At 43.8% G+C, this 144,179-nt stretch overlaps 1 protein-coding gene across 1 annotated transcript; it reads right to left on the bottom strand.

Annotated features, from left to right (window-relative positions):
• Nucleotides 1–4,182: 4,182 nt before the first annotated feature.
• LOC124730327 (probetacellulin-like) lies at nucleotides 4,183–105,935 on the bottom strand. Its single transcript, XM_047248501.1, has 7 exons — nucleotides 105,458–105,935; nucleotides 81,388–81,504; nucleotides 16,584–16,755; nucleotides 10,817–10,878; nucleotides 10,595–10,727; nucleotides 8,103–8,202; nucleotides 4,183–8,000 (listed from the first exon to the last, which is right to left on the bottom strand). The coding sequence occupies exons 1-7, from the start codon at nucleotides 105,654–105,656 to the stop codon at nucleotides 7,893–7,895; spliced, it is 891 nt and encodes a 296-aa protein (XP_047104457.1). The 5' UTR covers nucleotides 105,657–105,935; the 3' UTR covers nucleotides 4,183–7,892.
• Between the last annotated feature and the right edge of the window lie 38,244 nt (nucleotides 105,936–144,179).

The following is a 144,179-nucleotide window of genomic DNA, read 5'->3' on the forward strand; positions in this document are numbered from 1 at the left end:
TTCCATAGTAGAGCTTCTTTCTGTAGCCTTTCAGTTTTCCTCCAACTCTTCCTGCTTTGTAATTTGCATTTTCTGTCAGTCTCACTTTTTAGATATCGGTATTCTCTTTAGCTGACTTCATTTTTATACTTCCTCCTTTCATCAGTTAAATTCAATCTCTACTGTGTCATCCAGCTGTTGCCTAATGTTTCATTTGAAACTTTCAGCAACTTTTTACAATTTACGCTGGCCCCATTTCTTTGATTTCTTACCTTTCTGTAGTTTCTTGAGGTTTAATCTCTAGCTTATATTCAATAAACTATGGTCCAAGTCCACTTCTGTCCCCGGAAACATTACACAATTTAAAACCTTGTTTACAAATATATCTATCTCAAGTTTCTGATAACTTTCCAGTATTCAACTTTCTTTCTTGATTCTTAAACCATAATAACAATTAGATTGTTTTCTGTGCATAATTCTACAAGAGAGCTTCCTTCCATTCCTTCCTCCCCAGTCCATATTCTCCTCTTCCTTACCATATCACCAATTTCTAACCCTTCACCACAATTAAATGTTTGTCTAACTTGATTTTATTAATTTCCTTTATAATACATTCTTTCACACTCTTCATCATTTGCAGAGCTAGACGGCATTTAAGATTGCACCACTGTGGTATAGCTTGGTTTTGTGGATTATTGGATTTTTATCAGTACAATAATGCTCCTACAGACACGCAAGAACAATTGCACCACAATTGGCATAACTCGGGTGTTTTGCAGGACTGGGTAATCGAAGGTCAACCCTGAATCAGATTCAAACATCTTTCGGATGAGTTGTGTTTGTAGTGTAGTAGGTCTATTTGCTCTAAAATCAGCAAGAACCATTTACCACACTAAGAAAGAATTGAAACAAATTCCACCATCACAGCAACAGAACCCAGTGGAATGTCCTCCCAGTTCATTAACCATTGGACAGTGAGGAACAACTGTATGAAGAGTTCAGTTGATAAGCTATATCTAAGCAAGGGAAGGGAAGCTGAAGGTTGGAAGGAATTTACAGAGCTACATTAGAGAAACAAATTAGATGGCGACATTATAAACAGAGAAGAGAAAGTACGTGAAGGTGAGATGGGAGGTATAGTATTGCAAGAAGAATTTGACAGAGCCATGTGGAAACAAGGCCACTGAGTAATGACTCTCACCCAGAGTAACCAAGATCCTTGGGAGAGCCAGTCATGATAAAATTATTCCAGCTGGTGTGCAAGATATATGAGACACGTGAAACATCCTCAGACCTCAAGAAGAATGTAAAAATTTTGATTCGAAGGAAGCAGGTGCTGACAGATGTGAATATCATCGAAGCATCAGTTTATTAAGTCCCAACTGCACAACACTGACATGAATTACTTACAGAAGAATGGAAAACTGATAGAAGCCAACCCCAGGGACATAAGTTTGGACTATAGGGAAATGTAGAAACATGCAAAGCGATACTGATCTTATAAATTATTCTAGAAGATAAGCTTAAGAAACACAGAGTTACAGAAAGACTTAGACAACTTTGGCTGGATTTCAGTTTTTGAAATTTTGAAAGTAGCAGAGATAAAATACAGACAGCAAAAGGTTATTTACAACTTGTTCAAAAACCAGACTGCAATTACAACAGTTGGGGGACATAAAAGGGAAGCAGTAGCTATGAGGGAAGTGAGACAGGGATGTAGCCTGTCCCCAATGTTATTCAATCTGCACACTGGGCATGCTGCAAAGGAAACCAAAGAGAAATTCAGGGAAGGAATCAAAGTTGAGGGAGATGGGGGGGGGGGGGTGAAGGCTTTTGAGGTTTGTCGAGGACACTGTTGAAGCCAGCAAAGGACTTAAGAGCAGTTTTACAGAATGGATAGTGTCTTGAAAAGAAGTCATAAAATTAATGTAAACGAAAGTAAAACAAAGGTAATGGACTGTTGTCAAATCAGACAATGCTGAGGACTGAAGCACTATTGGCAGCAAAAGAATATGATGAGCAAAATAAGAGAGCATATTAACTGAATATTGGCAACAGCAGGAAAAGCATTTTTATAAAGAGGAGTCCGTTAATACCTAATACACATGCAAGTGTTAAGAAGTCTTTTAGGAAGGTATTTGTCTGGAATGTAGCCTTCTATGGAAGTGAATCATAGGCAATAAGCAGTTCAGACACGAAGAAAATAGAAGACTCTCAAATGAGGTGCTACAGAAGAATGACGAAACACAGCCAGACAGACAAGATAGGCAGGCGGCGGGAGAGATAGATAGATAGATAGATAGATAGAATGAAAAATGAGGTGGTACTGAATTGAAAGAGGGGAAAAAAGTCATTTATGGCACAACCTGAGTAAAAGAAGGGATCAATTGATATGGCACACCCTGAGACATGAATTGTCAATTCAGCAATGGAAAGAAGTGTGCGGGATAAAAATTGTAGATAGAAACAAAGGGATGAGCACAGTAAGCACATTCAAATGGGTGTAGGTTGCGCTTCAGCAGTTCAATATTAGAGGATGCCAGCATCTTTTTCCCATTTATCTACACTTTTTTTCATTTCAAATGATGTTTTATGTTTGTGATTCTGTAACTTGTCTCAACATAATTCATGATGACATAGGTCACAGGTGAACAGCCAGACATCCGTGTCCCATCGGGTACAATATTTCGGCAAGTGACCACATTGTGATCATCAGATGTGCAGACAAGTTAATGCCTGAGAGTTGTGCAGGGCATATCTCCCACCGCCCCACCCCTCTCGATTTGAACTTATTTCTGAAAGTGGTCCACAACAAGGTATGGGTTTGCGTGCAGCATCTCCGCCTCTCCTCCCACTGCCAAGTCACTCCAGTCAAGATTGGGTGCAAGGGTACATGCTGACACCATCTGTGCTCTTGCAACAGCTCTCAGGTTATTAGTTCATCAGCGTACCTGATGATGGCAACATGGTCACTTGCCGAAATGCTGTGCCCGTCGGACATTGACATCCGGCTTTCACCTCAGACTATTTCAATTTATGTTTGGCTGAACATTTAATAATAAATAAACAACACACATTCATTCAGAAGAATGTAAAAAGTGTAAAAATTATGGGCTAAATACTCTCCTACCATCCTTTCTAAAGCCCAGCAGATAAGGATTGGGAAAGGAGGGAGAGGAAGCAGACGACTGGGGGGGCGAGAGAGAGAGGAGGGAGGAAGAGGAGGGAAGGGAGGGGGAGAGGAGGGGGAGGGAGGGGGGAGAGGAGGGGGAAGGGAGGGGGGAGAGGAGGGGGAGAGGAGGGGGAAGAGAGGGGGGAGAGGAGGGGGAGAGGAGGGGGGAGGGAGGGGGAAGGGAGGGGGAGAGGAGGGGGGAAGGGAGGGGGAGAGGAGGGGGGAAGGGAGGGGGAGAGGAGGGGGGAAGGGAGGGGGAGAGGAGGGGGGAAGGGAGGGGAAGAGGAGGGGGGAAGGGAGGGGGATAGGAGGGGGGAAGGGAGGGGGATAGGAGGGGGGAAGGGAGGGGGATAGGAGGGGGGAAGGGAGGGGGATAGGAGGGGGGAAGGGAGGGGGATAGGAGGGGGAAGGGTGGGGGAGAGGGGGGAAGGGTGGGGGAGAGGGGGGAAGGGTGGGGGAGAGGGGGGAAGGGTGGGGGAGAGGGGGGGAAGGGTGGGGGAGAGGGGGGGAAGGGTGGGGGAGAGGGGGGAAGGGTGGTGGAGAGGGGGGAAGGGTGGTGGAGAGGGGGGAAGGGTGGTGGAGAGGGAGAGTGTGTATGTTTTGAGTTGCACCAGCAAAGAGGGATACTGCAGATTTTTCTGTGGCTAGGTTTGTACATTTGAAATGAAATGTAAGAGAGAGGCCATAGACTGCCACTGCCAATTGCTGTTCATCAAACTAAAATTTCATGCCAACATTTTGTGGAAAAAAATTACTTTGAATGAGGAGCCTCTTCAAAACAATGCAAAAGAGAAACATAGAAGTCTTAATCTAGAACAAAAGAAACTCTGTATATATTACTTTTTCCACTACTACTTCCCCCATTCCAGTTATTCAGGTTCTTAAATAGTATTTTCATTTTCATGAATACACACTATTTGTAACAGCATACTCAGCTCTCTACTGCTAACAGTAATTGTGGTATTATTCATTCGTTAACAAAATTCACAATTAAATAAAAGGAGGAAAGGAAGAGTAAAAACAACTTTTTTTATATTTTGATCATGTTTTATTACTGAAGGCTACCGCAGTTTTACTTCAGATTCAGTACAACAACTATTGCCTAAATTGTGCTGGTGAGCTTATATAAAATAATAATACAGCGAGTGCTCTGTGGCTATGCCATAATATTCCTTTGCAGTATTAGTCTGGCAATTTCAGAATAAAATGGCTGTGTGGAAACATTTTTGTATCACAAACATCTTAGTTTCAATTTCTTGAGATTCTGTTACATTTCATAAAGCTCCACATAACTGAGTACTTTATTTCCAAAATTAAACTGCACCTGATACACAATGTGTCGTTAAGATGTGAAGACACTTAATACTTTTCTTACACTGCCAACTAGATGCTTCAATTAAATAAGCATCTGGCAGTGAGAGAGCTGTATTAGAAGACTGTTATTTATATCTGATTTGTTTCAAAATAAATTAAAAAATTTGTCACTGGCAAATACCATGGCTGCAGGTATTCCAAATCCTTTAACTGCTTTCTAGTCTGTAACAGCCGCCATTTCCAAAAAATCACACTTCTGGTACAGAAAACACTACTTTTGATGTTTTTTTTACTTTTATATCTGCCACATAAAATACTACACATTAAATTCAGTTTATGCCAATATTTAAATTTAAGCGCATCCTACAATAAGAGATCCAAAATCAAGATCCGTGATACGTATAAATTATTGTTTATGTTAATGCACACATTAGAATGAAATTTAACAGTAATACAACAAATTATACTGGATGTAACTAAAACAAATGGCAGGACCGAAAGATTTACAACACAGAAGTGTGATTCTGGAAGTGGAGGACAGTATCCATAAAGAAACTGTGTGTTACACATATTTTTGCTTTTTAAAAAATTTACTTGCAAATTCATGACAATACACCAACCATAACAACAATTATTACAATTTTAACAACATGAAATACATTTTAGAAAATTATTTTCTGAGCATAAGGAACACAACAAATTATTAAAAATAAGAGTTTATAAAAAGGAAGCATAATACTATGTACAACATTTGCAATGTCTTCATACACAGATATTACCAACTATAACTCATAAATTAAACATTAAAGCATGTAGATGTTTTAAGTATGGAATACATTACCATGATAATTAAAGACAATTGAAACACTGAATCTTTGGACATAGAAAAACACTGAAGTATAATGCACTGTAAAAGTTAAATCAAAAAATCTACATTCATGCAAATGCTCTCACTCTTGCTCACACCAGTGACTAGTTTTGAAGGACATTTACGCATATTTGGTGGCAAGAATACATTACGAGGAATTCGTGTTTCCACTGTTTTGTTGAATACCTGAGAATCTGTGAAATATTGTGTGAATTCTAAATGCTATTGAATGCAAATACATCACAATCTGTCTCATATACTGTGTACTAGTATGAAATAGCTGTTGACTTGCTGAGTTATTCTGATGAAGATAACTCTGCACGTAAATAAAGATAAACAAAGTGCAACATTATTTAGACAATACCAGAACAACATGCAGCCATGGTACAACTGTCTAAAATAAGTCTGTTTAGTTGAAATTTTTGTGAGGATAATTACTCTAGGAACATTAATAATTAACATAACTATGGAATATGTTCAGTGCATAACTGCTTTTTGGAATACTTATCATTGTGTATATACATACACATACACATTTAAAAGCTGACATATCACATTGAAGCTAAACTCAGCATGTGAGTAATAAATATGGGCAAAATTTAGAATATATCATTGCTACTCTTCTAATTAACAATTTAGTTTTAACTGCTGCAATTAATTATTAAGAATGGTTAGTCTCTTCCACCATCACATATGCTGACACTTTCCTTTTGAAACATCTGTAACTGAGGCTAGGTGCTCATTTCTACAGAATTCTTCACACTGCAGAAGTCATATATTTGCATATACAGTTATTATGACTGAAACTTTGGTATGGATTATTGAGGGAGAAAGTTGGCCTCATATTAAATATTAACTTTATATCTTTGGTATTCATGTGTGAGAGAAACAAGAAATTTTTAATATAAAAATAAAACTTGCAGCCAAGGTATAGTGTTATCAGTAACAACAATGTTCCTTCCAAGTTAGCAAGAGGAAGCTGGAATGAAACGCAGCAAATTACCAGACAGGACAACAGCTGCCAAGAAGGCTAATTACACACACATTCATCTCCATACATTCTATTTTTCAGGCACACATATATGTACACCATATGCAAACTTATACCTGGATTAGAATACAAGTGCTAACTTCTAAAAATAATAATAGCAATAATAATAAATTAGGAACCAAGTAATTATAAATGAAGAATGGAAATAAGTAGTATGTTCTGTAAGATTATGAAAAATTTGTACAGAGATGAAAACAGAGGCTCTTCTCAATATCTACAAAATATACATGTTAGTACGGAAATAGTCCGGTATCAAATGCATGAACATATACATAAATATATGCATACTTTCAGATTTTCAAAAATTATGAAAAGACTTTTAATCTTTCTTACCTTGGAATACTTCCACTTTTATACTTTTGTTACTATTTACATATATTACAAAAACAACATTAATATTACAGCTGCCAGAGTTTAATTAATGAATATGTTAACTCATCTTCCAGCGCAATAAACAAATTTTATTTCAGTACCTTCCAATGGACTACTCTGCATACAAAATATTCAACTTTTGATACAGAATGAAACTAAACTGTTTCCTGGCATTACAGAGAATTATCGTGCTTCCAACAGTTACAGGGAAATATTGTTTGTGAAAATAAACACAAATTCTGTATTTAGAACCAAAAATAAAATAAATAACAAATGAATGAGAACTGGAAAATTTCTGTTAGGTCTATGATGTAATGATTAACTTAGCAATCGCGATTTGACAATAATAAATAAATACAAATTAAAGAAAGTCACTGAACGGAATGTGTTGTGATTACTAGATAATTTGCTTTACAGTAATTACATAGGATAATAATTATCCTGACGCTGTCATACATAACTAGGTTAGTGTCCCACATATCATGTAATAAGTGGAATCACTTGTGCCAGAACACAATATGTAATGACTTAGTACATATTGATATCAACTGTCAGCTCACTAATGAAATGCCATTACATCTGTTTCTATTGCAGGTGTAATACTATAATAACAAGGTTTTCCTCCTATGTATCAGTCAGTACAAGAGGTTGAACATGAATATTTGTGAATAAGCGTTTTTATCAAAGCACAGCTACTCGCCTGCCAGCAAGAAACAGATATATAAGCCTACTCTAACATCAGACAGACTATATTCCTCTGCGAGGCATAAAAAAGGCAATACTTTTGTCATTAAACTGATACAGTTGCTGCCACTGTAAAAATATTCATCCATACCAAACAGTCAGTTACCATGCTAATGTATCAGGGAAATAAGGCAGTCTTATTTAGTAAAAAGAAAAAAAAAGAAGAAAAGAAATGAAAGAAATTAACAACACAAGAAGCAACAGAATGTTACTTCACAAACTGAACACATGTCTAAACCACTGTGGATCTATCTCAATATTCACATGCTGAGTGATTAACACATCCATTTTCTGGCTGCCAAACTGTATGTGTCTTATACAATACAATAAATATATTTTCATCAAGCAAAATACTTATACGAAATAATAACAGACGGAACTATTCACATTCTTCACGCTCTCGACACAGGTTGGTGCCACTGACTGCTAGGCAACTGTTCTGTGCCGGCATGAGTAACAAGCGTAGTGAAGCCTGCTGTTTCCACTGGCATATGAGATTCCTGAAACCAGACAACAGACAGATTAGCAATACTTCAAACAGTGGTATTCAGCAATAAAATTTCAAATTCACACAAGAGTATACAAACAGAAAATGCACTTACAGATGAGTTCTGAGTCTGATTCGATCTACCAATGGAGATGGCCAGTACATCTCTACTGAAAGGTCGTTGTTCGAGGTCTCGACTGCTACCGTCTGTACAACTGCAACATAAGAATAGATTATTTATAAAAACAACAGCAACTACTACTACTACTACTACTACTACTACTACTACTACAATTTAAATATATGATGTTGTCAATGTCACTGTTAGGATGTCTGTAAAACCAAAGCGAAGTTCAGAAGATGTAAGTGTGATTTGCAGGTCTGCCTTGATACAACTAGTTTGGTTATTATAGCCAATTGCCAGTGAAATGGTGTTTATTAGTAAAAATCATAGGAACAAAGTCAGCCAACAGACAGCACTGAATAGATAAACTTTTAAGCATAAGAATGTAGTTTTCAAAGTAGACACCAAGTGAATCAAGGCTAACACAACATGCATTATGAGGAAATCTCAACAGATTATTCAAGTACCGTCATCGAAGTATATCAACAACACCAGTCAGCAACTGAGGGTTTCAATTAATTATCATTTGTCATGTAAGAAACAAAAAAAGTACAGTTATAAAAACTTAACAGATGATGACCTGATAGCAAATGATCACTAAAACTAGGTTCAGAATATAAAGGGTTTGCATCATGACAGCCTACAAATCCCACATTGTACTCTGTGTACATGTATCAACAAGATTATCATACAAGTACTGGAACTGTAATGGTACGAACTTTACAAGGGAGTTCCTGGCTCCAAAAGCAGAAACACAGTCAGAAACTCCAGTACAGCAATCGTGAAGATCACTCTCTTCACTCGTGTACAACAGAGACTTGCTGCTCTTCCTTCAAGAGAAAATCCAGGGGACTGAGACCAATAGAGTGACTTGGCATGTCGCAATCCCAATATAACCTTTATCACTTATGAAACACATTGTACTGTGTATCTACTACACAGGCCATCTGTCAACCACACTAAGTTTTCTTACCACTAGCCAAAAGTCTTGAAATAACGCTATTATCTCAATATAGGATGATTATGGGCAATATAACTGTAAATAATTATCTTTTCTTTTTGGTCCAGGAATACCCTCCTGAAATTTGTACCATTACTTATCAGACACATTGTACATTTATAAAACAAAGGGGTTATAATGACAATTTATTAAAACAGACTCCAGTGCTGTGCTGCACAGTAGAAAGCTTTTACATTTCAAATGACCATGTGAGTAGTTACTAGATGAGTGAGAAACACATCTATGGTTAGCATACAGACTGTGAATAATGGCCAAATGAAGGCAGCAAGGCCGCTAGATTTAGTAAGGGCACTACTGCAATGACCTTATTTGCATGATAACAGGAAATGAAGGAAAGTTGTGGAATTTGCTGTTGTATTATCATTTGCATCTCTAACACGGCAATTTAATATTCTTCAGTGCCAAACCAACCAATATTATTCTTGATCTGTCAAAGAATTGTAACTACAAAAGGCCACAAATTTCCTGTGTCTAAGTGACAGTCAAATTTACACGAGACAGGTGGAAAAGTAAGTAAACTGCTAGTTATTATAAAAGTAATTGACATAACTGTTAATACATTTATCCCACTGTGAGACAAGACTGGCTATGTTTTCATGGAGCAATGTTTGCAGTTGCCTATGCAATGATTTTACCCTGACGTCACCTCTTCATCTGAAGCAAATCAAGGGCCACAAATGTCTTTCTTCAGGACTCCAAAAATTTGGAAATTGCAAGGGAAGAGAACAAGGCTGTTTGGAGGATGTGGAAGGGCTTCCCAGTGAAACTTCTACAGCATAATCTAAACAACCTTGGGAACGAGTGGGCCCACTCGCATGTTTCTAGTACACAGCAGCAAAGTTCCACTAGCAGCCCCTTAGACGTTCTCCATACAGTGCCAATCTCTCCCGTGTGATTTCCATATTTTTGGAGCCCTGAAGAAACACATTCACAGCCAATGATTTCCTCCGGTTGAAGAGTACACCCATGAGTAATATCATTGTTCTGTAGGCAAGCATAAACTTTTTTTACATGGAAGCATTGACTCCTGTCTTACAGTGGGATAAATGAATTAACAGTAATGGTGATTACTTTTGAAATAAAAGTAATTTACTTATTTCCCCCCCCCCCCCCCAATCTGTCTTGTTTTCATTTGACTAACCCCATACATAGTGCACACACAAATTAGCGAAAAACAATGCACAAAATGACACGACAAATAACTCTAGTCAAACATGTGTAGACATGGGAAAAGAATATGGTGATAAGAGAAATACAAGGGATAAGCTGAGGGAGGTAGCACATGTGAGGAGCAAGAGCGGGGGGGGAGGGGGGGGGGGGAGTTGTGAATCTAAGGTGTAAGATGAGAGCATGGGGTAAATGAGGATGAGCATTGACTCTGAGTTGGGGAGGAATTCCCTGGAGAGAGAGAGAGAGAGAGAGAGAGAGAGAGAGAGAATAATTTTTACAAACAAGGGCTCACCTGGCTCGTAGTTCTTTTTGTTTTCGCTGTAGGTGAATGTAAACAGCTATACAAACAAAAACAACAAGGAACACAGCAATTGTGGCACCACCTGCAATGCTGGCCGTCTCTAGCATAACACGCTGCCGGGATGCTGCACAAAATACAAAAATCAAACTTAAGTTATTGGTCACTTCAGGAATGAGAGATAATTTTCATCAATTCAAGCCTTATATTACTTACGTAAGTAAGTTCCATCCAAGTCTTTGTATTCGCACCTTTGTCCCATGTACCCATCTGCACACCTGCAAACAAACAGAGTTGCTTAATATTTACCTCTAATTAAATTTCCAATGTGGTGCCCATGCACACATCTTTCACAAACAGAAACTGTTTGCTCTTTCTACTCTATGACACTATGTTCACAAGTAATTCCAATATTAATGTTGTTTTTCATTGTGTGTTCCATAAAGAACCAAACCGCAAATAATTATTTTACTTTCTAAGAGAATCTCTTCTTACAACAATAATCTCGATTTCTTTTCTTGTTGACTGTCACTAATTCTTAGTTCAAAAATTATCTTTTAAAATGGAGCAATAAGGATGAAATAAGGGATCGTCAAACCCATTTTGCATATCATGGAGCTCCTGAAATAGGTATGCAACACCACATGAACAATATTTTACACTTTCATGAACATCTGACACATCACTAGTTTGAAATGACCACAGGCTAAGAGATATCTACAAAAATACCTTCATATTTGCCACAGATAATAAGCAAAATTTTACATAGCCCAGATGATTAAGGCTTTATCACATTTTAAGGAACACTTGTTAAAACACCAAGATATTCACCAGAGCACCATGTTGCCCAATATGCTACAATTAACTGTCCCACGTCAAAAAGAGCACCACTGTCTATTTAAGTAAATGATACATGGGATACACATCAGAAACTGCAGTATGCAACTAGCAACGACAGGGATATCAGTTTCTTAGTTTCAAAAAATCTGTAACAGGCAGGAGCAGACAGAGTATCACATGCCATGAACTTGCAGCCCTACCTACTAGAACAACACTCTCAACTTATTGTAGAGAAAATTATTTCTCCAAAGGAGATTACATTTTTTTGACACAGAGATAAATTCTTAGTCTCATCCTGGCTTGCAATGGACAACAAGTCTGTTACCAGACTAAGCGACACAATTATTTCCTACACTGTCAGTTCATAACATGGACTACTGTGTGCAAACTGTCAACCACATATCGTTAGTCACTATATTTCAGGAGCCCCAGTCATGTTTTATATGGCAGTTTTTTGGTTCCGCTGATTAACGATCATTCCTATGCAAGTAACTGGTCCAGAAACTGCTACATCTGCATTCCATAGTACAGATGTCACAGGATAGTAAAATAGTGCCACATGTACATATTGTTAGAGGCTTATAAAATCACACTCATTTAAATCTACAGAGGACAGTACTTGTGGCAGGCTACACACATTTATAGAATTTGCTTAGTGCATCAGACAAACAAGATGTTTTATCTCCAAAAATGAGATACCATAATTGTGAGTAACTTAACACATACAGCTTCCGTGGGGGAAGTACGCCGAGTGTTAGTTCTTTGTACCAAGGGTCCTGGGTACAAACCCCAATCATGACAATTTGTTTTTATGTATTATGGGTGAAAGTGTTATATGGTACTACATGTTTATGATATGTAAAAGGGCTGTTTGGAGTTTACAGCAATGTTCTCTTGGCAGTCTGCTTTCACTTCATTTCTTTGAAAGTAGTAAACCTATAGAGTACCTTAGTAGTTTCAGAAAAATTAACAAACGATTGCATCACACATGTGGAAGTAATAATAATAATAATAATAATAATAAGTTATATAGAGTAATTTATAATTATTTTTGAATATATCATCATCGAAGTAGTAGCAGTGGTGGTAGTAGTAGTAATAAGATCAATAATAAGCACTGAACGTCCAAATTACTTTCGTACACCAAGCACATTTGATGAATCACACATTTGCGCATCTACCCTATAGATTGCAGAACGAAAGCTTGTGTATGAAACGAAACTTTGTCAAAATTTCAAAGGATCAGGGTTCATCAACGAGCTTAGCCATTATCCACTTGTGGCAGTGAGAAATTTAGAAAAGTGGAGAATTGTATGTGAAGGACTGCAGCATAAGGCAATTATTCCATTTTTGCAAACTAATCTCTTCCGAAGAATCTCGAGCAGCATCGAACATTTTATGCATCATATGCTCGTATATAGTGCAAGATCAAGTGGTTGACAAATGGAGGTTATGTTTGCTGGAATTATGTGAACTGTGATTTTGTCTTCTGGTAGGTTATTTTGTAAGCCCATGTCACAAAGAACACTAGTGTCTTTGTGGGGCCCGTAAGAATCCATTATCAGCAGAAGTTTCTCTCCACTGATTTATTCCACTACCACTTCTTGTATAAAAGTCCTGAACAGTTCTCTGGTCATTTTGCCGGAGGAGTGAGAGTGGACGATTAAATTTGGTTCTGAGAACATGGACTGGTGTGTATGAGAACTCAAAGAACGATGTTCTTTAAGGAAAAATGGTTCAAATGGCTCTGAGCACTATGGGACTTCACATCTGAGGTCATCAGTCCCCCAGAACTTAGAAATACTTAAACCTAACTAATCTAAGGACATCACACACATCCATGCCCGTGGCAGGATTCAAACCTGCGACCGTAGCAGTCGCGCGTTCTGGACTGAAGCGCCTATAACCGCTCGGCCACAGCGGCCGGCCTTTAAGGACAACAAACAGTTTTGGAGCAAGTTTACTCGTCTATGAAAGCAAAGGAATAATTGTGTATGAATGGGTTGTCGCGAGAATTGGCTGTACAACCTCTACAATATTCTTAGAATTGCCAAAAAACATTGCTACCAACTCCGAAAAGTCATTCTATATGTCAGGAAAATGTTTTCCCATCTAACAGTTTCAAGCGTAAATAATTTAAAGAAATGTCATACTTGGGGTTTGCACGTGTGAATGTGGTAAGACGATCTCTCGCTGTATCAACTCACTCACGCGTTATCTGAAAAAACAGTCAGTCACCGATGTACTTTTCCTGTGCTTTGTAGCTCTGGTGTTACTTTTAATTATCGTTAGCCGATTACGCATGCTCTACTGGAAGAGAGTACATAGCACGAACTAAACCGGTGTTTTAGGTGATACTCTATCGACGTACACTGTTAGGTACTGATATGAGTGCCTGACATCTGGAGGTTTGGATGTAAATGCTACAACCTCCACACTGTTTAATGTACTGAGAGTAGGTTACTGAATGGACGCTTAGTTCTGCTCAGCTTTAGTCAGTAGCCCTCAGTGCGTACTGACGTTAGGCTGACGAAAGCGTTCGCTGTATAAGTGGGGTGTCCTGGGAGGGCTTGCTGTGCGAGGTGGAAGCGGCATTCCAGGCCAGGACGACAAACGCCGCGGTTGTTTCCCATTCCCAGCGCTGGGGCGCCGCTAATCCGCGCCGCAGCTGCCCGCGCATGCGTCTCGCGCACCTGCCTTTCACGAACACGCTGGCCGCGCCGAAATTCCTTGACTCCATAATGTGGTCCGAATACTTTTCCGACAAAAGGTGAAAAAGAGCAGGCGCGAGGTTTGGAGGCGGCCCGAGGATGGTTCGAGGCAGGGAGCAGTCCGCACACAAAGCCAGACTCTCTTCTCACGGACAGCCGTGTACAGTTAACCGATCTTCAACTACCTGAGAGCGGCCCGGCTTAAGAGCCGCGAACGTGCTCGTCCATGCCGCGACACTGTTTAGGCGCCTCCTCGGGCACAGGTCATCATTCACACCAATTGACCACGTCCGCCGAGCCGCCCGACGACCTTCCCAGAACAGAACATCTCTTCCCACGCCGCACTATTATATGACCGAGTGGAACGACTGCTCTCGTTTGATAATGATCGATAAAAAACGTAAATCACAAGAATATCTAGTCTTCAAAACCACTAGAGAAATGTCTTTGGAGTGTGCGCGTGTTTTACGATCTAATAACAATTCGCAGTTCATGGCGCCTCGTCCTGCAGAGCGCATCCTCGACACTAACTCTATAAACACAATCGCACGTACACTAGCTACGTTTAACGTGAAGTCTCCAGCAATAGCAGTATTTTCCTATATACACAAGTTGCTGGGAGTGCAAAAAACAAAAGCTGCGAAAAGCTGTGCAATGGAGAAATTTAAAGTATTCTCCATTTTACCCTTGTTCGGCTGAGACGTGTACCAGCGCTTTCAGGCCGAAAACCAGCCACGCTGAATGACATTAGTTCCGTGGCTCCCAGAATAATATACTGAAAGGGGGAAAAAAGCACTACAATCTCCTCTATTAAAAGCTACGGGGAATTGCATAGCTTGCAGAGAAGACTTAGTAAGCCATTGAGTCGTTTATCAAGTAAAGGGCATAGAAGCTAATGATCTCTAGTTGGCAAAAATTTCCTCCAGCTTGCCCGATATCTTTCGATACGCCCCGTGTGTCACAAAAGCGCGAACGGTTAATTAACAGTTTTGAAATAATTCATATATTTTAATTTTTATAAAAATTGTTTCGAATTATGAGAACCTCTAGTGTATGAAATTATAGTTTTCTCTCCAAACAGTTTTTCCAGTGTTTGTTGGCAGAGGAATGCATTCTGCTGTTCCTCACCTAAAGCACGTGTTCGTCTTAAGACTTTTCACTTCTTGACGTATCGAAGCAAATCCTTAGAAAGGGCCAGTTTCAGATTTCACTATGTTACGACACCACTGAGCTTAAGTGCAAAAACCTGGAGTGTTCAATGATGACAAAGAAAGAACTAAGCAGTTACAAACATACACTTTCCCCACTCTCATTTGAAGGGGTAACTGCAGAACATGGGTTCACAAAAAAAGTTGACACCCACTTCTTGTTTTGAGCTTCGTTGGAACACTGTAGTAATTAAAGTAATTTACAACAATGATAATGACATTACAGGACGTCCTACTTTCGACATTTTTTCCCAAACACTCCTTCGCACTAGGTGCACAGGTCATCAGCACTCCAAGTAATATGATATGCACAAAGAATGAAACTTTTTCACTTTTGTGTGTCTTGCAAAATTATGTGAAGTCCCAGTGTAGTATGGTCGAAGGAGTCCATGTTTAATGACATGGCATACTGCAAACTCACTAAACTTGTTTCACTTGTTTACATACTACACTACAATATTATTCTCTTCGGTAATACTTGAACAAAGTTGAGGCGGAAGCATCGTAAAGCCTGTGTGGAGTGTCCAAAAATGAAACAGTGGTGAGAATAATGTTAATCAACGAAATCTCTCAAGAAGAACTGCTCGCCACTCTCTTCTGGTTCTAACCTCACTTGGAGTTAACTGGTCAAGAGCTACTGTCAAACGTATCAGCAGCTGGAACTCTTTGCCTATTGCAACTGTATTAACAAATGTTAATGTACAGAAGGAGCAAATTGCGAATCTTCCACCTAAAGCATCATACTCCAACACTTCCTAGTACCAAGTGTATATCTCGTTTATGGAGCAATCGTACATAAATGTCTTGAGATATTTATGCACAGACTGTTTAGTAATCGTTTAATGAAATGTGGGATTTTGCTACTTTGCTTAGTTACAGAAACCACCGTAATATTACAGAAAATCATGAAACTTCTTAGATCGTGGCAAAGTATTTATTAATTTATGTCCACTTTTTTTGTAACACCAGTTGACCGTTGCCTATCACACTTTATTGTGAATTATTACAATAATATATATTTTTCCCCTACGTCCTGAATCGAATTAAGTTTACAATATCTCTCACATTGTTTTACCTTATTTCTTTTTCTTCCTGCTACCATAGCACTTAACACTCAGATCGCTACCACCACCACCACCACCACCACCACCACCACCACTACTACTACTACTACTACTACTACTACTACGTGGACGTTGGTGGGGACCACATCGGAATACTCACTCGCAATTGTAGAGGAGGGAATCGCCGATCTTGACGACGAAGCAGGTGGCGTGGTTGAGGCAGTACCACTTGGCGTAGGTCGGCGGGCAATCGTACGTGTGGAATGTGACGTTGGGCCGCGCCGTGGGGGCTGCGGACCGCGGCTTGGGCGTCGACCTGCTCGAGCATGCCTCTGTAACACACCAACACGAGCGCCTGCCGTCACTCCACAGCCAAATCACACGTTCCATATATGAAAAGGGCGAAAACTCCTTCACCGGTGCGCTTTCACAACATTTAATATTCGGTGTATTTGTTCATTAAGAATCAGCATACCTTACGTCACGCAGGACGTGCACAGTTGTCTCTAACCGGAAATAAGCTGGATGTTTGCTTCACTTTCGTTGTGTATGCTACGAGTTACCGACAGCGACCTCAATCCATACGCTTCCCCACGATAATAAATATGAATTTGAGCTTTTTCCAGAACACAAAATTTAAAATCATTTATCTATAGCTTTTACTTCTTTATACTAGGGATAACCACCAGAACCCATTTTTCATTCACAGTGGATAAGGAAGCAGCTTTTTCATTCATACTGGCTGCAGTACATTTTCTTAAGGAGAACACTAAGTTACTTCCCTTAGATTCCGCAGCAGCACGAACAGGTCCTTCCGTTGAAGTAGAACTGCAGATTTTCTAGTTTGTGACTAGCTTTGATGATAGTCAAGTCAACTCAGCATTAACTGTAGCGTCTGAAAGACGCGAAAGTTTACCCGCTGCATGCAGAGATTTTACCGCTCTTTAATAATTAATGGAATTAATAAAATTATGTGGTTAATGCCTCGAGCGTGGAATATGCGCTCCAACAAATTTCACTGGTTGCTGTTGTCCAGTCAGGGCCAGCCTAGAGCGCGATCAACAGGAGCGTCTGACAACCAAGAACGGATTTCTTGTTATCTTACTGTTATATCTTCCGACAGATACACAACACAAACACTGGCTCAACCGACTCCCGCCAATTCAAGCAAATGTACGGTACAGAAAGGTGTGAAGCCACCGGTGACACGTTCAGTGTACGAAAGTGAAGCTGATATCGACGCTGTGGTCGTTTGAATGCCAGAGTGCTTTCGATTAGCAACTGATCAAGTCATTTAGAGTGTGCCTGGAGGAATGATGAGTACTCGGGGATACGAAGGAAAAAAAAGTCTAGAAAACATGGGCTCTAAAACATACTTTAAAGCTGAGAAGACTTCATTATCTTTGATACTGTGAAACAAATTTCTTGTAGTGGAAGGTCTTTACTTTCGATACTTTTGGAGGAGGTAGTATGGATCAAAACAAGAAAAAATGGTGTAAACATGGAAACTAATGTATACTTCAAAGAGTTATTGTATGAGCACATGTTTAATACAAGAGGTGTGTTTCCCAGTAGTAAAGATGAAGTAGCGGTCGTAACTCGTAAAGTATACACTTCATAGCTCATACTACGGATAACCACCAGAAATAGCTAACATATGTACATATTCCAGGCCACTGATGATGCCTTGCAGAAAATAAAGGCAAAACGCGTATGGCACTAAAATTGTGTTTTATTCAGTTGCTGTCAGTCGGTCCATAAGTGAAAATTATCTATATACCGTAGTATTACGCGCAACTGAGGAGGACAGGACCACAAAAGTTGAAGACTTCACAGCTCATGTTTACTGGACATTTTTTCTTGTTTTGGTTCGTACTCCCACCTCTCAAAATCTAGAAAGCAAAGATCTTACAGTAGAAGAGATTTGCTTCACAATATCGAAGATTAAGTGGTTATAGCTCTTAAGGTAGGCATTTTAGGGTCCATGTTTACTAGACTTTTTTTGCTCCGAATGATAGTTTCATCATATCCCTGAATATTGTCCTTTGGGACATCCTGTATGTGTTCTAAAGAATAATGCAAAAAAAAACTTTAGGTCAATCGGACATTTAACCTCGAATCATCCTTGCATGGAGAAACGGATTCGAATCCTTTGAAAGCACGTAAATATCTGCAATACATGTCCAGTAGTGAACTAGATTTTTTTACGATATTTAGAGACAAATTACGTAAACATAAAAAAGACGTTACATACATGCTGAGGTACGATGTTGCACCAAAACGACAGAAAATTAGATAAAAGTTGCTGAAAGCAAGATTCTTGGCTTCCGCATATCGATTAGTGATGCGGTTCAGAGAAATGAGTAAGAGAGATAGTTAATATTGTGATTATCACCTAAAAAATAAGGATACAAAATCAATATTTTGTTTGCTTGCTGGTCCATGTCTGTAGTCCTGGTGCACACTGAAATCCCCGTGCTACAGATCTGTATTAATCCACTGGAGGAGCCAAAACAAAACTGTACATCACTGTGGTCAGTGAAGTAATTGTGCAGTATTTCGTTTTCATTATTTGAAGCGGAACAACGCTGCAACGATCATCGCAGAGTTGGTGCAACTACACAACAAAAATACAAGGGTGGTATGATTTAGTCTGGTAAATTTCCCTTAAGGAATGGGAATTTTTGATGTGCATTCACGGTCGGTAAGCTCGATTATTCCAGTTCACACTGTAGGTTCATCAATGTACTGTTGACAGCCGCCTGAATTGATCGGTTTGTCAACTGCGATTTTACGATTTTTAAAAAATGGAGAAAACCGAGTTTCGTGCAGTTGTTAAACATTTTCATTTGAAGGGGCTGACTGACGCACTAATCAGAACAATAGATAAAGTTCACGCGGACTTTGCATCATCACTGATTACCATTTATTTTTTGGATTAATGAATGAACGTGAACGACAGGCACCTAAGACGAAGCGCGCCCCGGCCGTCACACTGAGATCATCACAAAGGAAACCATTGACAAAATCCGGTTATCAAGAAGCTGTGCGCGAGGTGGGTGACGCGATTACTCGCAGTCGATCAAAATTGCATGCGGCACAACATTTGAATACAACGGCTGGCGATGTTCAATCGCAATCCGCAAGACTTTTTGCGCCCCAAGAAATAATCATCATAGATTACTCGTAAGAAGGCAGAACCATAAGTGGACCTGATTATGGTTCATTATTGGGTTGTTTGAAACTTGCGTTGGCTGGAAAAAAAAAGCAAGGCCGTCATGTAAAAAATGTTTTTTCATCACATAACGCACCATCCCACGCATCAGCGATCACAATGGCGAAAAGTGCATGAATTGGGCTTTAAATTTGTTCCTCATCCACGTTATTGACCATACTTAGCCCCAAGCAACTTCTTCCTGTTCCCTAACTTGAACTTTTAGATTGCTGGGAAGAAATTTTCATCAGATGAATAAGTGATAGTTGCAATCAACGAGTGTTTTGCAGAGTTCGATAGAACCAATTCTTTCGTTGCGATGGAAAAGCTGATCGCTGAGCAATGTTTATATGCAGTAAAGGAGTCTATGTCCCGAAGAAAGGCGTGTTGTTTAAGAAAAAAATTTTCCTTTTTTAACCAGACTTATCAAGTAATCCTCGAACACTTTCTTTTGACACAGTTTTCAATCGGCGCAGACGCTTTCAGTACAGTCAAAAAAAAAAACATTTGATGAACGAAGCGGCAGACCATCTCTCTGTGAAGAACCAGAGAATCACAGGAGTGGAGTCCCTGGTTCTCAAAGACCGAGTCATAAAATCGAGAGCCGGCCGAAGTGGCCGTGCGGTTCTAGGCGCTACAGTCTGGAGCCGGGCGACCGCTACGGTCGCAGGTTCGAATGTGTGTAATGTCCTTACGTTAGTTAGGTTTAATTAGTTATAAGTTCTAGGCGACTGATGACCTCAGAAGTTAAGTCGCATAGTGCTCAGAGCCATTTGAACCATAAAATCGAGGCGATAGTGAAAAGGCCGATAAATCAGTTGGGTGAGTTTCAAAACATTGCATGACCTATTGAACACGACAAAGCTCCTCACGACTGCTCACACCCCTTGAAAAAACATTGCCGAACAGAGGCAGCGACGGAAAATGTTTCAGCTGTCAGGCGACTCCAAATAAGTGACGTATTTAATCGCCTAATCTCTGGCGTCAAGCGCTAGATTTGTGCAGTTACTCCGATACGAAGGAGCAAAACAAGCAATGGATACGTGGATTCTACGCCGCTGAAAAAGGCAACGAGCCAACCATCATCGCAAAAGGTGATGCCGAGTGCCTTTTAGGACTGCCATGGTGTGGTTCTAACTCATTATGCCCGTAAGGTGGCAAACTGTCACACGAGCATGCCACTAAAATCTCCTGGCAGGAAGCGGTCAAGAAGTTGCGTGTCGCGGGGATGCTTCATACGGTTATACAATTTTGCCTCACTTCCCAGTGACCGCTGCTGCTTTCCTCGGAGAAGGTACGGATTTTCACGATAATGACGATGTGATTGTTGAGGACGATTGTTTCCCGAACAGCCAAAATGCTTATGTCTGTAAGTGATGTTATTTATTGTTGGGAAAAATGTATAGCATTGAAGCTTAAAATACAGGAGGACGTTAAAAATCATCACTATGGTCGCACTATCCCCCCCCCCCTCTCTCTCTCTCTCTCTCTCTCTCTCTCTCTCTCTCTCTCTCTCTCTCTCTCTCTCTCTCTGAGGTAATAATGAAAACTTTGCCACTACCTCCCGTATGTGGTTTTTATGATGAATGCAACTGCACGCTCTGAGGCAGCAGTGCGCTCTGGAGTTATCAAAACGCTGGGTGCGAAAGTCCGTTCTGCAGGAGGAGCAGGCGGGTATGCAGCGATTTAGTGCCACTTTTGGTTCAAAGACGACGAAGCGCAGCTGGGAGAACCAACTGTGGATAGGCCGTGGGGTGGCGCGTGCCCGGAGGTAGGCAGAGTACCTTGTCTCGGGTGTCGCGCTCTCCGCGGCTCGGCCACCCACCGGAAGGAAGTCGGCCCGCACACCGGCGCCATTGTGCGCGCAGAGGACCTACGCGCAGCAGCCGAGCGGCCGGCTCCCGTTTCGGGACCTCTACGCGCTAATTGCTGAACACGTGGCCGCCCGCCGTGGCGCGTGCGCCGGCCGTCTGTCCGGTACAGCGCTCTCCTCCGCTCACACCACCTTTAACTAAAGTCTTCTTCGCACGGGCCGTCAACCCGTAAGTCAACCGGGTACGTAACGAGTTTAAGACGTCGGAGTCGTGTAAAACGCTTCCGAACGTGTCTAGCAATACGGAACGTTTAAGGTGTTACCATAAAAAACATTTTCGCGCGGAGGGTGTACCTAGAGTCTCTGACAAAATCAAAAGCTTTTTCACGCTCGTTTGCCTGAAATACTCGCGTGTCATATGTAACCACCAAATGCCGCTGGACCGTGCTGCGATCGCATATGATCACGTCGCTGTACACGTACAGTATGAACAGCACCATGACGGAGATCTGGAGACTTCTAACAGCATTTTCGATTTACCGTTCTACCTTTTCTGACAATCTGCATTTTCGCGCACATTTGCCAACTCGTGTAATCCACGACGAATAGTAACTCCTATTTCAAGACATCGCAGACGTTCCGTCGGTCGGTGTACCCGGAACATCACACTATACCCATAGGTTGAAGTCTGTGCGGTTGTATTACTTTGCGGATACCTGCGAGTGTGTCTTCGTACATTCGCAATAACAATTAAACTGACATTAAAAATTTAATGTTTCAACATTACGATCTTCATTTGTGTGCATTACATGCACGTAAATAATAACTCGTAAGAAATCAGAGAGGTCAGTCTGTGCACAAAATCCTGCACCGGCAACACTTCGCAATTGTTGACCGCTATAGAGGCAGCATGGCTCAATATTTCTGCAGCCGAGTTCTCACGACTTGTTGAGCCCATGGCACGTGAAGTAGCTGAATCGCTGGGCACAAGGAGGCTCGTACAATGTTAGGAGGTATACCACTAATTTTGTCCCTCAGTGCACGTAACTAACATTTAGCAGTATGCAAGATACGACATCGTGTAACACGACTTCATCTAACTTACCCATGTTTCGCAGAAAATTTTGAAAATTTCGCTCCAGTAATTATGACAGGAAGTTGTAATTCACGAAACTTACAAATATACCAGGCTATGTTAAATTAAAATGTGGCCGTGATTGGACCTCCTTTCTTAATCTACGGAATTTAAATTACGAGGTCAGACTTCAGCAGATGCAAATTTGGGCGCAGCTTAATCTACTGCAGGAGGTCAGACGAAGCGATCAGATTAAAACGATTTATAAAATTTTAATACCCGCAGATGCGGATACGGGACTTGGGGGTGCGGTCCGGACAGCACACACTTGTCCACCGACAGAACCCTCGTCGCTGGGTGGGAGGCACGTGCGACAGGGGCGGCAGCCTCTATGGTGTGACGGCAGATGGCATTCCGGTCGTAGGAGGCGCGGTGCACAGCACATCGCGGGCGGGCGGACGGCGCCATACGGCATGCGGCAGCCCAACACCTGCCACTGCCAGCGCCACCGGCCCATATCCCCAGGCAGCAGCGGCGGCGGCCGCGCCTGCTGGCTGGTTGGCAGGCAGGCATCGCGCGTGCCGCTCACGTCTAGTGCCGGCTTCCGTCGCAGGCAGCCGCCGGACCGCCAAGATCGCCCAGATTGGACACACGGCCTGGCCTGACTCACAGCCCTACGAGCATCCCGTTCCCTGCCACGCCAGATCTGATCACGCCGTACGACAACGCGGCTCACCTCTCGTTTACCGTAACACTCGCGTGTTGGTACGTCTTGCTTATATATCCATTAAACTGTTCAGTCTACTCTCATCCGTGCATGTACGGATTTTCCCTTAGTTCGACACAAACTCATCAGCTACAGCATTAAGTACCGACACAGAACATCTGACATTTGTTCCTCGTAGCTCGCCAAACTTCCTAGAAAGGTAAATTTTACTGACAACAAGACAACTTGAAGCTGCCTCCTCCAACGCCAGGCTGGCGGACTTGTCATGAGATTAAGACAAGTGTGAAAATCGGAAGTAGTTTATGTGCAGAAACATTAGAGGCCGGCAGGGAGGTATTAATCTTTTCAGAACATTGTAACATTTTTAATATATTTGAAGTCTTGTATTTCTCAAAGATTACAAATACAATGCCATTTAATAAACAAAGCACAAACAATTATGCACTACAATTCAGGAGCGAAAATTGACATCATCCAGGTGACGGCCGCTTTTGTCCTGTATTGTTGCATATGAGTGAAAAAATTGTACACACACCTTTCAAGCAAATGAAGGGGAATTTCTCGAGTAATGACTTCTGAAAGAGCTTCAAGAATCTGTGGTTCTTTCATGTAAACCCGACATATCAGGTAGCCCCAAACAAAATAACAGCATCGAGAAAGATCGGGAGATCGAGGAGGCTACTCCACATCACCAGGCAAAGAAATGAGGCGACCTGGAAAATGTTCCTTTACAAAAGCCATGAGTGATTTTGAGGGTTGGGAAGTAGCCCCATCCTGTTGAAACCAAATATTATCGATGACAGTCTGATATCTTCTTAATTCTGGTATAAAAATTTCTCGCAATATCGCGAGAGTTGACAGGTCACTGTGTGTACATTTTCTCGGAAAAAGTAGGGTCCAATGCTGTCACATCGAGCTAAGGCCGATCACACTGCCAAATTTATTGGACTAGATTGATTCGTCCAATATACTGGACGTAGTGTAATAAGGAACTTTTAATCAAATGTCATCTTTTGTCCAATTTATTAGATCAAATCTTGAGTCTTGCCTCTGATTTGATGAAAAATCGTTCGTCTTCTGTTTACTACAATAAGAAATGTAGCCTTCGAAATTTACTTGGTGCGTCGCATTCACAAAGAAATTGCTAGAAATGTACGACTTACGACTTCCCGAATACAAAAACAGAATGAGAAGAACTGAGGAGCTATAAAAAAAGCTGCGGATTTGTTAATGGCTATAGTATATACTAAATTATTCCTCCTCCAGTGCTTTATAAATAGCTTCACAAATTTCTCGTATTATTTTTGTTAACGTGCACTGCGGTAGTGAGTGCTATATCGTGAACTAGAATACTTTTCTCCTGTTGCATGAAATCGCTGTGTTACGGTCGGTCTGTCTTTTGCGGATATAACATTTCTGAGGCAAGTGTTCTGCTTCGTAATACGAGCATCCACTTTCCTGAGCACATACTGAAATGTACTCTCGTCCATTCACCAGTAGTTTTCATATGACTTTACGTCCTCGACTTGCAGCTCCCGTTAACAATTTATGTTGTATGCTGCTCTCTCGCTGTGATACCCACGGATTCATCCAAGTACGTTTCCTTTTTTCCCCGCTTCTCTTCCGAGGTCTGGCCTCCACAGCTAGTCGAACTTTTTCGATGTTTTCTCCTGTTCAAACTTCCTGAACATCTCCCTGAGCTGTATCAGGCCTCACCGTTCTTCTCGTTATTAAATTGTCGAAGCACTATATTACTGTTGGGCGAGAGGGAGCACCGTGTCCACCAACATTGAACTGAACTGCGAAATCTTTGCTAAGTCTCCAGTACCGAATGAGACTTTGCAACAAAGGTGTAGTAAACAAAGATGCGTTGTTCAGTTGACCAAAGCTCCATGGTTACCGAAATGGGAACTTACAACGAACGTTTGAGCTGGCTCAAGTTTGGCGAACTCTACAAAGTATTCCCTGCCGGTCCCGGCACATTTTTCCGCGTAACCATCGTGACATTAGTCGCAAATGTGTACTAACTTTCCCATCCTCCCTTTAGAAACGTTGAAGAAAATTAGTTTAAAGGATCTTGTGATGAGGAATAGGTGAGCACCATGGCATCATGTACAGGGTGCACATGAAGTTCGGGAACACTTTCAATTATTTATTGCACAAGAACTAAACATTGTACAGATGGCATACATATTGCATTTTGAAGAGAAACTCTTAGAGTTTTTTTTTTACGAACATTCGATATGCGAACCATGAGTGACCCGGCAGACGTCAATACGGTAATCGAAGTCTTGCCATACCCCTCCCAACGTGGTATCGTCGACTGCGGCAGTCGTTTCCCGTATTCTCTCCCGGAGCTCTGCTACATGACGCGGTAGAGGCGATACATACACCGGATCTTTAATGTGTCCTCACAGAAATAGTCACACCGTGTGACACCTGGTGATCGGGGGAGGTCATTTCGAGCTCCGAACACACACAAAGCTCGCTTCGCATCTGAACTCGCCATGTTTGCGACTAGCGCTATCGGCAAATTACCAAACTACGATGTGACGATATACACGAAAAACCTTCAGGGTCTCTCTTCAAAATGACATATGTATCATATCTACACAATGCCTGGTTCTTGTGCAATAAATAATTTGAAGTGTTCCCGGACTTTATGTACAGTCTATCTCCAGTTTGTGTAGCCTTCGCAATACCTCATAGCGTGCAGCAGTATTGATGGTTATCGCCGGCAGCATTAAGTATTATTACCTGTTCACTTTATGAAGAGCTACACCGCAACAAATCTAATCCAATTGGAATTTAACTATATATAAGGTTTCTGTGGTCTCTAATTCCGTGATACGTCAGCTTTTGTTTACGAGTATGTTGACGCCCTAAACACACTGCGGTCTGAATTACGGTTGTGTAGGTTGGCTGCGCTGAAAAAGCTGGTAACACCGTCGAAGACCGCTGAAAAACATCTAACCCCCAACTGTCCAAGCGACGGAACTTTTCATAAAGTGAACAAGTACTACTGTAGATTCCTACATACGCTCCACTGAACATCCGAATAATGTATGTACGAAGACAGGTGAGGGTAACTACATTTCTGTCTCCAAGGATAGTTCCTCGGACAAAGACGAATACACTGAACACGTATGTTAGTTTGAAGTAAGTAGTTCGCTTAGTTTCAGGACGCAGCAACCCGACAGTATCCAAAATTATGTTTTCGTGCGTGACAATTCTTGTGTTGAAATTTAAAAATACTTTTGCGAATTTAATACGTTAGAAAACTTTTGTTAAAATCTGTTTGATATGTGTCTTAGTGAGCAAGAATACGCTCCCGAGCGACGCGCAAAAACCTCGTGATGGGGATGAAATCTTCAATAAACGAAGAGCGAAAATAGCACTACAGATAAATCTCATTGTAGGCGGCTTGATAAAAAATGAATGAGCCAGTCACTCTATTACACGTTAAAATATCCCCATAACGGATTAATAGAGTGATCAGAACTACAAAATTTGAGCATTTTCAAAATACTCCTGCTACTGATTTGGCAACAGTGACTTGGAGGGCGTACACCATGGTCGCACTGTTTTCTTTAGTGGTCCAGCTTCTTTCTTTACACAGATCACCATTTTTCTTCTCACCAACGGGGTGCCAACGTCCGACAATGCGGTCTCCATATAGCCGTTTGTGGTTGCTGTATCGACTGGTATCACTGCCCCTAATTCGCAAGTACGCTGGAGTCCTAATGAAAGACCACCTTTCGTTGGGTTCTGAACAGCCACGAAGGTGTCTAAATAATTCTATCTAGCCGCCAGTTAAGTGGTTAAGTAACGCCGGCCTAAGATGCCCTAGCGGTCCGGTATTTTCTGGGTTGGTCGGAAGTGCAACGAAGGGGGCTGGATAGTGGCAGGTGGAAGCGGCAGCTGGTCCTACCATTGCAGCGGTCTCTTTCGCGGTGCCGAGGGGGCTCTGCGCAGCCACTGACCTACGAACGCCAAATGGCCGGCTCCCGACAAAAGGAGCGCCCTTGTAAAAGGTGGTGGTAACTCTAGCTGAAACACCGCAAATACTGGAAACGGGGGCGCGGGCGGTGTGAACAATGGTGACAGATGGAGCGTGTGCCGGTATCAAGCGCTCAACTGACCAGCCGGCCCTGTTTATAGATACGGCCGCCAGCTACCTTTTACTTTTGGCTTGTCCGTCAGGCTTACGCGCGCCCCGTCGAGCAGCTTAGGCGGGGACTCAGCGTGAACACAGTACGTCACAAATTACCTGCCCCTGTCTAATTCCGATAACCACATTAGACAATCGGCGCTGAAGGCGAACGGAGGGCCACGCGGGCTAGCTAGCTTATAGTGTCACCCGCAAAACTCGCCTAACACGCTTCGCTCGAACATCAATCACAGCGCGGCGGGAAACCGTTACATAGACGAACAGTGAAAGCGATACACTTTCCGCCAATCACACTGTCTGAGCTCGAGTTTATTTCACACTCTCTTGAAAGCCGCACAACAGCGTCAGCTGCAACTTTGGTAATTTCGTAAGAGTTTATAAAGAAAAGAGACACCGTCACGTGTACTTTGAGTGTTTAGTTGGATTATTGGTTTCAACCTTTGTCACAGGCCATCCTAAGATCTAATACCTGATTACGCCGAACCACAAGTCATCAACAGAAGGAGTATTGAGGTAAAACTACTGAAGTTGTGCATAACATTCAAGTTTATTATACTAAATGTGGTTATTGTGCTCTCAGACGTCATTTCTTCAATTACGTTATGAGTTTACCAGTGAAAGGTTTCAACCTCTGACCGCCTTTACGAATCTCAACCACGACACCATTAACGCAAGCTTTGATTGTACACACACACACACACACACACACACACACACACACACACACACACACACACACTGTTGTTGCAAAATTAAGTTATTACAGCCGCTGAACTGACATATCAACTTAAGAGCAAAAGTGCAATAGACATCGAATGTGGTTTTAACTATGATAAAATGCCTGCATTGTGTGTGTGTGTGTGTGTGTGTGTGTGTGTGTGTGTGTGAGATTATTTGTAGCGTGTCCATTTACTGTAATACAGTACACTTAGGAAAGCTGTTTACGCGCGCTTGCACAAGAGTACATACTTACAGATAGCTTAATTCCCGGTCTTACAATATGCTACCCATAAGAAAAATGGAAATCGATATGGGAACTTCGTTGTTATTCCATTAAATCTTTTAGTTGCAGTTGAGTTTTAGGCTGAAGAATGCCCTTATCTCGTCGATCTGTTAAGGCTGATATATTCTCACGGAACGATCTAGAGACGGTAGCAGTCTTGTGCATTATAGTTTTTACGCAAGCAGGTGTTGAAAAAAAGCAGCAAAGCCGGTCCGTTGCCGTTGAATGCCCTTTGAGCAGACCGATGGCGGTGTTTATTTCATCACTACCAATTGCATAGTAAGCGGCTCCGGGAAAAGAACCCACGTCCAAGCGTCGCCCAAGTGATAAACTAAGAATCTGATTTACTCTAATGAAATTTAATTACATACGTTTTCTACGGTTACACCAGCGATGAGTTTTTAAAGCCTTAAACTATCGTCCAATCTCGACATGTCCTCGGCGGAAAGTGAACACGGGCACATGCCTCTTTTAGTGCGTTGCTTTCCATGTTATGCCCAGCGAGCCACTGTTAAAATTACATGAACATATGTGATTTGTTGTTCAGTTAATTTAACCTTTACAAGGTGTAGCCTCTTCAATCTTCAGGTAACATATGCAATTTCCATACCCCTGTCTCCTGCTGTTCTTTGCCAATTTAAGACTGCGACTTTCTTCAGTTCTTTACCGCAACAGTCGGGTGGTCCAATCTAGTACTGCCTCTGTCCATCTATCACTCTTTCTCCCTGCAATATTGTCCTGACCATTTGAATTTTAGAGACTTTAGCCTTTCCACAACACCTAAACTTCAGTTATTGCTCGTATGTCTTCACTTGTTCACCGATCTTTCTTTATGAGGCCTAGGAGTGGCCTTTCTGTAGCTCTCAAGAGTTGTTCGTAGTTTTCTTTTGAAAGATTCGTCACAAGTGTCTCAGCTATACTATACAACCGGAAAGGCGCTGCCGAGTGTTTGGTGGCACGTAGGACGAGCGATTGCTATTTCGGGCCGTGGCCTCCGCGGAAATGCAGGCGCTGAACCGCCGCCGTGCGACGCCCGGCATTTCGTTCCCACAGGCCTGCCTGCGTACCTACCTACCAGCAATGCGCCGACGGGTTAACGCTCTCTCCAGTTGCCTCTCCACATTTGTCTGCATTGTTGTACTGAATGCTTCGAAAAAGACGAGCCTTTAATGACACGGCAAAGCATACGCTGGTTATGACTAATGTGCACGTGGTACGATGAAGCAACCGGTAATAAATAACACAGTGTACGAGGTCTGTTCAAAAAAATTCTGAATCATTCGTAATTTCGCACCATTGGTGCGTTGGAGCGAAATACGGTTGGCATCCCTGCACAAGTCTGTGTTTAATGTGTAACTGTCGGAAGTTTCACTGTTGTACGTCTGTTAGTTATTGTTCTGTGATGTATTGAGCAGAACGTTATGTCGCACAGTTTGCGAATTTCGAGATGGCAGACTTACAGGAGAAACGCGTTTGCATTAAATTCTGAGTGAAACTCAAGAAAACCTTTACACTCACACACCAAATGATGTGAGAAGCCTATGGTGATGACTGCTCAAGCCGTACTCAGTGTTACGAATGATCCACACTGTTTAAAAATGGCCGGATGGAAATTAAAGATGACCCGCGTTCAGGGCGCTCTTCAACGTCTACCGACGACGCTCATGTCAGGATACCGGAATTGTGCGCGCCAATCGAAGACACTGTCCGAGAGATTGCAGAAGAACTTAACATTTCAGCTGGGTCATGTCATGAAATCCTGACACAGCACCTTGGAATTCATCGTGTTGCCGCCAAGATCGTCCCAAGGCTCATCAGTCACGACCAGAAGGACCTTCGCCTCGCAATTTGTGAAGAGTTTTTGCATCACGCAAATGAGAACGAGATATTCCTTAAGAGAATCATAACTGGTGATGAGACATGGGTCTACGGTTGTGGTGATGAGAAAAAGTTCAATCTTCACAATGGGTTCTCAGAGGCCAAAAAAAGTTCGTCGGGTGAAGTCAAATGTCAAAGCCATGCCGTTAGTTTTGTTTGACTTCGAAGGATTAGTTCATCATGAATTCGTGCCACAGGAACGAACTGTTAATCGATGGTACTATGGGAACATGCGAAGCCTGAGAGAAAACTTGAGAAGGAAACAGCCTAAAATGTGGCGAGACAATTCATGGCTGCTACATCACGATAACGCACCCGCACATTCATCCCTGTTGGTACGTGTCTACTACACAAAAAACGAACTCACTGAGCTGCTTCGTCTTCCGTACTCTCCAGATCTGGGACCCGTAGACTTTTTTTTCCAAAGGTGAAAACCCTGTTGAAAGGGAGATTTGCAACGATAGACGAATAACAAAAAATTCGCAGACGGCGCTTCACGCGATCCACTAAGAGGCGTACCACGACTGCTTCCAGAAGTGGAAACTCCGCTGGAAGCGGTGCATTAATTGTGGAGGGAGTACTTCGATAGAGACCACGTACAATAACTAAAAGAAACGCGCAGAAATGTTGTATGGACCCAAGATCCGGAATTTTTTGATCATTCCTAGTATGATACATAATTTTAACTTTCTATTGCCTTTATCCTCAAACATAGCCTTCAATGCCGATATGTTCGAGTTGCCAGTTGTGTGGTTCCTACAGGTCAGCCCAACTGGTGCTGAAGTGGCTAGCGTCGCAGCCTCTCACTTTTGCCTCCCGTGTTCGAAACCCGATTATTGTTTTCATTTACTTTAATTTTTAATTTAACTAGTCATGTACGTAGAAGATTACTACGCGAATGTTTCTTATCAAGTTAGAAGACACAATGGCGTTGTATGAATTGTAAAAATTACAACTGGGTTACACAATAAGCGTCGTGCATTTATTATATAATACACGTGTGTATGGTATTTTCAGGGTTTACTATGTTTTTAAATTCGCATATTCTTGTGTTTCATCCTTATATCATTTCTTATATTCTAATTTATTTTTCAGGAATATTTGGTACATTCCCTTGGATTATACCGATCGCAGAAACATTGGACGCACAGAAATTCGGAACACCGCGAGCTTCGGGCGAAGGCGTGTTTGCCACAGCGATTTTTTTTTTGTATAAATCTCATTCGGGAAACAAACGTCGTTAACATTGCAGACGATTTCACGTGTTGGCAATAACTTTGCGGCAACCACGCATAACGGATCGTTTTTCCGAAAACTGGCGCTTGCTACTGATTATAAATCAATATATACTACAGGAATTTCACCGAAAACAATTTGAAAGAATTTTTCATTCATTTATTATTTAATTAATTCATCAGATACACTATTAGTAGATGAGTAAGTTATTTCCATATATACTGGAAAACGTTCGTGTAGTGATTTCCTACGGAGAAGGGCTGACAAACGAAAATAAAAATTACAATCGGGCTTCGAACATGGGGTGGGGTGGGGGGTGGGGTGGGAGCGAAAGTGTGAAGCCATGGCGCTAGCCACTGTGCCACCGCTTGGGCTGAACTATTTCCTCACTCAAAGCCACGTGAAGTAACTCGAAAGCTTTTAACGTCGTTTTCTCAGAAACGGTCTAGTGTCTACGGATAAGCCGAGAAATTTGTTCGCTTATTTCGACCCCTCTTCCACTGAGCAAAGTTTCTAGGCAATCGCGCTATGGCACCTGCCGTGTCCTCGTTGGCCAGCTGTAGGAGGACCGGCTGTTTAAAACGGACTCCGAATAAAGGTCCAACTCAGCATTCTTCACATTAACAAATACCACTAAGTGTGAATGAAGTGGTAAGTGACTCATAAATATCCTACAACTGGCCGGGAATGGAACCTGATACCTTTGAATAAGTAGTCTGCTAGTTTACCACTGATTGTGGGCCACAGAGTGCAGTTATAATACTGTTATCGCTTACGACGTACGGTGCATATTTACTTATTAGTCAACCCAGTCATGTTTGGTGAATTAAAGTAGTTTTTCATCTTGTTCTCCATGACCAAGAAAAAAAGGGGGAGAGGTAGACTGTAAAGGACTGTGTTACTAACGTAAATGTGAATTTTTTTCTTTCCTGAACATGTAGCTAAGCCTGGTAGTCACTAGTGTAAAATTCTGCAGGAATGAAGGCTTAATGTACAGCGACAGTCGCACGTTAGAGAGTAACTTCCTGAGGGCGGGGGGGATGTAAGTGGGCAAAAGTGCGGAGAACGGCCACACAAGGATTATCTGGCTGCCGTGCCACGCCAGTCGCGTGCGGTGCGGCCGCCGCCGTAGTGGCGGACCGTTATGAGTTGCGCGTGCCACATCCGAGCCGTGGCGCATCTAATGACGACTAGCTTGCGAGAGAGCCGGCCTGCCCTCACAATGCCGACGTCTCGCAAGCAAACCGCGGCCCTCCGCTCTCGCTTATAATATGCGGTCCTCTGCCGGCCTCTCTCCAGTTATCAAGAAATGCTAGTCGTCACGAAATTTTGTCAACCTGCGAAACCGCGTAAAAAGGATGCCGATCTTAGGCTAGGCGGTGGATATAGCCTGCATACAACATGCATACAACATGCTTAAGGACAGAAGCTACGGTACATGAACTAGCGAATTATTTTGGTGTCTTACTCAATTTACACCCAATTGGCTTAAATGTTATGTATACAAACACTAGTAAGATTTTGCAGGCACAACATTTATTTTCGTTTCCAGGAGTGACTCAATGGAGCCTACATTTTTGAGATTGTGCCCATGAAGTGCTTACGGGAAATTTAAAACGAGTGGGCAAAAATTTGGTACAGACTTTTCCGAATTACGTGTTCCGCATTCCGACGTAGCAATACCTCGCTGGCTTCCCAGCTCTCGTATGGCAAGTAGGTTGACGTTCTTCACATGATGTAAGAAAGCGGTCGACAAACTACCTAGGGAAGTACAATTCTAGGCATCATCATGAAGCGCTGACTTAAAGTCAGTAAATCAATACCTAAAAATGACTCACGAAATTTTAACATTTCCCGTCAGAAACAACTACCTCTTAGTGACTCACAAATTTTAATTATTTTTTAGGTGCAGACGGCATCTTTTTATTCAAAACTCGAGTCGGAATAATAATGACAAGCAATTTACCACTTATATAAAGAGCGGGTATGCTGTTATTTATCAAGCAACAGGTTCTGATTAAGCAGTTGCCCATTCCTGGCCGATATAGTCGCCTCGGTAACTTGTTGGAAAGTAAGATTTAACGGCAACTTCTAAGTGCCGAAAGTTATCCAATGCTAGGCTAATATTTAACTACCAAAATGAAAAATGCTCCTATAATAGCACAAAAAAAGCGACCAAATCCTGGGTGGATTTAAGGATGTAAAAGAAGGGAACTAGCTTTTCAACTTGTCTCTGAAGCTGCAACGAAAGTCGATAGTTAGTTTCCTTCTTTTTACATCCCTGACTCTGCCCTGAGATAGTCACTTTGATAGACATTTTTTACTCCGGTTCCCCACTTTTACTCCAACATAACTCTGGCAATAGACCGCCATGGTTTCGCAACCGATGTAGATTTTTGTTCGGTCGGGCGATGACTGATCCGGTATAGGATTTTTTTTATTGTTTTCTCAACCATACTGCTTATATCGTGGCAACGGACAACGCTTTCACATAATAGGGCGACGTTGATGAACGTGTTTTTTGCACGTAAAATTCAAATTAACCTAGATTGTTGATAACCATTTTCCAATCTGTTTCACTTTAAACCGTCTCCTCGCATTCAATTCACGTAACAAAGAATTTTACGTACTACATTTAGCTCGACATTAAGCCATCGTATCTCCACAGAGGACAAAGATTACTGGATAGAAAAAGTTCATTCTGACTTTATCCATCTGACTACCTTCGCACAAAGTTTGAATCGCTTCGTACAAATTTAAAGTGCAACACTTAAACTGTTTCTTGCTTGTTTTGCACGTAAAATCTGAAAGGTGTGCATACAAACGGTACCATTAGCTGAGCGTTAACTGCAAAAGAAATGAATCTATCTGCAAAATTTGCCTGAGCCCTATTTCCAGTTGTCTCTCAAACCTTGCTTAATGTACTGTAATGGGAGCCGAACACCACGACCCCCCACTCCCTCCCGAACCGTGGTTCTGCGCGTGGCCTCTAGACGTATTTGTTACAGCGCTGTAGCGATAAATTGTGAAAGGAGTGTTACTGGAATTCTCGTAGTCACATGACATGAAGTACACCACCCACACAGCTTTTAAGTCGGTCATTCTCACAGTCACATATAAATTCTACAGTGAAGCGTCTTTCCCCGCGGTTAAGTATGCAGATAACGTAAGACTAGTAGCTCAAGGCAGAGCGAGAATGCAGGGATCACTGCATTTCATGAATCCGTCGCATTCAGAGGTAAATGCACTCCACCGCATTGAAGTGGTGGCTGTCGTCTCTCAGGCGCCCAAGTTCATTATATCGTTCTACGAGCAATCCTGATGCAGTCCCGTTACGTCCATTACAACGATAGCATCGCCCGCATACTGCTGTTGATATGGTAATACGCGCAGCCACAGTTGCAGCCTCTGAATGCGGTACTCTTTATGCGCGCTTCTGGAGTGGCACTAACAGCCCACAGCCAAATCCGCGAAGCGTGCGTAATCAGTACACAGACGCTCAGAATTATGTATACGGGAGGAATGGCTGGCTGCATAGTTGTCTTTTAGTGTTCTACATGCTGAATCTGCGACACTCGTGGGAAAAAGAATCAACACTATAAGTAGTGTCATGTCGGATGGAAAAACCCTAATAACGAAAAGATAGTGAAGCACGCCAACTGGAGTGGCACCAATTTCACACAGACTTTGCAAAATGTAGATGCAGGTAGATTCTCTTTTTCCTACATTTGAGAAAGGCAATCGACACTGTACCACACCGTCGGTTGCTAACCAAGATAAGATCGTATGAATATCTTCAGAAATAAGTGACTGGCTCGATGACGACTTGACTGATAGAGTGGACAACGAATTTTCGACAGAAATGTAAATAACATCGAATGTGATTCATGAAAGCCTCTAGTATTCCAATATACATAAATTATTTATCAGGTAGGATCAAGCAGCACTGTACGATGTTTGCTAACAATGCTGTTGTCTACAGGGAAGTATTGTTCGTTAGACGATCGTTAAGGAAATGCACCAAGATTTGGTCAATATTTTCACTTGGTTTAATGAGTGAAAACTCACCTTAGTTGTGAATAAATGTAGGATAATGTCTGTAATAGACAGAAAGAACGGTATAGTATCTGATAGTAAGATTAGTGGTGAGCGTAAGAATTTACGGGCAATGCTAAGAATGGATAACAAATGGGACAATCGCATAAAACCGGTGTTTGGTAAGACGAAAAGAAGACTTAAGATTCGTTAGAAGGATACTGGGAAAGTATCTGCAAATCAAATCGCAAACCAGACGCTTGTGCGACCAGTTCCACAATATTGTTGCAGTGTTTTGAGCCCGTATCGAATAGAGACAACAGACGCCGAACGAATTCAAGGACGCGCGTTAGTATCCCATGCGAATGTAAACAAATCCTAGTGGAACTTTGGGTAAATTTATACAAACTATATTCGACGAAGACTGTCCCATCGAGCGTCTCGCGTACGAATGCTGAGTTCCATACGGAGACATGTAGACTTTTTCCCCTCCCTCAATGCGCTAATGGAATAGGACATAAAACCTGCAATATTAGTACAACGTACCCTCCGCCAAGTCGCTTGTGGGGTAGACACTGTCAACAAGAAATCCACGGACGAACTTTCAAAGATTCATTAGAGATACCTTCCGAGGATTTTCGTATATGGGAACCCACGATCGCCAGTGGCTTCAAACAGCGTAATAATATGATTTATTTAGTTTGTTAGTCATTACTCTGCTGATTTTCTGAAACTACCTTCAGAACACTGAAGAATCCTGTAATATTCAATAGACGAGAAGTAGAGCACACAACAGAAAGAAATGCAACTCAGAGGAAACACTACTGCGATGAGGTTGCCGTCGCAGAGGGAACAACTGAACACAGCGTCGTGACGCTCTTCCATCGCATTCAGTGATGCCATACACGAGGTGTGCATCGACCAACGCTTCATCAGTAAACCTTTTCATACAGCTGTTTATTACTGCCGGAAGAACAAACAAGACAGAAACGAACACTACTGAATGCAAGCTTGAACGTGAAAAGTAAAATGAGTACTACTGTTGTCAACGACGGGTCCTAAGACAACGGAAACAAGAGGCAGCGGATACCGTCGACATTTGCACTGCTGTGCACTGTTTTCGTTGCAATACAGAGACACAGCTAGCAACAAACGAAATGAAATGCAATAACTGTAACGAGCCGCAGGAGACCGTGGATCCCTTACACAGAAATACAGAGTGTTCTTCGGCAGAGTTCTGGTTTACCCTACATACAGAATGATACCGTGATGATACACACTTTGGGAGATGACGGGCAAGGATAAACTGAATGTATCAATTTGAGGTAAGTATGGTCCTGAAACGACCCAGTCGAAAGTTATAAGCGAAAATCGTTCTTATATCTCTGACAGTGGAACACATGCACCGGTACTGTTGCTAAGGCTGTAGGGAAGAGAACTTTCAGAGATGGTAGTATCGTCCAAAACAAGGAAAAATGTTCAGTAAAGACGACCTCTAAAGAGCTATGGGCACTTGTTCATTGTATCGAAGATTAACAAGTACTCGTAGCTCTTAAGATATGTTTTAAAGAGCATGTTTACTAGACACTCCGTGTTTCGATTCGCACTAGCACCTCTGAAGTTGCCTACCCTACAATATTAACGGTACATCTATTACACTTTCAGTGGTATCAAGATTGATTTTCGGTCGTAACTTTCGACTCGGTCGTTTCCGGACTAGCTTCCCCTAAGTCAAATTGATACATTCACACTAGGCCATCATCCGGGAAGTTTGTATCATCATTACGGAGTTATCCTGTATGTACATGTATGATTACTGTGGCTGGACTACTGCAGCAGCCTGTGTGTTGTGAGGCTCCAAAGGATACGCGGAATACATGCTGAGACGCCAGAGAAGGTGGGCGGCTGCAAATAGCGGCATTGGTAGGCGTACTGCTGGCTGGACACACACACGGCTCCAAGGCGCCCCTTAAGGTTCTCCGAAAGCGACAGCGCTTTGTCAGTCTGATGACGGGTTTCCTTGGAGCGAAAGAATCCCTTAATCCGCGGAAATAGCTTACGAGTAGAGGCGGCTATTGTTCGGCCGTCTGAAAAGCCGCCCAATGGCAAGAGGGCGGGAACACAGAAGTGCGGCCGGCGACAGGCAACGCTATATGGCCGACATCTGCTGCGGCTGACTGTCTAAAATGCGTAAAATTTAGGAGTTTGAGAGGGGCGTGAGGGGGGGGGGGAGGGGGGAGGGGAATGGAAGAGGGGAGGGGGCAGGTGTTTTTCAAATTACAGACGCTGGATCTCTTGGGCGTTCCAAGGAAAACCAACAGAGGTGTGGGTGCAAGGGAGGGGGAGAAGGAGAGAGCGAGAGCTGAGAGATGCCGTCGCGGCCACCCAGTAGGGAAGCCAGCCAGGTGGGAGGTGAGGTATGTCGGCGGTTCTAACGAGGCGACGATCGCAGGGCATTTGCTGAAGGGCAGGCTCAAGAAGACCGCTGCTCAATACCGACCTGATTACCTTCGATGGACGTGTAGAAAGAGACAGAGGGGGGGGGGGGATTTAAAACAGCTTATCTTGCTGTCTGCCAACAACTTCCACACGCTTTGCGATAATCAGGAAGAAGAGAATATTGAGGTTTAATGCTCTTTAACGTTGCGCCGCCGATGAGGTGATGACAGATTAAGCACAAAGTCGAAATGGGGTGTGAAGGGGGGAGGAGGGGGAATCGGTTGCGTCTTTTTCTGAGGAGCCGCCCAGGCATTTAGGGAAGCAGCGATAACCTAGATCTTGATGGTCGGGCTGGGATTTGAACCGCTGTTCTCCCGAGTGCCAGTCCACAGTCTCAGTCAGCACTGTACCACCTCGCTCATCCTCCCGACAATAATCGTAAACAAGAATACATGTGCCGGCAATCTCAACTCGGCCGCTGTTCGATCTCTTCACTACGCGCGACATTCAATCGAAGTATCGAATGTACCGCTAATAAGGAGAGTAAATGTCTAACGTCATCAATCTCTTATTCACCTCTCCCCCCTCCTGTTTTGTCTGCATTTACAATTAAGTGTGAGGACATTATCTAAATGTTTGCGTAGCGTAACTGAGGCGGAGCGTGGGTACCACTCCGATGTTCACCTAGTAGTTTCACCTCTTAGTATGAGGGAAATCACATAAAAACCACATTCAGGCTGGCCTAGTCGTTAATCCGCGTGTCGTATTCGAACCGGTCCCCCAGTTTGTGGTGGGGGATACATTACTTCAGAAGCAACGCGTGAATGTGGTGACCTTCAAGAAGCCCACTCCTCTTCGTGTCCGAAGCTGATCAGCAACATGCAGCACAATCGTTGACAATTTTAGCCAGTTTAAGTGTTCTGACCTGTACATATCTTAGTGTATATGAACAAGTTTTTTCTTTAATTTAGTGTCATGGCAATAGATAAATCATGTGTTACAAATATGCCAAAAATATTCACAGTAATCGCTGCGAGAGAGAGAGAGAGAGAGAGAGAGAGAGAGAGAAGCAGGGTCCTGGAGGTGAGGTGGTTGGCAAGGCGGGCGTACCCATGTGGGCGGAGCTTGTGCGTGGCTCGGTGGACAGGTAACGTCATTAGGCTGCCGCCGAGTGACAGAACTATTGGCGCGGCGTGCGGCCGGCGGCAAAGGTGCCCCCAGGTGTTCGACAATGGGCCGGCCGCTGCCCTGTCGTTATCCACCGGCCGGCAATCTCTTCTGACAATATTGCACCCGCGTGGGGCCGGGCCGGCCTAACGAGCCGGCAGCGGTGGGTCGCCGTGGGTGGTGAGAGCCGGCCAGCGCAGGCAAAGGCATTTATTATTAGAAGAAACGCGGCCGGCCGTGGCCAGTCAGCGCCTCCCCAGCGAGCTTTTTGTCGCAGTAAGGTGGCGGCTCCTTTGGAAGGCCTCTGTCGCCTCTTTGCTTTAGTGGCATCTTTTCTCCTCCATCTCGATGTCGGTAGCGAAAGGAGCCGAGATGAGGCAATCAGGTGACTACTGAAATGGTTCAGTGAAAAAGTTAATACGACTCTGCGACGTCCCTCCACCTATTTTCTCAAACGTCATTAAGATGACTGTCATTCATTACATGACAGAATGGTGACAAACAGATCTTAATATTCGTACTCTGGTTCTTAGTTATTTTCAGAAAGTCAACTTTGAAATTGACAAATTTTTTAAATTCATGCTTTAGTCGTGCTTGATGGTATCCGATGAAATGTCCAAATTGGTAAAAACTTGAAATGAAAACCTTTCTCCGTTTCTGAATGTGACTTCCCTTAAACCTGGCTTTATGTAGTTTTATGTCCCCTTTTATAGTGTGGCACGCAATGGGTAGACACAAATATGTAAATACATACAAAAAAGTTTACCATCACTGATTAGGTTTAGGAAACCTGTTGGCATTCGAAACATTTTCCAGCCGTCTCGGAATGGATAAATCAGGTCCTGTATGGTTTTCAAGGAAATCTTATACCGTTCTTCCTGCAAAATAGTGAGGGATCAAGCACCCTACTCTCCAGAGTAACCACAAAGGCTCAATAATATTAAAATACGCTGAGACGCGACACTTCGAGCACAGAATCGTCTTGGAGCACAGCATCATCATTGGGGAACAATGGGATGGGCTTGATCACCAAGAAGGTCACATGATCCTTGTCTTGTGGGCTTGGAATACCAGTAAGTATATGGCTGCCGGAATTATCACCGGATCTCCACGATGTTTCACCCTTGGGACGTAAACTCGACAAGAAGTTGAAGACAGTGAGAAAGAAGACTCATTGAAACCAATGACTTTCTTTCATTGCACCAAAGCCCAGACATTATGGCTTCGGCACCAGGTTTTCCTGTTATTTGCAGTTCCAACACAGATGGATGTGTGTGAAATTCCTGCTCGCCCTCCAATTCCCTAGTTATGGAGCTCCCTTCGTGTTGTTTTGGTACTGACAGGGTACTGCAGTGACTTTTCAGCTGCTGCCCTCTTTATTTTTCGTCACCATCACCCCAAACGCACTTTCGCCAGCGTTGTGGCTTGGCAGATGAGGTTTTTCCGCTTTACGCGTGTGCGGTGTAACTCTTCGGTGTGGTGTCTAGCAACAACAATCCCTTTGTCTACCTTGGTTACAGAAGCAACCATCTTAAGAACATCGACAATTCGCAAACGTTTGATTTCTGCAACAACTTCATATTTCTGACTTGCCTTGCAAGCTGCATACAGAAAACAACCATGAACTAAAACTATATATAAAGGGAGATGATACTGTGCCATGCAGACCATCGACGTAAGACTGATGCGCGTAACTCATATCCAAAGCTCCGCCCACTCCAGATTCCCTACAGTTTGCACACTAACGGTAAACCATGTTTTCATTACACACTGCTATGGTACAGCATCTTCGGGGCAAACAATAACCTTCTGAAGGTACTGTAATTTCACGCGAAAAACTTAACAGGAAAATGAGGGGTACTAATTAAATTTCGGTATTTATTTTCATAATTACTGTGCTGGCTCTAAAGGCAATGTAACATAGGTACTCAAGCAGAATGAAGGAAGAGCAAATTCTGGCGTGCCTTTTGGAAGGGACTTCTTTTGTTGCCGGCTCAGACTGAGGACTGGCTGTTGTTCCTTTAAAAACATACAATACAAGCAATGCATCTACCAATACATGGCATCTGAAGGTGCCATGTACACTGTAACACAAAGAAGGGATAACTCAGAAGCAGATGGAAGTGTACTCTCTGTGATGTAGAAAGGAACTGGATTTTTCCTTGCCGCCAAAACTAACGACAATTCATTCACAGAGACTCCATTTGAAAGCACCCCATGTGTGTTCAATTAACGTACGCAACACGTGTTTTAACATTGTTCTCTTTCTATGTAGTGCAATAATCTAAAAAATAGAAATTTTTTTTTATATTCCGAGTCTGAAAGGGTTCAAGGATTTGGAAGTGCAAGACGCTCGTGGGGACTCGTGTGTGTGTGTGTGTGTGTGTGTGTGTGTGTGTGTGTGTGTGTGTCGGCAAAAGAGGCCGTGTCGTTTCCTGTCGCCTTGTAGGGCGACAACGGGGGCGCAGAAGGCCAGCCTGCGGCCGCTGTCCTCCTGTGACAGGCTTCTCATCCTGCCTTTGTGCCCACAGGCCCATCTGGATGCAAAAGCATCGCTAATTTCACGAGGCGTGTTGGCCGAAGGTCGAATGCGCATGCGCGCACGGCCCGCGTGTTACGAACAACGGATGTTCCGCCGTTGGACGCGCGTCCCCGCATTTCAATCAGGGTGTCCGTCTGCAGCCCGCGGCGTACGTATTTTTAGCGGTAGTGCGGTTGGTGCCTTCTTCCGCTCACCGGCAGCACCTGCAGAATCGAACTTCGGACATTTAGATCACCGAATTAACTACTTTCTTTCTTGACTGTCCCAAGTATATGTTAATTATTAGTTGTGCTCCTAAGCAGTTACTTAAGCTAAAACGAACGGTACCTCAAGACAGGCTGCAGTACGTCACCGGTCTGCAACCACTTATCGTCGATGAAGAAACAATGACGCGTAACTGACTGCATCGATTCGCCATGTAAATGAAAAAGAGCAGGCAGGCACAGCACACTGAGATTGCTTGTTACACGAATCTCTCCGTATCGGAATGCAGTTCCTGATCGAGGTTTCAATTGGTGAGAACGGAGTATATTTCCCTAGACAATCTTTTTACTGAGAAACTTACCACTGAAGTCTGATGACCTTTTAAGCCGAAAACCGGTCAACGCAATAAATTAATCCTGTACAAAAGAAGCAAAACAGTGCTTTTGATTTGTTATAATGTTCTACCAAGAACCGATTAAAGAATCAGTTAACATTGTATCATTTCTTACCTGAAAGTAGGGATGAAAGCAGAGATTTTCTTTTGAGAGTGACTGACAGCTGCCTAACCATTGAACCAACCGTCGATCCTCTGCAGGCCTTGCGGTATTTGGATCTTCCGAAGCTCCAGTTACGCTTAAAAAAAAAAAAAAAAAAAAAAAAAAAAAAAAAAATAAAATCTGTGCCTGCGGTAAATTATCACAGGATTTGTTGATTATTTCTCTGTGTTCGGGCTTTTAATCTTCAGTTGCTTCTGAGGAGTGACTTTTTTTCCTCCTCCTCCGGTGTTGGAATGACTGGCCATTCCTTTTATTGCAACTTTTCCAGTGTACGCTTGAATTATCTCATAGATGTTTGCTGGTCTCATGTACTGCACGCGTAGAGGCTCTTTCCTTAAAAGTATTTCTCTCACAGTATGAAAAGTTTGCATTTTGAAACTTAATGGCAGATTAAAACTGTGTGCCGGACCGAGACTCGAACTGGGGACCTTTGCCTTTCGTGGGCAAGTGCTCTACCACCTGAGTTGTCCAAGCACGACTCGCGACTCGTACTCACAGCTTCCATTCTGCCAGTACCTCGTCTCTTATGTTTCAAACGTCACTGACGCTCTTCTGCGAACCTTGCAGAACTAGCACTCCTGGAAGATAGGATATTGCGGAGACATATCTTAGCCACAGCCTGGAGGATGTTTCCAGAATGAGATTTTCACACTGCAGCGGAGTGTGCCCTGATATGATACTTCCAGGCGGATTAAAACTGCCATTTTCCACCCCCCCCCCCCGGCCCCCTTGTTTGACTTCTTTGGGCTTGATCTTCATTGTTAAGAATTAAATGAAGATTCATCATTCCCGCGGTAACAGTGTGTGCGCTGTGTCAAGTGTGCCGCCTGATAGAAATCAGTAAAATCGATTAAGTCAGTGAGGCAGTAAAGCCTTTTTGATGGCGTTATCCAAACAGAAACAGATGCTGGCTCGAAAAGACAAATATTTCCCAGTTTCCCACTTAGCATCGTAAATGGTACTTGTTGGTGGTGTAGAGAGAGAGAGAGAGAGAGAGAGAGAGAGAGAGAGAGAGAGAGAGAGAGAGAGAGAAAGAGAGGGGGGGGGGGGGCGAATAACTAGCAGAAACAGCAGAAAAAGCTCTCATAGGACCCCGTTACAGCGACACTGTTAATTATCTTCGTAATTCCATTACGTAAACAGCTACGTCTGAAGCTGCGAGGCAGCATGATTATAGATATGAACAAGTAAAATTATTTGCAATGAGGACGAATGAAACTTCAGCTCGCTGGCAGAGATTGGGGGGTGGGGTGGGGGTGGAATGTAGCGCACATATGTACTATAAGTCGCAAGGCATGTGCTATTAGGGTTGTAGTAAGACTTCAGTCAATACAAAAATTTTTGTGAAATAATCAGATAAATTAAATGGGCATCTGACGCGTTGCAACTAGCTCAATTGTGAAAAATGTTTAAAGGCAGTGACAAGACTTCGTTGCACTCGCCGTCTGTACTCATTGTAGATCTTAAAGTGACAGTTTAGTGCGCACAGGGTTCCCTACAGATAGTTTTTCCGTTCCTGTCAAGTCGAAGAGAGAATTGGCAGCTTAAGTGCCCTCAGCGTGAAGGAGTCGGGCGACAGAAGGCGACCTCCGCCGACCCAAGGTCCAGATTTACCAACCGTGACACGGGGGCCCCTTTGTTGGACAGCCCTGGCGGTGCGCGGCACACGGACTTCCCTGTTTGTACAGATCTCGCCGCGTCGCACCGCCCCAATAAACGTGCGGAGGGAGGTGGAAAATACCTGGACCTGGGCCCGGCCCGCCCCTAACGAATCGCAAGTTGTTAATTAAAGGGCGCCGGGCAAACAACAGTGACAGCCATGCTGCAGACGCCGATAAATAAAGGCCTCTCTTTCCGCCCGTCTGGCACTAAAGTACAAATGAGGTTTTTAGAGCCAACAAATAGCGTGAGAACAAATATGCTAGAGTCCATTAAGGCCAGTGGTTTGGAAAAGGCATAGGAGGGCATGCTGTAGCAAAACGTGTGTTTTCACAACCCAGCGCCTCAAAACTCTTTTACGACTTCACCGACAAGTATACTAACGACAGAAAACCACCTCCATTCCTAAAGACTTTTAACAGATGTAAAGCGATATTGTAGAATGTTCCGTGTATTCCCACGGATACAGTTTCAAATTTTCCGCGAGGAAAAAACGGACGGTATTTTCTTTACCCTACCGGTCAGGTGCTTAAAGACCTTACTCGAAGAAACTACGACGGTGTGAAGCAGCGGAAAATTTTAATGCGTACTACAGTAGTTACATAATCTACAGCAACTGTATTGTGGAGTGCAGCTCACCTTAAATACAAAAGAATGCTTTTAAGCAGTCGCAAGATCAGGGTAGTGCAGCATTAACAACAAGCGTTTGCATGCGGTATCCCGAGGTAACGAATGAGGGGGGTTGACATGTAAAGAACAGTAAGAAAAGCAAGTTAAGGGTATCGCTCTATGGAAAGAATCCTGTTAAGCTGTAGTCATGCGACCACTTTATGAAGACTTTTCGTGGCTCTTGGGGCTTCCGAACGGATTCAATGCTAAGCTATTGATTAGTGGCGTATCGGCTTTGCCAGTGCCACAAATTTTCAAGTTTTCCTTGATTTTCAGGCGAAAATATTGTGAGATGCCTTTTTATTGCCTGGAAGAATTGTTGCCAAATTCAATAAGATTGTCTACTACTCTATCGCACTCACATCAATTTCTGCACAGAAAGACCATGTCCACGAATGGATTGAAGAAAGTAATTTGAGTAACATCTGTTTAAGAACCCTCCACCAAGTTCTTACAAGGGAACCTCCCCATCGCACCCCCCTCAGATTTACTTATAAGTTGCACAGTGGATAGGCCTTGAAAAACTGAACACAGATCAATAGAGAAAACAGGAAGAAGTTGTGTGGAACTATGAAAAAATAAGCAAAATATAAAAACTGAGTAGTCCATGAGCAAGATAAGCAATATCAAGGATAGTGTATCTATAGGAACGCCGTGGTCCCGTGGTTAGCGTGAGCAGCTGCGGAATGAGAGAACCTTGGTTCAAATCTTCCCTGGAGTGAAAAATTTACTCTCTTTATTTTCGCAAAGTTATGATCTGTCCGTTCGTTCATTGACGTCTCTGTTCACTGTAATACGTTTAGTGTCTGTGTTTTGCGGCCAAACAGCAAAACCGTGCGATTAGTAACGAAAGGACGTGCCTCTCCAATGGGAACCGAAAACATTTGATCGCAAGGTCATAGGTCAACCGATTCCTCCACAGGAAAACACATCTGATATATTCTATACCACACTGATGACATCATGTGCGTCACATGACACATGACAGGAATATGTTGTCGACCCACCTATCTTTTACACTTGGCGAATGGGTAAAAAGATTCTTCTACCTTGCCGATTTAGGTTTTCTTGTGGATGTGATAATCACTCCCAAAAAAGTGATGAAAACATAAGAGTTTGTCACATAAACTGAAAATAAAAAATTAAAATGTTCACTGGAGGAAAAACTTGAACCAAGGACCTCTCCTTCCGCAGCTGCTCACGCTAACCACAGGACCACGGCGCTCCCGTGCGCATTGCCCTTGATGTTGCATATCCTGCGCATGGACTACTCAGTTTGTATATTTTGCTTATTTTTTCATAGTTCCACACAACTTCTTCCTGTTGTCTCGATTGATCTGTGTTCAGTTTTTCAAGGCCTATCGACTGTGCCAACTTATAACTAAATCCGAGGGGGGGTGCGATAGGGAGGTTCCCTTGTTAGTTATGTCCTGCTGACTGTATGGTTATAAAATAATGTTCGAATCCTTTACAATACAGAACTCGCAGTAGTCGGATATTCGTTGTTTCTTCTACTTACACCTGCTTTAAGCCACTTCCGCTGAAATATAAGGCACTTCATATTCCCAATATGGGTGACTACGACATAAATGCGCCATTTCTCATACTTAACAACCAAGTTCAAGGCCTTTAGATGACCGCATGTGTTTTTGTCATGTCCTTCCCGAAAATTCTTGATGTCTTACATCGTTACAAATTACTATATATACTGCTGTATACTTCTGAACGTGTAATGTTGTGTCGGCAGAGTCGTGGCTCATTGAGTAAGAACTATTTTTGGTATCGTTGGCAGTAAACCCTGTCAAGCGATCAGGTTCGATTACACGTAAAACTGGTGTGCCCAGTGACAGTGTTTATTAAAATTGAGAAATGTAAAGCAATCAGACGCTAATAATCCGTTAATTGTAAATTCATATAAACGTCTACTGCAGTGTGGCTACCATCTCTGCAGTAAGACTCAAGTCAAATCTTTATCGCTTCCCTATACAAACAGCCGCAACTAGGCTATCGTATCTTTAATTCAGTTCGCACAGAGTGGTTGAAATCTAGCTAGATCTACAATAAACAGATTATTAGCGACTAAATTTCTCAAATCCTTTCCCTACTAGCCCAGTCAGGAGTATCACAATCTCGTTTGTCTAAGAACAGCCAAGGTGTCAATAAGAATACAGCACTTGAAACCGTACGGCACAGTTATTACTATTACTGATGTATCAGCTTTTTTATACTTATTTATGTCATGCGAGCTACTGATTAGAATACCGTTACTGACAAAGCTCCAGCGCAATGTCAGAGATTTCTGAGTTTTCGGTAATTTCATACACAGACGCTTACGCAAATCAGAGATCATTAACGGTACCCAAGTGTTGCAATCCGTTCTGTTTTCAATCATCGCTTCATGCGCTGAGTCAGCAAAGCAACGAAGGAAAAAATATCTTGTTCTGTGACAGTTTCTCTCTTTACAGCTGAACTGATTTGTAGCAGTTTTCACACTCAACAAGCTTTACAACACTGCAGTGTTGTTTTCACAGTCTTCGAATGTCATTAGTGCGGTGCCTCATTTCTGCTTTAAAATTCGTACTATTATATATTCCCGAAGCAAAATTTCAATTCAAGTAGTCTTCACATAACTACAATATCATTTCGAAATCACCTCAGTTTTAACTGCTGAACGAGTTTTTGTGCGTTTAATAATTTACATACTGCCGATCTAAGAACCGTAGTTTTTTTACGACTGCCGTTTTCAAATGAATTCCGAAGGGAAAAAGAAATACAACCATGACAACGGGAGTCCACAACTTCCGCGAGGTCAGCCACGCAAAATTCTCAGCAACCGGAGGCTCTGGTAACTCTCCCGAGTCTGCCGGCATAGCGCTGCTGCAGCTGCTGCCGCTACGGGCGTCCGATTCTCATCCATTGTTTCATTTAGACCGCTCTCGCATTGTTCTCTACCGAGTTTTATGGTTATTTCGTCATGCGGAGTTTACGTGTAAAACAGCTTTATTTTTATTGGCCGCGTGAGAATAGCTATTTCCATCCTGTAGCGTCTTCTGACCTTTAGGCACAGTCCTTTACTTAGTACCTTCACTCTCTGAATCTTTTTACAAACAGTCTTATAATTCAGCAGCTTCTAAGAAATCCCAAATCAGTATTACCGCTGCAAACTCTACTTAGAAGGTAATATGATTAATATTTGATAACGGTATCGGCGATTTACAAAAACTCCTTTCACTGTCACGCTTCTTAGTGGAAGGGCCCAATAAGTATTCTCAATTGGGTTGCCCAGACAACGTGAAGCACACTTGGAGGGAACAAAAGTTAAGAACAGGAAACCAATTTCAAATCCTTGACTTACCACTCTGTGTCCGGGCGCAGTAAGTATAACAAGCAAAACACTGGACAATTATTTTAGCGACACTTATTTCAGGACTATACTCCACATGAATAAAAGACCGTCACTCGCTACTGTGTGCACATTGGAGAAATAGTTCTTGGTCACCAGCTATACTCTTACCGAGTCAAATTTGATGATTTAGGTCTTTGACTTATCCGTCGCTCCTTGGTGAAATAATTTCGCAAAAAAAAACATTAACAGCTTATTATATTTTTCATAGATATCAACAATATTCACGGCTTATATTTTTCTTCTTAGAAAGGAAATAAGTATTCCCGGTATACGATGGTAGTGCGCATATCACTATCCTACTCAAGTCTGTCGAATAAAAATGAGAATCGCACACGACTTTAGTTTGACGTATGGATAAAAATGTAACAGGAAAAACAAAATACAGACTAGGTGAAACCTCATACGCAGCTTACGCATTCCTTTCTCCAAAATTATAGTGCACCCCTCTATTATAACAATGATAAAAAAATGCCAGGTGCAAGTAGGACACGCGCTCTGAGAGTTCCGTACCAGCTTAATTATGTATACAGACAGCTCATCCTCCCTGGGAATCGTGAATCTCGACCATTTTTCACCGTTGTCGACACTGATACTGCAAGACATCGGTCTTGGGAATTCCAAGATTTTCGAGAATATTTTAAAGTTTGAAACCAGATAAAAAACGACAAAAATATTTTTTCGTGTGACATAATTAGAAATTATACTTTTCGGATTTTTTCCTCTACTTTCGCTGTTGAACCTTACTTCTCGTTGAAGTAGAATCACGAAAGTTGGCGAGAAGTACCCCATACTTTTTAACGAGTGGGTTTGCGAATATCAAAAGTGTGACATAAACGGCCGTATCTTTTGACTGCACTTAGAATCTTCAATTGTTTACACCGCCCATGGACCACAGACCTTATTATGTGGCATGAATTTCAATTTGATACGTCTACCCGTTCCTCAGAAAAACTGTTTTTAACAGACAGGCACACAACAAAATGATCCTGTGTTTCGTTTTTACCGACTGAGGTACGGAGCCCTAACGCGGGATGTACGTTGAAAGTTTAACATCTGCCACCATAGAATCACTGGACGGCGTGCTACTTCGATTATGCGGTCTGGGCAAAAAAAAATCTACCTTGGACTCCATAAAAAACCCATACTTGGACTGCAAGACCAAAGGAAATTTAGTTTGAATGACCACACGAAGTTTTGTAGTTTGTGCAAAGCAACAATGTTTAGTACTTTTCCGTGTTCGCTCGCGTTATTTCATTTTCAGTAGTGGTTTCTAGCCTATAACACTATTTTGTGATTATCAATCTGCAATACACTGAGCTTTATCCAATAATTGGAAAAATAGCTGTATACGGAATCACTACTTCCAAGTTGTACGTTCAACAGAATCATGTATAACCGTGTAGAACGATTGCTAATAACCAGAACTTTGATTTTGGGTAAAAACCTATTTTGTTACTCATTAAATAAAGGCAATAAAAGCTATACATACAAGAACTAAGCCAATTTATGATGTAAAACGCTAATTTTATAGCACCTACCAATACCTATTTTTCAGGTTAGTACCTAAATTTTAAAAATCCAATTAAATAAAAGTTTTATGACTAATATTCTCCCCTGGTCTTCCAAGCTAAGAATCACGCAAATATTTTTTATCGAAAACTGTGATTTTATAGTAAAATACCTAATTTCATGTTAGAAACTGACTAATTTTTTAAAATCCAGTGAAACAATTTGTATGACTAAAACTACTCTTCTGGTCGTCCTGACTACTTAGAAAGCAGTATCTTGGACGCCAATCGTGAGTCAGACGGCGACAGCACACGCCAGGCTGTTCCAACCAGCCCTGCTCCGCGAACACTGTGAATCGTCAAATGGGCCGGCAGGGCACGGAGGGGCGTTGTGATCTGCCTCAGGCGCCTTCCTGCCCTGTCGGTACAGCCTGTTGGATTTGCAAAGCGACAGTGTATTTGGGAAAGTCAAGAACGCCGCATGTAGCCGGCTCCAAATCATGTCTGATGAGACAGTGGTTACAAGAATTTCCTTATTTCTCTATAGACGGAAGAGTTATTAACTGCAATGTGTGCAACAAAAGGCGTAGTAAAATGTTAACCTTTATCTGCTGCGCCCACTCAGGAAACAGTTATGCCACTGTTTTTCCAGAGTTAACTTGGACCAGACACATGCGAATGCAAAAATATTGTTTCTAAACCCTTTATGTAGGTTAGTAGATCTCGTACGTAAATTCTTCCACGAAGTATTTCTCGTTTCTTTTTGTTTTTAGGTACGTTCTGAACAGAGGTCGCATGTTGCAGAGATTAAACACCAGACAAATTTAAAAAATAAACTTGAAACAAAAACGAATTTCATCTTGACCTGTGTGGAGCAATTGTTGCAGCAAACATACCATTCAATGCAGTTGAAAATAGCCAGCTCAAAAGTTTTCTAGAGAAATACTGCCACCGCAGCATTCCATCAGAATCCACACTACTAAAGAACTATTGAGATACTTTATATGAAAATACATTGAGCAGGATAAGGAAAGATATAGTCGAGCTTTCGAGAGGAACTTCCCAACGTATCACTTCCGCCAGAACCCACACTTACTCGCTGGGGAACGTGGCTAGAGGCCATGGAATATTACAGCGAGCATTTCGAAGACATTAAGAACATTGTCCTCAAATTACGGGAGGAGGCAGTCAGCGTTACTTCAGCTAAAAATCTTCTAAAGGACTCAGCAATTTCGAACGACATAAAGCTCTAGAGTGTTCAGGGAAACCACTCTACACGAAACTGCGATTGATAGAGGAGGTGACTGAAAAAAAAAACAAAAAAAAAACAAAAAAATCAACTTGGTCCCAGGTTCTATAGGTATGAAAGTTAGTGAGGAACTAAAGGCAGTGCTACAAAAAACCCAGGACTGACAATTCTCTGCACAGTGGTTGACATCTTATCAGGTAAATCAACATAGTATGAGTGTGCGGTCTCATTACGCCTAATACCGTCATTAAAATATGCTCCGATGACATCTGTTGACGTGGAAGGCTCATTCTCGGGGTGTAAGATGCTATTAACAGACAAGAGGTGCAGTAGACAAGAGATACTGTAGATTTTTGTTAATCTATTTATCTTTATATGAAATAAAAAGGCACATTTTGGTCACCTATTTTCTGATTTTTATAATCTATTTTTGTAAGCGATACAACTTATTTTAGGTACCTAATTTAAGATTTTTAGAACCTAAAATTCCGAGGTCTACTAACAACGTTTCCCTCTCATAGAGAACAGGAACCGACTTATGTGAATGGAACCGCTGCGATATTATTGTTCAAAGTTAATATTACAGAGCCAGATCTTACACACACGTAAATTTCTATCAAGATTATTTATTTCTCCTACAGTCCCCGTGTGCTAGTTGGGAAAGTGTGCTTTGCGAACGTAAATGCGTTCAGATGCCGGAGAGGATGAAACGTTTGGCAGAGCGACAACCGGGCGGCTGCGCGTCGGGCAGCGGCCCGGGGCCGACGAGTGTGACGAGACGAGAAGAAAGTGAATCCGGCGGACCACTTTCGCCTCATATGGCGGCCGGCGGCATCTACATACGCGAGGCCTGCATCCGGCTCGCGCCCGGCAGCTGCCCGACGCAACATCGCGGCCACGTGAAATCAGCGATATTTAAAATGTCCAGTAACGGTGTCTGCTAATTTTCAGCATAATGACATGGTAATAATATTTGACGACGGCGCGAGCCAGAACTAACAGCATTATCCGCGAACAGCAAGGGTATTTCAACGCGGCGCAAAGTCCACGGCGACAGGAGGTATTTCGCAGCTCCCGGAACTTAGTGGCCAGAGAAGAATGTGTAAATCGTTTTCTGAAAGACTATAAACTAGATTACTTTCGCACCTCTGCTCCGACGAACTGAGTTTGACTGAAATATCCAGAAATGAATATTTCACTCTGCAGCAGGTAGTGCGCTGGTTTTGAAACACTGAAAGGCGGGTGGGGGTGGGATGGAATGTTACATTGTTACTAAACCATCGAAAATTCTACTACTACAAATTTAGTCAAAGGAAGTCATAATCACGTTACGCGGAAGTTAATTACATATTTGCTCTCCAATGGTATGTTACATAGCAAATTAAAATGTCTTGTTTTATGCAATACTAAAATCTCAAATTTTAGTAGAGTTTAGTAATCTAGGCTTAATGTTGACTGGATGTAATACAATTATTATCACAGAATTTTACTACAGAACGCTGAATCTGAAATGTATCTACGTCTAAACGTTGACAGGTTGTGGCTGTGTTCGTATCTAGAATATAGATCAGATGATTTGCAAACAATTTGTAGGAAAGCTAGACTTTTCTTGTAAGCACAAGAACAGAGGGCCGAGAATGTCTCACAAAACAGTATCTCTGATATTTTAGAAAATAGATTCGTAAGAACATAACACGGTTGACAAACTTCGTTCTGCTAATAAAATTCGTTGTATTGTTTATTTCACAGTAGATATCTAGGTAGGTCACACGGAATCCAAGATGCCTTACTCGTACCACAGTTTTAATCATCAAAGATGATGACCATTTCTGTAGTGTCAAAGAGTCGCTGGCTCGTAATGCGTTGATCTTGAATTCGAGTTCGGTCCCGGCCATATATATAGTATTATATGAGCCGTTGCAATATACATCATCTGCATGCACTGGAATGAAGTTCAGAGTCCAATACCAATATTAAAATTAGCTGTATGGCTAATCCGTCAAATAATACTTCAAATTTTAAAAATACAAGTAAAGCTTGTTCTGATTAGTGCCACACCACGAAAGCAGTATATAAAATCTACTTCTCTTGCAAGGAGTCGTTACCAATTACAACCAAATATGCGAGCATGAAGTGAGTTTCCTTCAAAGCGATGACGAATCACGCCAACTTCGATAAATCGGATTTCTCGATAACATAACTACTTCGAAAAAACCTCGATAAACCTAAGCGATTGTCGTGACAGACTGCCCCACAAACAATGTAATTTGAATTTATCCGATATCGAATCCTCAGTTATTCCAATTGTTTCACCGCGTGTAGAAGTTTACTCGCTACCAACTTTCTGGATGGCAATAGGCAGCAACTTTACAATGTTTCAATGAAATTATGAAACCATCGAAGCTGCACAAAAGGCTGTTTTTATTTAAATGGCGATCAGTTTCGGACTTTAGTCCATTCACATAACGCCCACATGGAGTTATGGTAGGACTCATGTGGATGGCTTGATACTGGACCAAGGTCATGAAGTGGTTGACATTTAAATAATAACGAACTTCAGCGCAACTTTGACGATTGTGTGATTTCACTGGATGTGTACAAGTATTCGAATTTCGCAGAATACAAGCAAAGTATTGCCGTGGAACGACGAAAGAAGTAGAGTGGTTTCGCGACTATCACTGACGCTGTCGACAAACCTGAAGGAGGAAGGTAAACTGCTGAAAAAATATAATGAGGGAGGACGCGAATCAGCGTTGTGAGACGTCGGGTCCTGAACAATAGTTATTAAAATAGCTTAACGTGGGGGACGAAACATACTTTTCGGACGTTATAGACTCCAAAGATTACTTGTTATTCCTCTTTCGTCTGGCACTGATGGTTTCAACGCAAGTGATGAGTGGATGAATGAAACTGTGGTTTTCTTCGGTATTCTCGAAAATTTGTTTTGTAATTTTTGTCTGAAATGTTAAAAAACGAACTTCATTTTACTTTCTGCTTTTCTTTGTGAAGATTCCATCTTGCTCTGTCAAAATCGAGCTCTAAATTACTGGAAAGTTTTGTTGACCTTCGAACTATCGAGAGTGGACTGTGTTTCGCTGCGTTAACCAAATCGCAGTCTCAACCGTGGGCAGGCGATTGGCGGCCACAAACTACGCGCTACGCAGCGACGCAGGAGGATTACGTGGGACCGTGTCAATGGAGTGCGGTGCAGCGGCCGGTGAATGGGAGCGCGGCACTGTGCAGCCTGTTGAATGCTATCTGTCCTTGCGGACGGCGCTCATTCATTTGAGAGCGGGACGAGCGGCGCCGAGCCTGCCGCAAGGTTGCTCGCTTGCACAATGCACGGCCGTGCACTCTTCCCATACGCCATTTCCGCACTGCCTGTTGCAATATCGGCTGCCCGCGACGCTCCATTACTCCGCTGCCGACATCCCGTGAATTGGCGGGCGGAATCCACCTACAACGCCGACAGCTTTACGGGACGCTTACTGCACATATTAGGAAGTCTACGGGGAAACTGTAACCCCGTAAAACCGTGATTCACAACGCAACTCAAAGCACCAAAACTGTTACCTGTTTTAGTTATTCCGCTTGATTTTCAACAACAAAATAGCTCAAGCTCTTCGACGAAGCATTGGATCTAAGGCAAGGGAAGTTATGAATCCACAGACCCGTCATGATGGCGCCAACTTCACCAGATTCTTTTCTTTTCTTGCAACCACGCTTGCTGACGGAAATATCTGTGTTATGGCGGACAGTATGAACATGTTTTTTCTTATTTTGTTGCTGCCCCCACTGCAAATGAATACCAAGAAACAGTAGTTACCATCTTCCTTTAAAATTGGATCAAATTCTTCACCTCATCTTTGACTTAAAACTTGTCTTTTTGTCCCTTTTCAGCGTGAGGTGGTGACTGTCGGGACCAATGTGGAGTGTGTCACTTAGGAGTGGGACTTTCATCCGTAAATGTGGGAAATGGACATCTCGTCGGGCCAGAATTACGGTGCGAAAGGAGAACGGACAGCACACCCAGTAACACCGCGTCCCTTCGACATCAAATATTTGATTTCGATTCTTTGTGAACACTGCGTCTCTAGTGCACGATGTCTTTTCCTTTAATACTGCTTGGAACTGAAATAACTTTTCTACTTATCAGTTTTAGATTGTTAATAGTGTCTGCAGTTTACGTTATTTTTTTTCTCTACCTTTTCACGTAGCATTAGAAGCTACAGTTACAGTACCAGGCAAATGAGAGATTTGGGGTATTATATGCGAACAGCACTCATTGTTAATATAGGCGAAACTCTACAACCTTTGATATATTGACGTATAATTAATACCTAGCTCATTATTCTGATGCTACGTCACGTGACTACTCTTTGACAACGTTGCCTTTGGCGCCAGAGGAAAGTCATAACCTGAAGCAGAAGTATCTTGAACGGTATGACTAATTAGAGTTACGCTTATAAACTGTTTCCGAAATCTTAGACACGAGAACTATGTAACTAAGAAATGAAACACTAAGAAGTATTTTCGTCTTTGTTTGCCTAAGTTCTTGATTCGCAGCACAAGTATTGGGGGCCTCAAGCGCGAGCGTCGAGCGCAGTGGCTTAGTGGGAAAGACACTGGACTAGAATTCGGAATTAGTGACGTTAGAAACCACGTCTGACCACAAAATTGTGTGTTTTTCGTGATCTAGCTAATCAACTTTGGGCGGATATCGAGATGGTTCCTTTGAGAAGTGTGTCGTCGATTTCCTTTCCCTGTATTGTCCACCCCCGAAAAATGACGCCGACGTGACGTTAAACCGCATCTTCTTTCCTCTTTTAAAGGGCTAAAGATGTTTAATTTCTAGTAGTTTACATAGAAAATTATTTTACAGTACTACTTTTTCGAGACAGATTTCGTTATCAGTTCACAGCCATGAATCAAAAAAAGCCATGTCATCTTGAGTCACAAGACACTGTTTACGCGGAGTTGATAAATCATGAGCACTTGTACGTGTACTTAGGGAACAGCTGTCACTTCACCGACACCAGCAGCCGACGTAACAACCGTGATCTACCATTGCTTCCGTTAACGTGCCGTCGCAAAGCGCAAGAAGCTAACAGGTAGTAGTAACATATTACCTGAGGTTATTCACAGTGAACGCTTTTTACGTAAGCTACTGCAGCTACCTAACGAAGCGCTCTTCCTGTTAACGACTACTTTGTCACTTTGTATTATTTGGTAAAAAATTCCAGTACTTAAATTATTCTTAAACCCTGTTTCTATACTATGCCCTCACTTGTCACAGAAACAGATGAACTTGTCCTGCAACTTCTTTAATTTATCGTTTGTGTTTTCATGTTCTAACATCACATCAATTGTCATGGAACTTTTACCTTTAATCACAAGGATTCTCACATTACTGTGTATTGTTCTTCACTAAATACAAACTTCGTTTACAAAACGTAATACTGAAATATCTGTCATTGTTTAACCATTTTAATGTTCTGCATTTTACGTCATCTTGATGGTCCATCACGCAGCTAACTAAATGGCCCTTTTTTCCATGATATTTTCAAACAAGTTGTATATTTTATTTGTTATCCGACTTCAAAGTTAAAATTAAAATATTTTCGGAAGTCTTCGAATTCCCGTGACCGATATGTTGCCAGTATTAATGTCGGAAATCGTCGGGATTCTGTATTCCAAGATGGGTTAACTGTCTACATCCGTCTTTAAATTTGTACGGAACCCTCAGAGCCTACTCGCACCTGGTCAATTTTTATCATTATTTCCTAAGCAATTCACTAATTACCTGTGACCTAATCATCTGCCGGTGCACAAACGTTCCGGTACTGTATGTTCCTCTGCACTTGTTTCGTCCATTGAAGACTTATATGCTCACTAATGCTGGTTTATCCATTGTTACTACCAGTTGGAATTATCCTCCATTGCCAGCCGATACACTTGACTACGCTTCCGACGAGCGCGGTAGGTGATTTACTTTTCCCTCTACGTTCATATTCCTTGCTTCCACTGCCTCCTCCACATTATTTCGCCAGTTGCGTCGCGGGCGGCCGCTTTCCTTCCGCTGGGATAGTATTCATCGTAGTATCCAATTTGGTCTCTTATCTTCATTCATCCTATTCACATGGCCAAACCACATCTGCTGTTTTTGTTGAACGTCGTCACAGACATTCCTATCCATTTTCATCCTTTGTGGGATTTAGTCATTTGTTATCCTATGCATCCCAGTACAGCCTCAGCTTCATCTTACGTAATCCACCTCAACATTGTTTTTGTTTCCGATAAGAGGCACGCGTCTTGTGCTACCATGAGGTATAAAATAATTGACCAATGTAACAGTTACCGGAAAAAATTCAGATACCTAAATCTACATAGATACTCCACAAGCCGCCATAGAGCACGTGGCGGAGAGTACTATGTACCACTACTAGTAATTTGCCTTCTTGTTCAACCCGCAAATAGAGCGAGGGAAAAACGATTATCTTTATGACTCCAAATGAGCCACGATTTCTCGTATCTTATCTTCGTGGTTCTTACGCGCAATGTATGTTGCCGACTGTAGAATCGTTGGGCAATCGGCTTCAAATGCCTGCTCTCGAAATTTTCTGAACAGCGTTTCTCATAAAGAATGTCGCCTTTCCTCCAGGAATTCTCATTTGAGTTCCCAAAGCCTCTCCGTAACACTAACGTCTTCTTCGGACCTACCGATAGCAAATCTAGCAACCGCCTCTGAACTGCTTCGATGTCTTCCTTTTGTCCGACCTGGTATGGAACCCAGACACTCGATCAGTACTCAAGAACAGGTCGCAACAGCATCCTACATGCAGTCTTCTTTACAAATGAACCACATTTTCCTGCAATTCCGCCAATACTCCTAAGTAGACTATTCACCTTTCCTACCACAATTCTCACATGCTCGTTCCATTTCATACCGCTGTGTAACGTTACGCCCAGGTATTTAAACTATGTGACTGTCAAGCAGGACACTACTAATGCTGTACCTGAACATTACGAGTTTCTTTTTCCTACTCATCCGCGTTAATTTACATTGTTCTGCATATAGAGCTAGCTGCCATTCATCACACCAACTAGAAATTTTGTCAAAGTCATCTTGTATCCTCCTACAGTCACTCAACTTCGACGCCTTATCGTCCCGAAGAAAATTTATTATATTCGAACTGAGAAAGTGTTCAAGGATTCTGCAGCAAATCGAAGTTAGAGATATTGGTCTGTAATTTTGCAGGTCCGTTCTTTTACCCTTCTCATATTTTGGAGTCACTTACTCCTTTTTCCAGTAGCTTGGGACTTTGCGCTAGGCGACAGCTTCATGATAAATGCAAATTAAGTAAGGGGGGTGAATGCTGTAGAGTAGCGCAATTTTTACGCTACTGTTCGCCTCGCATATTTTCAAAACCATTTAAAGACCGTCGGAGGGGGGGGGGGGGGGGATGACTGAAGGTTTTTTTAGTGCTCGGCAAGTCACTGAAACGCCATAAGACAGCACATGCGAGGCAGTTCCAATTCTGAAGGTGTCAGAGCCACGCCGAAATCGAGCAAACCCAATCGTCGGCTGACGAGTAAGCGGCGGCGGCGGCACAAAGCACTTTGTCCGGCACCGGATAATGCGTATCCGCCAGCCGCGTCGGCAGCGCCAACGCCGGCCGTGGAAGGCGACGAGACGGCGGATGCGCGGCGCGCGCACGCACGTACTGCCGCACCGCGCCGGCTACAGGCGGGCAGCCAGCGCTCACAGGTGGCTGGCTAGCTAGCTGTCTGTCTGCTGCCTCGCCGGCTCCTCCCTCCCTCCCTCCTCTCTGTCTGTCTCACTCACTCACACAGCAACCGACCGGAAGAAGACGAGCGATGCAGGCGAATCGGGGAAATTGTTTCCTCCGATGCGTCACGCTGTGCCTCACACATACGTCACTTCCCTTTCCGGTCCATCCTCCCATCCAATGCCCAGTCCATCTCCCTCCCACCCCCGCCCTCCCAACCACGACTCCATGGAGATGTCCCGGGAGAGGGGAGGGGAGCGGCGGCGGCAACAGCAGCAGCAGATACGAGGAGCAAGCATCCTACAGGTGTGTCATGCGGCGTAGCTGACTGTCAAGAATGGCTGGACCGGCATGGTGGTAGCGCGATACGTGCAGCCTGAAGTAAACCAGTAAACAGATCAATTTTCTTTCGACACATACTCAACCCTCCAGAACCGCTATTGGTTTGTAATGGGGTGTTTAACAGGTTTGAAAATGTGCGAGACGAACAGTAAACACATTTTATTCATTTGGGTGGAGAACACCGCAGCTGTTTTCGTAAATTACACTGAAGGAAGCACTGCCACCAGCACCAAGCATCTTTTAAAATGATTTCATTACTAGTTTCGGGCATGGGCCCATCGTCAGGTATCAGTGTTGACTTCTTTGCAAGTTTTACATTTGTGTCTTCCTGAAAAGCGCTCCTTTACATATTGTAAGACAGAGGTTTGATTTTCTTTTACAATCCATACTGATCAATGAACTGAACCATCTGACGACGGGCTCGGGCGCGAAATTAGTAATGGTAGAATAAAATCATTTCAAAAATCCTTGTGGTTGGTTGCAATATTTCCTACAGTGTAATTAATAAACAGTTAATAGAATATGACCGTCTTCAGCCACCTGTACAATGATGGTAGGCGGTGACACTGCATAAAGCAGGGGTTCTGGCTCCACGAACATCAACTGCTGAAGATGGAATGTTCTCAAAAATTAAAGAACGAAGATGTTGTGAAATTTCTTCCAGTAATGGTTCCATTCGTCAGTTACTATGTATAGTCATGGTTGTACAAGAATCATGCTTTCATTGCAATCAAATCAGTATTGCGCCTGATTTGTTACACTCTGTTAATGACTGCCGACGACTATTTTGTACTTGGAACTCATTTTTGTGGAAACTGCAATAAGAAGAACGTACAGAGCCAGTCAAAAGCATAGTCTAGTAGATCAGTTCACCAATTTGGTAATGGAGGGGAATGACTGTGTGTGTGTGTGTGTGTGTGTGTGTGTGAGAGAGAGAGAGAGAGAGAGAGAGAGAGAGAGAGATGGGGGGGGGGGGTAAAAATTGTAGAAGGAGAACAAGGCCGACAGTAAATAAGTTCAAATGTATGTGCATTGCTGTAGTTATGCGGGTTCTAAGAGGCTTACACGAGATAGACTAAGTGAACCGCAACAGTATCAGATGTAATGGTTACGTGCTTTCGTAAAGAAACCGCTCGGCCGAATCCAATGGGTGACCCTACAGACCAAACTGAATCAAGGCCTTTGCATGTGCCAGCAGTCTCGTGAGGCCCGCGGCAGGGGCCCGAGATGAAGCATAGCTTTCTAACAATGTGGTTCAATTCAATACGTGACCACCGAAATTAACTATTCAAATTTTGTATGCGATTATTGACTTTCGGGGTACAAACACTATCATGACTTTCGAAAAAATTCTTTACTTTTAGGAGCTTACATGTTACATATAGTACTCATTTACCGCACGAATATCGCAAGGTTTCGGCTAAGACTTTTTGTTTGACACAGAGAAGCGAAAAACAAAATGCACCACACGTAACTGTTTAACTCGTTTCACCAACATTGTGCTTAACACTGTACTTCTCGTTCTTCCGGCGGTTCACCCTAATCACCTTACGCTAGCATTCTTCCAGCGTCAATTCTAACCAGTACTCTTAAGGAAGGGATGCAGCAAATCCAGACATCTAGCAGACATACGCCAACATTGCGACCGTTATCTACAATCCTAACTCTATGCCACTTGCAGCCGAAGAAGCGACCAGCAGATGCATCAGAGGAGCGAAATATCTGGCGAAAGTTTGCAGAGATCGGATCTACAAACGTGTCAGTAACAATCCGTGGATAGTCACTTTGAGAAAATGAACACACCAGTCTCGACTGGATTATGATAACTGTGTGTGTGTGTGTGTGTGTGTGTGTGTGTGTGTGTGTGTGTGTCTCGGAGTTGCTATTGTCCCCGTGCTCCCAGTGACTGACTCATCGCACAGCACAAAAAGCGAGGCCTTACAAGGCTCTCCCCCGCCCTTCCCCGGCGCCGCGGCTGGCCCGCCTACCTTACCTGCTTGTCTTCGCAGCTGCCGCCCTTATCGCGCCGAACCACACGGACAACTCTGCATATCGCGCACAGAACAACTGTTAACTGTACAAATGTTTCTCCACTTTAGCTGTCGCATGCGCTTGTTCGCGCCAAGTAGCGGTTTACGTTTTCGACGAACAACGATGGGGAATAACGGTCTCAAATTCGTGCCGCTGCAATATGATCAATGACATAATTCGAAGCATTACGGATTCTGAATGCGAATTATGTATGACAAACTGCGTTCCCAGATCGAACCATAACGGACGTTATATAATAATAATAATAATAATAATAATGAAAACCTGATTTTACGGGGAATTCTGTATACATTGATAAATTCTATGTCCACATCAGATTGCAGAATGTTTACACAAAGTACCTCCCCGGTTCGATTCGGTTACCTAATAACCTCGTAACGTTAGTCAAGCACATTTTGTTGGGTACAGAAGTTGATTTGTAATTCAGATGCGCAGTATTTTACTATGCATTTTCCTTTCTTCTTAAATGGATCACCTGATGGTAACTTGGTAACAAGTCGAATGCGGTAATTATGTTAAATGAGGCATCTAAGGCTGAAATGTGTAATAAAAAACCGTACCACCGACAGAGTTCGCTGTCTCTTGCGAAAACGTTTTCGTAGTGAATGATAATAGGTGAGGCAAAATTCCGAGTGTGCAACTAACTGCAAGACTTGCAGGTACGAGGCCGTCACAGCAATAAAACGGTCACGAGGCGGTTATCAAACGAGGAAGGGAATGTCAGGCGAAACGAAGTGAGGACGGTTACATCACCGCACTGCACAAAGGCAGACAGCCGCTTCCCGTGCAGCAGCTTCCGCGCAAAGCGCTGATGTCAGCGCAGTGATGACTTGCTAATTATATGATTTCAATGATGTACAGGGACATCTAACATTCCGCGGAAGAGAAGTTTACGCGCCCCACAGAGAACGCTGAAACACAAACGCACACTGCGGACAGGATTCTGAATGAATACAGAGTGCTTTTTCAAAATACACAGATTTGAATTGAAACGCACCTTTCTACTATTACTAAAATGAATAAATCATTACGGAGCTCTGCAAGACTACGTTATTTGACGTATTGGAAGATACAACCGTATTATTGTTATTATTAAGAAAGGAGTTACATCACTTGTTCAAAATAAGTAACGATGGACGAAGTACAGAGGATATGAGAGGCAGAGTGGCAATCGCAAGGGAAGCACATAACTGCAAAACAGATATTTCTTAACATCTAGTATCAATGTTTTAGGATGTCTTTTCTGCAGGTATCTGTCTCGGGTTTTGGATTGCACGGAAGTGAAACTTGGAAGATGGGCCGGTTAGATAAGGAGAGAGTAGAGGCTTTCAAAATGTGATTATGTAGGAGAATGCTGAAAATTAGACGGGTAGATCGAATTCGAAATGTGATGATGTACGAGAATGCTTAAGATTAGATGTGTAGATCGAATAACTAATGAGGAGTTACTAAATAGAACTGGCAATTCTGGCGTAATTTCACTAAAAGAAGATATGGGCTGAATAGTTATATGCTGGAGACCAAGGTACTATCAATATGGCAATGGCTGGATCTGGGCGAGGTGGAGATTGGGGGGAGTTTAAGTTCCGGACGAAAGAGCGAGGCCTGCCTACAGTATGTACGTTCATAGTGTATACGTTGGAGTAGTTAAACACAAAGGTTTGCCTTATCGCGTAGCGTAGTGAGCTGCATCAAACCAATCTTCAGACTGAAAACAATATTCTGTTCTTGAAGCAAAATGAAAATACGAAATTGATAGCAATGTTGTATATCACATCCGCAATTTTTAATTAGAAGACAACAAATGAAATGTTACTGACAAATGCAGAGTTTTATCACCTATTTTTCTACTGGGCAAGATAGGGCAAGTTACGTACATGAAACTTTGCAGCAGATTAAAACCGAGTGCCGGATCGAGACTGAGCTACCCAAACACTACTCACGGCCCGTCCTCACGGCTTTACTTCCCCTAGTATGTTTCCTACCTACCGAACATCATCACAGAAGTTCTCCTGCGTTAACTTGCAAGACTAGCACCCCTGCAAGAGAGTATACTGTGGAGACATGACTTATCCACAGCCTAGGGAATGTTTCCAGAATGGAATCTTCACTCTGTAGCGGAGTGCTAGTGTTCTAAGTTTCGCATGGGAACTTCTGTGAAGTTTGGAGAGTAGGAGACTAGGTACTGACGAAAGTAACGCTGTGAGGACAGGTCGTGAGCAGTGCTTGGGTAGCTCAGTCGGTAGATCACTTGCCCCCGAAAGGCAGAAATCCCGAGCTCGAATCTCGGTCCGACACACAATTTTAACCCGACAGGAAGTTCGTATCAAAGCACGTTCCAATGCACTGTGACAATTTCATTCAGGATGTATACAACAACATCATCGCTTACGGTAACCAATTTCTTCAAGGTCTTTCATTGACTGAAATACGAGAAGTCGCCATGCGTCGAACTTTATGTGGTGCACGATACACATTCTATACCGTAGCCAGCAACTCCTGGTGTTCCGGATCATCGCGAAGAAGACAGAGTCCATCATTCAGCGCCTCGCACGGCCTTCCGTGAAGCCCGCAGACGCGGCCGTATCAGCACCAGTGGAGGCCTTGACATTGGCCAGAGTTGCCGCCGCAGCTCTGGTTAGCGAGAGGCAGCGCGTTACTATATCGGGCGACATTCCCCGCCTGTCGCGTGTTTTTACATGCGGCAGTCTCGTCGCGACGTACAATTACCGCATCCGGCGGCTGTATGTGCCGTCCTCCGCACATCAGGCAGTCCTGCCGGCTGGCGTTACACGGGAAAAAAAAGACACGCAAGCGCATTGGGTGTTTCCAAAAGGGTCAAAATACAAACTAGGGTAAGCAAGAATTGGCTATAATCTACATCCTCGCGTTCCTCATATTCCAAGCTTACTATTTTTCACTCCATCTTTAGTCCTCCTCCCCCAGAACAAACCGAACAAAAGTAACCAGTTTCAGGAACATATTTTGCCTGCTATGCGACAGTGGGTGTCAATTCGCAACACAAGGTACAATATCGCAAGCACGAAATAGCTCTGTTTAAGTCTGTCCATGTAAAAACGAGCAGGTAAATCCTTTAACTTACTTTATTTTTGCATTTTAGATCAAAGTTGGCTGCGAGATAGAGGAGTAGCTGAGTTTCTGGTTTCCTACTAATGCATTTTTGACAGCTTTACAGCTGACAGTATTTGTTTCATCAGAAGTGACTAACTGGTGAGCGCTTTTTGTGGGTGAAAGGGAGAGGATGCAATGTTGTGTTTATGACGTTCAAGTCGAACGCAGGAGTCACGCAAGTGTTACAAGAATCGAAAATCAATCTTGGAAAGTGATTTCGTAGAAGCTTTGCTACGTTGTCTAGATTTCTACCAATGATTGGAGTATATTACAATTGTTTCACTCACACGGAAATCGAACGTTTTGTAATTACACACACATACATACACAATACTCCAAAACTGGTCTGAAAATATGCTTGACTTTCGTTCTTCATCGGATGAGGAACTAAATAAAACTTTAACCACAGAAATATCATCGCATTTTCCGAAACAAGCATTACCAAGGGGGTTGGAGGTGCTTTATGACCACCTAAAAAAATTTAAAATATATAAATTCGGTAATTGTTGCTGATATATTAAAAAATACTTTTTGGAGAGGTATTTTGTGTAAGTAGAGCCCAGACGCTGATAATATCTTTCAGCGCACGCACAATAACGTGTGGGCTGCTACCAACGGTGAGGTACTTTACGACCACAACAAATTTAACAAATGCAAATTTCGCTATTGTTGACACTTTTTCGCAATACACTTCTTAATTAAATGTTGATGTTTAAGGTCCAAAAGATGAAAATATTGAACATGACTGACTGGGGAGCGTGACATCTACCACCGAGGCCTAAATTTTCTTGGTTAAGTTTACCTGAAAAATTTAAAACATTAATAGAACCTGGTATAAGAATTAATAACTTTCTCAAAATTTATAGTTTAAAATGACTATTTTCAAAAGGTAGGCATAACATACTCGTGTCTTTCCCGCCCCCACCCCCTCACCGGTACTGCAAGGGTTAAGGAGATGGCGCCCACCAGAATTTACAGAGCTTGCTCAACATCTAGTGTGCCGTTACCGGTGGCTACACACGAAAACGCGCTCACGTAAGAGTTCGTGATTCGTAAGTGCCACAACACAGCTAATCTGTGTGGTATAGTACGGGAAATTTCAGTCACGAATCCTGTTAAAGAAGCATGATAGGCACAGTGCTAGGCTTGCAGACTTTCTACTGCCACCTGACGCTAACTGAAGATCACGTTTATTGGACGACGCACGTATACTTTCGTTCAAGATTTTTACAGTCTGTGCCGTAAAACGCTGTCGATACAGCTGATTTACATAATCCATATCACAATTAGCACATTCCCTACCTCTGAAGTCCACTTGTGTCATTACATGAGCAGGAAGTTAACGGACTAGTCCAGCAAGCATCTTCACTTTCGTTCATGATTTCTCATGGTCTCAGATACGTTACGCCGATTCTTCATATATTTAATACAATATGAAGTAACGGCTAAACATGGGTATGTTTCTAGTGATAAATTATTCCGTCTATGAATTGTTCAGTTAACCAACTTAACATGCAACCATAATTACCATTAACAGCATTTTTTTCTCCAAGACAAAAAATAAACATCTCATTTTTTTCCTTTAACTTCCTCCATGTACTTTGTGCATCTGATTATGTTTCTCCATACGATGGCGAAGAGGGCCGATTGTTACTTTTTAACAGCAAGTGACAGCTTTTAACTTGTGAGCAACACACAACTCAAACTGTTTGCTAACCACACAGTGCTGTTTGCTTTCGTATGAAAGCAGCATGTGTCATGCTGCCTACCAGGACTACCGTTTTATCATACTTTCGTTTGGGAACAGAAAGTAATGGTATATCAGTCGATATTTTTTCAATACAGCCATCTGTTACGGCACGTTGATAATTTTTACTTTTGGGCCGTCCGCCTAATTACATCTGAATGAAAATTTTCGTCCCACACGCGTTTCGCTTATTCTTCGCAAGATATCTTCAGCGACCTAGAAGATGTACATATTTTTTATTATGCTATTTAGTTTACATTCTGAGGCGGTTCAAAAGTAAAAAATTATCAACATACCGTAACATTACACGCAACTGAGAACGACAGGACTACGAAAGTTGAAGATAGTCATCTGTGTTCTTGCATATGAGAAAAAGGGACCACTATTGGAAACGTACGTTTAGTTGAATAGCTACGCCCACAGGGCGAGGACGGTTGTATCAGTTCTTACTGCCATCAAATAGCAAACTCAGTCCATGCTTTATTGGGATGACAATGTTCCTCGAGGTCACCATGTTCTAGGACCTTGCCATCACCGTTAACGAGATGATCTACGGAGGAAATTTAAACGAACCCCCATCACACACACACACACACACACACACACACACACACACACACACACACACACACAAATGAGTTTTGTCCTTTAAGAAAAGTAATCATTGTTCGGAATCATTTCTTCTCCTCTCTCTCTCTCTCTCTCTCTCTCTCTCTCTCTCTCTCTCTCTCTCTCAGCAGTTATCGGTTACAAGACGCTAACGACACTCAGAGTCGGCGTTGTCACAAAAACAGGTCTTATTTTCGTAATTCCGAGAAAGGATAAAAAAGGTTAATTTGCCGTGGCGGCTGGTGTTTCCGTTGGAGCGCGGCGCGGCGCAGGGCGCGAGATCGTCCACCTGTTACAGTGGCCTTCTGTGAAGTGAAACCGTACACCGGGAATACAATCTGGCGGCGTGACTGGCGGATCAGGCCGGCTCTTTAAACGCCGCCGCGGCGCGGCCACGTGGAGACCGCGAGAAACGCGTGACAGCTGGGACGATGTGTTTGGCACAGGGTGTAGCGGCAGCGGCTACGGCTGCGCCGACCGGCTCATTCATTCAGCGAGCGAGCGCCGGAGACGCCCGAGTATTTCTGTCTGTACCGGGCGCGAGCGGCTCCGAGTCAGATGTGAGCGCAATTGCCACGTGGAGTAGCGCGGCACGGGAGACAGCCTTCACGGGGGACGCAACTGCCACGTGGAACAACGTGACACAACAGCGCGTCTTCGATAGTGCGCCATAGGGGGAGGGGGTCACTTCCGGCCTCCTTTAGGCTGCTAACCGTCCGCTCTTCCTTCATCTCGTCACACGCGATCAAGTAATCCCGCCTGCCGATCGTAGCCACAAGCCATAGTCATTGGGAGGTCTGATAGTAATGCCACTGCTGCTGGTGCTTGCAGAAGTGATGGTTGCTTATAACGGCGATCACCATTTTTAGTGTTTTATATAGGTCAGATTCATTCAAACAATAACTGGTTTAGTCACTGTGAAATGTAACGGGATTATCTTGTCCGAAGCTACAGATGGAAGCACGCACGCTTATGTCGTCAATTCCAGGAAATGCATTGGTCTCTCTCGTTCCACAATGGTTTGACTAATCTGACTATTCTGTATCTCCCATCCCAAATTCAAAGCAATGTAGGAAACGAAGTCTCTTATTGGCGACCGTATTTGGTTCGCAATGAACACACACACAAAATGTTCAATGTCCTAAGTTTTTCCCCAATATGCCGTGCAAATATTCCAGATTGTAGTGTTTCAGTTGCGTTAGACCTAGGCTAAGCGAGTTCCTTTTTATCTTCCTGGCAGTATGAAACTGTGTGGCGGAGAGGGACTCTAACCGGGGACCTTTCCGTTTCGAGGGCAAATGGGCTATTGACACAGCTATCCGAACGCGACCCCTGACCCGCCTTCACTACTTCCCTTCCACCAGTATACTGTTTCCTACTCTGGGAAGTGAAAAGAACGCTACTGAGACGGTTAAAAACGAACAGCTGTTATGCCACAAATGTACAAACAAAGTCTTTTGGAGGGGAAATTTATAACGGCTTTCCACTACACTCTTTGCAATGTTCTCTCTGTTGTACTATGCAGGCTGTTTCACAATCACGTACCACTTCTGAAGATTGTAGAAGGAACTTAGTACATCAACTTTTAGATCGGAAGCCATGTCAGGAATCATCATCCAACGACGCTACAGAGCGTCAAAGTTACGAGCGCCGGCACCTGTAATGCATGTATTCAGATTCCATGATGACGTCACAAACATGATGGAGAAGGATAAATGTATCAACCTGAGGTAAGGTTCCCTGTACCGGAAACGAACGAGTCTGAAGTTATAAGCGTAAATTTTTCTGATACTGTCTACAGGGAAATACGTGTACTGGCAATGTTGTTGTTAGAATTGTAGGGTAGGTAACTTTCATAAAAAAAAGTCCAGTAAATATACGCTCTAAAAAGCATACCTGAGGAGCTAGAGTACTTGGTCATCTTCGCTACTGCGAAACATCTCCACTACTGAATTAGTGCTCATAGCTCCTAAGGGATGCATTTTAGAGAACATACTTACTGGACTTTTTTTCTTGTTTTGGTCTATACTACCACATCTGAAGGTTGCCTGCCCTACAATCTTAGCAACAGCAATACCAACACATGTACTCCACTGTCTGAAGTATCAAAAATGTTTTCGCTTATCACTCTCGACTCGTTCGTTTCCAGTGCCGGGACCCTTACCTCCAACTGATACATTTATCCTTCTCCACCATCCTAGAACGTTTATAACCTCACTGAATCCCCTTGTATCTACATACATTCACAGGCGCCAGCGCCTGTAACTTTCATGCTCTGTGGCATCATTGGATGACGTTTCGGGACACGGATTCCTATATAAAACTTAACAGATGAAGCTGCCTCTACAACCTCTAGAAGTGTGTAACATGAATTTTGTAACACCCTGCGCATTTTATACGTTCTCCAAATATGCTCCGCTAAGTGTCAAGAGTTCTGAATATATAAGCTGCTCAGTATTTGAAATTGTACGCACTGTTGTCTCGTAAATTGTCTCGGGGAACAATACTGCCACCTGTGGAAGTCGAAAAACGCAGTACCGACGGGAACAGGGTCGGTCTGTGTTTACACGCTGTGTATAGCGGCACAGAATTAGACCGGCGCTAACGATAGGACGAGTGCAGACGGAGAGGATGCCGGATGTGGGGCGGGCGGAGCGTCTAGAAACGTGTGACCTGGCGGGTGCAGTGTATCCTAGTCCTAGAGACGACCTTGTCTCGAGACCCCGGCGCGGTCCGCCCGGCTGCCGGCCGCTAGAAATAGACGTGGCTGCGTCGGGGACGGCGGCGAGACGATTCAGGAAGTTCCAATACAGCCAAGTCGGCATTCCGATACATATCCCCGGCGCCTTACAGCCGTGCCGCCCCATTCGCTCTGTACGCCCCGTCTCCGCTACTCGAGTTGCCCGTAAGTGCTCGTCAGACACGAGTATGTTCTCGGCAGACGACGACGAAGACTACCACCACAACCGTCGTTATGCTACTTCTCTATTGCGTCGAACTACTTCCTCGACGTGCTTCGTTTTCAGTTCAGAAACAATAGATACATAACCTCTTAATTACTGACAAGTCTTCGCGGGAGTGCAGCCGGATGCTATTTCCTGCGTGTGTGGCACAATGCTTCGACGACGTGCCACCTCTATCTCATTCTCGTCGTTGTAGTCAACTATTTTGTTGTCAGTACACCAGTAACCCAATAACGACGACGAGTGACATCGCCAGAATACTGAGCCTGAAAACTTGGGAAGCCAAAACTCTTCACTACCGTGCATCATTTCGTAGTCACCTACACTATCCTGGCCAAAGACGTCTTAAAATAATTTAAGCTTTGTGCCACGAATTAAGATTTAGAATAGAATTTCCACGTCCGTAGACTTTCGGGGCTCTAAACCGCTGAGTAGAGCAGTGTATTTTTTGTTTAGAGTGAACAGTAAGCACGAGGCCAACAGTGGCAGGCGATTCCAATCAGATAAGGCAGCTATTTGTTACGCTGCGAGGACGCGGTGAAATGACAGTAGGTATCAGATTATCTACTGGCGAGACAAACACTGAACGGGACGAATTCCAATAAAGTTATTGACGACAGACCAAATATCTGAGGTGCACACACTAATGCGTATTAGTAATATCAAGTTTATTTTGAATTTCTCTAACACCCAAACCTCCAGATGTCAGACACTCAGATCGGTACCAAACGTTGTGTCGATAGAGTATCAACTAAAACATCGATTTAGTTCGCGCTGTGTGCTGTCGTCCAGTACAACATGCGTAAACGATAATTAAAATAACACCACAACTACGGAGTACAGAAAACGCGTATATGTGAGCTGTTAATGTGAAGATCTCTGTTGGGTGAGTTGTTAGAGCGTAATATCGTCGTACTAAAGGTCCCGAGTTCGAAATCCACTAGTAACTATTTTTTTTAACAGTTTACGCGTGAAATTATGCGGGAGAACATTTTTCTGACATGTAAAAGGGCGTTTCGGAGTTTGTAGCAGTGTTCTTTTGGCAGCCTGCTTTCGCTTCGTTAATCGAAAGTAGAAACCTATGGAGTACAGTTGTGTTGATAGGTACGGTGTTTGGTACCGATCTGACTCATTCGACATCTGGAGGTTTGGGTGTAAGCATTGCTATAATTTAACGTATATGATAAAATGTAAAGAGTAAACTACACTTATTTCAGTCTATTATCACAATTTTTGCCCTCAGACATTCTAAGTGCAATACATTGTGTGTTTCTGTTGAAATTAAAATTATACTCAAAAAACAATATTATTATTATTATTATTATTATTTTAAGAAAGTATTTCATTTATAGGTTTTTGAACAAGGAGAGCGAGAACTTCAAACCATGATGTACAGGTGAAAATCACCCTATCATTCGCCTGCAATAAAAAATGAAGCGATTCTGTTCGACTGAAATGAAGGGCGGAAGGAAAGAGTTTATTTTGTTACTATAAACATTGTTCATTAAGGCAAGGAAGTAAGAGCAATTAACCTTTTCAGAGAAAAAAGTTGTATACACTGATTAAAACTCCAGCTCTCTTCCGAAAACATTAAACCATTATATAACATCGTAAAATATTCACATTTTCACTCTCCTTCACACTTCAACCGACACGAATCTGTCTCTACTTGTCTGGAAACCTAGGGAACCTCTATGTAAATCGATGGTTAAGTGTAGTGTCTAGTGGCTTCCTGTTAAGCAATGCGAAGCCCATCGACATAGCATTTCATTTCAGACAATGACATGTCTAGAGATAATTGTCAACTTTATACAATGAAACGATTACCTCGATTTGTAACCGGGAGCGCAGTCTTGCTCATTATTGATTAACATGTGAATGGAGCATGAAACCAGGCAGTATTTGCCCCATCTCAGTTCCCAACAGATACATGACAGAGAACATTAATAAAACCAGTTGCACCTACTACCGAGTGTAAACGTAAACGAGAACTTCTGTAATAACTGGAAGATGATATGAAACCGCACAGTTGAGGTGGTGAATCCAGTGTTGCCAACAGTAGTGGTGCGTCAGGCTGTTAAGAGCTGCGCTGTGGGAGAGGTTCGCACTAGGTTCATAGGCGCCGCGGCAAGTGTTTGCCCGGACCGTTGCCTCGCCACCTAAACAACCGCCCAGCGCAAACACTGGCAGGCCGTTCCGATAACACATTTCTTCTCAGGGGCTTTGGAGCGTGGGAGAGAATGCGATTGCGTTTGGATACGCACAACTTTAGTCCGCACACTACCACAAACGCATGTGACATCATATGCTCCGCAGGATCAATTTGTAGTTAAGTGTGGTAAGGTCAGACAGAATAACGATTCTGAATACACACACACACACACACACACACACACACACACACACACACACACACAGGAATTACAGACATTGGCTGCGAGTGGGTACTGATTGAAAATATGGGGATAGTTGAAAATTGGTGCCGGACCGGGACTGGAACCCAGGTCTTCTGCTTGCAAATGAGATGCTCTGGCCTAAGCCACCTGTAATTCTTAAGTGTTAATTCATAATGGCTGCTGGATCAAAAATATATAGATTCTGAAAAGGTTGTAAGTTGCTATAGTTGACAAGTGCAGTATAACTAACGCATGTTGCTATTTCACATGCCTACAATTATACTTCAACTATTACTGTTTATGCTACACAGGAAATACTTTACGGACTGTACAGTTATCAGAAAGTAGGTTTGTCCCTATTATACTTCAAGCAAATGTGGTCAGAGTTGATGCAAGGCCATCGAATGAAGTAAAAACGATCGTGTTTACAACACTTTGAAAACGAAATCAGTGAACGAAACACATAGGGAAGGTGAGAATAAACATTTCATTCTTTGCAATGAAAGTGAATGACAGAGTTAAATTTGTTGGAAGGGTTCTGGGAAAATGCAGGGCATCTTAAAGTAATTCGCAGCCAAAATGCTAATGCGACCAATTCTTAGAGTATTACTTCGGTATTTGGAATGTGTATCAAGCAGGGATGATAACAGGTTTCCTAAGAATTCATCGAACGTGCTGCTAGGATCGTAACTGTTCTGTAACGCCCACGAATAAAATTAACTGAGATGTTCGGGGAAACTTAAATGAGAATCATTGGATAAATGTGGCGTTGTTCTCGCAGAACTCCGTTACGTACATTTAAAGAACCCGTAGAACCAGTATTGGAGTAAAGATGTGCTATAATTCTGCTGCCACCATCATGTACATCACACGTGGTTGTGAGAATAAGATAGAAAGTACATACGAAGCCATAATGACAAGTCTCTTTTCTCCCCTCATGCCGTCTCAGGTGCACCGATATAAAATTCAGCTCTAATGGTTACAGGTTTCGGGCTGACACGTCCATTCTCAAACCGCACATCTTGCTATTAACCGTCATTATTCATACAATATGGTGCTAAAAGGTCCGAACAGCTTCTGTATAGCTAAGTATACAGTGGGCAAGAAGTACCTTCACTGATTTTAGCGTATGTGTTTGTTGCAATTAACTGCTGACAAATATTCCCTACGGTAGTTAACACGACACCTTCACAGATATAGCCATCTTACATACGCGCGTGCGCACACCGCTGCCAGTCAACTTTCACTGAATGCTGCATTACACTTCAAAGTGACACAGATACATGACACTACTTTCCAACACAGTCACCAAGTTTCTAACCAACATTAAACCAACAGTTCAGTTCTTCAATAACGGAAATCCGCTTCTTGATCAGGGAGCCATTCGAGAACCGCTGTGTGAACATCCTCTTTGTCGAAAAAGCTCTTTCCGTTCGGATGTTCTGTCAGCTTCCGGAAAAAAAATGGGAACCGCATGGTTCACGATTTGGACTTCCCCACCAGCGTCACCCACATATGAGCAGCCTAATCAAATCGTTGACACAGGATGTGATACTGCACTTGGTCCACAAATTTATAGAATTTCACGCTGAATCTGTGTGCAATTCTTTTCGCCCACCAGAATCGAAATATCGCGTACTTCGGCTTTGGTGTACGTTTCCACTTGGCGTGCCATTCAGTCGCACACAGTGATGCACGTATTATTTGTACTGTGCCCACAGGAATCCATGAACGTGTGCTCTTTTCTGACAACGCGCCACTCTTGTTGCGCAATGGTCTTAGCGTGGGACGACATTATGTCCCAAGGTACCATCAGCCATGCACCGCACAGATGCTTGCTGAATACACGTACGTAGATGCAGGTGTTGAAGGCGTATCGCAACGGCCACGGCCGCAACTCACGAGATAATGAAAGTACAAGGCCTAGGGCGGCGTTGGCCGCTTGATACACAGCGGCAACTTGATACCGCACTGAGGATTGCGCCAGGGCGTGCCTCGGCGCGCAGATTGGCGAGCCGGAAACCAGCGTGTAACTCGAAGCCGTGCACCGCAATGCGCGGAGCCCGTGGCCGAGAGACGCACCGCGAGCGGAGAAGCCTTCATACTGCCAGGTTCCACCCTCTCGGAGGTAAACCACAAAGTAGCGGCGCGCCGCCCAAAATAAAACCCGCTCTCACAGCCCACCTTCGCGTGCCAGCAGCTACGCCACCGGTTAATGCACTCACTCGCCCGTTAGCTGTCAATCGATTTGGTTGTTACTTCGTAGCAAGCAAGCTACGTTGCAGCTATCATGCTCTGGTATGTGTTAAAATTTCCTCTGTCCATTATTGAATCTGTCGGCGCTAAACAAATCAGCATAGTAACAGTCATGGATGTATCTTAGAAACGTAACTGCAACGTCTCCTGGAAGAGGTACATCCCTGGAAAGTAGGTAGCTCAGTATTTTTCCGAAGTATGGAATGACAGAGTTAACTGACTCGTGGAAGTACACAAACCTTTAGTAGTTCCTGTAGGTTTTTAACATTATCAGTATCTACAGTGGCATGAATTGGAATGGCACCTGTGCCAAGAAGGAATTGGCCGGGGGAGGGGGGGCAGAGGGAAATTGGCCGGGGGAGGGGGGGCAGAGGGAAATTGGCCGGGGGAGGGGGGGCAGAGGGAAATTGGCCGGGGGAGGGGGGGCAGAGGGAAATTGGCCGGGGGAGGGGGGGCAGAGGGAAATTGGCCGGGGGAGGGGGGGCAGAGGGAAATTGGCCGGGGGAGGGGGGGCAGAGGGAAATTGGCCGGGGGAGGGGGGGCAGAGGGAAATTGGCCGGGGGAGGGGGGGCAGAGGGAAATTGGCCGGGGGAGGGGGGGCAGAGGGAAATTGGCCGGGGGAGGGGGGGCAGAGGGAAATTGGCCGGGGGAGGGGGGGCAGAGGGAAATTGGCCGGGGGAGGGGGGGCAGAGGGAAATTGGCCGGGGGAGGGGGGGCAGAGGGAAATTGGCCGGGGGAGGGGGGGCAGAGGGAAATTGGCCGGGGGAGGGGGGGGCAGAGGGAAATTGGCCGGGGGAGGGGGGGCAGAGGGAAATTGGCCGGGGGAGGGGGGGGCAGAGGGAAATTGGCCGGGGGAGGGGGGGGCAGAGGGAAATTGGCCGGGGGAGGGGGGGCAGAGGGAAATTGGCCGGGGGAGGGGGGGGCAGAGGGAAATTGGCCGGGGGAGGGGGGGGGAGGGGGGGGCAGAGGGAAATTGGCCGGGGGAGGGGGGGCAGAGGGAAATTGGCCGGGGGAGGGGGGGCAGAGGGAAATTGGCCGGGGGAGGGGGGGGCAGAGGGAAATTGGCCGGGGGAGGGGGGGCAGAGGGAAATTGGCCGGGGGAGGGGGGGCAGAGGGAAATTGGCCGGGGGAGGGGGGGCAGAGGGAAATTGGCCGGGGGAGGGGGGGCAGAGGGAAATTGGCCGGGGGAGGGGGGGCAGAGGGAAATTGGCCGGGGGAGGGGGGGCAGAGGGAAATTGGCCGGGGGAGGGGGGGCAGAGGGAAATTGGCCGGGGGAGGGGGGGCAGAGGGAAATTGGCCGGGGGAGGGGGGGCAGAGGGAAATTGGCCGGGGGAGGGGGGGGCAGAGGGAAATTGGCCGGGGGAGGGGGGGGCAGAGGGAAATTGGCCGGGGGAGGGGGGGGCAGAGGGAAATTGGCCGGGGGAGGGGGGGGCAGAGGGAAATTGGCCGGGGGAGGGGGGGGCAGAGGGAAATTGGCCGGGGGAGGGGGGGGCAGAGGGAAATTGGCCGGGGGAGGGGGGGCAGAGGGAAATTGGCCGGGGGAGGGGGGGCAGAGGGAAATTGGCCGGGGGAGGGGGGGCAGAGGGAAATTGGCCGGGGGAGGGGGGGCAGAGGGAAATTGGCCGGGGGAGGGGGGGCAGAGGGAAATTGGCCGGGGGAGGGGGGCAGAGGGAAATTGGCCGGGGGAGGGGGGCAGAGGGAAATTGGCCGGGGGAGGGGGGGCAGAGGGAAATTGGAGAGGGAGATCTTGTGTAATGGTCGTATGGGTAAAACTGTAAAAAAAGAATTAAACAGACGGATGTCGGGGATCTCTCAATACGCACACCATTTACGAATGGGGCAGGATGTAGGAAACGATTTTTACAGACTTCATTTTCTTTGCCACAAGTCGTGCGTTGGCTTGCGGAGTACAAATGATGTATTAAACGAGAAGCAGTAAGCAGCATTGCAGATTTTCAGGTTAAGTACTTGTTGCCAAGCGAAGGCAGCGACGTGCCGCGAGGTGCAGCATTCCAGCGCCGGGTTTAAACTTGGCCGCGGTCAGCCGGCGTAGTGAGAGACGCGTTTTATGGCCCGGCCGGTCCCAAATGTCAGCGAGCTTGCGCGGTCCGCTGGGGGTCCGCGGCCAGACGATAGAGAGCACTGACCTAGTTCCCTGCCGCGCCGCGGCGCGCCCGCCTCCGTCGCGACGCCCGCCCGTCTTGGCATACGCTCAAGACGCCGCCGCCGCAGACGCAGACGACGGCTGCGACGCCGGCGCCGCGCCTTCCAGTCATTAGGCAGGTAGCGACGCCTATTCTTGGAATTAAAGTGAACGGACCGCCGGCGGCTGGAGCGCGTGCTCGCGGGATCCGGCTCTCGCCGGCCCATTGCGTAACCAAGTTCCTGGGCCCTTCGCCGAAAGACGCGCGCGGAATGCGAATCAAGTTCACGCAGGCGTTCGCGCAACCTTGCAGCAATCGGCAACTTTCCGCTCGTAGTGTCAGACACTTGCGACACTCGTTGCAACTGCTACGTTTGCAACTGACCTGCCTTACACCACGAAAGAGAAACTTGTTACTGCAGAGTTCACAAACACTTCTTTGCAGCAGATTGCGGGAATTCTTTAAAACAGAACTTAATTTTACTATTGGAACGTCGTGCAAGACAATGTTGTAGGTGAGATTCTTTTAAGGCATTGCCAACTTTTGATTTAAGAAACATGCCAGCAGTGGGAAGCTATTACGAAAGCGATAAAGACTGAAGAACTTTATCATACACAAACTATCAGCTATTATGATGAGCTCTGCGCTACCGTCACACTATTCTTTCCTTTTTCATTTAACTGTAAACAAGAAGTACCCGTTCCGTTACTTACCTCATGACATATTTCTGTTCATTGGGAGACTACTGGGGTAGTGCAATCAATCTTCCAGATGGTTATAATTAAAGTGCAGCTGGTCATAGAGGTCCAGTGTGGGCTGTAGTAATCATATGGCAGAGAAACTTTGTTGATATTTTACTGCGTTAATACGGAACCGATTTAAGCTGAGAAAAATTTTAGTTCCAGTTTTGACCACCAGGCACAAATTTGGTGCTGTGAATGCAACAAAGACGTACAGAAATTTTTCCATATGTAGTGGATTAGCAACGGCACGTAGGCAGAAAACATCAAATATATGATAAAGGCACAATGTTGATTTTATTATTGATCGCCGCTTACACAATCTGTTCAATAATAGCACCAGAGAAGCTGTACAACGCCAGGTTTACATCTCGTGGCAAAAATTGGAACCAATTTTTTCCAGCGTAAATCAGTTTTGCATTTTAACGCATTAGCATATCTGTCAAGTTTCGATGATAAATACAGCCCATACTGGACTTCCGTAGGTAGCTGCACTTTGTAATCATTTGGTAAAAACACACTGAAATATTACTCGTAAATTACTGCTCCAATGCGTATGGCGCCTATCAAATACACGACAGACGCTTGAAGATAGATGCCTACTATATCGCGATAGCCTACTTACGAAACTTCAAGAACCAGTATTGAAGACCCTCTAACAACATCCGACCTATCGATTCTGTGATGACTGCGAAGATTATTTTAACTACACCGTAAACTAGGGCATGGAAGCAATCATCCATCCTGCCCTCCTCGCGAATGGGTCGGAAAGAAGCCGTAGTATGTGGTATACTAGAAACGGCGGTCTCTCCATACACTTCACAGTGGATTGCAGAGATGCCGATCTCTCAAATCGCATCCTTGATGCGGGAAACTAACACTGAGAAGAGCGAATCATGTTCATTCACACACATTTTGAACACAGGAAAAATCGTCCACTGTAGGACAACCGATTAACTGTACCGCTCCCGTCCTACTCCTGAGACGTCGTATGACAAGGACGAACAGGTAACAACCGTAGGTTACTTAAGCCATTACCCGCACTTTTATCGGTAATCAATCTGTCTCGAAAGTTTACTTCCAAATTGCCGATGCTGTTTCTGTTTCTAACAAAGTATGTTTGTAACTACGGGAAACAAGCCACCGTGTTATCGAACAATTCTGCATTATCGAAAGAGGACGTCACAGAAATTTGTGTACTCGTGAACTACCTCAAGCATAGATGGGTCTTAAATAATAGAATGGATTACCTGGAAACCTGCCGAAGATCAGAGCGCCAGCTAATGAGCAGAGGCTGAACGGTTATTCTGTGTTCCACTTACTGTCTACTGTAATCTTTCGTCATGCCCTTTTACTTACTGTTTCTCTTTGTTAGAATCGCTGTTACTTGAACCGTGTTTCCTGTTCAATCACAGCGGCAGTTCACGACCTAGAATCGTAGGTCACGTAAAACTAATGAACTGAAATAGAATGTGGTAAGTAGACAGCTGGCCCAGATCTGTACGCACAGCCAAGTGAATTGTCATGAAGAAAGCGAGTATTAAGATGTATAAACGTCGGCGTTAACTTTACGGTAACTGTATTAACTAAGAGTATGCCGATTGCTACATCTGCAGCCGATTCCTGCGTTCTATAACAATACGGCAGCCTCTCCGAATGTAGTTACCAATTCTCGTTTACTATTTTATATTATCGTAACAAATTTAGAGAAAGGATTCCAATATTATATTTCAGAGTGTTAAAATATAAAAGTTTAAGATAATACGATATTGCAGAGATTGTGTTGCTCAGAAGCAGGGATTTCAATTTAAGTGTCTCTCCTGTATGGGAATATGCATAACGAACGTCCCCGTTGTAGACACATGGCTGACGACATATGGAACATTGGGTCTGGCCGTGAATAGTGCATAGCCTAATGGCAAGGCGACAGCTGGCGATACACGGGAAATCTGGGTTCGAGTCCCGGTCAGTCGCAATTTTTCATTGTCATCGTAACCTTATACAACTGATGGTCGTACATATTCGCAACTGCGAATACATTTCATGTGTTTGAAATAATGGCCACAAACAACTACACCTAACACAAAGATTACGTTAAGTACGAAACCTCTTATTCCGATATCAGAATATAGGTGTTATATAGACTGATGCAATGAATTTGAAAATCTTAGAGAGTCGCACAACTTTTTTAACACGTTTTTACTCTCCACAGGATTCGTAGTAAATTTTCAGCATGTCAAAATTTTTAATTTTTTTCCTGTGTGTGTTCCTCCACACGACAATGCTGCGCTGTTACTAGCACCAATTCAGTGTTAATTATGTGTTTGCTCTGTAACAATGCTTTTAATCGTTTTCTTACAGCCCTCAGCGACTGACAAGACGCAGAACATACAATAAAGATACTAAAATGTCTACAGGTCAGTCACTTCAGCAACAGCACTTCTCAAAGAGTCCCGAAGTGGCGACCTTGAACCACGGGTGTTACGCGGGGGATATGGGCCATCCACGAGGTTTCACGCTGAGCAGCCGTCAGTTTGGAGGTGAAATGCTTGTATTGGCCACCGGCTTGGAGCAAGCTGTCAGATTCACATGCCAGATTGCGGGCCGCCACTAACGAAGGGTCGGCGCCTCTGGGAAACACTGTGCGGCTTTCAGTCGCGTTCTGCGCCGTCGTGGGACAGTGGATCGTTAACGCTTAACGGGAGCGAAGCGGGTACGGAAGTCTATTTGACCTTCTAAGGAAACAGTGCTGCAATTCAAACTGGATTGAAAATACGTCACTTGGCAAGGGCTGTTGTTCTTTCCGCTTCCTTTTACAGCGCCATGGCTATCGACATCATGTTTTAGCTTTTAAAGATAGATAACAGATCAATTTGGACGAAAGTAGCACCAAAAGACTTCCCGCGTATCCACGAATCTACCACTGACAGTTCGCACATTTTATCGCAGCTTTTGCTCTCCAATTTACGAATGATCGAGGAAATAATGACTGACCTAATCTCTTATTCTGTTCTAACATTACTTAAGTCAAAAACAAGGCGAGGGACGTTCAAAGCCCATCTGGGATCTGTTTTTGTGCATCTGTGAGGCTCCAATGTTATTATGAAATTATTTTGCGCCTATACCAAGTGGAGATTAATATCGTAAGAATTAGAAAATGATTAGCATTTGAAGGGTGTCAAAAAAAAAAAACACATTGGCATTACGCCAAAACAAGAAAGATGTTTAATAAACATCGGCTCTAAAATGTATACCGCAAAAGCTAAGAGCATCTTTTCATGTTTGATACTATGTAATATATCTCTTCTACGTCAAAATCTTTGCTTTCCATATTTTGGGAGGAGGAAGGAAGGACGAAAACAAGATAAAAAGTCTCGTCAACTTGGTCTTTAAAATGCATACCTTACGAGCCATAACCACTTGTTCAGCCGAAGGGGATGTGTTTCACACTACCAAAGGTAAACAAGTGCTCGTAGTCTTAAGGTATGCATTTCAAATCCCATATTTAATAGACTTTTTTCTTGGTTTGGTTTATACTACCTCGTCCCAAAATACGGAAAGCGATGTCACAAAGTCCTTGCAGTAGAAGAGATCTTTGTCATAGTATTGAAGATACAAGAGCTCGTAGCATTCAGAGCTCATATTTACTAGATTTTACCCTTGTTTTGGTGTAAGAAACCTGTCCCTAAAGCTTGTCTTTTTTTGGACACCCTGTATATAATATCAGATCAGTAAATACATTTGTAAGCTGAACAATTGTTACTGTTCATGACGAACTTCCACTAAAGAAAATGATGCACTGCCAACAAATCAGGCCCGGACTATTTGCTCTGTGATTATGATTCCGATACCTGTAGCATTTGATTCATTTTCGAGGTCAAAAACAGACCATGCCTCCACATCTGACTTCTCGACATGCAGGAGAAGTGAGGGGGAAATTAACTGCATCACTGTTATTGTTGCAACGACTCTGTGCGAGCAGTTTGCCTTGGGTGTCAGAAGTAATATCCCTACATAGACCTAAATTTGGAGCAGTTCTACTAAACCAAAAAATAAAAAGGCCAGGCAGGAAGCTCTAAAATACGAGGGACTGCGCTCTTACTCGCTTCAGAGTAAAGGACTTGATCGGTCATAAAACACTTCCATCTTGCTCTAATGTCAGGAGACTGTGCAGGAACAAACAAGCCATTTGCTAACCCCTGCGGTAGATGTGCACGGTGAACACGCTGCACTTTACTCACCCGCTATGCTGAGGACGGTAGAGACGACTAGCACTATGGTGGCGAGCGGGGGCGGCATCCTGCAGGGGTGTTGCCGCCCTACAGCCGGCCGGGCCTGCGGCGGCGCGCGTCTCCTGCCTGCAACACAACAATGGCCGCCTGTTGGAACTGCTGATACGGCTGTTTATCTCGAACATCCATTTTGTGCATGTCTCTAGATATGAGTGAGAGAGAGAGAGAGAGAGAGAGAGAGAGAGAGAGAGAGAGAGAGAGAGAGAGAGAGAGTCCAAAAACTGGTTTCAAAATCCCAGACAGGGTTTCAACAAGTGATAATTATTCAATAGAGTTCCGCGATTGCGACCACATAACGTCGACTTCTTGCCTCGACGTTTCGGCTGACAACCATTCAGCATTCTTCAGGTGAATGTTTTGCACAGTTGATTGTTAGTTCACATCACTACCTTTATAGAAAAAAAAAATTGCGCCAAGACGCAATCGCAAAGGCAGCCGCTACACGAGCGTCCTCTTTCGAGTTCGCGTCCTCTTCGAATGTTGTCCCACCTGTGGCGCGCAGGCGCATGCGTAATGTGATTCTACATCCGCGCTTGCTGTCTGAATGCGCATTCTCGGAGTTAAAATTCAGATGTCAACATTAATAAAATTAAATGGTGCTGGGCGTGTTATTGGCCATAAAATGTTATCTTTCTGAAGCAATTAATGATTGGTTCCAAGTCTTATCCAGTTGACAGTGGCCATCACATTTAATTCGATCTTGCGCTAAACGTATTTCCAACAATTCCCTCATAATTGAATCCAGAAGAATCTCGTCGAGGCCGAGACTTCCGTAACAAAATAATCCATGGAATTTCCTGTGGGGACACAATGCGCAGAGAAATGCAAAAATTGTGCGTGTCATCTGACCAGTGTAGGCTTTGGCGCACTGGCAAGGTATTCTGTGGAATTCGTCGGCCATAACCGAGCACTGTATCTCCGAAGGGCATGCCATGGATTATTCTGCCACAGAAATCTTGGCCTCTGCGAGATTCTTCTGGGAATCAGATATTAATGTATCGTTGGAAATACGTTTAGCGTTACATCTTACGAACAGTGATGGCGACTTTCAACTGGATAAGGCGTGGAACCTGGTGATTCCTTTATTTGTCTTCAGAAAGAAAACTTTTTCTGACCAGTGACACGCCTGGGGACATTTAATTCCCTTAATTTTGACATCTAAATCTTAATTCCGCTATCGCAAATTCCGCCACCAGAGCGCGCATGTACTATCGAATTACGCATGCGCCTGTAGGCCATAAATGAAGCAATATGCGACGAGGACGCGAACTCGACATGTGTCACTCATGTAGTGGGTGCCTCTGAGCATACATCTTCGCGCAAATTTTAGCTATATATGTAGCTATGTGAAATAGCAATCTCCAGTGCAATACAATCACCTGAAGATGGTTGAATTGTTGTCAGCCAAAATATTGTGGCAGGAAGTCCGGCTGCAATCCCGAAACTTGACGGAATACTCTATAGGCCGGGAAAATGTCCAGGATCACATGTAATAATTACTCTGCACAAACTGGTGCAACACAGTGACTGAACCGACTTTGATACGGCAAGTAACTTTTGTGCTGAAAATAATGATTATTTAGTGGTCACAAACACGCAGGGAACCTGATCATAAAGCGAAATACGAGAACGGGTGAAAGTTTATCTTAATGGATCTACCAAATATCGAAATTTTGGACTGTCGCACAGTGTGGCTTTTTTTCGTTAGCCGTTGTTTGTGACAAGTGAGAGTGAAAACAGCTCCATGTCTCTCTCTCTTACAGTTTTTACTAATATGCCCATACTAAATAATCAGTCATAAAACCGAGTAATGTGTGAGTAACTATCATTATAGCAATGAAATTTGGTGGTGTAACTACCATCGTTAGTTTCGTTAGTTATTTACTTTCAAGTAGGAACCCACGAAGGCGACACCTAATATCGTGTCGAATCACCACCTGCCCAACGAAGTGCAGCAACTCTACGTGACGGACTCAGCTAGTCGTTGGAAGTCCCCTGCAGAATGACTGAGCTATGCTGTCTCTCTAGTCATCCATAACTGCGAAAGTGTTGGCGGTGTAGGATGATTTTGTGCACGAACTGACCTCTCCAGCATGTCCAAAAATCTTCGATGGGATTCATGTCGGGCGACCTGAGCGGCCAAATCATTCGCTCGCATTGTCCAAAATGTTCTTCAAACCAATCACAAACAGCTGTGACCCAGTGACATACCGCATTGTTATCTATAAAAATCCCACCATTGTTTGGGAACATGAAGTTCATGAATGGCTGCAAAATGTGTCCAAGTAGCCGAAAGTACCCGTTTCCTGTCAATTATCGGCACAGTTGGACCAGAGGATCCAATCTATTCTATGTGTACACAGCCTACACCATTATGCAGCCACCACCAGATTTGCACAGTGCCTTTTTGACAAATTCGGTATGTAACTTCATGAGGTCTGCGCCACACTCGAACCCTACTATCAGCTCTTACCACCTGAAATCGGGACTCACCTGATCAGGCCATGGTTTTCCAATCGTCTAAGGCCCAACCGACAAGGTTACGAGCCCAGGGGAGGCGCTGCAGGCGATTTCATGCTGTTAGCAAAGGCACTCACGTCGGTCGTCTGCTGCCATAGCCCATTAACACCAAATTTCGCCGCACTGTTCTAACGGATACGTTCGTCGTGCGTCCCACACTGTTTTCTGCGGTTGTCCCACGCAGCGTTGCTTTTCTGTTAGCATTGCCAACGCTACGCCAACGGGTAGTTAAGTGAAGAATTTGGTATTCTCGGCACTCTCTTCACTCTGTCAATATCTGAGTACTGAATTCCCCGATTTCACAAATTGAATGTCCCATGCGTCTAGCTCCAACTACCATTCCGCGTTCGAAATGTGAATTCCCATCGTGCGGCCATAATAAACCTTTTCACGTGAATCATTGGAGTACGAATTACAGCTCCACCCCTATGTACCTTGTGTACGCGAAACTACAGTCATTTGTATTATGAGCATATCGCTATCTCATGAGTTTTGTCATCTCAGTGTATGTAAGATAAACCAAGCTGCGACACGTGTGCACTCGGTCCAGCAAATACGTCGAATTTCCTCCAACAACGATGGGCTGTAGTCACTTCATGACCACCACCACCTAAAAAGTGCAGCATTCGTTCTTGTGAACAATTGTATTTACACACCAGCATGAGAAGGGAACCAGACCCTCCTCACTATCGCCACTCGACCAATCTTTGTCACTGATCAAACGCAAGATTCAATCAAAGTCTTCCGCAATAAATGGCAAGGATTGTACATAACGACTAGAATTTGGATATTCTGGTCACTCTATACCTTTTCAACCTATTTTACTCATTTCTTAAAGCAGGGGACTGTAGTCTTGCTGCTAATTGTTTCGGCAATTTTTACGTGGTACAAACACTAACACTTAACAATCCTTGTTACCGCGAAACGAAATACCGATTTCGGGATTGTTTTTAAAATAGCTAATAACCACGCGGAGACAGAATGGCGGTTGATAAAATACATTCTCTGCATGTTGCTATTTTGTGATGACAAATGGGAACTTCACACATCATATGAATTCGCAGTTGCAAATAGTGACCACCATCAGCTGTTGAATGGAATAACGACAATGAAAATTTGTGCCGGACCGGGACTCGAACCCGGATTTCCCGCTTATCGCGAGCGGTACCTTAGCATTTGGCTATCCGTGCACGACTCACGGCCAGACCCAGACCCTGACCTCCATATGTCGTCAATCATTCAACCTATTTTACTCATTTCTTTGAGCAGGGGCCTGTAGTCTTATCTGCAGAGAGCCGTACGGTGGTAATATTCCTAAGCGATAAATTAGATACTGTTCAGTGAACGGAGGAGGAATCTACTTGCATAGTTTCTGGATTTTTCTAACTCTCCTTTATTTCACCCACGTTCACAGAACGTTGTTTCCTATCGTTCAGGCTCCAGTTTCTGTGGTAGAAATTCAAGAAAGGTGTGGGTGGCCTGAAGAGAATAAGTGTGCGTTGGTGCATGTTTGTAACAGCTGGTGCAACTGCATCGTCAATGCTGATGGCGGCCTTCGTTTGCATCTGAGGGAGCATGTCTGAATGTCTAAATGATCAAACAACTCACTGGTATTGGTACTTAAAGAGCTCATTTCTTCACGCATAGGGAAACAAGTGTTTTTCATTTCTAAGGCCGCCTGTGTTTACCCATCATATGGCTTTTAGAAATACAGTATGACAAGGACTAACTTCCATCGTGTTTTTCACACGCTAGGGTTCCATTAACAAGTAAAATTTTCTTATCCGAATCAAACTCGTATTTCTTTTGTCAACGTGCAGTATTCCGGAGGGTTTAAAAGCATTAAGGTCGAAATACGCCATGCCAGTGGAAGAAACGACCGTAGGTCAGAATACAGGAAAATCTCATGAGTAAAGACGAATAGAATGACTGGCTGGGAGACCCCGAAGGGCATCTCTGATTTATTCAATTATACACTGAGGTGACAAAGAGCCAGGGGATAGCGATATGTACATATAGAGATGGCGGTAATATCGCGTACACACGGTATGAAAGGGCGGTGCGTTGTTTCAGCTCTCATTTGTACCCGGGTGACTCATGTAAATAGGTTTCCTTTGTGAGTATGGGCGCACGACAGGAATTAACAGGCTTTGGACGCGGAATGGTATCTGGAGCTAGACAGATGAGACATTCCATTTCCGAAAGCGTTGGGGAATTCAATATTCTGCACTGTCGAGATTGTGCCGACAATACCAAATTTCAAGCATTACTTCTCACCATGGACAATACAGTGGTCGACAGCCTTCAGTTAACGGCCAAGAGCAGCGACGTTTACATGGAGTCGTCAGAGCCAAGAGACGAACATACTTTGTGAAATAACCGCGGAATCTATGTGAGACGTACAACAACGAACGTATCCGTTAGGACAGTGCGGCGAAATTTAGCTAGTGGGTTATGGCAGCAGACGACCGACATGAGTGCCACTGGTAACAGGACGGCGTCACCTGCAGCGCGTCTCCTGCGTTCGGGACCATATTGGTTAGACCCTAGATGACTGGAAAACCGTGGCCTCGTCAGGTGATTGGAGATTTTAGTTGGTAAGAGGTGACGGTAGGGTTCGAGCGTGGCGCAGACCCTGCGAAGCAATGGAACAGGGTCGTCAACAAGCCGCTGTGCAAGGCGGTAGTGGCTCCGTAATGGTGTGGGCTGTGTGATCATTGAATAGCAATGATCATTGAATAGCAATGATCATGTTCGGCTACTAGGAGACCATCTGCAACCATTCATGGACTTCATGTCCCCAAACAATGATGGAAGTTTTACGCATGGCAATGCGCCATGTTACCAGGCCACAACTGTTCTCGACTGGTTTGAAGAGCATTCTGGACAAATCGAGTGAAAGGTTTGGCCACCCAGATGGCCCACATTAATCCCACAGAACATTCATGGTACATAATCGAAAGGTCAGTTTGAGCACGAAATTCTACACCGGCAACACTTCCGCAATTATGGACAACTATAGAGGCAGCATGGCTCAATATTTCTCTAGGGAACTTCTGACGACTTTGTGAGTACATTCCACGTAGAGTTGCTGCACTACATCGTGCAAAAGGAAGTCCGACACGATTTAGGACGTATCCCATGACTTTTTCACCTCAGTGTAATATTCGTTTGATCTCAACGTATATCGCAAGGGACACACCAAGTTCCGGAAAAAGAAAACGACAATTTAGAGAGAGAGAGAGAGATGTCCCCGAATTTCACTGGAATGTTACCGTAACTCTTTCGAGTGCGGGTGTAAACACATCTGGTAGTAGCAAATTAAGAGTTCGTCTGACGATCTGAGAGGACCGGAGAACGACGCCATGGTAGAATTGTGGATAACAGTCGCGATACTGTACCGTCATAATCGACGTCACACTCCACGAAACACAAGCTGTCTTTTTTACCTCTAGCCTATAGCGGCACCACAATAGGCATATAAATAGAACTCCGACCCACTCTGTGGGCAGTCACGCTTGCGATGATACAGGCAAATTACAGCGACCCTACCCTTTCCCTAAAATTAAAACAACTTCTTAAAGCCGGCAATATGATCTTGTTCCCCACTTCCTCCCAATCTGCCCGGCGTTCCATCGAATTAAGTAGCCTATATATTAAAGTTATGTCCATTAGCATTACACATAATGGCAGCTGCGAGGCCGTTTAGATCGCAACAATGACGCCCACTGCTGAATTACTGGCGGAGGGCCGTGGTGCACGGCGGCGGCGGCGGCATCGGAGTCGAGTGTACATTTTCGTGTCGAGCACGGAGAGGGCAAAAAAGGCCTTCCCGGAGCGCTTAAAAGGGTCTGATACACCTGCTGCATATACACGGCGACCATCACTGAAATGATACTTTGTGCCCTCGCACACACGCCGCAACAAAAAGCTCACGCGAGGCCGGCGTATCCTTGGCGGTTCTGCACCGTTTAGGAGGCGCGTCTTGCTGACAAAGGCTGCGGGCGTGTGCCCTGATCCGTTGGTGATTCCTCCTCCCTCTCCGCCCCCCGGCGCCTTACACTCCCACGGTTGGCCGCGCATGTAAGCAGCGAGTTGTCGCACTACCAATCAACGGCGCGTTTGTTTACCGCCGGGAGAAAGACCGGTGCTCGACGCAGTTTTTCAAGCGCGGCGGTGAATTGGAAATGACAATGCGTGCACAGCTGCGCCGCTGCCCAAATGAAGAGCGAGCGCCGAGTCGAGTCGCGCCGAGCCGCCCCACGAAGTACCCACGCCTGGGGCTCACAACAAAGGCATTCCACTGCCTTATATATATAAAAGGCAAGCGAGTGCCTCCATACTGGGATCCGGCTTTTGCCAAAGGGCGACAGATCCCCAAGACCTAGACACACGTTCGTTCTCTGAGCGGTGGTTTTCTTCGGCGACATCATAAATAACGCGCCAAGTATACAAGTCTTCATACGCATACCTACACTTCAAAAAATAGACGCGCACGCCTCCTGTCAGAAGACACTCATCGGAGATTTGCATTATGAGATGAGCAATATACTACGCAAACATACTTAAAAATGGTACAGCAAAGGCAATCGGAGTGTGTGTGGGGTGGGGGGGGGGGGGGGGGGGGGGGAGGCGGCAGCATGCGTCCTACACAAGGCATTATATTCGCATCTTCAGTGAGAGGAAAAGGAAAACTGTGTGTCGGATATGCACGTACCCTAATCTCTGTAACTCAACTTTTCATGATCGCTGAGCGACATATTCGATGGCTTCAGCACAATGCTCGTTCAATCTTCTTTGAATACTGGTTCTCTGAATCTACCTACAGTGTTTCTAACTACATCGTCTTTCCTCTTTGTGAAAAGACCTGTATTACGGAGTGAAACGCAGTCTTCAGTTTCTTCAGCCCCCAACAGTCCTGTTTCGGTCTAGTATTAAACTGAACTTTTCGCCTACACGAATATACATTTGAATAAATACTGCCTCGCATACACCGATTTCGAAAAGCCATGTCTGTAACCATATTCGGAAGGCAGACTTTTGTCAGTAAAGAGCTCAATATTAATCTTCATGTTACGGCGAACGCATCTGCCACTGACATCTGCTACCGTATCATTATTCGTTTCCTAAAAATTACATCGGGCGTCATTAAATACGTAAACAGCTTTTAAAGTGGAGCTGACACAAAATATATGCAAGTGTAGTCAGTACGAGTCACTCTAGTAAATGCTTAATGTAAGAGGTACACGTGTTTCTTATGCGCTCACAAAAATTAAGTGAAGTACACCTCAATGCGTAATGCAGGTGCGTAGCTGTAACAGCAGTGATTTGACCCTCGCCGAAAGAAGGTAATTTAAGGACCCAATTATTTATTATGTTCATAATTAATAAAAGGAGACCAGAGCAGGTGAATTTTGTAAGTGCGTAAATCTCAACGACGGAGACTGCTGTTACAAGTTCTGATCTACAAACGATTTCGGATAATCACTCTTAAATAAGAGGTCATAAACGAACGGTGAATGATGAACAGGCGTTTAGAGTGAAAATTTTGTCACAAATCTTTTCAGCGCAGCGCAGAAGGGCGAGCACTCGGGTAGACTAGTCAAGAGCAGGTGAAGTGAATACGCAGCAATGACCTTCCCCGTGACACATGATTAAGAATTACGTTTTCGACTCAGGCAAGTAGTATGAAAGAAGATGAGGCAACTGTTTTAAATGATATCTCGTACGACAAGAAAGCATTTTAGAGGAAGCTTGCACTGTAAACCATAGAACTGCGAAAAATGGTGCAGTATACGACGAGGTTCTGACGTAGGATGCTGTGATTCCCACAAATTCGTTTAAGTGATTGTCTTCAACACAAAAATCCATCAAATATAATCTCTAAATATTTGACACGCAGCATTACATTTTACTGTATTTCGGAAGAAAGGTTACTAGACACTTCATTTTGACACCAGTCTCTCAAAAGTTTTAAGCTTCGGATGGCTGGACGAGAGATCAAGGATAATAAGTTTGAGTGACCTCTATTAAGTGGATATAATGGAACATACCAGACAGACGGGCAGATACTCTAGCCAGGTAACAAACACGTGGACTAATAAGTCAAACTGAGTAACGTTACCGACCTGGCCGAGCACTGCAAGTGACAGAACAACTGAAAGCGCAGTCACAGAATTAATGTGCGTAGATGGAGGAGAAAAACGAGGAGCAGACATTTAACAGTTCATATATAATGGGGAATCATCCGTCATTTCACAAGTCTATCCGTCTGCGGTCGTCTCAAGCAGTACATTACCGAGCCATAAAATTTAAAAGAATTCTAATAATGAACTACATCGCAAATTGTAACCAGCCGCCACCAAGTCTTGTTGAAGAGTGGGCAGACCTTAAGTATGGGTCCAGAAGCCAATGTCAAGACAGCGCAACTCCGATAGACAACTGAAGCATCCACAGCCCTGCAATTAGTTTTCGCAATATATTTACACAGATCTACAGTTTCAATACTATCCTGCATTACTAAATATATTCGGACACATGAACTGAAGTCAATGGATTTATTTTCTTCACGATACCATTATGCATCTGCAATTTGAGTGCATGGGCGAAGTCGTTTAGTATCAAACAACCCAGTCGTCTTCGTCCCCTCCCCCCCCCCCCCCACACACACACACACACACACACACAAATGTCGTTTGTAGTTTCTCTTTTTAGTGTAACACAGTGACTGAAGCAGTATTTTCGCTGTATTACTTTATTATTGCATAGTGGACAATATGTAATCAACGTTGTAAAAAGCCAAACAAGGAAAAACAATCTGATTCAACCTAAAGATCACGTATCAGTTCATGCAGTACTCGTGCCACAATGTGTGACATCGCATGGGTGTGTGTGACGTCCTTAGGTCAGTTAGGTCTAAGTAGTTCTAAGTTGTGGGGGACTGATGACTATAGATGTTGAGTCCCATAGTGCTCAGAGCCATTTGAACCATTTTGTGTGACATCACTAGGAAGAATACCAAAATCATTTATTGGCACTTTCCTTACACAACTCTGGCGTTGCGTTAAACACGTTTAAATGTTGACAGCGCTCGTGTAGACAGACAACAATTTCTTTTTAATCTTCTAGTACTTAGTATTCCAGAAAGAATCTACCATGGCACTATATAAAGAACGGAGCTCAAAATAATGAACGAAAATAAAATACAACCTTAGTTGCAATCTAAGTTAATTTGTCCAATTACCATGTGGATATTAACAGCGTAACATGAAAAACCTAACTTTGTGAAGTTATGAGCACCCATACAGTAAACTTTCAAATGCGTCGTTGTACTCTGTCCTGTGCGTCTGATGGCACATCTTACTGTAAACATTTTACGAGTTACACAGTGCGATTTTCGCATATGCGGTGTTGAACTTTTCCGAACAGGTAATTTCTTTCAGCAGCTAGATTATCTCATAGATTCAGATTCGTAAACTTATGTCTACAGTAGACCGCTGTCGGCTTAGGGGGTGCGGTTCAGTAAATGCCTGGAAATGTTTACAAGTAACTCTGAATGAAGACTATTTTCGCAGACTATATATGATCACAATGTAGGCTACATTGGGAAAAATACACTCGAATGTCTGGGGATGATTGTATAATGTAGCTCCACTCTGCTACTTGTTTGAGCTTTTGCCATGTATGTGCGTTGCAGAAGTACTTGCGTATGACTTACGAATTTCTGTTGTAAACTCGTTGCACTACTGTCTAGTGAATCAGTACTGAGAACGTTACGCACCTGTTGTCAAACGTGTGATATTTACCGTAACTAGGCACTAGGTTATCCCATTATCAATTGCTAAGAACCAAGGAAATGAATCAATACATTGCAATACTACACATACTAACAACAACGTAAATATCTATATTGTCTTGCAGTATAGCATACCATAAGGTTACTACGTCACTAGGCACCGTCAAACGTAAGAAGCCAGTAGCAAACATGCATTGTCAAACATGAAACTCATTTTGGCCTTGTGGGAGTATTATGAGATGTTTAATTATGAGTTTTATGTTTAACAACGCAGGTTTGCTGTTGGCTTTTTACGTGTGACTATGCCTAATGGCATCAAAACCTATGGAATTTTATACTGCAGGACAATATATGTGTTTACATGATTGTTAGTATGCATAGTATTGGGATGTATTAAAACATTTTCTTGTTTTATAGCACTTGATAATAGGATAACGTAGCGCTGAAACACGTTGTCGTAAATGTATCACATATTTGATAACTGGTGTGTAACCATTCTCAGTACCGATTATGGAGTTTCGTTTTAAGTTAAAACTGTTCCTGAAATTAGGAACAAATGAAATAAATAGCACGGGAAATGTGTACAGTTTCATAACTTCAATCGATTCCATATTTAAGACTTCTGTAAGCGAAAAATAGGCTCGTATTTTTAAAATAGAGATTAGTTACTGACTAGTGTTTGTTCCAATTAAGACAATGTTACAGTTCACAACTGGGAGAGATTTTAAAATAATGGGTTGGTGCATACATGAGCAGCAATGGTTACACCTCCGGGGAGCAATTAGTAGTACTCTACAACGTCGCTGTTACACTAGATGCACGACATTATCTTTCGTGGATGCGCGCAAGTCTTTCTACGGGGAGAAGTTACTGCTTTGTCTGGTCTCAATCATTCCTTTCTTTCCCTTTTGTTAGTACGAAGGCACCATTTCTCGTCACCAGTAACGATACAGCACGGTATTGTTCGGTGCTGTTCACGAGCCAATTGATGAGGAGCAAAGCAGGGAAGTACTTACGGCCATCCGCTAATTTTAGAGATTTTCAACTTACAGCAAGCGTTACCTATACACCCTCCTGAAAAAAAAAAAAAAAAAATCCCCTTTGCATGTAACTGCCACACGATGGTGAATTGATCACATTTCATCACAACTGCCAGTTCTCGAGTACACCGATATGGATCATATTCAATTAATGAGTTTAAACAACCTTCGTCAGGCCTCAAAGATCTTCCTGAACATGATGTCAAAAGCGTCCACAGCTCCACTCACTATCTCCAAATGATGAAATTTTAACTTAAATAGTAACAGTGAACGACAAATAAAAACAGAATCGATAAATATCCCCATAGCGAACGGAATACCTACATGCAAATCGAAAACGTTAGTATCTTACGCACCAATCTGTTCTTTCTCAATTTGCAGATAGCACACACAGTGTTTCCTTTATTCTCATAAAACATTTACTCATTTATAGTAAAACATCTTAAGATAAAAGTACAACATCTTAAGATAAAAGTACCCCAACCGCTGCAACATTAAGGGACCGTTATGCGGAGAGTACAGCATTTCATATTTTAGCACCAGGGGATCGAAGCGCTGTTGGAGAAAGAAGCAACGGGCAGAGCGGACTGGAGCACAGGTAAGGAGGACGAGGCGTTGAACTCTACGTCACGGCTGGTGCATTAGCGGTCACTCGCATTCACCCCATAAACACAGCCGTAATACCATGTGCGTAATATGCGTCAAACACTGCATGCCAACACAAAAATTACGCCTAGAACAGCGGATCACTCTTAATAATCAGTCTAAATATTACGAGAGATAGTCCAAGTTGAAATAACAACATCGAAAAAATAAAATTACGTAATTAATTTTTTTGGTTTGGAAGTACACGACTGCCGTCCTGGTACGCATCGAAACCCTTGCGACACCGTAGCTAACACACCTCTACACCAGCCAAAAACATAATAGGGCAGCCCACAGAGAAAGTGGAGTACCGTACGCTAATTCGTCTTTGCATTCCAAGAGGAACAACGCTGTCAAAATCGACGCTAAGTTCGTGGAAGTGTATGGCAACAATTTGCAGATCATCTCTCGGTGAAGAAACGGAAATTGCAAGCGAAGAGAACGCCTTGGTGGTCGAACACTTGAATATCAAACGAGACGATAGTGGAAGAAGTGAAATTGTCTTATGGATCAGTTTTCACCCTCTTACAAGACATTTTGGACCGACAAAGATTGCCTGTCGCTGTGTTCCGCAATTGCTCAACATAAATTGAACAGGCGCGCCGAAACGAGGCATCAGCGGAAATGTTGCAGTTGTGTCAGGCCAGTCTAGATGACTTCTTTAACCGCCTTGGACGAATTCTGTGTGTATCAGTATGACCCCGAGACAAAGAGCAAAAATCAGTAGAAACAGATTCACAACCGTAGAAAACGGTGAAGACCCTAAAGTGATGGGGTAATGTGCTTCTGTCGTGGTGCTAACAGAAAATCGTCTTAAGAGGCAAACTGTCAAAGGAGCATACTACCAAAAACTCCTCATGGTTTGCGGCAGTGTCTGAAGTCGAAATGTCGGCGGGAAACTGGGCAGGGTGACGTTTTCGGCGCCATGACAACGCCCCATAGCTCATTCTACAAGGGACACATTAACATGTTGCTTCTGCGGGTTGTCCGGTTTTTGCTCATACTCGTATTGTCGTAACATGGCATCCAGTTACTTCTTCCTCTTTGTTTGTTTGAAAAAGCATTGCATGCAAATAACTACGAAATGGTTGTCGCGGTCAAACGTTTCCTCGAAGACGTCTACAATCAACTGGGTGCGTGTGAAGTCACATCCTAGTTTTAAATGTCAGTAAGTTATGTGGTTGTCTGTATTTATTAATGAACTTTTTTTTATTGTTACTGGATCCCTGGGAATACTTTAACCGTCCACATCATCATCTTTACGATATACGACGAGATGGCAGGAAGGTTGACCTTACAAGAGCGCACCCAGGTTGCTTCGCGGTTTGAAGTGTGGCGATCTATTACCGTCATTCAGCGATGGTGGCCATCATAGCACACTTGCGAAAACCATTACGAATTGTCACACTACGCTAATGGCAACGTTGTCAGTTGTGGATCACCCACGAGAAGGACGACCTTCGGTGGTGCTATCTTCAGAAAATGTTGAGACGTTGAGGGAAATCTTCAAGTGACGTCCTGGCAAATCAACATGCCACGCAGCTCGTGAGACTGGAATCAGCAGGCACACGGTGCGTCTTATGTTAAAAAAGGACCTGTTGTGGAATCCCTGGAAATCCCGTTATTTTCAAGAGTTATCTTGGGTGTGTTGTGAGAGGCAGGTGCAATACGAGGAAATTATGCTGTCATGGCATACCCATTGGGCAGATTTATTCAAAAATATTATTTGGAGCGATGTGGCGGTGTGTCACTTTAGGGCATCCGTCAATCGACAGAACTGTCATTACTGCGCAGAAACAAATCCCGGGATGACAATTGGAAAATCACACAGTCGATCAAAATTGAAAGTCTTGTGCGGTATGACTGCAGATCGTCTCCCTGGTCCACTCATATTACGAGACACCATAAACGGTAATTGGTAACGACAGATGCTGAATGAATGTTTGTAGCCCTTTCCTGTATATTAACCCTTAAAAGCGACATGTGGATATTCTTTTGCAGCAAGACGGAGCTCCAGCTCATGCTACCTGCACCATTCGTGACTGAATGGACGAACACTTTCCACGACGTTGGCTGGGACGGGGAGGACCCCATGAATGGCATCCGAGAAGCCTAGACCCCACCCCCTTGCGACTTCTTGTGTGGTTGCGCCACGAAAGAGATGTACCGAACGAACCCACGCACTCTGGACGAATTAGAGGAGAGGGTCACAGTTTCCTGAAGAAATCAACTAATGACATCTCTATCCGTTCACGTCGTTTGGCCGGCCGGTGTGGCCGAGCGGTTCTAGGCAGTTCAGTCTGGAACCGCGCGACCGCTACGGTCGTAGGTTCGAATCCTGCCTCGGGCACGGATGTGTGTGATGTCCTTAGGTTAGTTAGGTTTAAGTAGTTGTAAGTTCTAGGGGACTGATGACCTCAGACGGTAAGTCCCGTAGTGCTCAGAGCCAGCCACGTCGTTTGGTCGACAACGCAGGAGCATGTGTGGTATTTTAGTGTAGTACTAACTTAACCTAATATTCTCACGGTCCTGAGAACGGATTACACACTGTCCTGCGTGCAAATATTGATTAATAAGAATTTCACGGACATTTAAAATTAGGGAATGTATTCTCATTCGTCCTGCAAGGTCTCCGCCATGTCATCGACCGTTGGAAAAAATATGTCGCTTTGAAGGGTTAATATACAGGAAAGGGCTACAAGCATTATTATGCTTCACAGTCACAGTTTGAATTTTAGCGATCATTAGAACTTTCGTATTGCCCTTTACATGCATCGCCAACGCAACCAACACCAGATAATTAGAAAATTTCGTTAGAAATCCTGAATTGCAGCATTGTAACACGATTTTGTATGTGATGACCCAGCAGACTGTTAGATCCTATCAGCCACGATTTAAAGGCAGTTAGCGTAATTTAATTGGGTTTCAGCTTTAATGTATCAAAATCGGTAAAACTGTACGCACGACTGCAGATTATTCTGGGCAATTAACAACAGTGAACAATTTGATGAGACTGTAGGGAAGATTTGGGACGACAGCTTCTCCTCAGTTCGAAAGTAATTCCGGAGAAACGAGGAGCGGGTAAAAATCTGAAAGAGAAGGCGTTGTCGGGCGAATCGCGGGCAGCGTTGCGTAGCGTGCGCGCACACCTGCGCGCCGCTGCCGCTCTCACGCACCTGCGTCGTTAACTGTGTGCGTGAGCGGGTGGCGTCGGGCGCCGCGGCGGCCAGAGCAGACCAGCCAGCCAGCGAGCCGTCGGCCGGCTGGAGCCGCGCTGGGAACGGCCGGGGCCGGGGCTGGGAAGCTGGTAGCGGAACGGCCGCGCTGCGCTCATTTGTTCAGCTCGCTGCCAGACGCCACGCCACAGCAGTCGCCGGCCGGCGCGGCCAGTTTCCGGGTGGATCGAGGGTCAGCAACACAAGGGGGGTGGGGGGCGCTTGCGCACTGCCTTCGTCAACAGTGCGCCTCGGCCAAACTATAGGTCCACCCTTCACTATTATCACATGCTGACATGACGATGACCACTGTGTATTATATAACCCCTGTCTCGTGCAAATAACTATCCAATTTCCAAAAATCCAGGCACTCTGTCGCCTACTGGTTTACAGGACACTTGACTATTTACCGCAACACGGTGCACTCTTTGTCTAATTGAGCACCGTGAAGTAAAGAACGAGTTCGATGTCAACACCGGTAACAGTGCGTTTCACACGGATTGATTCGAATTCACAAGACTACATTCTTCTACAGACAGAGGGTGGGCAAAAATATGGGAACACTCAGAGAAATGAACGCTTGAGCATAAATGCAGACGCTAGCCAAGCGTGCAGATAGCTCTGTCGTATTTGACAACGAACGGCAGCTCTGCGATGCATTAATACGTTGAAAGTGTCAGTCGTGACCAGAATAGCGCTCCGTGTAGCCGTGAGCGCATTATGTCGGAGCAAAGTGAATTCGAACGTGGGCCAATTATTAGTGCTCGTGTGGTGAGTGGTTCCGTAACGAAGGTAACCGAAGGGTTCGGTGTTTCAGCAGCCACCTCTCCAAGAGTAATACCGCATACAAGAAAAGCGGAAGATCACCACCGTTAAGTCACAACATGGAGTGTCGAGTGGGCGTGAAGGATGGATACTGAACAGGATTGTGGTGGAAAATACGACGGCGACAGCTTCAAAAGTCACAGCAGAACTGAATATCGCCCTCGCGGACCTTTTGAGCAGCATTACAGCACTAAGGATGCTCCGTAAGTAAGGTGCAGGACGATTTGGAATTACAAAGTCTTCAGTGACGCGAATGCCCGTAAGAGGAAAACAAGCCATCCACTTCCATCATACTAGTTACCTGAACTTGCCACTATTCTGCAGGAAGAGTGGAATAAAATTACCTTCTAAACCATACAGGACCAGTATTTGACCATTCCGAGACGAGTGAACGCTATTTTGAAAGCCAACCATTTTCCTACGCCGTGTTACACATAGTAATGTGTTTTCAGTGTTTCCACATTTTTGCGCATCCCCTGTAGAAACTACAGGCAGATTTTTAATGTACGCATCGTAACTAAATGCTTCTGCCGGCGGCAATTTTAAGTTTCCGGTTCATGTGGATGCCGATAGACGTCACTGTGATGCCGATAGCTCGTTCATTACCCACTGTGTATTCAGTCGAAATGAATAAAAAGTGAAGTCGTCTGGCGCTGTTGGCTGGGAGGTCCGAAAGAGTAGGCTCAGGCGCTTAGCCGGAAAGGGGTTTCTTCCGCCAAGCATAATGGTCCCTTTTATTGTGGATATGTGACTTGCCTGTTCACACGTGCTTGTAGAGTATTTGTGAGTGTAATGGAAGTATGTACAGTGCAGTGTTACATTTCTGGCGGATGATGATGATGGCGTTTAGAAGGGAGGGGGTTAAATCCGGTGCTGGCATATAGCCTACTGCTGTCAACTATCACCAACCGCGGGTGTGCTTACCTTCCTAATCGGACGGAAGAATCACCATCAACACCCTCACTTCAGAAGACACTGCAAAGAGGTTTGCAAGTTAATCCATGACACTGGTACAAAGACTGGAAATCAGGAACTTTCCAACACCACTTCTCTTCCTTTTGCAGGCCAAATTTCATCCACTACCGGAATTTGAACTGGCTTACCTCCGAGACGAGACGCATCGCACAAGCGTATGATAGCGATCTCGGCTGCGGAGGCGGGAAGTCGAGACGGCGTTAACACCTGAACAGACGGAGTTTTCCTCGCCTGTCTCCACCAATTCCATTCAGTTACAAACTGGGCGGCCCAACGTCCGCATGGAGCAGAGCACAGCACCGCACCACCCTACAACTCTAAGTATTCGACGATGGTACCAGCAGTTTCAAGACACTGGTTGGCTATGTAAGGGGAAATCCAAAGGTGGTTATCTGTGCTCGTTCAAGACGTAGGAGCCCTCAGGAAAGATTCCAGATCAAACATATAGGAAAGTGTACTTAAACTATTAGGTTTTAGACATCTTTTAAGGCGAAGCAGGGTACCATAAGATTCAATACTCTTATCACTTCTGTACAGACTTCGTACTGCATACATTCCACAGTACATTATGTTGAACGTAGGATTGGTGCTACAGTGCCATCGACACTACATACCGACGCGACGCCACGCCACGAAGATAGTCAAGTGGAAAATAACTGCCATTTCATCAGGCAACTAAAACCGCGGTTACAAAAGTAGAAAAAAAGATCTGGACGAACACTTTCAAAACCTAACATAGTATTCCAGCACAGAAACAGGACTGGACAGATCACAGGGGAACTTGGCTATCAGCCTACTGGTACAAGTCGACGAAAGAAACGACCGAGCATCTAGCGCACCTCGCAAAAGCAATAGAAAATAAAGAGAAACGTAGAATGGAACTGATCAGACTCTAAATGGGCAGGGCAAGTGGCGCAAACTTAGCAACATTGGTACACACATATGAAACTTCCAAAATCTAGTAATAGAGTATGCGTCCCAGTCCGGATGGCTCCTAGCACCTAACCCTAAGCCTAAAGAATTTTCTCAACTGAGAGAATAATCCTACGAGAACATTAAGCTCGAGATTAGTAATATTAATATCAAATATAGATACAAACAGAATAAATAGTGCAAAACTCGCCACAGGAGAAATCAACAAGCAATTCCGCACCAAGAACTTCACAGTTTAGAGAAACCATCTAGCAACTCTACAATAGGAGCCAACAACACAACTAACCTAGAAGTGAAGAAAACTGACACATAACGAAAGAAAAATCTCTGCAGGCACATACTAAAAGACGACACAGAAGAGGATGACATAGAACTGAAAAATAAAAAAAAAAAACTAATCGAAAATAGTGGATCAATGAACTTTGCTGAGTTTAAGGTAATTTTCCCCAGCAGTGTGTTGAAAGCCACGATTGAGATATCCCTCCCTACAGAACGAAAAGATCAAAACCAACAACTAAGACTACAGAGAGAACAAACTCCACCCCTATGACAAATAAAAACAACCACAACAGCAAAATACAAGAACAAGCTAAGGAGTGTTTTGTGTTTCAAACAATACACAATTCAGTTGCCACAATTGTCCACTGAACATTTGTGAGAGGTTAATACATACTTAGATCCTAAATATAATTGTAGAAGTATCCCAAAGTTAAATGTACATGCATGTAAAAAAAATATGGACGATTCTTTTGAGAAAAAATTCTTGTCTTATGTAAGTTAAAATTCATCTCAAGTTTCTATCTTTCATCACGAAGAGCATATAGTCTCATGAAATCTGACAAATGTTTTTGGAACGTCGTGTATTTATCGGTATCATTTCTAGCGGTAAAATCAAATCAAAGTTACTGTAAAAATATATCACGTGCTCAACTGTACAACTTATGAAAGTTCTAATCTGTTATTCCGTATGTCCAATACAATGCCAATTTCGCAAATTAGCTACCTGTTCCATTAACGCATACTCGGCTAACCTGCATAGGCGTAATATCCTTACTAATTGTTCAAGCCTAAATTAAATAGTATTCTCACAGTCAGTAACATCGCTTCACGTAATATTATCATCATCATCTTTTATTACGTTGGTTTTGAATACTTTTTAACTGGAAACAACAATGAAATGAATTTTAGTTTCTACACGTCCAGTCACATTACTGTGAACACCTGTCAAGGGGCTGAATAACCACCTTTTTCAGCTTGGACCTGCATGACCAGAGCCAGAGGGGTTCTGGAAGGTATGACAGGGATGTGGCGCCATGTAGACTCCAGTGTCCTGGCCAACTAACTGCCCTAGCTTTCATGGTTGAGGCTCCATGGCGTGAACATCTCGATCAAGGTTGTACCACAGATTCTCGATCGGACTTAAATCCGAGGGGTGGGGGGGGGGGGGGGGTGCACAATTGGTGGCTAGAAGAGTACGGTAAACTCACCCTCGTGCTCTTCGAACAACGCACGTATATTGCAAGCAGTGTGACACGTTGCACTGTCGTGCTGGTAGATATTGTGTCGAGGAAAAACAAACAAAATGTAAGGGTGGGCATGGCTCCCAGGGATAGATGCAAACTTGTGTTGATCCATTGTGCTTTCCAGAACGATGAGACCATCCAGGAATACCACGAAAACATTTCCCAGACCATAACGCTCTTTCCTCAGGCATGGGTCCTTCCGACGATTGTTTGCTTTCAGATGTTTCACGCCGTACACGCGATGGAGCATAAAATATGATTCATTTGAACACGAGTCAGCATGGGTGCATAAACCAGGCGCCAGTTGCGGAGGCCCCTAAGCTGCAACGTTCACTTAACGGTCGTTGAGAAGACACTGTTGATGGCCAATTAGTTCATCCAGGTGGTAAGCTGAGCTACAGTTGCACCTCTATTTGCCCGTACACATCTCCGCAGCCAGCGTTCACCCTGTTATCTACGGCCCGTGGTGCACAACAGTTGCCTTGCTGCCAGTTTTGGATAGCGTCATTTTACCATACCAGTCACACTTGAACTACGGCGGCATGCGAAGAGTGTACAACGTCTGGGAGTGGTTACTTCACACTGAAATCGAAGAGAGGCAGTGGTCGCGTTAAACTGACGCGAACGTGTAATAGGAAAGTCGAGTGATTTCCTTTATTTACTTTCACGACACCTAGGAATTACTGAGAATTACAACGATTGAACCTGCTTATAGAAAAATAAATTACAAATATGACTACAGATGACCTACCATATTAAGAAACATTAGAACTAATGAGTAGTACCTCCATCGCTGAAAAGCAGTAACCTTTCATTACTCATTATCTCAACGAAAGAAGGTTGCTACGAAATTTCGAACGCCTTCAGAAAATAGAAGATAGTAATACACGCTTGTGTCAATTAACACGGAATTAGTGCGTTTCTTTGGCTTATTACTAATATTTTGCACCCCCGCATCAGAGATATACAGCTAGCTTCGACGTTAAGTGACGGAGTTTCTTCCTATAACAGAAATGATCCCTTGGTTTATACAAGGTAATCCAGAAAAGGTGCATTTTAAGTCAGGATAGTGCGAAAATCCAACCTTTGGCGATTCATCACTCCCTGTTATTTATTTTAGCTGTTTATACTGTGTAAATGAACAAGTGACAGTGCAGTCGCGCACAGAAGACAGTGCTGCTCTCCGGAGAGAGGTTCTTGCTCTGTCGACGATTTTCCTGTATGCAGTGGTTCTCAATATAACGTCTCCTTTCATTTTCTAGTATAATTAACTGCCCTTCTTCCGCTGAAAACAATATCGAGAAAGCCTACAAGTCGTAACTGGGTATCTATTACAATGACAAGCCCCAACAAAGGCCATTACTTCTTCAGGTCGAGACTATACGGCCTATTGTTAAGTTCCTTCCAACTGGCCATTGCGAAAGGCCGAAGAGCATAAGACTCCCACTGAAGAGAGAGCATGGGAGTCTGTTTTCTGAACTCCAATTTTCACGAAGATACAATACCACTTTTTCGAGAAACATCAAACTTACTTAAAGCTTCAATTTTTTTGTAAGCTTTTGAGTTAAGCAGTCGATTTAAATTGTATTAAATAGATTCCAGACTTGGATCCTTGCTCTAAAATGTTGACATTATGCGTAATCCGTGAAAATTGCCTTCCACAGCAACAACATTCAACTATTCTGCGTGTATGCTTACCATCTTGCACCTACTTATCTCCAACTAATATCCCATTGGAATTATCAAGGGAAGTTTATTTCATGGTCTTTATAGAGAAAAAATGAACAAATGCCACAACTTCAAATTATGAGAAAGCTCTGATTTCATTAGTGTTGCGCTTTCCTAACTACCGCACACTCGTGTTGGTTAATTAATTTCTTTGGCGCATCAGACGTGTCAGGTTCTTCGTATCAGTTACATGGCTTTCTTTGTTCACAAAAACAAACGCTGAGAGGAGACGTACTCTACTTCAGCTGGTGCGTTCATTGAAGTCATATTGACGCAGTCTTAATGCTCGACACAAATATGTGCTGAAGTAAGACTACGGTACTTCCAGAGATTCAAGTTTTATCTTACCGTTACAGAGATAATTGGGCTACACACAGCATTCTGTAACGGAAAATGGAATGCACAAGCGACTTAAATGGGCTATATGCAACTCTACCAAAATTTATGGGATGCAACACCTTCTGAACACAGAGCGCTATGTAACTTCTGTAGCTGATGGTAAAAATTCGTCACAACGTTGGTTTCAAACGAGACATAGCAACGATGTGCTTTAGTCGTCAAAATCAACACACAATCTAAACTTCATGATCAAGTTTCCACGGAAAAAAAGCATGCGTCGTATCATCATCATCATCATCATCATCATCATCATCGCTTAAGCGAAATGGTAAAAGGTATTTGAACAACACACAACGAAACGCTACACATGATATCTACGAGTCTGATGCTGAATTTTTTTTCTTAGTGTCACTACGGCAACTCAGTCATTCGAGGAAGCAGTGACGGTCAGTGATTGCACCGGTATCTTCTGATCCGACATGCACAATTGCAAGCGTGAGAATACGGCCTGCGAATAAATGGAGCTGAAAAATAACGGAACCTTCGCCACCACGCCTTAGTGCTAACGTCTAAGATTGGTTACTGCATTGTACAGGGAAAAAATATGTAGCCATGGATGCCACGGTCATTGCAATAATATCAAGTTTCTTCTTGTTTGCAGTTACTGTACCAGCCTGGCGGTACTTTTCCAATGCTGACACAAACTAGTAGAAGGAAGTTTGAAAATCATTTTAAAAGATCGATTTCAACTTGGAAAAACAGCCGTATTACAGTATTTCCAAATGATCTGAAATAAGAAGGATTTCAAAGAGGAGGTAGTGTGCCTTCACTGACAACCAGCGAAGTTCTTACGTAATTTGTTCAAGAAACACTATACGAAACAGCATGTTATAAAATTCGGTGTTACCCTAAATCTCCACCTGTATACAGAACGCCGCATGGTATTCGCGCCGAGTAACCAGCACCAGTATCGCCGCCTCCCGTTCCTCTATGTACTTACTGACCAAGCAATTAGAGTATGACATTGTCGGCGAAAGATTTTACTGAAGGAATAGTCATGATAATGCATTGCAAGACATTTTCTTACTGGACGAGGATTTTACGAGTCGAGAGGCATGCTTGTTGTTCCCTAGTGCATGGCCCTTTTTTTAAAGAGCAAGGAAATCATTTTGTGACGTTACCGTATGTTTTGTCTTAAGAAGTATCACATTTCTTTCTTTTCAGAACAGACGTAGTGCCCGGACCTTGATTTGGACGAGACAGTCTCTCCCTGGCACAGCCGCAAATTTCGGAAGGCGCTAGCAAGCCACGCCAACCTTCTCGCCCACCGAAGTCCCAGAAGCAGCAGTGGCAAAATCTTCAACATTTTCGCAATATTTTGCATACTACAAGATGACATGGCCAAAAATGCAACATAATTCGACATTTATTGTATTTGCCCTTGACCGTATTACACAAACATTTTACCCTTTGCAATGATTATGCAACGTGCCGTTATCTATTTCTTCCGCAAGTCAACGTTTGTCTTACCACAGAATGCGACTATTTGAAGACAAACAATCCAACAATCGTTTGCTCTTCACATCATTATGGGCGAATGATAAGTCATTTATCACATCGATCAGAAAAATAAACAAGAGATTGCAATACGCAAAGTTATGAGCGTAAGGGTCTTTGAACACTTGCAGGGACCCCGCACTGGCGCGAGCGTAAGAAAACAGGAGCAAAAAGTCGCTGAACTGGTTCACTGATAACGGAACCCGTACACCATGTTATCGCCCACAGGCGGTAGACAAGTGAGAGACAGACGAACACACCGGCAGCGCCGCTTTAGGTCACCACTACTTACGGGCTGTAGTTTCCCTGACAGGCACGAGCTGGCGACGAACAGCTGTTTCAAAATCTCGCGCAATTCATGTTGTAGTTACTCACATGTTACAGCGTACCACTAACCTTGCAGTGTATGCGAGTTTTAACGTTTCATTCAGGTTGCGTAAGAAGCATTCTCAATGTAAAATCTAAAATCGGAAACAGAACGTATTTCTTTAAGCATTATTCTTTCCATTTTAAATATCCGATGTATAATATAACAGAAGTTGTATAATATAACAGAAGTTGCAAGTCTTTCCGTTAAGTTCCACGGATCCCAAATGAGATCTTCACCTATAGAACTACTACTCAGTTTACAAAATCAATTTCCATCGACGGCTCGGAACGGTGCCACAATTTGACAACTCGTTACGGGCACCCATGTAGGCCTCCAAAATTTAAAGAGTCATTGCCAGTACAGAAAGCTGCCCGCCTACGCAGCGGCTCAGTTTAAGGCCACGTCTACGTAACTTCACCCAAGCAGTCTTTCCACTGACTGTTTATCCCATGACATACACTAACTACTGACTTAAGTTTTGACAATTCATAGTGAGATTATAACCAGAATTATTAAAAGCTGTAATACGTTATGTGCTATATACAGTTACTCACCCGAGAATCTGGCTAGGAACCTGTAGAAGCGAGACGCTAATGTGGCACATAAACATGTGAGAGTTCTTGCTACTAAAACCTCTGCAGGACTCCAAGGGCCGGGCGACCACTCATCTCGCGAGAAATCCGAGTCCATAGTTTGGAACTTTGGCGATGAGGCAAAGCCCAAAGGACTATTATCATAGAAGTGTTCCTTCATTCTGGGGCGTTGAATTCCGCATCCCAGACGTCTACGAAACAGGACGTCGGACTTCCCTTTACGTGAAGGGCACCGTCCCCCCGCGGGGAGAAAAGCAAAAGCACTCCACCACTGAAGAACACTGACACACGTTCTGTCATCAGATAATATCCACCAGTTCGGCAGCTGTATGTAGTTTCGAAGGAATCATGTCACTTCACTTGTGCCTCTCACACACACGTTGAACTCGTACAGACGCAGACGGGAATGGGCGCAACGGCACACACCCTCCTCTCGCTTCGGCGCTCCAAGAGCATCTGTCGACTTTTACCCACACGGCCGGCTGCCGAAGTCCGAGCCGAGTGCGCACGAGACGGCCCGAGCGCGGCTCCCCCTCTACTCAGCCCTTCCCTATATATACCTCCCACTTCCGCACCGACAAAATTTTCATTCGTAAGTCACCGCGTCATTGGGAACGGAAGCAAGATGGGATACAGCCTGGAATATGGTTTCTGAAACAGAGGAATAGCGACTGTTCAAGATAAACGGAGGTCTACTAGAAGGAAGTACCTTTAATCTCCGCCTAAGATTGTAAAAGGCCTTTAACAAGTATCTTTTACAAAAAAGGCGTTTCAAAAAAATCTTTGTGTTCTGCGCCATTTTTATCAAACACTTAAAGTATGGCCATGGGCCGAGCTTTTGTAGAAGATTTTTCAAATAACTTTGACAGTGCAATACTAGCCTAGGAGACGTCACTCCGCAAACCTTACTGAATGTCAAATAACGAGCCCCTTTACTTTTTACTTAAGTTCAGGTTAGACAGGCTAAGCTTTCGCCAAACAGGTAGTATAAAATGTTAAGCATTCATAGTACTTTCTCAAGGACACTCAACGTAAATGATACAGAGTCCCGATTCGTCTAACGGACGACCTTGTCGACAGCTATAAAATACGCCCAACCCATCAGCAACGAGACGCACCTTCCTTTCCCAAACACCTGCACCGCTCCTAAATTTTAGCGCCGTATCAAAAAACAAACTATAGAACAAAACATTCGAACTGAGGACCATTTCAGTGAAATCGTTTAATGCAGTTACCAAAGCGGAGGCAAAGTGCTTTGTACATACATGTATACACAGCCCGACGTTTTCGGAGCGGCAGTGTTGCTTAGTGATGACGTCATGGGTATGACGTACCGGGCTCGTGTATCCAGTGAGATTACCTTGTAGGGCGCAACTCCCGCTCTAATTATATCTCGTTATTCAGGCAAAAAGTTTTCACTGACGTACTGTTTTACTGGTAAGGACATAACGTTTTTTAAGCTATATGAAGTCCTGTGAACTATCAACTACTATATACTTTTTCAATACCGTCTGAAGAATAGTTCCACAATCACGGAAATGTAACCCCCCCCCCCCCCCCCCCCCCCACACACACACACACACACACACACACACACACACACACACACACACACAGACAGACAGACAGACAGACAGAGAGAGAGAGAGAGAGAGAGAATGAATTTCTGAAAGATGCATTATTATGTACCAGTGCATCCTCCTTTCTTTATTGGCGACAAATTATGCACCATTATGTTGGAATCATGTTAACGGGAAACGAACGACTCTTTAAGTGGACCAATGTCAGCCGTGTTGGTTGACTACTATCCGTGTGTGACGAAAATTTATGGTAAATCTACGCTTCAGGCGGTCTGGTAGAAATGCCTACGGATACTCCGCACCTTCACGTCAAATGTATCGACAGAACGATACGATTGCCCGCTGTCGTCAACATTATGAACAAAATGGGAATTACTGACACCCGAATTAAGCAAATGAAGTGTCTATTAAGGTACTGGAAACACGGAGTATAAAGTAGAATATAAGTTTTTCATTTGGCTCGTGAAGAAATCCTTTGTGCATCGTTCAAAGCGGTAAAGAAGTATCCACAAATAGCTGGGCACAACTTGACGCGCCCTGGATAAACACGTCGGCCCGTCTCAGACGCGCTACTAAAGATAATCGGTCAGATATCCTTCAGTCGTATGCGGATTTCTTGTTCCAGCAAAAGAGAAAGCTTTTTAACTACGATATGAGTAATGAGTCTTTGAAAGATAAAACGAAATTCATAGATAGGGTAAGATTTTCATTTATTTGTCACTACCGATATTCGAGGTTGAGTAGCTTTATTAATTTAGTGAGGCATGTAAGCGGATGTTTCATACAATCAACACCACATAACCGTTAACATTTCACCGTTATTTCAGTTTATTAACAATATCGTGTATGTTAAGTATCATGCAGTATGCTGATCACCCACAACATTATGACCATCCACCTACTATTTACATAAACCTGTCCAGGCGATGGCAGCGTCAGTTGGCGAGGAATGACTGATGTCACTCTCGCACATTACATGTAATATCAGAGAGCGTACTGTCCAGTTGCAGATGGGGAAGGCGCGCGCGATCTATCGGACTTTAAAATAGGGCGGACTGCGATGGCCCGGAGGCTCGGCACGAGCATTTCGAAAAATGCACGACTTGACTGTTTGAGGAGCGCTTCGGTGACTATCTTCAACACGAGGCGATCCTTATTACAGGTATCTGATGTCACTGGCTGCGCAGTCTGGTTAAACAGGACAGGCGGCGAAGTATGGCGGAACTACCATCAGAGTGAGCAGAGTACAAGTGCGAACACACAGTGCACCTAAAGATCGGCCTCCGCAGCCTACGACCCACGCATGTGCCAATGTTAACACCACGACATGGGCCTGTACGACTGAAAAGGGCATGCGACCATCGGCACTGGACTTTGGAGCAGTGGCAGAGCGCTGCATGGTCTGATTAACACCGATACCTTCATCATGCCAATGGGAGGGCGCAAATCCATCGTTTACCAGGGGAAGAGCTCCTTCACACCTGTACTGCGGGACGGAGACAAGCTGGCGGCGGCTCCATTATGCTCTGGGGAACAATGGGTCCTGTGGAGCTCGTTCAAGGCACCATGACGGATAAGTAGTATGGTACACTGGGGTTGCAGACCACGCACACCCCTTCATGACGATTGTGTTTCAAGATAGAAGTGGCATTTTTTCAGCAAGATAATGCGATATGTCAAACGCCCAGGGGTGTAATGGAATGATTCGAGGAACACAGTAGCGAGTTGCAGTTGATGTGCTGGCCCCCCAACTCGCCAGATCTGAACCCAATCGAACACACATGGGATGTGACAAGGTGGCGTCAGAGCTCATCGCCCCCTCCGGCCAAATACCTGCCTAATGGTATACAACAGCAGTTAGTAAAAATTGGGTTCCTGTGCGAGAGAAGAGTAACAAAAGCCCAAATATCTTAATGGCGGTCTTCCATTCACACGGTTTTGGAACGATGCCCGTAACAACTGAACGCTTGATTACTCCACTGTCGTTATGAGGAAGAGGTGAAGCCTTATCTAACAAAATCTCAGCCGTCGTAACGAACGAAATGTTTATGATATTTGCTCATAAGCAGAGGGTCTGGCATGTGCGTCACCAATTTTGATCAAATTTTTCGGTGATCTATATCTATTACCAAATACCACTAGTTTTTGAAAGAACTGCGTTCAAAGTTGGTGACGGAAAATCGAATCGTTTTTTTCAATGCTACACATCGTAAGCTCGTCTGAAAAACTTTATTAATATAATATGGGGTCCACCTTTAATAATGTTCGAGTTACTAACACTTTTATTTTTTCATGTTATAGCTTGGTTACTCGTCATTCCATGTGCGTAGCAGAGAGGTCAAGGCATTATACTATCGAGCAGCTTGTCTATGTTCGATTTCTGGTTGTGTCTTTTCTTTCGTTCGATATTATTTTCGGTGTGTCTGATAATATTGTGATACTGGGAATACCTTTCTTTCCTTTCTACAGTAAAACATAGGGAGGTGTGATTAATAATCAAGTAAGTTTATGTAACGTACTGACTTATTTTCATCGTAATACATGACGCACTAGATTTTACTTTTTCTGACAGGTAAAGAATTTCATAGTAGGACTTCAAAATCGTGCGACATCACAGAAGGCACATAGTTACGAGACTGGGCGAATGGTATCAAAACTCATGCATTGGTCCGTAACCAGTTGTCCACGCCGGTCTTTCAGGAGATGCTTTTATACGTTATGATTGGTACACAGCCCAATCGATATCATACAGAAATGATTTCAGTAATGTGAATCTGATATGTTTTCCACGAACCAAGTAGAGGACAGAGGGGCTAGACCTTACCGAGGTAAGTTGTTCCGATTGAAATAACTCCGCGAGGGAAAGAGGTATGAATATGAAGTAAACATGTTGTGAAATGAAAAGCCACACAACATCGACGGCAGCCATCATAAACAGACTAGTGGTCCCCGGAACTTCGTAACGACAGCACGTGTGTCGCTGGTTCACGTAAGTAAATATTTTCGTATTTCATGTTTTTGATCATCTCACGAATTTTATCGAGTAGCCTTTAGTGCTTCAGTGTTTTATTGTAAGGATTTATCTACTGTTTTGGTACACAACGTGTAAATTACCTATGTATCGTAACGTAACCAATATCTTGCTTTTATTTCAACATGTGCGATTGGGGCTGGATGTTCCGTTTTTTTGGGGGCACGTTGTGAGCTAGGAACAACTTGCCACAATTCATTAGTAACACCAATGGAATACTACCTCGTGCAGTGACTCCCATAAACGTAATGAGCGCTTTCAGAAAAGCTGGCACTTCGCCTTATGACCCCCAAAGTTTTTACAGGAAACGACTATGCTCCATCGTATATCACAGATCGCCCTTTAGCTTTAGTAAACGCATCAGCTGTGACTTTAGGCATTCCACATGACACCACGAACAAGAGGTCGGAGCAGTATCTGCGACTGTTATTAGCATATACGTTAATGCATCTGAAATTGTAAACATTAGTACAGATACAAGAAAAATCGTTGATTCGCAGGTCAATCAGGGGTTGTTAATCTGCCTGCAGTTTCTGGTGTCAGAAGAACAACTCTGAGATCAAGTCCCTTTCTCTCCAGAGGCAGTATGTCTTTTTTCGAAGGCACCGCCAAGTCTTGGAATAAACACGAGACGTCTTAGAAAATCCGCTATTTTAATCGATACTCCAGTAAAACAAACCTTAGCAGAAGAGCAAAGCAAGACAAGGAAAGTGCTTTAACAATGAAAAAGTGAGAAAAAATAAAGGAAAAGGCAAAGGTAAAACAACACGAGGGAATGGTAAAGGCAAAGGGAAGGGCAAGTCTGTTAAACGACAGACCTTTCACTACTGGTTTGTAAAACCTGAGAGTGAAGATGACAGTTTAAAGCATTATCGTCTACTGCGCTGTGCCAGTTATTTTAATTTATGTTCTGGTGAAGAATGGGTTCAGTGTCAAGAATGTAATAACTGAGCCCATTCCCGATGTAGGCAGAGTCAAGGTTTATTAAACTACCTATGCTCGAACTGTGATTGTGATATACCTTCTGATGATTAATTTTAAGTATATATGTTTTCTGCCTATGACGGCAATATTTTGAACCTAAGACAAGGCCAATATGATTGAAGAATGAATTATCAAGGCTGAATAGTTACAAGTTATTTGATATGCTGTTGGCCGGCCGAAGTGGCCGTGCGGTTAAAGGCGCTGCAGTCTGGAACCGCAAGACCGCTACGGTCGCAGGTTCGAATCCTGCCTCGGGCATGGATGTTTGTGATGTCCTTAGGTTAGTTAGGTTTAACTAGTTCTAAGTTCTAGGGGACTAATGACCTCGGCAGTTGAGTCACATAGTGCTCAGAGCCAGTTGAACCAGTTGATATGCTGTTAATTACTAAAGGGTTAATAATCGTTTCAGTACAAATTATTGTTACTTGTTATATAACAAACAATTGTTTACCTGATGATTCGTGCGGCATTGTTTATTATTACTCAGGGTGTATACGGGGACAAGGAAAAAAAATTCCCGGATTATTCCCGCATTTCTCCCGGATATCACGTTTAAAAAATATGCTTTTTCCCGGGCGAAAATACACTTTTTCTGTGCTAAGTGACAGTAAGTTTTCCGTAGATTTTCCCTCGGAACTGTAAAACTTATCAATCCTTTGAATGGTTAACGTTTTATACAATCGCACAGAACTTCCCGGAAAAAAAGAAAGGACGGGGCAAAGAAGTTTTGGAGAGACTTTTAATTAAAAAAAGAAATAAAATTAAAAAAAAGGAGAGAAGTTTTGGAAAGACCTTTGATTTGCAGCAACATATACGCTGCATATTTTCGTATTACGAAAGTATAAATTCGAATTGCGCCAAACACAGCGCGTTAGTTTCCGGAGCGTTGAAACCGAGGTTGCGATGTCCTTTTGTACCTCTTCAAGGGACCTACGCCCCCTGGTAAGAGGCGGCGCACGTCCTGGATGGAAGGATCTTAATTGTGGTTCCTCTCTTTTGAGCCCAACCCGACGGATACCTATGGTAGATCGGGGAAAACCACCGTTCAGGTCGTGTTGTCGGCGGGCCCGGGAGGTGCTTGCGCCTGATGTACTATACTAGGAGCCTTGTAGGCTCAACACAAACCGTTAGCGTCATTACCTTATTACTTTTACCACAAGTACCCTTTCATTAGCAACTTTGAGCCAAGCACAAAATCAGTTACCTCTCTATTGTATATCGTAAATAATTTAGCAGGCTGGACTTGGAGGTCTTAGTCTTAGTTTCAAGCTTTAACGTACTCTAATCTCTTCTAGTTAAGTTAGTTTTTAGGATGGTAGATGTTAAAGGCATGGTGAGCGACGGCCAGCGTCTTGAGGGTCATTCCAAGACCCGGGCCGCCGCCCACAACCAGGCGACGAGCAATTTTATACCTATCCCTTCTATTCAGTTCTCTCCCTTCCTTCTTTCTAAATATTTAATTTCGTTTTGTTTATTAATATCTTACTTGATTTTGTATTAGTTATAAGTTTTTCCAATGCTGCACAAAAAAGAGATACCAAATGGATCTAAACAAATAGAGCCCGCCTCCACGTGGCGGGACACGGGCAACTCTGTGAGTGGGGACGGGAGCCGGGGTGGTGTTACTTTCAGTCACTCCGGACCCCGGACCCAGTCACAGCGGCTAAGTGGCAACATACGACCCACCATAAGAAATTAGACGGTGGGTCATAAAATATAGGCAGCTAGTGGAAAAAAGTGTCCTTTTGTAAGCGAGTCATATCTCAAGCCACGAGATCTCGTTAGCCGATGACAGCAGCTATTCAGAGCATAGGACACGTGTTATAGTCAGCCAATAGCAAGATCACTGGTTACATAGTGCGAACACGCAAGAGGAAAAGTTAACGGTTTACATTAATGTACACAGTACCGTATATCTACAAGAAAAGCTAAGCTTTCACATATAATGTTAGTCTCTATGATTAACACGCTACAACAGAAGCTAAGCTTTCACATGTAACATTGATCTTTTTTGCGTGTGTTATATTTTAAGACACATCACACAAATGTGCCAGTAAATTTAAAATTGTGACATAAATGTCTCGGCTCGAAATTCTTGTGACTGGTCCTCAAACTCTTCAGTTTCGAACGCTGTGATTTAGATATCCATCCCACTTTCTCACACGTAACATAATTCATCTCGCGTAAAAAGAAATTTACTTTGAAAGTAACGCTTTTCTAACCACCGTACGCAATACTATCCGGAGACTGTTAGAAATAGGTTCGATTTACCAGCTGTCAGAGAGCGCCTGAAAACAGGCATTATTGTGCGTGTGCAACTGCAGTGGTGCAGGAAGAAACAGTGCATCAGAGGATACTCCAAACAGCATCGGAATTTCGTAAACCATACTAAAATGCATAATTCGGCTTGAAGTGCAAATTGGCTTTTCCTAGATTCACAATGAAGTAGGTCCCATCTGATATTAAGCTTTTCAGTGTGGTTTTTGGGATGTAAATTTTCTTGGAGTACCAGTGCTCTACTATCTCATTTTTGGTTCTTTATTACCGCATAATGCCATATATGGCAGAAGATAACGTGCACTTGAAATTCAGCTAACAGTTGGAAATAGCCAATACTGTAGAATGAAACACTTCGTTTCAAATAAAATGATTGCCTCGGCGGAAAGATTAATAAAGCCAAATTTCTTTAGCAAACTTGCAAAAATAACTTCACTGTTCTGCAAGGCGATTAATGCTTGACTGCTACTAACTTGGAAATAAAATCAGAAAACTCTAATTAATAATATATTTTTGCCCTCCGTAATTATGTGAATGTATTTTAATTCACTTGATAGCTCCCGGCCACAGAAATCCATTTTGTTTTCATTTGACGTGGGAGCTGTACACGAAGAGAAGCAGCGAAATCACTTAACCTAAACACGGGTCACGTGGAGGTTAACCCGCTCCCCACGACAACTCTGTGCAAGCGTGAATCTGGCAGCTAGGGCGCGCAGGAAAAATTTTTCTCGTTTGTATCTGGCTGCTTGCTGCTACTACCGATACAGCTAACAGCCAAACTTTAAGTAGCGGGAGAAGGTGCTGCTTATACGCGAGTCAAATGCGCATGCGCAACAGACCACTGGCAATTGGTCAAACGAACCTAATGTGAACAGTTGTGACGTCATGCTCATAGCAAGCAGTTTATTGTTACTAAGAATTACAGTCTGCGCCCCACGGCCTTTGACATATTTTTGCTATTTGCAGACGCTTGTGCGCGCACAGTTTTTTTTTTTGTTGTTTATATTTTATTGCTGTAATATTCTCCAGTAGCAGGATACAATAACATTCTTTGCTAGAGAATCAATTCTGCAGTCAAAATTACAAAAATTTAACTGAAAGCTAAAACAATGAAAAATTCCCGGAATTCCGAAAAATTCCCGGGTTTTTCCGGTTTTCTCCCGGATGAAAAAATTCCCGGGTTTTTCCCGGTTTTCTCCCGGACGAAAAAATTCCCGGGTTTTTCCCGGTTTTCTCCCGGACGAATAAATTCCCGGGTTTTTCCCGGTTTTCTCCCGGACGAATAAATTCCCGGGTTTTTCCCGGTTTTCTCCCGGACGAATAAATTCCCGGGTTTTTCCCGGATTTCCCGGTTGTCCCGGGTCGTATACACCCTGTTACTTAAATAAACAGACATGGTTTAATAATTTAGTTTTTTATTTCACAAAGAATAGCTTTAACAAATATCGTAACAACTTACCCCGGCTTGTTGGGGTAAGTTATTATTTTAAGTTGTTATTTTACGACTTTAGACATTAAAATATCACTAAAAAATGTCACAAGTGACCCAAATAACTGTCTTAATATCTAAGTTACATATGTAAGTTAATTATGATTGCATCGCATGAATACTAAAATCAAGTATTCTTAACGAATTTTGCGGTTAACTAAAAACCGGAACTTCTAGCCCCACTCTTCCCTACCGGAAAACATGTCAATGCAGCGCGACTTCGTTCGTGTGTTGCGCAAGGTGCGAAAAATATTTATAGATTTTTGCCCCTTCTACGGTAAATTTCAGTCCACTGATTGAGAGAACGCTCACGAATAGACGATCAGTTAGCATTAAGCAATAATGCACATTAAGTGTATTTTTGCACCGTGTATCACGATGCAAATAACTGTAAATACATTAAAATATATACTCATTTGATTATTAATCACACCTCCCGCTGTTTTATTTCAAAACAAAGAAAAGAAAGATACTACAACTACAACTACAACTACAACTACTACTACTACTACTACTACTACTACCACCACCACCATCAGTTTTCTTACTATCAGAAGTATTATCAGATACACCGAAAAAATATCTAATGAAAAAACGCCACAACCTAGAACCGAACACGGACCAGCCTTAACCGCTTCACCGCCGACCTCGCTCGGCTAGACTCATTGAATGACGGGAACCCAAGATACTGCAGGAAATATACTATTTTCCACCATCAAACACTAGGGAGTGTCTAGCAAAACGTAATACGTGTGTCTGTATTTTCAATACATAACGTCCTTGCGAAATTTGATCAAAATTTGTTACTCCCATGTCAGATCCTCCCCACGCAGTGGGGAAAGGAATCGGGCGCAGTTCTCTGTACAGACCCGAGTACTCTTCTCATTGAAACACTCAAAATGTTTTGCGTTATGTCAGTTCACAAGCTGCGCAGTTTCGACAGAGCGTACTTCAAGTAAGAGTTCAGCACCTACGCGACGTCACAAGCAGTGAAACCCGGCATTCGATGGGTGGGAGGTGTCCTCGCAACAACAGGGATACCGCGTCACTGACGAGCAGTTTCCTGCGCGGAGGTGACGCCCCTAAACACGCATAGCTGTAATGCGGCACCTTATCTCAACTGGGGGCTGGAGCTCACGGGTGTCAGCAGCAGACGTCATTCGTCGTTCTGGGAACGGGCGTGAGAAAATACAGCCGTTCCAACTAAGATTGGACAAGTGAGGGAAACAGACGCCAGTGTAATTCCTGCCATGGGAACGCCCTGTGGTTCCTTCTTCCCCCCAGTCATTGACCTGTGTGCCTTCTGGAGCGCTGTCCTGAAAGGGGAAATCGAGTTCTAGCGGCAAATTGAGAATGTCGTGCTGAATAAATATTGGCGGCTTATTCTGAAGCACTGAAGCCGTTATCTTAACGACTTGTTAATTAAATCTATTTTAATTACTGACGAATATGTATCCGTGTCCGCTTTTCGAACTAAAACGTACTTGTTTGCGTTCCTGGCGCAGTATCACTAGACAGATTGTCATAGTATCGGTAACTGAGTGGTCGCAGCTCGTAACCTTATCAGACTGTAATTCTAGTAGTGTTACATCACCAGCCCAATGATCACATCTGAAGGAAGAAAAAATTGTGTTTTAACGTCTAGTCGACAAGGTCATTAGGGACGGTGCACAAGCTCGGATTAAGAATGGAGAAGGAAATCAGCCGTGCCTTTTCAAAGAAACAATCCCGCTCAGGATGACCGCACACGGCTTTGAACCGTCGTCCTCACGAATGCGAGTCCCAATGTGTTAACCAATAGCTATGTGCTTATATGCCGTAGTCACTGCAGAAGGCTAGCTATTCCATCGGTTGCAAGACTGTATCTAACTGCACCTGAAGCCATACTGTTCATTTTCTCCATGCCGACTTTTTCAAAAACTGTGGAGAATTCACAGCGGCCCAAAACAGCCTCTAATCCACCAGCACACATACTCCGCAACTAGCAGCAGGCCTACTACTTTGTGAGTCTTACAATCGCAGTGTAACAATGTTAATGATTACTATTACATATTTACGAGGCGAAACAAGGGCCTGTATGCCCTGTCGTGTTATCTGTCGGAAGTTACGGAAACGTGGCGCTCTCATTCAGGAGCCTTCAAAAATACGTAACGTTTCGCATTCGTTTCATAGTTTTCGGCTGAGAAAAAAATGGCGGTGAATTACTTTCTGCGCAACCCTCGAATTTCAACATTTAAAAAATGTAAATTATTACGTTAAATACTTTAACTGGCGGAAGGATCACGAGAAAGTGTTTAAAGAAAAGGAAGTACATAATTACGAGCTTCTATTGCACATACTATTACTAAGAATATATTATTATGCTAACTATAACATTTAAGCTTTGTAACGAAACACTCAACACACGCAATCTCATTTCAACACTGCCTATTTGTGTTCTGGATAAATACTTTTCTCTCTTTAACTTTAGTATCAGCTTTTGGTGCGGAAACAGAGCCGAAACTAAGTGGCTGAACGTAGAATTAGAAAGGGAATGAAAACTTTCGCACGGATTTTCCAAAGCGCAGAGCACTCGTCTGCCCATATACACACCATCCATGCAGAAAGATTATTCCTGGGGTATGAACGACGTCAGCGCAGTAAAAACAGTGACAGCTTCAGCGAACCACTGTAAATAGCAGATGTGCATTTGGCCTGTCAGTTGTGAAAAGGCATTGCTGATTAAAGTCCGAATAAAATTATTTCTAGTTGACGTCGGTCACTTGCCGCCACACTGTTGCCACAACCGCTGTCAGTAGTCCAGGCAAATTAGGAAAATGGGGGAAATTTGATGTTTTGAAATTTTTGGGAAAACACTCTTGGGGGCATGAAAAAGTAAAAAACAGAAAGTTCCCTCCCCTATCGGGAGAGATTCTTCCTCTCCGGCCATTAATGTAATTTATTTTCCTTTTTCCAAACTTTATGAAAAACGGTTCATTTAAAGAAGTTATCTACACTCCTGGAAATTGAAATAAGAACACCGTGAATTCATTGTCCCAGGAAGGGGAAACTTTATTGACACACTCCTGGGGTCAGATACATCACATGATCACACTGACAGAACCACAGGCACATAGACACAGACAACAGAGCATGCACAATGTCGGCACTAGTACAGTGTACATCCACCTTTCGCAGCAATGCAGGTTGCTATTCTCCCATGGAGACGATCGTAGAGATGCTGGATGTAGTCCTGTGGAACGGCTTGCCATGCCATTTCCACCTGGCGCCTCAGTTGGAACAGCGTTCGTGCTGGACGTGCAGACCGCGTGAGACGACGCTTCATCTAGTCCCAAACATGCTCAATGGGGGACAGATACGGAGATCTTGCTGGCCAGGGTAGTTGACTTACACCTTCTAGAGCACGTTGGGTGGCACGGGATACATGCGGACGTGCATTGTCCGGTTGGAACAGGAAGTTCACTTGCCGGTCTAGGAATGGTAGAACGATGGGTTCGATGACGGTTTGGATGTACCGTGCACTATTCAGTGTCCCCTCGACGATCACCAGTGGTGTACGGCCAGTGTAGGAGATCGCTCCCCACACCATGATGCCGGGTGTTAGCCCTGTGTGCCTCGGTCGTATGCAGTCCTGATTGTGGCGCTCACCTGCACGGCGCCAAACACGCATACGACCATCATTGGCACCAAGGCAGAAGAGACTCTCATCGCTGAAGACGACACGTCTCCATTCGTCCCTCCATTCACGCCTGTCGCGACACCACTGGAGGTGGGCTGCACGATGTTGGGGCGTGAGCGGAAGACGGCCTAACGGTGTGCGGGACCGTAGCCCAGCTTCATGGAGACGGTTGCGAATGGTCCTCGCCGATACCCCAGGAGCAACAGTGTCCCTAATTTGCTGGGAAGTGGCGGTGCGGTCCCCTACGGCACTGCGTAGGATCCTACGGTCTTGGCGTGCATCCGTGCGTCGCTGCGGTCCGGTCCCAGGTCGACGGGCACGTGCACCTTCCGCCGACCACTGGCGACAACATCGATGTACTGTGGAGACCTCACGCCCCACGTGTTGAGCCCGGCCTCCCGCATGCCCACTATACGCCCTCGCTCAAAGTCCGTCAACTGCACATACGGTTCACGTCCACGCTGTCGCGGCATGCTACCAGTGTTAAAGACTGCGATGGAGCTCCGTATGCCACGGCAAACTGGCTGACACTGACGGCGGCGGTGCACAAATGCTGCGCAGCTAGCGCCATTCGACGGCCAACACCGCGGTTCCTGGTGTGTCCGCTGTGCCGTGCGTGTGATCATTGCTTGTACAGCCCTCTCGCAGTGTCCGGAAAAAATATGGTGGGTCTGACACACGGGTGTCAATGCGTTATTTTTTCCATTTCCAGGAGTGTATATGACAGAAAATATTTCTGGTGAAATTCTACTCGGGGGGTCAAATGCTGCATGTTCAAGCAAGGTAACTGGTTTATGAGTGCTAAAATTTGTAGCTAAAAAGTGAAATTTCTCATAAAACAGGCTTTTGTTTATATAGAACAATTTTTTTTATACTCTTACTTTAGGTTTATGCAACTTCAATTACTAGGATGTAGCAGTAGCAGTATTCTCTCTAGAGCAGGTGGTCGTTTCATATGAATCAGGATATTTCTGGGAACCAAGTTTTTCCCCAGCCATAGCTGGATTTGTAGGTAAACTCGGTAATAGTGGAGGTGTCCTGCATCAGCATTGGATGGCGAACGAGGGAATATGGCAGCATTGTTTGCCTGATACACGAGTACATTAAAACATTTAAATTGAATGGCATTTATGTTATCGTCAGGATACACTACTGTTTTTGTGTAGAGAGAGTGTATAAATTTCTCTCCTGCTTTTGCAATGGCATAAGCAGAGCAGGCAGGATTGTTGAATATCTGTGAAATATTATGGAGTTGGGGATACCGGTAAATAGTTTGAAAGCTTGCAGCTTACCTTTCCCAAACAAGGCTGAAGTGCTGTCGCAATCACTTACTGCATAAATAAACAGCACTGAATTCTTGCATTCATGAGCAAGTGAAAAGTTACGTGTATCTTTAGAACTCTAGCACCTCGTTCTGATGCTACCTTTACCTACCTTCATCAGGATTGTCTGTGTCGATTGGAGCAAGAGTGATAACTAGCACAGGAACATCTACTTCTTGACCAACTACAATCACTTGCTGGTAAAATTGAGGCATATGTTGCTTTTGCAACAAATGCAACATCTACATCTTCACCCACAAACCTGGTTTCAATACCAAAACTGTCTAGCTTTTGCACAAGCTGTGTAATAAACATTTCCTTGAAACTTCTTGGCAGATTAAAACTGTGTGCCGGAACCGAGACTCGAACTAGGGACCTTTGCCTTTCGCGGGCAAGTGCTCTAGCATCTGAGATACCCAAGCACGACTCACGCCCAGTCCTCACAGCTTTACTTCTGCCAGTACCTCGTCTCCTACCTTCCAAACTTAACAGAAGCTCTCCTGCGAACCTTGCTCATTCTGGAAACATTTCCTTATTGCTGAGGTTACTAAGAACGACAGACTGTGATTCAACGCATAACGTTTCGTCATTAAAGAAAATCTCTCGTGAGGTCCGCTTCATCGTTCGCTTTTGGCGTGCAGTAGTTTTTATGTTCAGAGAGATTTTCGAATATTCTTCAGGTTCCAATCTCGGACCACACGACGTGGTGGATAAGAAACATTCTATCCATAAGAAAGAACTTCGATTCATTATTGCCAATATTCCTTTCAGGTACTTAATTGAAAAGACTGTACAGCGACGACTTCTTTGTTTTCCGCATCAATCCACTGCTGTCAAACAGAGATACTGGTACATTCGATAATTCGTACGTGAAGCAAATCCTTTAAATCAGAGGAATGAAACGTGCACAGTATCTACTTTTTTTCCAAGCCTAATAGTTCACATGCATACAGAGAACCGAATTTTGGCGAGACAGTAATTACTGTTCGAAGAGCTTCTTCACCAACAGACATAGCTTTGTAGCAATTTACTTTCTGAGAAGCTACTAATCCAGATCCTAATGAATACAATTGCCCCTGTCCGCAGCTCGTGGTCGTGCGGTAGCGTTCTCGCTTCCCGCGTCCGGGTTCCCGGGTTCGATTCCCGACGGGGTCAGGGATTATCTCTGCCTCGCGATGACTGGGTGTTGTGTGATGTCCTTAGGTTAGTTAGGTTTAAGTAGTTCTAAGTTCTAGGGGACTGATGACCATAGATGTTAAGTCCCATAGTGCTCAGAGCCATTTGAACCATTTTTGAACAATTGCCCCTTATACACAAATGGTGTGTATAGTTGCAACGATACCTGGAATGTTCTGCGAATTTTCTCGTCAATTTCTATCCTCCCACTCCTCAGTTCAACATGTTGATCATTCGAAACTGAATTTAAATTACAGAACTGTTCCATAGCTTCACATATTTGATGGGCTATTGGTACACGGCAAATCCATCGGTTCAACACACTATCGGTAAAATCTCTTCCGTGTCAAACACCTCCAATACTCTTCAGGTTCTTCATAAGATTGGTTGGTTGGTTGCTTTGTGGGATTAAAGGGACCAGACTGCGATGGTCATCGGTCCCTTTTTCCAAAAAATTAAAACCGCCCAAAGAGAATAAAAACGAACAGCACAAAAGACGTCAGACGACACGGGACAAGAAAGACTCCGACAGAGATCAGACAAAACAAATAAAAACACACGGAGAGTGACGGTGGTTGGCCGACCATAGAGAAAAAATGAGGAAAAGCCAACCACCAAGAACACATTAAAAACTCAGTTTAAAATCAGAGGCTAAAAGCCAGAATCAACACTAAAAAACATAAACACTCAGATTACACGAAAAAACCCCCTGCCCGACTAAAACGCAAAACTAAGTCCACCATGGTAGAGTCGTCTAGTAAAAGGGCAGGGAGCGTATCAGGCAGCGCAAATGTCTGCCTGAGCACAGTTAAAAGCGGACAAGTTAATAAAATGTGCACCACCGTCAAAACCGCCCCACAGCGACAGAGAGGCGGATCCTCACGACGCAATAAATAACTGAGAGTCATTCGGGTGTGGCCAATGCGGAGCCGACAAAGAACAACCGAATCTCTGCGAGTGGCTCGCATGGATGACTGCCACACACGCGTCGTCGCCTTGAGAGAACGGAGTTAGTTTGGTGTGGGCAGATTGCGCCATTCAGTGTCCCAAAGCGAGAGTACTTCGCGGCGGAAGACCGCCCGCAAATCAGTCTCCGGGAGGCCAATGTCCAGGGTGGGTTCACTGGTGGCCTGTTTGGCCAGGCGGTCAACAAGTTCATTGCCCGGGATACCGACATGACCGGGGGTCCACACAAAGACCACAGAGCGGCCGCAACGGGCAAGAGAATACAGCGACTCGTGGATAGCCATCACCAGACGAGAACGAGGGAAACAATGGTCGAGAGCTCGTAAACCGCTCAGGGAATCGCTACAGATGACGAAGGACTCACCTGAGTAGAAGCGGATATACTCTAAGGCACGAAAGATGGCGACCAGCTCAGCAGTAAAAACGCCGCAGCCAGCTGGCAATGAATGTTATTCATAGTGGTCCCCTAGAGTCAGAACATAACCGACACGACCAGCAACCATCGAGCCGTCAGTGTAAACAACGCCAGAGCCCTGATACGTGGCCAGGATGGAATAAAAGCGGCATCGGAAGGCCTCCGGAGGGACTGAGTCCTTCGGGCTCTGTGCCAATTCGAGCCGAAGGCAAGGGCGAGGCACACACCACGGGGGTGTGCGCAGAGGTGCCATGAAAGGAGGTGGAACAGGGAAAAACCCAAGCCCAGAGAGGAGCTCTTTGACGCGTACGGCAATCGGATAACCCGACCGGGGCCGACGTTCTGGCAGATGGACGACTGACTGCGGGAACAGGACACGGTAATCTGGATGCCCGGGCAAGCTAAAAACATGGGCAGCATAAGCAGCCAGTAATTGTTGGCGTCGTAACCGCAGTGGAGGGACACCTGCCTCCACTAGTATGCTGTCCACAGGGCTGGTGCGGAAAGCACCAGTGGCAAGGCGTATCCCGCTGTGGAGAATTGAGTCCAGCACCCGCAACGCAGATGGGGATGCTGAGCCATAAGCCAGGCTCCCATAATCCAGACGGGACTGGATTAACGCCTGGTAGAGCCGTAACAGGGTAGATCGGTCGGCGCCCCAGCGGGTGTGGCTCAAGCATCTCAGAGCGTTTAGATGCCGCCAACACGCCTGTTTAAGCTGCCGGATATGAGGCAGCCAAGTAAACCGGGCATCGAAAACCACCCCCAAAAACCTGTGTGATTCCACCACTGAAAGAAGTTCGCCAGCAAGATAAAGTCGCGGCTCCGGGTGGACAGTACGTCGCCGGCAGAAATGCATAACGCAGGTCTTGGCTGCCGAAAACTGGAACCCATGAGCTACAGCCCAAGACTGCGCCTTGCGGATAGCGCCCTGTAGCTGACGTTCAACAGCTGCAATGCCAGTAGAGCTGTAGTAAAGGCAGAAGTCGTCAGCATACAGGGAAGCGGTGACAGAATTTCCCACGGCCGCAGCGAGCCCGTTAATCGCTATTAAAAACAGGCAGACACTTAAAACAGAACCCTATGGCACACCCGTCTCCTGGACGTGGGAGGAACTATATGAAGCCGCGACTTGCACGCGGAAGGTATGATACGACAGAAAATTTCTGATAAAGATCGGCATAGGGCCCCGAAGACCCCATCCATGAAGCGTAGAAAGGATGTGATGACGCCATGTCGTATCGTACGCCTTCCGCATGTCGAAAAAGACAGCGACCAGGTGCTGGCGGCGGGCAAAGGCAGTACGGATGGCCGATTCCAGGCTCACCAGATTGTCGGTGGCGGAGCGGCCTTTACGGAACCCACCCTGAGACGGAGCCAGAAGGCCCCGAGACTCCAGTACCCAATTCAAGCGCCGGCTCACCATCCGTTCAAGCAACTTGCAAAGAACGTTGGTGAAGCTAATGGGACGGTAGCTGTCCACCTCCAGAGGCTCTTTCCAGGTTTCAAAACGGGGATGACAACGCTTTCCCGCCATTGCGACGGAAACTCCCCCTCGACCCAAAGACGGTTGTAAAGATCGAGGAGGCGCCGCTGGCAGTCCACTGAAAGGTGTTTCAGCATCTGACAGTGGATGCCATCTGGCCCAGGAGCGGTATCAGGGCAAGCAGCTAGGGCACTGCGAAATTCCCACTCACTGAATGGAGCATTGTAAGATTCTGAGTGGTGGGTGCGAAACGAAAGGCTCCGACGTTCCATCCGCTCTTTAATGGAGCGGAAGGCCTCGGGGTAATTCGCAGAAGCGGAACTCATAGCAAAATGCTCTGCTAAGCGGTTTTCAATGACGTCGGAGTCAGTACAAACTGCTCCATTCAGTGAGAGCGCAGGGACGCTGGCAGGGGTCCGATAGACGTAGACGCGTCGAATCTTGGCCCAGACCTGCGATGGAATGACATGGAGGCCAATGGTGAACACATACCGCTCCCAGCACTCCTGCTTGCTTTGGCGGATAAGGCGGCGGGCCCGCGCACGCAGCCGTTTGAAGGTGATGAGGTGTTCAATGCAGGGATGTCGCTTGTGACGCTGTAGCGCCCGCCGGCGATCTTTAATCGCTGCAGCGATCTCAGGCGACCACCAATGCACAGTCCGCCGCCGAGGGGACCCAGAGGAACGGGGAATGGCAGATTCGGCGGCAGTAACGATGCTGGTGGTGACCGATTGAACCACCGCATCAATGTCACCATGAGAGAGAGGCTCAATAGCGGCAGTGGAGGAGAACAAGTCCCAGTCAGCCTTATTCATAGCCCATCTGCTAGGGCGCCCAGAAGAGTGACGCTGTGGTAGTGACAGAAAGATCGGAAAGTGGTCACTACCACACAGGTCGTCATGCACACTCCATTGGACAGACGGTAAGAGGCTAGGGCTACAGATTGAAAGGTCAATGGCGGAGTATGTGCCATGCGCCACGCTGAAGTGTGAAGGCACCATCATTTAAAAGCGAGAGATCGAGCTGCGACAATAAATGCTCAACGGTGGCGCCTCGACCTGTTGCCACTGACCCACCCCACAGAGGGTTATGGGCGTTGAAGTCGCCCAATAGCAAGAAAGGCGGCGGCAATTGGGCTATCAGTGCAGCCAGGACATGCTGCGAGACATCACCATCCGGTGGAAGGTAAAGACTGCAGACGGTAACAGCCTGTGGCGTCCATACCCGAACAGCGACATCCTCTAAAGGTGTTTGGAGAGGGACTGACTCGCTATGCAGAGTGTGAAGGACATAGAGGCAGACACCACCAGACACCCTTTCATATGCTGCCCGGTTCTTATAATACCCCGATAGCCACGGAGGGCGGGGGTTCGCATTGCTGGAAACCAAGTTTCCTGGAGAGCAATACAGAAGAAAGGGTGAAGGCTGATAAGTTGGCGGAGCTCAGCTAGATGGTGGAAGAAACCGCTGCAGTTCCACTAGAGGATGGTATTGTCCATGGCGGAGAAAGGCGTGACGGGACTGGGAAGGCAGATTACGCCGCTGGGTCACCTGCTCCCTCCGATGGAGCACCCGTGCAAGTGCTATCCATTGCGTCTGAGGGACCGGCGAGAGCGAGGTCCTCAGCGGACGCAAGGATCTCCACCTCATCGTCAGATGCAGAGCTTTTAGGTAGCGGTGGAGTAGGTGCCACCGCAGGTGTCTTGGTCTTACAGGTCTTCAAAGTCGTTTTCTCTCGCTGTTCCTTTGGTTGCCGTTGTTGAGAGGGCTTATTGGAGTCAGTCTCCGGGACCGAAGAGGATCGCGAAGCCCGTCGACCAGCGACCTGTGGCTTCTTCAGCCACTGGTTGGCGTCTGCTGTACCGCTGGTAGGAACCTGGGAAGGGAGTGACCCAAGAGATCCCTTCCGAGCGAGAGAAGCCGAAGAAGACTTACGCTTCTCCGGCTTAGAAGTGGGGACTGGTGTCCCCAGTGGTTTAGTGGGTGCTGCTCCCGAGGTAGATTGTGTGGGAGCAACAGCGAGAGAAGGGGCCCCCATCGTCAAGGGGGCAGGTGAGGTCCTCTGACTCTGAGAGCTGACTGTATGTCTTGCAGCTGAAGGAGCTGGAGCAGGAGTGACAGTGGAGGCATAAGATGGCATCATGCGCACGGGATGTAGCCGTTCAAACTTCCGCTTAGCCTCAGTGTAAGTCAGTCGGTCCAGGATTTTATATTCCATGATTTTGCGTTCTTTCTGTAAGATACTGCAGTCCGGCGAGCAAGGGGAATGAGGCTCTCCACAGTTGACACAGACGGGAGGCGGAGCACATGGAGTATCGGGATGAGATAGGCGTCCACAATCTCGACATGTGAGGCTAGAAGTACAGCGAGAGGACATGTGACCGAACTTCCAGCACTTAAAGCACCGCATCGGGGGAGGGATATAGGGTTTGACGTCACATCGGTAGACCATCCCCTTGACCTTATCTGGTAATGTATCTCCTTCGAAGGCCAAGATGAAGGCACCGGTAGCTACCCGATTGTCCCTCGGACCCCGATGAACGCGCCGGACGAAATGTACACCTCGGCGCTCTAAATTGGCGCGCAGCTCGTCATCAGACTGCAAAAGTAGGTCCCGATGGAAAATAATACCCTGGACCATATTAAAACTCTTATGTGGGGTGATGGTCACGTTAACATCCCCCAACTTGTCACAAGCAAGTAACCTGCGTGACTGGGCAGAGGATGCCGTTTTTATCAAAACTGACCCAGAGCGCATTTTGGACAAGCCCTCCACCTCCCCAAACTTGTCCTCTAAATGCTCTACAAAGAACTGAGGCTTCACGGATAGAAACGAGTCACCATCAGCTCTGGTACAGACGAGATACCTGGGCGAATACACGTCACTGTCATTCATTGCCTTTCGTTCCTCCCATGGTATGGCCAGGGATGGGAACGATTTGGGGTAATAAACGTTAGCTTTAAAATGAGCCCTCGAACGCTTAGAGACTGCTGGCGGCTGGCCGCCAGCGAGAGATGATGTACCACGCTTCATTGCGGGTCATCCGCCCTGATGCCACCTACTCCGACCAAGGGCCCTCCCCACGGGCGCCACCCAGCCGCAGCAATAGCCACCTGGCAAGATGGCCATTGCCGGGAGTCCTGATGCCCCAGGGAGATTGGCATCTACTCCTTGGCATACGTGGGGAGTTAACGGCGCAGGCATCAGTAGAGCGATCCCTGTGTTGTCAGGGGGCTACAACCAAGAGGGTAAATGGCGGCCCCACCACAACGGACTGGCTACCGTGCTGGATGTTAGGTGACATGTGGTCCATGGTCGCCGTCAGTGCAGAAAGTGGCCCTGCACATTGCTTGGCAGAAAGGGCACGCAGGAGCGTATCCATGCCCAAGTGATGTAGAGCGGGCAGGACTGCAACGCAACGACGAATAAGCTGGCGAAAGTTCTCAACGCAAGATGGACACAATGCACCAAGTAAGGCGCCCTTCCCCAATCGGCTCGCTCTTCGGAAAAAATTTTGAGATATGGAGGTCAAACCCGACAGGGGACCATCACATAAGGCCGAAACGGTTGAGACTCCTTTTAGTCGCCTCTTACGACAGGCAGGAATACCGCGGGCCTATTCTAACCCCCGAACCCGCAGGAGGGTTCTTCATAAGAGTTTGTTCTATAGTCATGTCGGTCCATAGTCCACACTAATACTTATTAGAGCGTCGAACCGTGAAGAAGCTGTCCTTGATGAATTTATAGAACTCCGCCGGTTTCATGGTAACTTTCGGGTTTACCATGTCCTGGCGGTACAACTGACACGCCTTAGCGTAAGTAAAGCGTCTAGTTGCATGGAATATTGGGAGCATAGCTACGTTTTCAGAACGTAGAAGCCCTAAATGAAGCCACAGTGCTATGTGAAGAGCAGAAACCCAAACTCCAGACAATTTCAACAATGTTTTTTGATTCCACTTCACGAAATGAGTACACCGCAAGAACAAGCTGCAATGGGGAGATAAATGAACGAGGCTTTGTAGCTGACACAATCGCACTGAATATTGCTGTGCATTTTTTTTAAAAGGGGACTGTTCACTACGTTTTGACAAAACCACACCATTCACAAATTCGTGTGAAGTATCTGGAACCATAACTTCAGCTTTCTCTGTCAAGTCATTGACATCTGGGTAATCGGCAACACTGTGAGGAGTCATTCTTGTATCTTCACGGATGATAGCTCATGCTGCTTCTAATATTCTCTTTCTCTCATCTTTTTCATTAACTGTTCGTTCATTGTACCACTGATTCAAAAAGTTTGTGGGCATTGCCGCGAAAACATACAGCTAGGGGATTTTTTTGGCATTGTGGCAAACAAGACCTCATCACTGAAGCGGTTTATTTGTCGGAGTTTTTATAGTCATTGTCTCTCGGTGCGGGAGACCTTCATTATCTTTCTGCAACAAATCGAGCAGTGAAAATTGACATTCCTCTGAACTATCTATAAATCTGCATAATTCTTGAAAAGTGCCATGAAAGTTGGTATCTTGAGGGCGGCCTATTTTCCGAACAGAGGAGGGGTTCGACACTAATTTATTATAGTAATCTTGATGATAACGGGCTTCTGCAGCTTCTAAACACAAAACACTGTTGATCCGTTCGACAACCTTTCTACCAAAATCATTGCGTTTCTCTGCTCTCTCAAGCAGAGTATGTTTCAAAGAGCGAACTTCAAACACTCCACGGCGTTTGTGGACTGGTTTTTTTGTTTCCGTCTCTATGTCATACTTTTCATGAAACAGTCTTTATTGAATCTGAATGGATAAGAGGAAGAGGATCTCAAACTTTTATCATCCGCTTGTGCAACATTCTGACTAATTAGTTTCCTTATATTACGTTCCTTAATATATTCACGTCTACGTATCTTATGCACTTCAATCAGTCCACCATTCTGTAGAAGATTATGAGCCCCATACTTCCATTCATTGCTGACGCGTATCAGAGTTTCCAAGTCCTTCGTCACTATTGATGTCTCTTCTTCCGAAACAGATTTACCACAAATAAAACAGATAGTAGGGTGCAGCATTATTGTTTCCTCAGTCCAGACAAAAGCAAAGAGACTAATAAGAAGCACTTCATAACACCACAAACTGATGAATACTGTCACAAAAACAGAACACACTGGCACTACTCTGGCAGATCACAACATTATCTCAACTGAACTGGACACTGGGTAGGGCGGAACGGCAGCGACAACAGTGGTAGGGGAGCGCTGAATGAATGGGAAGTGGAACTTTACGTTTTCTTTGGTGGCACGTACTTCTGATTTCAACAATACTGATCGCAAAAGAAATATTATCACGTAGAATATATAGACAACGAAATATTTCGTTTCAATACGTCGCTCAGCAACAAAAACTGCAAACTATTGCGTTAACAAAATTCTATTCCAATTCTTATACCTCAAATACCGATCTTTTTCGTGAACAATTTTGCGAGTAATATATTTGCTAGTAGGAGCTCTGTTTGACAAATGAGCCTTCTTGCGTATAAATTTAAAATCTGGCACAAACCGACTTTTGGAGGGGATAAAAGGGGGAGGCCGCCCCCCCCCCTCCCCGGAAGGGAAACTTTCCTGTTTCTTATTACTATACCCCATACGAGGATTTTCTCGAAGTTTCAAAACTTCATATATAAAATTTTTCCCCCATTTGCCGATTTTCTTACTAATTTGCCTGGGGTACAGCTATCGTTCTGTTATATGCGCCACACAAACATGGTGTGTTACTTCACAAATGCTGTTAATGTGTAACGCGAAGCAATGATGGAAGAGGCTACCGCGAGGTATTACGGAAATGGGAGATGCTCTATCGACAGCTGATTTTAAGCGACCAATAACTCAACTGCGGCAGACGAAGGGCTTTGTGTTCTAAAGTAACCACAACTTCATGATGTGCTATGATGCAAGAAAACCGCGGTCAACGATTTGCGGCAGAACTAAAATCACGATCGCTTTGTTCACGCTAACCTTTACGAGCAAACTCATAACAGAAACAAACTGTAGAATGTTTGTTTGCACAGCCCTATCTCCCGCAGCAAAATTTCAGTTTTAGCAGTAAAAACACACAGTAATTTATCGTTGTCACTATCCTCATACTGGCTATAAGGGATGCCACGATACCAACCGGTGAGCAGCCCTGGTTGGCATTTGGTTGCAGGTTAGAGGCGACACATGCAGATTAAAAAGAGGTCAATATGATGGAAATGACGCGGCAAAGAATTAAAATTAAATTTGTACCAATTACCTGAATGAAGATTTAATTTGATTTGATTGAAAAATCGCTGTATCTGACGAGACTACACTCTTCGACCTCCTACGCGCCAGATCTGCTAAGCTAATCACTACGCTATGTTATGTTATTAACCTGCAAAAGGCTATTGTACTCCGATTAATTGCAGCCTTCAAAAATGCGGCTTCACGCAATGACGTACGAAGCTTATCTAATGTAAGCCTATCTTATAATAATTATGTACTCGTAAATGACGCTCAATCTCTTCTTGTGTGGAAGGATCAAGTAGTGTTTGGTTAGTGCTATGTATGAAACGTGTATTTCGTGTGAGAGTGCGTGCGCGCGCTTGTGGACCAGAGCCAGGATTCGGGATCTAACCACATGAGGAAAGAAAGCCGGACAAGGAATCGTAAGCGAACTAATTGTTATGGCAGTTTGGCAATGGCAAACGGTTCGAGAGTGACGTTGAGTGCTCTGAATGGAGGAAACCAGATACAACGCATGAAGTGTCAACTGTCAAGTAATTTGAATTGGACTGCAGTTGACGTGCGACCGTACTACGTCAGCGTCGTCGAGTCTCGAATCGCAGTGCAGCAACGTGTAGATATATATAAAGTGTTCAAGACATTCTCCAGAATGTTTTAAAAAACGAAGAAGTGTGTGCAGAGTTTGTCTCGCACATTTTTACTCCCGAACAAAACGACGACGCATGTATGCCTGTCGCGGGTTTACTGAAATGCAAAACGCGGCCAATTATTTTCTGGAAAAAAATCATCTCGGGTGACGAGGCTGAGTTATCAATACGAACCTACCGCTAAAAATAATTGTCGAAATTCACATAAAGGGCCAACGTTTTGATGACATAACCGACATTCAAGCTAATGTGACGCGCGAGTTAACAACATCCCAAAGGAGGACATTAATGAGTTTCACAACTGTGCGTTGTGTATAGCTCTTCTGCCTGAATGGCAAGTTGTGGAACTCGAGTTATGGATTTTTCGTAACTGTAGAGTTTGTATCGAGTATTCACCATAGCTACTTCACCAAATCCAGTAACTGACATCGGTTACTCTATACATTGTAAGCCATATTGCCTCTTCACCCGTTCGCTCCTCAAGCAGTGTTGACGAAATACACTCATGAACATTGAAACGGTCGAATCCGAGTGTACGAACAGTTACGACGGCTGCTGAAAGGAATGTGCCATGTAAGGGCAAAAGCGCGTGTCCGTTATGAGTGGCGCAGCGGCTGATGTCAGGTTCCTTGAACCTGCGCAGGGAAGTCCGCGGCGCACCGGACGAGGCGTGCCGCTGCCGGCTGCGGCCGCATGCCTCGCACCTCACAGCACAGCACAGCACGGCACAGCACCGCAGGCGCCACCGGCAGCGTGGGTGTTCCGGCAGGAAGCGCGGCGCGTTCGCCCACTGAGCTGTGTCGCCTCAAGGATGTCATCGTCTGACGGCGCGCACCACCACCGCTGAATCACTCCAGCTGATTCAAACACTACTACAAACAACACTGTCACATACTCGCGCTTCCTCCTATCTCTGCTGATATCCTGTTCAGGAGTATGTTAGGCAATGTCGACCTATCCTTGTTTCTCTGGAGAGAGAGGGAGGAAAAAAAAAAAGGTTCTTCCATTACACAGCGTCAGAACTATCACTGACAGGCTTATCCAGAAGTTACCAGTTTCTTACACAGAATAGGCATTACAGGTTCGACTACTTACGAAGTCACCATCAGATAATATGAAAACGTTACGCAATAAATAAAGTACAATAGTAATACGTTGCCAAGTTACTTCGTAACCTACTAAAAACATCTCGTAACGAGTTGCTAAGGAATGCAAAGAAGTAGCGATATTTTCGCATTACCGGAGGCTGAATGATACACTGACGAGCCAAAACGTTAGGACCACATTTAATATTTTGCTGGTCCACCTGTTGATCAGCAGCTGTACGTGGTAAGGGTTCACTTCATCCTTGCTATGTTACCAGAGATATGTGTCGCCAGATGTCCACGCACGTGTCACGCTGTTTCCCTAAATACGGTATGGTAGTTTGTGGACGCCCCATAGCGTCTCAGATGTGTTGTATCGGTTTTCAGCTTATGCAAATTTGGTGGCCAACAGATCAGCTTCTCAAATATTTTCAGCCCGTTTCTGACTAAGTGATGCTGAAAGTTATCCTGCTGGAAAACGCCATCGTCGTCGGGGAAGATATCAAGCATGAATGGATGCATGTGGTCCGCAAGAATGTTCAGGTAGCCCGTAACTGTCATGGTGTCTCCAATTGCCAGCACGGTTCCCTACGAAAGTCCATTTAAATGTCCTCCATACCACAATGTTGTCACAACAGACTTCAGTCTTTGGCACAGTGTACGTTTCTAGTAACCGTCTGCGTGGATGACATCTTTTGAACACTTCCACTGACGTGGGCTAACAAGGAAAGTGATTGACTCATCTGACCAGTTGACACTTTTCTATTCAACCTCCACAGTCAAATCTCTATGATGGCGTGCCTACTGCAATCGCAACTGACTGTCATTGGGTCAACATGGTAACCCGCAGAGGTCTGCTGCGGAGCCCCATGTTCAACAATGTTAGCGGAACGAAAAACTTGTGGCTGCACCAGCGGTGTACTAAGTCGTCAGATCTGCCACAGACCACCGCCCATCATGCTTCGCAAAGCGAATAAGCTCCCAAACCTAGTTACTTGATGTGGCGTAGCAGTCCAACACTGTTGCCTATTCGGGGTTTCACGGTCTTTCAATTATTTTCAGCATAGTAAGCGAACAGCTTTGCTCTTTCCGAGATGCCCGTTGTCACCGGCAGGGCCATTAAAGAAAGGAAACGTGTCCTGTCGCGCTGGACGTTTTAAATCTGTAGCGTGCATGCTGAAAGCCACAGATGCTACCAAGTTATATATGACGCAGTACTGACGTAGTGGGCCAGCATCAGTATCTAAATACTGTTCTGAGACGATTTTCTTGATTTACACTATAAACATTATTATATAAAATCTACGAAGTGAGGCAAATGGCGATGGGATACAGGAGTGCAGGCAAAGAAATTCGTTATGTAAGTACGTATGAATCACGAAAGAAGTAAGCTATCCGTTTTAAGAAGCTGCTAGTGCGGCGTTTTTGTGACTGTTATAAAAACTGAAATTGAGAATGAAGTATTTTGTAAAATCCCGAACTTTATTGTACGGATAAAACACTGCTATTAATCAGGCTGTTACTAGTAACGTCCAAAATCTCGGAAATGCTATGGAAATAATCGCTCCACATGAACTCGATCTAATTTACAGGGGTTACGTGCGCCTCTAGAAATTTGCCAATATTCATAGCTTAGATCAAATAAACTTTAGATATTAAAACTAAAGCTTAGAATCCACTGTCCACTTGTGTCGAATGAACATCGATTGGAGCGTTGTGCTTGGAACACCAGCTCCTTCCCTATCTTCCTCCTCCCACCAACTCCTACCAAAAATATGCACAATGTCATTACATTATCTGAAAACATCACGCGCTCTACCTAAGTCTACCGATCAGTGAGTTGTCTGATTTTCAAGATACTCGGAGACAAATTAACCACATGGAAGACGAAAATAAAGATTTGTTGAAATTAAGCCAACAATGCCGATGACATGAACAGAAAATTCCAGATTTAAATAAATCGGAAAGTAAGCTAGTACAGAAAGCAATGTTTGAACATTATCACTGCTTATATTTTTGGTCACACCAGTGCCAATGGCTGAACAGAACGTTAGCTTCGTTGGGCTACATTCTGTTTCTGAAGAGAATATGGATACGGTGGACGATCAAGAAGTTCAACTACGTTCATAGACGCATCATCTGGGTTTGTCCTGTTGAAAAGAGATCTGCTTAACATTGCGTAAGACGTTCACTGTCCTTTATTCATACAAACTGTTTGCCGTACATCCAACCTACTGAATGGGTACACGGTACCGAAGATGATCGAATAAATATTGAAGATATGTGCGTTTACACCCAAATGACAAAGATATCTTATTTCAAGGAAAGACGGCATATCCAAAACACAAACAACACACTATTATTTACTTTGGGCCCATTATTTACACTACCGGGCACAAAACCTAGTAACGATGGAGTACACTTATCCATCAAATTCCACAGATCGCCTATTACGCTATCAACACGCTATTCCACTGACAGCACTCGCTGTTTGCGTGTATCTGTCCTAGGCACGATTACTCGTAATGGACATAACCGCCTGTAAATCATCTTGTCGCAGCAATAAAAATTTCAAATAAAGAGTGATAGTGTGTGTTAAGACAGTCGTGCACACGCTCTTCATATGAACTGTTTCCAAGAACTGACATCCGTTAGTTGATGTATACTGCACTGCCAGAAAAATCTTACTTCAGAAAGATATGCCTAAGGTCTTAGACCAAACTGAGCACTGAGGTACACGTTAGAGCGCAAAACTTTCACAGGAAATCTGTTGTCTTGGTTCGCCCAACAATGATGATGATCTGCCACCACTTACGATATTCTGCAAAAGGTACAGGGATCTATGGAGGGTCTGACGTCAATAAGAAGTGTGTGTCTGCTGGAGTGCAACATTTTTTCAGGCATTATTGGCGGCGGAAGTGTCAGATCCTACTGTAATCCTTTCGAAAATTTGAGTTCGTTAGTTAGCCAATAATGAAAGTGTGTGTGATTATAATGAGGAGACGCAGCTATTACTTACGATGTTGGAGAGTCACAACCTAAAATATGTGGAGCAACATTTTTCCTGCTCTCATACATGGTCCATTCTAACAATCACTCTCAACTGGTAAAATCTGAGACTCGTCACACATGGCTGCGATGATAACGTGGTGGAGCTCGCAGAGCCACATTATCTGGGACGCATTTCAAACAGTACGTTAAACGGAATTACTAAAGTCTCATAAAACCTTTATCTGAAAATTTTCCGAATCGTGATGTTAGTATGAATCTCCCGTGCAATCTTCTGCCGTAGAACAATGGGACAAAGTTCGAGCGAATGTATCGCGCCCTTAAAAAACACTGTGTGGTCTACAGTACCAGAGGACTTCATCAGATGAACAGTTGATGCATTCAGGTTTCAACAACTAGCGAATATTCAACTATTTGCTATAACATACTTATACTACCTACCTATGAACTTCACTAGTACTAAATTTGTTCAGAAGTTGAAAAGCCGAGGGAGTCCTAATGACAGCAAGAAACAGTAGAATAGAGGATAGGTACCTTTGTATTAATCAGTGCCAAAGTTTATCGTCGTCGGACATTGCTTTTTAAGATATTAAACCACATCCTTGAGTACATTTCTGTATCACCGTATGAGTGATTGTAGTGTCATACAGCAACAGGAATTGACATATCGAAAAATTAGTTAATTGGTATATTCCCAGGGAACCATACCCAGAAAATTCAATGTAACGTAAATGCAGTGTATTCAGCCAACAGATTTAGAAGACGGGTTGGAGAAATTATATTCAAGAGCACTACTTTCAGGGGAAAGAAAGATAAAACGCCCTCATCCTACAGTGACGAAGGGATGCGCACATTAACAAACGCAAAATTTTTACTTTCCTTAAATGGGAAAACGTATTTCACGGTAGAAAAAAACCGCTCTTTTTCGCTGTACTGGAAATTTATAGCGTTCCTGAATTGGGTGAACCCGAAGATTATTTCAATGACTTTTGCATGAATCACAAAAACCACGGCAACATTTTATTGAAGCTTGTCTCTCAATGTGTGAGGAATATGGCACACTGGGAATATGGTACACTGTATTCTCGGAAAGACAAGGTTCGAATCGCACTCTATACTCGTGCAGTGCCGGTACTTCTGTTCTAGCGACAAATTTCACTATACAACTGATGGTTGTCCATATTCGCAACTTCGAGTACAGTCTCTAGCACTTCAACGTTTCGGAAGCTTGAAGTGAGTTAGATACAAGTTGCTTTCATTAATGCACAAATACTGAATAGTTTTAGTATAACACACTGCCACACCTGTTTACATTTATGACTATGTATGCACAATGCAGCCACTGCTAAAGTGGCACCCACGATTGCTGTTTATTGGGTTCTCTCTAAATTTCTTTCTGCAGTTCAACGATTTCTGTTGACCAGCAGCGCTGTACAATACGTTAGAAAAAATTCACTGAAAGGCAATCAGAAATAAATACTTGTGTGCTACCTTCATCTTACAGATATTTTTAGCCAGCATCGCCAACCGTCAAACGTCTACAAACCTTCGTGGAGATTTCTGCATAAACTGTATTTCCTTACTTAAATTACAGGCTCCTTTACTTACGCTGCTCCTCACAGGTAGGCGACGAACTGATCGACTGAAGGTCGCAGCAGCCGGCCGAGCTTAGATTGACGATCGGCCAGGTGAAGCTAAATGTGCATTGCGTAGTCTGAGAAAACGCTGCCTAACTACCTACAATGAGTGCAATAATCGATACCAATTTCAGTTTCCAGGAATCAGTTGACTAGGGTGCACTTCATAATAAATCACTTATTGAACCACCCGCAATGCTGTCATTTCTGAAAGACCGTGTTTTTTGTTCTTTTTCTAATTTTCCTTTACGAAGTAGACTTTTTCTTCGTTTAGTACTTCAAAAGAATCTTTAAGCCTTCGGGTTACTAGTACTATTTTTAAAAATTACAAGATTTTACCAATTCAACACTTTTCCAAGTTGGATCCAGAGATGAACCTAAATTGTGTCAAGTAGAAAATTTAACGCTACAGTCTTATATTTTTGTTATAAGGTATCATCACTATTTCTACTTCATACACCCATCGTAGTGGGCACGCAAATCTCGGCAAAATACAAGCACTTCACTTTTTATTTGACATACGAATACGCTTCAATTTCCTCTACGGGCCAGCAGTTTCTCTTTCACCAAAAACTAATTCATACGAACAGCCAAATACCCTCGACACACCATACTGTTGAAGCTGCCGACTACGTGATATGGCGCTACTGTGGAACAATTGACGAGTTAATGGAAGAAAACCAGCATCAGTCGTGTTTTCTATCACTATTCCTTCTCTCCTTTCAATCAATTCGAGTGAAGTGCTTTGGTTAAGACTATAGTTTATCTCCTCCTCCTGTCAGGCGCCGGAATTAGTGATCCGCCTTTTGTGATCTTCCTGGAGGTGAGAGATAATGTCAAACAGACCGAGCATTATATGTGACTGTAGGCTTTCCCGGAGTAAACTGTTGGTGAAGGTTTCTCGGGTCTCGCGACGTTTCGGGAAGAGTCATACTACCCATCTTCTGGCGATGACTTCCCGGCACGCCGCGAGATAGCAACGCAACCACCCGGCTGGAGACCCGACAAACCTTCATCAGACAGAGCATTCATTCTTTCATTTGACACGTGCTCTGCGCTGCACTACACAACACAACATAGCAGATCGCTACCCGCACGCAATTATGTGATGTAAATGACTATTCAGATCAAAGTATGGTTTTACCATCATACTGACATACTACTTGCACCGCCTGGCGAGTAGTTCACACTTCCCTAAGGTGAGAGGCTGACACAGTAGGTGTAACTGATATTACAACGGCCATTGAGAGAATGTTATGTTTACTACTACTACATTATAAAGTGGTCTCGTCAATTTTTATGTAACAGACATACAAACAGCAGATCACTTCGATTATTCTTTCGTAGTCCTTAACAGCAACACGGTGATTCGTTAAGTCGACACCTCTGAAACGTTCGAGCGAGCAGCTCCTCCGACCCACGACTTTAACATCACGCATAAAGCCTTCAGGTTCACCATCATGGCCAGACGATTGCTATTGACTGGTTGTATCGCTACGCATAATACAACGAGGTTGATGATGACTCGTGAACGCAACGTGGTCGCTCATCTCATTTTATAGTCTGGGACATACTCTTTAGCTCGCTGCAGAACTCAACGCATGTTGATCTCTTCAGTTACCAAAACTCTCTGAAAGACTGCGCAAGATAATAGCAAAGGAAGCAGCATGATAGTCTTTGTTCGCCAATAAATACTTCGTAATCACACAGTAGCGACTAGTAAGCTACACATCGTGATATTAGAAACTATGTACTTTTTACCGATGCATGGTTTCCATCCAATTATGCTATGAATGAAGAGCATTAAAAAAATCACGAAGAAACGTAAATACTGAATTCGAGCCTACATGACAAAATGACAAAATAAAAGTGCCGAAATTTGTGATTTGGAATATATATACACATGCACACACATTTTACTAATTATTATTATTTCTTTCTTTTCTCAGACGTTATGCCTGGTCAAAAATGGAAAGTGACGCGGACCTTGATCAAGCGTGAATTCCTTTTAACTGTACGGTGTATGTTATATTGCATTTAGGAACTTTCGGGTAATTGAACATGTATCAATAATTACGGATTTCTGTAGTTGTATATATAAGTTTGGATGTAGCTGTATTGCGTTGATGTACTGGTGGATATTGTGTGGTATGACTCCTGTAGTTGATACTATAATTGGTATAATGTCAACTTTATCCTGATGCCACATGTACTTGACTCCCTCAGCCAGTTGGATGTATTTTTCAATTTTTTCTCCTGTTTTCTTTTGTATATTTGTTGTATTAGGTATAGATATTTCGATTAGTTGTGTTAATTTCTTCTTTTTATTGGTGAGTATGATATCAGGTTTGTTATGTGGCGTTGTTTTATCAGTTATAATGGTTATGTTCCAGTATAATTTGTATTCATCATTCCCCAGTACATTTTGTGGTGCATACTTGTATGTGGGAACGTGTTTTATAAGTTTATGTTATAAGGCAAGCTGTTGATGTATTATTTTTGCTACATTGTCAGGTCTTCTGTGATATTCTGTATTTGCTAGTATTGTACATCGCTTGTGATGTGATCTACTGTTTCTATTTGTTGTTTGCAAAGTCTGCATTTATCTGTTGCGGTATTGGGATCTTTAATAATATGCTTGCTATAGTATCTGGTGTTTATTGTTTGATCCTGTATTGCAATCATGAATCCTTCCTTCTTAGCCATGTGTTGGATGCGTCTTGATCGATGTGTGGCTGTGTTAGATGATACTGGTGCTTGCCATGTAGTGTTTTCTTTTTCCAATTTACTTTCTTCGTATCTGTTGATGTCGTGTGATCTAAAGGGTTGTAGAAGTGGTTATGAAATTGCAATGGTGTAGCCGATGTTTTTACATGAGTGATTGCTTTGTGTATTTTGCTAGTTTCTGCTCGTTCCAGAAAGAATTTTCTTTAATTGTCTACCTGTCCATAATATAGGTTTTTTATGTCGATAAATCCCCTTCCTCCTTCCTTTCTGCTTAATGTGAATCTTTCTGTTGTTGAATGTATGTGATGTATTCTATATTTGTGGCATTGTGATCATGTAAGTGTATTTTATGCTTCTAGGTCTGTGTTACTCCATTTCACTACTCCAAATGAGTAGGTCAATATTGGTATAGCATAAGTATTTATAGCTTTTGCTTTGTTTCTTGCTGTCAGTTCTGTTTTCAGTATTTTTGTTAGTCTTTGTCTATATTTTTCTTTTAATTCTTCTTTAATATTTGTATTATCTATTCCTATTTTTGTCTGTATCCTAGATATTTATAGGCATCTGTTTTTTCCATCGCTTCTATGCAGTCGCTGTTGTTATCCAATATGTAATCTTCTTGTTCAGTGTGTTTTCCCTTGACTATGCTATTTTTCCTACATTTGTCTGTTCCAAAAGCCATATTTATATCATTGCTGAATACTTCTGTTATCTTTAGTAATTGGTTGAGTTGTTGATTTGTTGCTGCCAGTAGTTTTAGATCATCCATGTATAGCAAATGTGTGGGTATGTTCCAGTAATATTGTATCCATAATTTGTATTATTTAGCATGTTGGATAGTGGGTTCAGAGCAAGGCAGAACCAGAAAGGACTTAGTGAGTCTCCTTGGTATATCCCGCGCTTAATCTGTATTGGCTGTGATGTGATATTATTTGAATTTGTGTGGTTATCCAAATTTTCATTACTATGTTCAGGAACTGTATCAATTTAGGATCTACTTTGTATATTTCCAATATTTGTAGTAACCATGAGTGGGGTACACTATCAAAAGCTTTTTGGTAATCAATGTATGCGTAGTGTAGCGACCTTTGTTTGGTTTTAGCTTGATATGTCACCTCTGCATCTATTATCAGTTGCTCTTTACATCCTCGTGCTCCTTTGCAACAGCCCTTTTGTTCTTCATTTATAATTTTGTTCTGTGTTGTATGTGTCATTAATTTCTGTGTAATGACTGAAGTTAATATTTTGTATATTGTTGGTAGGCATGTTATGGGGCGATATTTAGCTGGGTTTGCTGTGTCTGCTTGATCTTTAGGTTTCAGTAAGTTATTCCATGTGTAAGTGTATCTGGGACACTGTATGGGTCTGCATTGTAACTGTTAAATAATTTAGTTAGATGTGAATGTATTGAGGTGAACTTCTTTAGCCAGAAATTTGCTATTTTATCTTTTCCAAGGGCTTTCCAATTGTGAGTAGAACTAATTGCTTGGGTGACTTCATGTTGCAAAATTATTACTTCAGGCATTTGTGGTATCATCTTGTATGTGTCTGTTTCTGCTTATATCCACCGTGCATGCCTGTTATGTTGTACCGGGTTTGACCATATGTTGCTCCAGAAGTATTCCATGTCTGTTATGTTTGGTAGATTGTCTATTTTAATGTCTGTGTTATCTACTGTCTGGTAGAATTTCTTTTGGTTTGTGTTGAATGTTTGGTTTTGTTTCCCTCTATTTTCACTTTTTTTGTATCTTCTAAGTCGTTTGGCCAATGCTTGTAAGTTCTGCTTCTTTTCATCTAATTGCTCTATTGCTTCTTGTTGTGAGATTTTACCTAACCTTTTTAGTTTTTTTTTCTGACATTTCATTTCTTATAAATTGTGTTAGCTGCCCGATGTCTTTTCTCAGTCTTTCTATTCTGATCTGTAGCCTGTGTTGCCATGCTGGTTTTGTGGGTTTCTTCTGTGTGTTGGTTGGTCTGATCTCTGCCTAGTGTGGATATTTAGTGTAGTGAGCGCTCCTATATAAACCAGTAGTTGCAATTCTTCCATAGTTGTGTTTTCATTTATTTTGTTGTGTATGATTGTGTTGATAGTAGTTGTTGTTTTGAGTTGTGGGTTATTTGGTGGTCTATGCAAGAATGGTTTAATGTCTGTATTTGTGTCTTTGTATTCTATATATGTCAGCTAAAATTTTTCTTCTATATCTAAAACGTGTGTCACTTCGTGTTCTATTTGTGCTTTTTCTGGTGGCTGTCTTAAGATTTCGTTTTCCTCTGATTGTTTACTTAATGGGTGTTGTTCTTTGTTTGTTTGCTCTGGGATATTTGAGTCCATTACTGTATTTTCTTCTTCTTCTGATTGCACATTATTTTGTTCCAGTATTTGTTGTAATTGTTGTTTGATGTTTTCTGATTCTGACTGCGGTATCCTGTTATTTTTTATCATTACACGGATCTGATCAGCTAGTCCCTGTTCTGTCAAAAATTTTAATTCTGGGTATCTGGTAATAAATGTTGTGTATACTTGTGATCTGTATCCAGTTGTGTTGATTCCTAGGTTTGTTGCTTGGTAATAACAGAACATGAGGTGTCGATTAACTTCATCTGACCATCTCATCCTCTGTCTGTTTTCCTTCTAGGATGGTTGCAGGAAGCATATCCTGCAAAACACCTCTATTTGGATTTAAATCATTTTCCAGTTGGCTAGCAGTGTTGTTACCATTGTGGGTGGGCATAGGGTTCAAGCGTCGTCCCCGACCATGACGGCGCTTGTCCGAGGCTTCTTTAGTTCTGCCCTGAACCAACTTATCACACTAAAAGGGGGGTTAGCCCAATTAGTGGTTTGTTCTTTTCGTCGCCTTTTACGACTGGCAGAACATACCGGAGGCCTATTGTTCTATTATTATTATTATTATTATTATTATTATTATTATTATTATTATTAGTAGTAGTAGTAGTAGTAGTAGTAGTAGTAACTGTTCATGTTGAAGTGTACGACAAAATTATACGAGTAACTAGCGCCCATGCGTTTAGCAACACACAAAACTGCAGGATTTACAGTAAAACGTCAAGTCTCGTAGGTAATAACAAATGCTTCTCTTGTCAGAATACAGAACAACTACGCAGAGAAGACAGCGCACTAAGATTGCCAAGCCGCAACGACAGCAAAACTGTGAGCATCCCAGTCGGAAGACAGTGATGCCATTCTAAATTGTGTCAGATGTCTATTCTTCCCGTCTAAGGGATATGACACACACCATCCATGCCAGAAATGCTTATCTGAACTGTCACAGTTTGTAACGATTTACCCAGCGCCACCTCTCCACCAAAATGACGCCTGACCCGGTCTTTCCCAACAGTGAGGTAACAGCATACTAAGTAACGGCACATGGTGCTACAGTATTTTCACTATAAGGATCTCTTGTCGGCGTATCAGCTGGATTCCCTCTTGAACTAGTACCCACCAGAATAACACTTCATACTCTTGCCATTGCAACGGAAAGATATAAGTAATTTGAAGGAGACCTAGTTATACGCCATATCACGCGTTAGTAAGAGAACTAATGCTTTAAGATAATACATACATTACTTAAGTTTTTATTTCATGGGCTTCATAAGGAAGCTTAGAGTTTAATTTTTATAATCAATATTCACTTGCTTTGCTTCCCCACGCAAAAGACCATGTTCCTTACTCAACTAAACGCTGCAGCCGGAATATACAAGCTATGTTGTTGGACCGGTACACGTGACAGGACACTTAGCCGCTTTTATGGCGTTTTCTTCAAGACACGAGAGTGAGTAAACATGCCGCGCCCTGCAGGAAACCCCTCGAACGAATGAATCAATGCCCAGCAATGTGACGACTCTGCCAGCCGGCCGCACGTTGATGGTGACTAGCAACATTCGAGACAACTGCGAATTAAAGCTTCCGAGAACAAAGTGACGTGCTGCAGCAGGCGCTCAATGCAAGCAGTTCCGACACAGATTTGTCGCTTGCTTCACGAGTTTTTACAGTGGTCTACAGCAATGATATTCATTATGAGTAGAGTACGCTCTCAATTAGCAATAGTCTAAGTCATTTAGAGGTAGCGCCGGCAGAGTGTATGTGTCATTGTTACGGATGGTTCGAAAACCTCAAACCATCTTCCGCCCGCTCTGATGTCGAAAGGATCAGTAATTAAAAAATATGAAATATCATTCACCAAAGATGGTACAGAACGTACTTCAGGAAGTCACAATTTCCTACTATCTGTTTTCAAATGTCATGATTGCTACAGAAAAATACAATCTACTTTCTACTTTTGCTTCCTTGGAGCCCATGGGCGTATGTTCCAGCTCAGCACGGAAAGAATTAAGTAAATAATAGGCGGTCAGCTTGCAGAAGTTGTCCTCGCAAGATCAGGCAAATAGTGATTTAGGGGAACCTTGGAAACCCATAGCCGAAGAACAACAGAGAAAGATTTGAGCCAATCACCACCACAATTATCAAATGTTTTACCGCAGCCCTCTGTGGAAGGAGTATTTAGAAGTTTCACCGGTTATGAACTGTGGTCGTAAAAAGTAGGTTGTCAAACTTATTCAGCTGTTTTATGGCAAGAACCAACATTGCACTCGATAAATAAGAAATTAGTATTTCTTCTAAAACAGAAAGTAGCGAGCGGAACAGGGGTCGTCGTACGGTAGAGCTGAAAGCTGAATAACAAAAACACACGGAAATCCGTCCACCAGTGAATATTTTATTCAGCAGTTCTAAGAAAACCGCCTGCAATTACGTAGAGGCATATCAAGCTTTAATGAAGTCAAATCACGGCAGTAACAGTTTACAGCTTCGATTCGCGCATGCGATAGCATTAATGCCGTAACTGGGCCACGAAGTCGTTCTGCTTTCAAAGCAATACGTACATTTAATTCTGTTCCCT

This window comes from Schistocerca piceifrons, chromosome 1 (genome assembly GCF_021461385.2).
Source record: "Schistocerca piceifrons isolate TAMUIC-IGC-003096 chromosome 1, iqSchPice1.1, whole genome shotgun sequence".
NCBI classification, from domain to species: Eukaryota; Metazoa; Arthropoda; class Insecta; order Orthoptera; family Acrididae; genus Schistocerca; species Schistocerca piceifrons.

Excerpts from the sequence above, each read along its gene's own strand:
- LOC124730327 (XM_047248501.1), bottom strand. The coding sequence starts at position 105,656 with ATGAAGGAACACTTCTATGATAATAGTCCTTTGGGCTTTGCCTCATCG. Across the intron at positions 81,505-105,457 it reads GTTCCTAGCCAGATTCTCGG|GCAGGAGACGCGCGCCGCCG; the intron begins GTGAGTAACTGT and ends GTTGTGTTGCAG. Across the intron at positions 10,879-16,583 it reads TCCCTCCTCTACAATTGCGA|GTGTGCAGATGGGTACATGG; the intron begins GTGAGTATTCCG and ends GTTTGTTTGCAG.